This window comes from Sceloporus occidentalis, unplaced genomic scaffold, assembly GCF_023333645.1.
Source record: "Sceloporus occidentalis isolate IW3139 unplaced genomic scaffold, rSceOcc1.0.p SCAF_7, whole genome shotgun sequence".
NCBI lineage: Eukaryota > Metazoa > Chordata > Lepidosauria > Squamata > Phrynosomatidae > Sceloporus > Sceloporus occidentalis.
The window spans coordinates 91607000-91728895 of record NW_028316987.1 but is presented as its reverse complement, the minus strand read 5'-3'; the positions used below and the strand labels follow the sequence as shown (position 1 = coordinate 91728895).

The 121896-nt window shown below is 42.0% G+C and overlaps 1 protein-coding gene, 1 long non-coding RNA gene and 1 pseudogene across 3 annotated transcripts; 2 read left to right on the top strand and 1 right to left on the bottom strand.

Annotated features, from left to right (window-relative positions):
• Positions 1-12990: 12990 nt before the first annotated feature.
• On the bottom strand, positions 12991-40488 carry LOC149310100 (glycine--tRNA ligase). Its single transcript, XM_089533695.1, has 17 exons — positions 39873-40488; positions 33863-33964; positions 31373-31475; positions 30205-30346; positions 29863-29951; positions 28276-28352; positions 26169-26314; positions 24845-24994; positions 22415-22577; positions 21218-21382; positions 20295-20401; positions 19222-19368; positions 18393-18478; positions 16744-16853; positions 15258-15351; positions 14280-14470; positions 12991-13306 (listed from the first exon to the last, which is right to left on the bottom strand). The coding sequence occupies exons 1-17, from the start codon at positions 40122-40124 to the stop codon at positions 13181-13183; spliced, it is 2250 nt and encodes a 749-aa protein (XP_089389821.1). The 5' UTR covers positions 40125-40488; the 3' UTR covers positions 12991-13180.
• An 11791-nt stretch (positions 40489-52279) lies between these two features.
• Positions 52280-59340, top strand: LOC149310099 (uncharacterized). Of its 2 annotated transcripts, XR_016281980.1 has the most exons (4): positions 52280-53170; positions 54008-54099; positions 54853-54914; positions 58127-59340. It is a non-coding gene; the product is annotated as an uncharacterized LOC149310099 (long non-coding RNA). The 2 variants fall into 2 exon arrangements; XR_016281979.1 differs by lacking the exon at positions 58127-59340 and having other exon boundaries at positions 54853-55275.
• A 60176-nt stretch (positions 59341-119516) lies between these two features.
• LOC149310098 (7-alpha-hydroxycholest-4-en-3-one 12-alpha-hydroxylase-like) lies at positions 119517-121045 on the top strand (annotated as a pseudogene).
• The last annotated feature ends 851 nt before the right edge of the window (positions 121046-121896 follow it).

Genomic DNA, 121896 nt, shown 5'->3' with positions numbered 1-121896 from the left:
CTACGATTCTATGAAAATATAGCTGGTGTTGCAGTGGAAGAAAGTGGTGCAAACAAAGACCCCAAATTCATAAGGGGAAAGGAGAATTTCACTTTGGAAAAAAAACCCTGAAGCCAAACATCATGTGAAACTGGGAAAGAGTTTTGAAACAACAACCAGTTTGGGGAACATAAAAACTTCATTGACTGCCGACCGCTTTATCAGATGCATGCCATGGAGCTTCGATCCACTGCCAATTAGGCTGTGGTCCACAAAAGCATCAAATAGGACTTTAGTTAGACTTTCAGGTGCCATTCAGGTGTTCTTTGTTGTTTTGGCTGCAACAGACTAACACACAACTACCTCCCTAGGAAATTCACATGAAAATGAAAAGCTTTCTTAAAATCTCTCTGCCGCTTTCTTTGCCAACAACAGAAATAGCACAATGTTGGACTCTGGGCTCTGTACAATTACAAATGAATCCGTCAGTTTCTACTGACAACAGAGGCTGTAAACATGCAATTTAGTTCAATGTGTTTAATTTAAAATGTTGATTAGAATAGGAGAAGTTTTGAGATAAACAATATATTCAAACAGCTAAACAGTTTCCAAGATACATTACAGTGGGCCCTTAATATCTACTGGGGTTTGGTTCCAGGACTCCCCATGGATACCAAAATTCATAGATGCTCAAATCCCATTATATACAGTGGGGTAGTAAAATGGTGTCCCTTATATATAATGACAAGATTAAGCTTTGCTTTTTGGATTTTTTTGGGAGGGGGGAATAGTTTCAAACTATCGATAGTTGAATCTATGGATGCAGAATCCATGGCTATGAAGGACAGACTGTATTCCACAGTCAAACAGAGGGCAAGACAAATAGCTTAAGAAATTCATATCCCGAGATTCGAAATTGTAGAGCTGGCTGTAGGGTGCTTCAACCTGGATTGCAAATTGAGCAATCTTTCCAAGAGGCAGGATGCTGGCCTCCTTGATTCAATCAATTTTAAAATAGCCTAGCCCTTCTCTTCGAGATCTTTGATGATATTACTTGAGAAATATTTTAGTAATTTTTTTGTTTGTTCTTCAAGATGATTGGAAAACTTATTGCCAAGTCACTCCAAGGATGGAAGAAGTCTTGTGGTTAATTGTGTTTAACCCTCTTGTGCCAAGGAAGTTCTTTTAGGGGGTATTTCAGATCAAATTCATAGGGAAACCAGCAAGCTTGTGCTCAGATGGACCTAATTAGAATTCAAAGATATAACCATGTTAGTCTGTAAAAGAGATCTTGTAGCACCATTGAGACTAACTGAAAGAAAAAAGTTGGCAGCATGAGCTTTTGTAGACTTTCGTAGAGTTTTCATAGAAAAATAGGCCGTGTCACAATGCATTGAAGAAATTGGTGTCACTGTGATGTCTAATCGCCTAAGCGCTTGATTGACAGCTTTTAAAAAAATAAACCAGTTCCAGAAAGGCAATGGGAATGGGGAACAAAAAAGTCTGAATCAAAATACAACGGAGAAAATCAATGGGAACAAGAACATGGGTCAAGAAAAACCGAGTCCGTTTGCTCCCTTTTGTAATACGACTCAGGTACTCGATCCGAGCCAGACTCGCAGCAAGATTCGTGGGAATTCCTATTCCTAAACCAGATTGAAACGGATCTACCTATTGCTTTTGGGGCAGTGGTGGCATTTTTGGCAGCATGTACAAATCCCGGAGGATCCCAGGATAGAAAATTAGTCCCTGGACACACTGCAGTTGTGTCAGAAAGTCTTCAAAATCAGAATGAGCAGAGCCAACACAAATGCCGCAGGAAATATTTCGTTGGTGTGCATGACAAAATAGAAGCCAACAAGTGAGATTTGTGAAAATATCTCTCCCTCCAAAAATCCCTTCCTCTCTCACTTTTCTCCCTAGATTTTGGTCTATGAAAATTCATCTCAGCTCTCCAGGAGATAGTCAGTTTTGCAAAAGCGGCAAAATGTTTAGTCAAAGGCCTGCAGAGAACTAATTAGCATCCAAACAAAGCAAATGGATGACTTGTTCAATTTCTAAAAATGTAAATGCTTTACCCAACAGTTTGTTCTGAGTAGGGCAAGTGGACAGATATCAAAGAATTAAATATGGATCACTTCCAGAAGGTGAAAACCCTGATCTGGTATGATAGCAGATTGGTGGCACTAATCCTTCCTAATCGAGACCACTTGATGTGCGACATGCTCTGTCCTCTTTTCCTTCCTTTGCTTATGGAAAACCAAGCTTCATATTTGCAAAATAAAGGTTGTCTTTATGTAACTCCACTTATGTTATGCAAATAACGCGAAGGACTCAGCCGTTGAGAAACATTTTGTCTTCTGGGCAGATGCGGAGTATGAATGTTGAAAAAGATTAACGTTAGATTAACATTGGGAACATCATAATCTGTTCTGAATGGCTAATGCTGAACAATGAGAAACATCTTCCATTTCCTGGTTGTTTGTCAATCTAGAACCTATTCATATTTTACTACAGTGAAGACTTTATTTGCTTGTAGATTTCCCGAGAGGCATGGTCACATAACAGCCTGAGGATGTTTGCAAATTTTCATGAACGCAGTGGCTGGATTAACAAAATTATTGCCCTGTTTTCCACAGCCAAAAGGGCTCGAGGGGAGGAAGGCGTTTAATCAAAGCATTTGAGATTTGGCTCAGGTTCCCAGTTCTATGCTGGCTTGGAAAACTTTCTGGCACTTTTGGGGAGTGTACCAGTAAAATAATAATTCCCATGTTTGGAAGTCTCTTAGTGCTTGTAGTGGTAGAGGGATACAACAGATGCTAAGGTATTCAAGGAGAGAACTTGTCCACTGTTTTATAGTTGTTTTTTTGTGTGTGTTTTTCAGGCTGTGTGGCCATGTTCTAGAAGAGTTTGTTTCTGATGTTTCGCCAGCATCTATGGCTGGCATCTTCAGAAAAGATCTTTGAAGACGCCAGCGCTGGCGAAATGCCAGAAACAACATGGTCACACAGCCCAATGAACCCACAAAAAACTATGGATGCCTTTGTCCACTGTTCTTACCAACACTGCTGTTTTCCATTAAACCCAACTGAGGAAGCACACAACAACAACCAACAACAAACCAGCAAGTATTCCTAGGAAACTGAGCCTGAAACCTACTGTGGAAATGTGTTTCTCGAAAGCAATACTGGGACTGGGAAAACCAATGTTGTTATGGGCCTTCAAATTGATTCCAATTTATGGTGACCCTATTCTGGGGTTTTCTTGGCCAAATTAATTTATAGGAGGTTTGCCATTTCTTTCCTCTTAAACTGACAGAGTGGTAGACAAATGCAGCCAAATAAGAAAGTCAGGGAATTCTGACTTTTTATGTTATTTTTTTTTCTGCATCTGTAAGAAGCCATCTTGTTTTGGATGGTAACAGAATAAACAGCAGAGGTTCTTTTAAGACACGTGGAAGGTGGCTCTTTTTGGGTGGTGGAACATAAGTCACTTTTATAGTGGTTTTAGACACCAAGTGCTTTCAAACTCTCTGACTTCTTGTTCCCAGGATCCCATGTGAATCAGCTGCATTGTCTTTGGCACAGGCGTGGCATCAAAGCAAGCCAGAAGGATGGCACACCATCAAGATGTTACATTCTTCCTCGGCTTCTCAAAGGAACAAATGTGGAGGAGAGTACAATAAATGCACCGGTGCCATTGCATGTCTTCAAGAAAAGGAAACCACTGGCAGATGAGAACAGACGCTTGCATGTTACGTGATCACCCTGTGCATGAATACAGAAGCAGGCCAGGCAACATTGGGAACTGTAAGCCTCCCAGTCTTGAGCCTCTTATAAATATGAAGGGTTTATTTCTCCTTCTGGCAGGAAAAGGAGCAGGTTGCAGCAAAGATAAGAATCAAAAGGGATTACAGTGGAGCAAATTTGAATTTCCAAAGCACATCAGCCTAGTTAGCTAGATTTTGAATGTAGGCTGTGAAGGAAAGAAGGGCAGACCTCAGACTTGTGGGATATACTGTTTTGTCCCAGGATCTATGTTAGAATCATAGCATTGGAAGAAACCACAAGGGCCAATTGTGTTCACTTTCAGCTTTTCATACTTATTAGAATGCATGCACAATTTTATGTATATGAAACATATTGCAAACGTCATAAATGTGTGAACTGCTGAAGCCATGTGCACTTTGTCTCAGTATACCACTCAGCAGAGTGAAAGTGATGAGGTTGGCAACAATCGCACCATCACCAAAATAATGGGAAATGACCTAGAAACAGATTTGGTTTTCTTCAAAACCTCAAGGGCCCTTCAGTCCTCCTCAAGTATTCCCAGTGGGACTTCACAATGTGACAATCAAGATACGTCATCACAACAACTGGTTTCAGCCCTAATAAGGTAACATAGGAACAGCTTTTACTATGACACAGCCTCCCTTCTTCTTCTACAAAGGAAATTAAAAAAAATAGTCAACCAGTATTTGCCCTTGGAATATTTGGAATATTAAGACAGAAAACTCAACATTTTCATGTTTCCAATGAAACTAAAATCAATATTCAACAATGATATTGACAGTGTAACAATCTGTAACCCACGAATGATTCCAAATAAAACAATTCAATTTGGAAACCTATAGGAGGCTTACAACAGGTGCCCCCCCCCCCATTTGTACCATTTAACTACTTTTACCAGAGGTAGTGTGGTATAACAGTTTGAGCATTGGCCTGCAACTCTGGAGACCAGAGTTCGAATCCCTGTTCAGCCATGAAATCTTACTGGGTGACACTCTCAGCCTCAGAAAACCCTTAGGGTTGCCATAAGTCAGACATTACTCAAAGATACATAACAACAAGTATTTTAAGGCTGCTACAAGAGTTTAGTTCAAGTTTTTGTAAGCTTAGGCTCAGCCATTAATCAAAATGGACACTGAACAGAAGAAATCAGAAGACTAATACGTGGAAGAACAAACATGAAGGAACTGGATATGATATTTAAGTGTTAAGGTTTTGACATGTGACACCCTATACGGCCTGGGTCCAGCCTATTTGGGTCCAGACTGTTTAAAAGAGCGTTTATGTAAGACAGTTCTGGTTTTTAAAAGTACAGTGTCTAGATCAAGGGAAGTAATAGTGCCACTCTAATCTGCTTTGGTCGGGCCTCACCTATAATATTGTGTCCAGTTCTGAGCACTTCAATCCAAAAAGGATATTGAGAAGCTGGCGTTTGTCCAGAGAAGGGCAATCAAAATGGTTAAGGACCTGGAAACCATGCCCTAGAAGGAGAGACTTAGGGAGCTGGGCATCTTTAGCCTGGAGAAAAGAAGGTTAAGAGGTGATATGAGAGCCCTGTTTAAGTATTTGAAGGGTTGTCATATTGAGGATGGAGTAGGGACATAGCCAAGGGGGGGTTGGGGGGTTTGGACCCCCCCCCCCCCTTTCAGGCTTGGGAACTTCCAAGCTCCTTCCTCCCCCCTCCTCCCCTCCATCAAAAGCACAGAGGACTCAGAAGTCACAGCCAGGGAGGGAGCAGGGAGGCTCAGAGAGAGAGAGAGGGAGAGAGGGAGGGGGCGGGGGTCTGTGATTTCTTTCCCTTTCGTTTCCTCTCCATCAGAGTCCTTCTTCCACTCCTCCTCCTCCTCCTCCTCTTCCCCTGTGCTTTTGCCAGAATAAAAGTCTCCTTTCCTGGGGAAGAAGAGGAGGAGGGGGAGGAGGAAGAGGAAGAAGGGAAGGAAGGGGGAAAAGGAAGGAAGAATGATAGGCACGGAGGGAGGGAGAACTGAAGAAAAGAAGGGAAAAAAAGGAAGGAAGAGGAAGGGGAGAAAGGAAGGAAGGAAGGAAGGAAGGAAGGAAGGAAGGAAGGAAGGAAGCTTCTAAAAGGAAATATAAAAGAAAGAAAAGGTGATTTCTGACTTTCCTTTCAGCAGTTATATCCATATAGAATATAGTAAAATAATAATAATAATAATAATAATGATATCCATTACCCAAAATGCTGAGAACTAGATGTATTTTGACTTTTGGAGTTTTTCAGAGTTTGGTATATTTATATATGTATAATGGGGTATTTTGGAGATGGGACCCAAGTCCAACCATTAAATCCTTGCGGGTTTCATATGCATCTCATAGACATGGGCTGAAGGTAATTTAATACACAGTATTTTTAAAATAATGTTGTGCTTCTGTACACTGAGCTGTACCACTATTCCTTGTATAATTCAATAATTCAGTAATTGATCTAAACCTTCAGGATTCCCAAGTTTCCTTGAGTTGGGGTCAGACCAGATGCTCTCAGGGGCAGTTTTGGGCTTGGGAATAATTCAGATTTCAGAAGTCCAGGGAAAGGAGGCTTGGACTCTACTCTACATTTCTTCTGATAATGAACTCAGGTTTTCAAAAACAGTCATTTCTGGATTTTTGCAACAACAAAAAAGAGAAGGGTCTGTGATGCAAAAAAGCAAGAAGCTTCCTTCCAGCTTTGTTTTTTCTCTTTTTTAAAAGTCAAATGAAATAAAATACACTTAGCTGGCCCCTTTTCAGCATGACAATGGGGATGCTTTGATTGAGAGTTCCTGCATGGCAGAATGGGGTTGGACTGGATGGCCTTTGGGGTCTCTTCCGACTCTATGATTCTATGATTAATTAATTAACATAAGGAATCAATCTCAGTGGATCTCCAATGAAAGGTCGGCTGCAAAATCTGGGCCGCTATGCCTTCCTGACTTGGAAGCAAAGTCCATTGGCAGATCTCTAGGTTTTACTTTGCAAGGAGTTTTATTTTCTTTATTTTCGCCTTTTTAAAGGAGTTTCCCCCAAATTCTGCCAGATGATGAATCGGGGCTGTTGAGTCCTATGGCCCTGCTCCAGGCAATGCTAGACTGCAGGTCCCATCATCCAGCAGCACCACAGACTGCTGGGAACTGCAGTCTAATAAGGCTGCACACTGCAGAAATAATCCAATTCGACACCACTTTAATGCTGTGGAAAATCCTGGGATTTGTAGTATGTTGTGGCACCAGAGCTCTCTGACAAAGAAGGCTAAATGTCTCATAAAACTACAATACCCAGATGTTGTTGTTATTATTATTATTATTATTATTAGTTTCTTATATCCTGCCTTTCTCTTAATGTATGGACTCAAGTTGGTGATTTTCCATAGCCTTAATCTAAAGTATGTCTTTCTTCAACGTAGGTGGACACCCCCATTACATAATTTGTTGGGGATGCTTTGATTTGGATTTCCTGCATGGCAGAATGGGGTTGGACTGGATCAAGGCCCTTGGGGTCTCTTCCAACTCTATGATTCTATGATTCTATAGCACTCTGATCCGACTGTGATTTTAATTGTTTTTAAATTTATAAAGTTTTAAATTTATAAAGTCTTATAATGCAAGCCATGCACTGATGGACTATTGCACTATAATTTTTTATTGATTGATGTTATATCCCGTCTTTCTCCCAAAATAGGATTCTCTTAAAGGGGTTTGTTTTTTTATAAAAAGAAAGGAACGTATAATGTCTTGGAATTAAAAATTATGTCAGATAGATAGATAGATAGATAGATAGATAGATAGATAGATAGATAGATGAGTCTTGGAATTAAAAAGTGTGTGTGTGTGTGTGTGTGTGTGTGTGTGTCTTGGAATTAAAAATCCCTCTTGGAAGTGGGAATGAAATGTTGTGTGGATGCAGCCTGGGTTCTTAGCTCAGTTCAGAAGTTGGAATGCAGTGTCCCAAAGCACGAACAGAGTGTCTCTGAGCATGAACAGAGTGGCTGCTGCTCATTGCTTGAGCAGCTGCACTTTGCTTTATCGAGTTGAATTTATCTGATGTAAACACCTTCAGAGGAAGGACTCAGTTTGCATCTGCACTGAAAAAATAATCCAGTTTGATGTCATTTTAACTTCCCTTGGCTCCATGTCGTGGAATGCTGGGATTTGTAGTTTGTTGTGGCATCTGACAGAGATGGCTAAACAGCTCCTCAAAACTACAAATCCCAAGAGTCCATAGCACGGAGCCATAACGGAAGATAAAGTGGTGCCATCGTGAGGTAAACGCTTGACCCTCTTTTTGTGTCTTGGAGGGGGGCTCTTAGCCTCTCAAAATGGTGGCACTTAGTCTGGACCCCCCCCCCCTTCCCAAAATCCTGGCTACGTCCCTGGATGGAGCAAACTTGTTTTCTGCTGCTCCAGAATAGGACACGGAGCAATGGATGCAAGCTACAGGAAAAGAGATTTTACCCAAACTTTAGGAGAAACCTCCTGACAGTAAGAGCTGTTGGACAGTGGAACACACTCCCTTGGGAAAGTGATGGCATCTCCTTCCTTGGAAGTCTTTAAACAGGGACTGGATGGCCATCTGTTGGAGGGGCTTTGAGTCTGTGTTCCTGCATGGCAGAAGGGGCTTGGACTGGATGGCCCTTGGGGTCTCTTCCAACTCTAGGATTCTTGGATTCCAAAACTGCAGTGGAGGGCTTTTTCCATATCCAGACTGAAACAGTGTCCACCCTTGTTTAGGATGCCAAGGGCTGCTGTTTCTCTTTCCCCAGATGTCAAGGACAGCTAGACACCTCCTCCAAAGTCCACTACAAAATTGGTCTTTGATGGTGGGGCATAGCTGCATGCCAGTGGTCTTCACCTGCCCTTGCATGCCCAGAGAAGGAGGAAGCATTGCCTCCATTGACCACAAGCACAAATATGTTGGTGGAGAGCTATGCTCCACCAGTTTGTTGTTGTTGGGTGCCTTCAAGTCATTTCTGACTTACAGTGACCCTAAGGTGAATCTATCATGGGGCTTTCTTGGCCAAGTTTCTTCAGAAGGGATTTGCCATTGTCATCTTCTGAGGCTCAAAGGGTATGATTTGCCCTGTGGGTTTCCATGGCTGAGCTAGGATCCTGGTCTCCCAATGTCCTAGTCCAACACTCAAACCAGTATACTATGCTGGTTCACTCAATGCTCCATCAGTGGACCTACTGCATGTTAGCCATGGTCTTCAGATGCCTGTTCTCAAATGCAAAGTATCAGACACGAAAGCAAGTTTCGACAAACACAGCCCTCATCTGGGAAGTTCTGCCTGAATTGTCTTAGTGGCCCAACAGAGGCAGAGACATTTCAAACGGCAATGCAACACAGCAGAAAAAGCGTTAGATTTAGAGTGTATGTCTACTACTTCTGCTCTGAGACTATTTTTGCTTTTATGTCACACAGAAACATAATGAAATTTCTGAGGATTTCATCCCCCCCCCCCCCTTCAAAATGCGAGACAAGAAACCTTAGATAATTCCAGGCTTGCAACACCCTCTGCTGGAAATATGATAAAGTACATCATGAAGAGAGTCTAGAAGGAGTAGTGGTTTGAGTACTGGACTAGTACACTAGTACACAAAGTGGCATAATTGCATATTTTGATAGATTAAAAAACATTTTCACTTAATAACCAAAATCTCCTTTAGAAGGTCTTCTCACTCCATAGCAGAAGGTCAGACTTCCTATTTGTTGTAACATGCCATCAAGTTGGTTTCGACTTATGACAACCCTATGAATGAGAGACCTCCAAGATCCCTGGTCATCAGCAGCCCTGCTAAAGCCTAGCAAATTCAGGACTTAGATTGCTTCCTTCATGGGAGATAATCCATTGTAGTGTGATCTTACTCTTTTCCTATGGTCTTCAATTTTACCCAGCTTGATAGCCTTTTCTAATGCCTCCTGCCTTATGTGTCCAAAGCAGGATAGCCTCAGTTTAGCCATTTCGGCTCACACCCATTTTTTTTTTTTTTTTTTTTTTGTCCATTGCACCGACAGAGCTCTCCTCCAGCACCACATTTCTTTGTTTCTTTGCTATCCATTCTTTCCCATCCATATACAGAAATAAAAAATACGAGCTCTTGTTATCTGCTGCAGTTTGGTTCCAGGACCCCCATAGACACCAAAATCCATGGATGCTCAAATCTCATTAAATACAATGGCATAGTAAAATGGTGTCTGCTATATAAAATGACAAAATCAAGGTTTGCCTTTGTGGGATTAATGTGTTTTTTTTAAAATTCAGGCCATGGATGATTAAATCTGTGGATCGGTGAATCACAAATGTTGGTCCTCCAGATGTTTTCGACTTCAGCTCCCAGAATTCCTGACTGTTGTCCAAGTCAGCTAGGGCTTCTGGAAGTTGAAGTCCAAAACATCTGGAAGACCAAAGTTTAGGAATCACTGCTGTGGATAAAGTTTGTGGATATGGAGGGTTGGCTGTACTATGCCATCAATAATTCTCACTTTGGTATACAATGATATATTGAATACCATTGGTGTCCAATGATCTATCAATGGTATTCAATGATTTATTGGATATTCAATTACACTCAGCCCTTCTTATACACGAATTCAAGCATCCATGGTTTGAAAATATTTAAAAAAGTATAATTTTCAAGTATTAAACTTGATTTTCCATTTTTTATAAGGGACACAATTTTGCGGTCATTATATTTAATGGGACTTGAGCATTCATGGATTTTGTTATACACAGGGGATCTTGGAACCAAACCCCAGCGTATAACAAGGCTCAACTGTATACACTTGCCTCCCATACTGTGGGGCACTAAACCCCTTCTTACTGTGACATTCTCCCCATTGCTGTGATTTGCAGCAGAAGATATTTTTGTTTCTGTCAGAAGCAGCATTTCTTAAATACAAAGAATCAGAGGTACTCAAGAGTCCTAAATATAATATAGTCAAACTCTTGGCACTCTGGCTGGAATCCTTGGTCTATTAAAGAGCTCCCATCAAGTTGGGAAGATAGATGGAATATGTTTAAAATCAGTCTCCAAATCCAAACTTGAGAAACACATTACATACACTTTGAAGTCATGGCTATCAGAATTCAACCGTCTATTTCAATCCCATATTTTTCAATTCAAACTTTGTACTTTCAAAATCTCAGAAATTTAAGTCCTCATACAAAAGATCCATTTCAGACTCTGTTTTAATTCATTAAATGTATCCCAGAGTGGCCAAATGTTCATGTCTGAAAAAGGTGTCTGTGATATTTGAGCAGAAACAGGAGAAAATTATAGCAAAGGGTTTGCAGCTGGAGTGCTTCAGGAATTTGAAGTAACATCCATAACAACTGTAACACTGGCTCAAATCATGTGTTAAATTTGAGGGAGAAATACATTCATATGCTGATCCGGCATTATGAGGTGAACCATTATGGATTAACTCAGCTAATTACTATTAGGCAACTCCACTGCCTCTGCTTTGGCTTCTGATCTGGATGAATGGCTGTTAAACTGATTTGTTTTCACAAGGCTGGATTAAAAAGGCAAGACAAAAAGAGACAGATTGTAACAGACGAAAGGCCTATCTAGTCCAGCACTCTGTTCACATCAGGGGTGGGAGTCATGTGGCCCTCCAGATGATGAAATGCAATTCCCAGCATCCCTTACCACTGGCTATACTGCCTAGGGTTACAGGGAACTGCAATCTTAAGAACATGTGTACTTAATTCCTGTTGCAGGTTTACACGGTGTACAACTAGATGCCTCTGGGGAAGTCTGCTAGCAGAACATAAGTGCCACTGCACCCTGTTACACATTGTCTCACTATTAATACACTGCCTCTGATAATGGAGGTGACACACAGCCATTTTGGCTAACACTGTAAATGTATAGGTGCCTTCAAGTCACCTATTGACTTATGGTAACCCCATTAACTTCATATGGTTTTCTTAGGAATATGCAAAGGTAATTTTGCCAGTTCCTTCTACTGAAATATAGCCTATAGCACCCAGTATTCATTGGCAGGCTCTCACCCAAGTACAAACCAGAGCTGAACCTACTTAGCTAACGAGATCAGGTGTGATCTGGTGCTTTTACAGTATTTAGGCCATCGGTTAGACCTAAACACCATTAATTTGATATCCTATTAAAGCTGTACATGTTTGAAGCCATCATCATCATCATATTATTGTTACCATTACCACTACCACTACCATATTTATATCTTACCTTGTATCTGAAGGCTTCAGGGTGGCATACAATAAAATCAGTTTAAAATAAATAACTATTTTAAAAGATTTAAAATACATTAGTTTATCAATTAAAATCAGATGTTAAAACAATCTTAAATGTAACTGTAAACCATGTGCAGCTTGGATAAAATCAGTTTGACTTGAAAGCTTTTGTAAAAATAACCAGGGCGCATTACAGACTGCCCAAAAGGGCAGTCTGCTGCTGCCGCCCTTGTTTGCTGCGCGAAGGTGCTGCAGCAGACAAACCACGTGGCTCCCCTGCGCAGCAAAAAGCCACATAAAGCAGCTTCTTCTTGAGGCGCAGTTATGACGCCACAAGGCGCCAATGGCGCCCTTGTGGCATCACAACTGCGCCGTGACGTGCGGATGCTCGCGTTATGTGCAAGGGGCAAGGCGTGTCAGGAAGCGCCACCCCTCACGCGTAATGACGGCACCTCTATGGGCCGGTCTATAACGCACCTTGGTGCCTAAATTATTCTAACTTTGGTGCCAATTGGGCCTCCAGAGCAAGGTAATTCCACAATTGGGGTGCCACTGCAGAAAATACTCTCTCTTTTGTCCTCCCACAATGTATTTTCCTTACTGATGGGACATGGAGTAGGACCCCTCCACTAGATCTCGATTCATGGGCAGGCATATAGGGAAGTACTGAGGTCCCAAGCCATTTGGGGCTTTAAATATCATCACCAGCACCTTGAATTCAGATGGAAAACATATTGGCAACCAGTGCAATTCCTTTAGAATTGACATTAATATGGTAGCTGAATCTTATATCTTGTGACAATGAATTCCATAGCTGAACTACGTGCCAGGTGAAGAAAACATTTCCTTTAAAGATGGACAAAAAGGAATCACAATTGCCCCTAGTTTGTTACAGCTTATAGTTCACAGCACTCACTAAAATAAACAGACTGAGCATCTAGCATGGTGCTAGTACCAAAGATCTCCTAGAGAAAGGAAGGCCTGAACTAGACATTGAAAGCAAGCCAATGGAGCTGTGTTTTCATTCATTTTAATTATGGTTATTGGAGACTTAAAATTAGGCAGCAATGGAGGGGAGAAGTAACCAGAAAGTCCCTGGGAGCGCAAATCACGCAATTTTGAAGAATACACATGATACGTTTCGTATTACATGAACAGTAAAAAGTGGACTTCTTCATAAGGTTTCAATTTTGCATTGTCAGCTTTATTCCCCTATTGTCTCCTTTTTGCCAGTCTCTTGTCCCTCAAAGGATGGATACTTGGCTTCCACGTCAGCCCAGGTTATGTTACCATTTGCAAGGTCCCGAACTATGGTAGGAAGCTCAGAGATCTGAAAACAGGAAAAGAAAATACACTTTGATGAGTCACAGCCGGCTGTTAACACTTCACACACCATGAGTGACAAGGGGCTGACCAATATAACTCTAGAGCTCATGTTCAATACTCATGGGTCTGTGCCATTTCAAAATGGAAGTAGAAAGTCACATGACTGAGTGCTCTCAAGTCATGGAACTTGCCCCTTTGGGCTCCAACTTCTCTAAGAGCTGTATAAAAGGACAAAGGCAGAAGAGCACAGGACTCCTTGAGTTTCTTGAGACTTTCTTCTAGCATTCGCTACTCCTAGATACTTCACTGGGCATAACTTCAATCAGCCTCACTTCTTGGGCTCTGTTTCCTTTTTTGTGGTTACCTAAGTCTTTCTGAATAAAGAGAAAGAACCCCAAGATTCCTCAGCTTATACCAAGGTGAGCAAAATGCAGCCTATGAGCCATATGCAGGCTCCCAGTGCCATTTTTTTAACCCATTGGGCCTCCCAGGTGTAAAAAAAAAAAAAAGACCAAAAATACCCTCTACGAAGCTTGGGGTGCATTTTTGCTATGTTCTTGGAGGCTCTGGACTACTTTAGGCATTTGGGGGGGGGGGGGTAAAAACCCTTCTTTTGTATAGTGGGGTGAGCCTCTATGGTCTTCTGAAGGGGTTAATATGGCCTCCTAGACACCCACAGTTGGCCACTTCTGGCCTACTTCAAGGCTGGTTAAGTGTAGGACTGCATCTGGACTTTCTTCCCCAATGGAACTCTTACCTACCAATTGTAGGACAAGCAGTTTGGTCTTTTCTCCTCCTAACATCCACTCACTGGGGTATATTTTAAGCTTCTCTGTCTCCACATACATCTATCATCCAACCCATTCTGAACCCACTGAGCCAGAGTTGAGTATGCAGTACTTTTCAAGTCTCCCACAGACTTTTCCTCAACTTTTCTGCTCTGAGCAGCACACACACACCCCAACAATGTGTCCCACCTCTGCTCGTATCTGGCGCATCGAGTCGCGATCCCTTAAGGTGGCTGTGTGTGGTGTCCTGTTGACCGTGTCAAAGTCAATTGTTATCCCAAAAGCCACACCAATCTCGTCCGTTCTGGCATAGCGCCTACCAATGGATCCAGAAGAGTCATCCACCTTGTGGGAGACTCCGTTTCGGGTGAGAGCTTCCGCTGTTTGAAAAGTAGGGGAAGGGGAGGACAGCTCTTACTGGCATGGCTAGCATTAGAAAATTAAAGACATTAACATAGAAGGCATGAGTCTTCTCCTCAAACACTGCTAAATGGATGAATAGAAACTCTAGCTTCTGCATCAAGGAAAGTTTACTTTTCTTTAAAGTGCTGAGTATTTCTAGTTCACCCCAAGTCCAGGAGTAAGACAAAAGTATGCATTTTAAGACAGGAGTGGGGAAACCTTAGTCCAATTGTTTTGGCCTTTAGTTCCTAGAAGCCACAACCACCACAATCAATTGTAAAGGGTAGTGGGAGTTGCAGTGTAAGGTATGTGGAGAACCAATAGTTCCCTTCCTTTGTTCAGAGGCAAGGTACAATGGGAAAAATTAAATCCTCATTGTCATTGCGAACCAAAGGGATGAAGTCAAATGCACAGGATTATCATGTCTATCAAATGCCTCTCCTATTCTTCAAAAGGAGAATAAAAAGGTACCTGACATCAAAAGAGAAACAGACATCTCAACTAATTGGTTTCTCAGTCTTTTTTTTCTTCCTGTCATGGGGCTCATCAATGAAACACAGGATGTAAAAAAAAAACTCATCATAGGAAAGATCTACTACTAGATTAAGGGCACCTATTGAAGTTACTTCCTCTGTCAAAGGTATAGAACCTGTTTTCAGGAAGTCACTGCTGGGAGGAAGATGATAAATCTATTTTCCCCACAGTTCATCAATGCAATTCCACTCCTTGCATCCTCATGACCCTTCAAATATTAGATCTACTCACATAGTTCCTTCACAAATGGCATGAATTCCTGGTTTTGGCTCAAGGGAAGGACAGAGCATTTGAATGGCGCCACAACAGCGGGGAAGCTGAAGTACTGGAATGAAAGGAAAAGCAACAAAGATGATCAGAGAGGTGAAACCAACAGATCTGCTCCATGTGGATAAAGGCAATAACAGAAGCAGAGGAACAGAATATACTTGAATTTTATAGGAATTAGAAGTAAGTAAAGGATTTGTTGTTCTGTGCTTACAAGTCATTTCTGACTTACAGAGATCTGAAAGCAAATCTATCATGGGGTTTTCTTGGCAAGTTTCTTTAGAGGGGGTTCACCATTGCCATGCTCTGAGGATAAGTGTGCCTTCCCCAAGATCACCCAGTGGGTTTCATGGCTGAGCAGAGATTCAAACCCTGTTCTCCAGAATCACAGTCCAATGTTCAAACCACTTCACCATACTGGCTATAAGTAAAGAGTACCTCAAAGTTATGAATATGGAGTTATGGAGGTGGAGGGTAGGCAGAGATGAAGCAGGCTATTCTCTTTGTTTTGCTGTTCTCACATGACCAATAAGAGATTCTGGAGGAAGCTGCTTTTTACTTTATCTGTTGTAGGCAGGCACACAAAACTACAGCACAATTAGTTGGAGTACAATTCCATTCCCTCTTATCTCAAAATGTTATTGGATTGTTTACTGCAGACCTGACACCAAACACTGATGTTTCTCCATCCCTCTTTCACCATTTCCCCAATGCTGATGTTGTTAAAAATCTTCCAGCTAGACAGAGGACAAGGAGGAAAGTGTGGTTGGGCAAGCATAAAAAGTGTGTGTAAAAAAAAGAAGGTTCTCTGACAGAGGCTTTGTTAACTGAGATCTGCCTTGCTCAATCTGCTGGCTTCAAAAGTAAACCTGCAGAAGGTTTTTTTCTGAATACACACAGAGACTTCTAAAGATGTTGCATACATTTCAATTCTTCCTACATAGTAAGCAGAAAAACCTGTGCAGCACAAATATGTGATGCAATGCAAGTGTGTTCTGTGAAAGCCAAGATCTAAAAAGCAAGGTATGAAGCAGCTACTAAATCTATGTCTGCAGCTCCCATGTATGTACTCTTCAGACACTAAATGAAACATGAACTGCCTATTTGATTACAAACTATGTACAGGAAAAGTTCTAACAGTGTTAAACAGGGCAAATATCTCATATCCATGGAATGTTCAAATAATTATTCAGACAGAACTGATTATTTATCTTTACTCCATCTTCCCCTCACGTAACTAGCCTTCATGGTCACTGTTATCTCTCTTTTACAGGACAGACAAGTGAGGTATTAATGCAAGGTGAGTTGGGGTAAGTAGGGGTCTGAATAAAGTATACATCACCAAACATACCAAAGCAGTCTCTGTATCAATGGATGGACTCACGCAACATCCAAATCAGTCCATAAGGATCCACATACATTCATCAATAAAGACCAAGTAAAATCCTACCGTTCGCTGTTCATCTCCTTCCCGGATACGGAATGTATGCTCAAATACTGTATACATGATTCTTCCAATACCAAATGAAGGCTCAATTACATTAGGCACTATTTCTTCCACTAGAAACCAAAAGAACATAGAAAACAGGTCAAAAGGTATATTTGCTTGGGGCCACTTCAGTTGATTTTAAATCAACTGAATTTAAACAGGACTCTTGCCAGCAATACCAGGGTTCCTATTCTGCAGAGGTAATACATGAAAAAGCCAATAGCATGATTTGATCAAATTGAAAGTTCTGCACCCATACTACAGGCAACTATGGTATCAAGAGCCTAGTCACTTCTGATGGCAGTCCAATCACGATACTAGTTTTGCATTAATTTGCAAAACATTTGTATCCCTAAGGAAGTTATTTCAGTTGCTATCATGCTAAAAACATCAGAAGAAACTTCTTGGCAGTAAGAGGAGTTCAGCAATGGAACCTGTTGCCGCTAGTGGAGAGGTCTCCTTCTTTGGACATCTTCAAAAGGAGAATGGACAGCTTCTGATTGGGAATGCTTTAGCTGGAGATGCTGCACTGGGCAGGGAATTGGATTCAATGCCCCATAAGACCCCTTCCAACTCTATAATTCTATGATGATTCTATGAAAGGAAACATATTACTCAGTCCATACTGAACCTCATTAGGTGCACTGTTGTCCCTGAAAAGGTATGCCAGATAAAACCTGCCAGCCTTTATAATGCCTCTGAACTCTTGGTAACTACAGTGCACCCTTGCCTTATGTGAGGGATCTGTTCCGGACCCCTCCGTGTAAGGCAAATAGCGCATATGTTTGAGCCCCATTGAAAATAATGGGGCTTGTGCATGATGCGCGGCATGGCCCATGTGCCATTGCAACCTCGTTGCGTGGCTTTCAGCACAAGCTCAAAGCTGCGTAAAAGGCGCCTGCATGACGCGGGTCCACTGTATTTAAAAGTTTCTCATAGTTGCTTGCGTCTCATGTTGGGAGAAAAGCAAGAGCCCTCCCCCCCCGGCCACCATCTTGAGGGGGAGAGACGAGGCCTGGCCTGGAAAGACTAAGAGCCCTCCCCCCGGCCACCATCTTGAGGGGGAGAGACGAGGCCTGGCCTGGAAAGACTAAAAGCCCTCCCCCCGGCCACCATCTTGAGGGGGAGAGACGAGGCCTGGCCTGGAAAGACTAAGAGCCCTCCCCCTGGCCACCATCTTGAGGGGGAGAGACGAGGCCTGGCCTGGAAAGACTAAGAGCCCTCCCCCCGACCACCATCTTGAGGGGGAGAGACGAGGCCTGGCCTGGAAAGACTAAGAGCCCTCCCCCCGACCACCATCTTGAGGGGGAGAGACGAGGCCTGGCCTGGAAAGACTAAGAGCCCTCCCCCCGGCCACCATCTTGAGGGGGAGAGAGGCCTTGCAATTTTTTGTATTGTATTGCAATTTTTACTGTACACCGCTATGATCATTGCGGAATAGCGGTCTATAAATAAAACTTATTATTATTATTATTATTATTATTATTACATTAATCAAATAAAAAAATCAATAAAACTTAGGGGAACATGATCCAACAGGGACCTTAAAGACAGTGGGGAAAAGGTTTACCATGTAATAAAAATAAATGAAATAAATAAAATATAAATACCATGTAAGGTCTTCTGGAATCTCTTCACACTGACCATGTCCTTTGTTAATTGAAAAGTTTTCCCTTCAGTTTCAACAGTAAATTCCCTACAAGAAAAAAAGAAAAGAACAGAAAAGAAAGAAAGGGGATTTCAGAACAGGTTTCCTTTTGAAAGGAAAGCTCATTGTGGATTTAAAAGACACACATGGTGGAATAGTGCTGCCCCAGTGAAAAGAGCAGGTGGAACAATGTTTAAGAAGAATAGCAGACAATGGGGAATTCCAAAAAAATCAAAAGCAGAGATGATATGCTAAGAAAAAAGGTTATGATCATCCCAAAGTTCACCAGCCAAGTTAGGGCCCTCCTTACCATCGTAATGGAGCTTGTTCTTAAGGACAGGGACCTGAAGAAGAAGAGATTGCTACAACTCAGCAAACATCTGGAAATGCTGGTTTAAGCAGCTTTCCCTACAGCATGGGACATATGAAGCCCAGGGGCTGTTTTTGTGACAACCCAAGTCCAAACAAATTGCCCCAGCACACTCTGGGGACATAGGGGACACTTCTCCCAAGTGTTTGGCCCTTCTGGATCATTTTAGGAAAATATGTAGGCCAAGAACATTTTTCCACAGACTCGTATGAAATTTTTCAAGGCTTACAGCACAAGGAAAGCAACTGGTAGCACAACTGCTTGGCAGCTGATTTGGTACTCTTTCATCTTGTAAGTTTTAAAGAGAAGCTGTTTTCCCAGCAGGATAGATAGTCTGATCTATATAAATAAGTGGTGAAATCAGAGCATAAATGAATAGAGAGATGTACCTGATGCATCCCCCAAGAAAAAAAAAACTTACCCTTTTTCATTCAACAGTTTCTCCATCTCACTGATGTAACACTCATCACAGATGGAAAGGTATTCCAGCACCAGCTTGGCATCCTTCTTGTAAGCCTTACCGATTGCTCCCTTATTTGCTTCAAATTGAACAACATTTGCTATTCTGTGCAGAGAGTATTAAGGAATATAAAAGGAAGTAGAGCATATTATGTCGTACACTGAAGATTAATACTATCTCTGCTACCCTGCTGCTATTTGTTATTTCTTTAGGAATTCAACACCTGTAACTTCATCCTAAATGCTGTATAGAACAAAAGGAATTGAGTTTTATTCTGATTATTTCCAAATGTGGTTAGGATCCATTCATACAGCCATGCCACACAACATACAAGAAGTACCCAGGCCACAAGTAGACCACTGAAAGCTACACAGTGCATTACAGCTCAAAAATCCATACGAACCATTACAGTATGGCACCAGCTCAAAAGCACAGCTAAACAGGAAAACAACAGCCTAGCAGCATATGGTTTGTCAGTCAAATGAATCCATCAGACTGATTCCCTTGGAAGAAATTCCTTAGAATATTTTCATTGCTTTTAAAAAGTTATCCAAGCACGTGTCTACACTGGCAGAAAATCCCATACTCGCCCAATAGCAGCTGTTACCCAGGCACATGATGCTCCTCAGGATTCACAGGCAATATAGCGCTTTTCTCTGAAAATCTGGAGAAAAAAGAACTCCATACTCTGCATTTGTCTGGAAAATACCCTGCATTTGTCTGGAAAATCTGGATTAGTGGTGAGGTTATCGTCATGTGGCTGGAAATACTCCACACTATAGGGCACATGATCACCACAGGAGTGCCCTTTTCATTCTGGTTATCCTGATCTCACCAAGGTGAGTGTGACATTATCCAAGTCGCTGTGGACCTGGAAACTACACTTTGGGTATGGGATGAGTACGGTAGCAGCCTTTCAAAAAGGAAACTGGTGTAGAAAGTCCCTTTCAAAATGCATTCACTGGATACTCTACATCCAATTCACCATCAAAAATATACCCTGAAAATAATGGCCTTATTTTCAAAAGGATATGGGTTCCTTCAGAGGCTTCTCAGCTACAAGAGGAACTTTGGTAGCTCTGGCATGGCAAGAGAGATCATAGCAGGAGCGGTCAGCACAGCCAACAATTTCAATCCACCCCTGAAAAAGCCAAAAATGCAGTTATTATTGTCTGCCCCAGTTCTGGATGCATTTTGAAGCAACTCTGAAAACTGACCATGAGTCTGAATGATCTACTTCAGCAACTACAGCAAGATTTTGTAGTTATGTAGCTCTGTCTCTTCATGAAATTCACCCACAAAATCCCACATTACCCTAGGAGCATGCATAGAAACAACTCTGCAGTAAACTAGAAGAGTTGCCCTATGATGTGTGAGTCAAAAATATGGAGTATGAACCTCTGTATGAATGATATACTATATATACTCTAATACAGGTCGATCTCCTGTATAAATAGAGGACATTTTGGGGGCCAAAATTATGGATTTTTGTATGATCCATGGATAAGTTGAAGGTAAAGCTTAGAGGAATTTCTGAGGCTTTTCAGCTGATTGTTTTTCAGATTTGGGGGAGGCTGGAGCACCCTGGCATTTGAGATTCCTTTTTTCTCTTAGCTTTTTTCAGCCTTGGGGGGGGGGGGGGGGGAGGCAGGCGAGGAATGCCTGAACATTTTTTGTAACAAAAAGTTTCTGCTTGAGACTTTCAGGGCCTTTAAAAAAAGACCCTGAAAGGCTGTAGGCAGCCATGGGCTCGTCACTCCTGGTTTGTAGTGTTCCTTTCTTAAGGTAGTTTGTGACAATTAAAACAAGGTCAATTTTCTAGTATAGCTAGACCGCCAATGCTTCAGCAGCACAACTCTCAATAAGATAATACTTTGCTAGCTTAGACTGCTTTTGGTGAGGAGTAAACTCCATTGCCCCCCCCCCCCCCCGCCAATAAATGTAAAAGCCTCCTTACATAGGATGTTTTGGACTCTGCATCCCAGCAGTCACACGCATAATGAGCCATCTCGTTCTCCATATGTTGCCGGAAGCGCAATTTGTTTGGAGAGATGCCAACTTTTACAAGGTAGAGGTAGATGCGGCCAATGAAATAACCCAGCACCGAGTTATTGATTACACCCTAGAAGGAGAAAGAAAGATCAATGAATGTCAAAAGTAGCTACCATGAGAGAATATACACAGCTGATACAGCAAAAAACATGTGTGATAAAATACAAAATGCACCCTCCCCAGTATCTGCTGTGTATTAAATAAGGGTAATTGAGGAAACTAAATTAGGTGAAATTATAAGAAGTATTCCAAAAGAATACAAATATAAAGATAGCAATCTTGATCATAAAAGCAAAATTCAAAGTCCATATTATGGTGAGACCTTTATTAGGCCACCCCAAAGAATACAAAACTTCTTTTGTGTTAGATTTCCAAGCACACAGGTTTCTTCATCATGTGCCTTTTTAGTTAGCTTAATAAAGGTAATCTGTTTACAAAAAAATTTCTGATTTCAAAGAATCTTGATCTTGGAAGTACAGCAGGAATTCAAAGATTAATCCTGGCAAGGTGCTAGAAATTCAGAAATACCCAGTTGCCTGATGAAACTCATAATTCCCTGAGTTTTTAAAGGAAGCTGTCATTTTGTCTGTTTATTTATTATACTTCTGGACCACTTAACAATCAATGTTCCCTGGGTGGTGTACAAGTACATTTTGAAAAATGAGATAAAATCACAATAAAATAATTATAAAACAAAGCAAGGAAAACAAGCACTGACTAGGGTATAAAAACAATACAGTGCATAGTAAAATCAAAGTAACCTTGTAAGCAATATCAAATAATCAAAGCAATATGCAGAGATCTAAACGCAGTTAAATTATTTTGTAAATATCTGGGAGAATAAGTACACTTGGCTGGGGATGGTATTCCACAGTTGGGCTGCCACTATTGAAAAGGCTCTCTTTCTCTTAGCCACCTACCTCCCCATCATAAGGAAATCAACTTAAGCACGGAAAAGCAATACACAATTAACCTGATCATTGCTTTCTGAATAAATGGAAATGGCCTGATCCTATCTATTTCTACACAAAGCCACAAAGCCAAGAAGGGAAAGTCAACATAGTTGTCCCTGGCCAATCAAAATCATGTATCCTTGCATTACCTGCTCAACAGCATCCCCCAGACGCATGACACGAGCAGACTGCCCACTGGTCTGGGCTTTAGAGGAATACAGGAGGATGTGGAGATCTGCTACGTTCTCAAACTTGGGGTGATGTTTCTCACTGGGATCCACAAAATGCTCAATTTCTGCCATGGTAAATTCTCTAAAACAGGAAAGAGAGACCTAAAATTTATCAGTTATTTCAGTTATTCTTTTTGAATTAGTGGTTAATAGCCACTAATACAATCTCCCCCAAAGTGAAAGTACCTACAAACATTGCACAGCACAGTCCCACATGTACAGGGGAAGCCACATCTCAACATCTCTAATATCAAGGCCTCTCTGACTGAAGACTGCTAGTGTCACCACTACACTAGGCTTAGGGAGAGACCAGAAGCTATGCTCACATACAGACTAAGAGCATCAGTTACAGAAGATCTCATCAACTCCATGGTCCACATTTTCAACCTTCCAAGCAGCAAATGCAGAGAGTTGTGAAAATGACTAGACAACTACTCTTATCATCTTATGCACAGATGATTTAGCTTGGTCAAAATGAAATTTGAATATAAGCATGCTATTTCTGTGCTGGGATGGGCAAATTCTTTGGCCCCTGGGGCCATATGCAGTAATAGACAATGGTCTGGGAGATGTGTGCCTTCTCCTCACCATGCATATACACACAAAAACATGTTTCAGAGTGCAGGGAGGGAGAGGCTTCAACTTCTCTTCCCTGCATACTGAGGTCAAGGAGAGGTAACTAGAATCCTGATGGTGACAAAAGCTACCTCATTCTGAGAAGGAAAGCCAAATAGATTCCAGTCTATCTTAGGATGTGATCACTAAGACTGTGCCTGGGGAGCTGGAGCTCCATCCCACCCAACCTCCTGCACACCATCACTTCTGATCCAGAATCCCATTTCCTCACTGCTATTAGGGCAAAAGGAGATTTTGGTAGCATAGATGAGATGGAAGAAAAGTGAAAAACAGAAATCAGCCAATTCGGAAAAAGACAAATGTGTTGTTTTTTTCTCTGTGTAGCTTCATGCATTATTAACACGACACATATAATATCTGAAGCAATATCTATCTTGGGGGAATTCTGCTTCTTCTTCTTTTTGTCAATTGACATCCACTCCTGTTTTTATAATCTCCTTTTCTGTGTAAGTTAACAGGACAAATATAATGAACAATCACTATCCATCCTTATTTAGAGAAGCCCTGGCTCTCTTTTTTGGCATTCTAATATTCAAAAGAGCCAGGAAGCTACACATCATAAAATCCTTTCCTTTTTTAATGCAAAATAACTAAACATCACACAGAAACCACTACCTATTTTCTAGGTAGTCCTGTTTCACTTCCAATCTAATTACCATAAAACCATTTAATTTTGGAAATGCCGACAGTGCTTTTTAAAAAGCAGTTTAAAAGTTATTTCATTCACTCTACATCTTTGTAATTTAAGTTGTCCTTACTTGAAATTAACACATCCATATGGAGTGCAGTTAAGTGTATGGTTTTCCACAGCATACACCTTAGTATTTATTACTTCCTACATTCTGTATTTATCACTAAATAACAAAGACACCCTTTTCTTACATTAAAAAGATAAAGTAGGAAATGATAGTGTGTCTGAAGTCTGAGGATTTCCTCATGGTTGTTGAATCCTCTGTTTCCACGAAACCTGGTAAAGATAACCCTGAAGCATGATGTACATTTGTGTTACACTTCTCCGTACTTGGAAGAATAAAGGGTATGAAAATGTAAATGGAACAGTTAAAGTGATTTTCCACATGAGAGGAAAAAGAAATTAAAAATAAAACGCTGTTCCTGGGATGGGTGGGTAGGAGGGGCAAAAAATAAATAAATGCAGAAAATATTAGTGTGTGTGTGTGTGTGTGTGTGTGTGTGTGTGTGTGTGTGTGTGTATGAGGGATTAGTTAATAGCTGAGAACACTTTTGAGAAAGGATATGATTAATTCGTTGGTTTGTAAGGTAAAATGTTATATTCACAAACTCATATAGTACTTTAAAAATACTTCTCTATACATATATCAAGTCATGATTTAAATCAAATGTAAATTTCCTAAGATTATATAACAACACCATCTTGAGTGACAAAAGGGGGAGATCATGAGGTGGGGACTAAATGAGGAAGGGGTATAATAAAATCTCGATCAATAAATCCTTACACGGGCAAGGCTTCCTTCCTTCCACAACTAAATATGGGAAGTCCCTTTTCTAGACTCTCTGTCAAAAAGTATACAGTCGGCCCTCTGTTTGCGCAGGGGATCCATTCCGGACTCGCCCTCCCATGAAAATGTAAGCTTGAATAGGGTGTGCCGATTAATGGAGGTGGCCCCTCCGTGCATAATCAAAGCCACAGATCTGAGATCCGTGAGTTAGGAAGGGCGAATGAACTTTCAGTACCTGACTCTGATGAGGCCTGAGCGTGGAGAAATCTCGTTTCTGAAGGAATTTCCAATCTGAGCAGCAGCAAAAGGCAGCTTGCCTTGATTAAATTCCAAAAGGCGTTTGAAGTTCAAGAAGATCCCTTGCGCAGTTTCTGGTCTCAGATAACTTCAAATAAAGGAACATCAGCATGATACAATAAATAAAAGACACCAGGAAAACAACTCAGCTGATAGCAAACAGAACTAATTCCCAAATTACAATGAAAATCGACAATATAATGAAAGCCAATCTGCTTGCAATCGGCCCAAATCTCTTTCCAGGCTGGCTTGGCTTGACTTGACTGTGATGAAAGGCTCACATTCTGAGCCTCTAGCTATCTTTTGCAGGTGCTGCCATACGTATGACCAAAACTTCATCTGCACTGTAGAAATAATCCAGGCTGACACTACTATAACTCCCATGGTTCCATGCCATTCCATGGTATGGAATTCTGGGATCTGTAGTTTTGTGAGCTATTTAACCTTCTCTGTGACAGAGCTCTGGTGCCACAACAAACTACAAATCCCAGAATTCCACAGCATTGAACCATGGCAGTTAAAGTGGTGTCAACCTGGATTAGTTCCACAGTGCAGATGCAGCTCAAGGCCTATACTGCCAAACAGATCCATATTCTTGGCTTTGCATCTGGTTCACTATGGACACATTTTTCAAGTGTGAAGTGATGTTCACTTACTGCTGTACACTATAATACCAGCAACCAGCACCAGGAAGCCTCATCATCACTGATCAGATTTACTGACCAGATCACTATGCATGTACATTACAAAACAGCAAAGTTAATCTATCCATAAGGATGCTGTGAGTCATCTTATTCTGCATCATCTATAAAAACAAAGAAAAGGTAGAATTTATCTGCCAATTTGGTTTAACCACTTCATGAGAAGCGCTCACTTTGGAAACTGGTGTCTGAGTTGATACATAAGCTTTACCAACTCTTCCTACTTCATCCCAGAATTCCCAAAACCACACACAGGAAAGAAGAGCAGTAATCTTGAGAAATAAGGTAGCATGTTTTAATGGCCAGGCTTAAGAGATGTACACCTGCAACCTTGGCTATTCTTCCAACAGCTTTACCCTTCAGTATCACCATTAGGATGTTTGACTGCTTTCTACTGAATGAATCAAAATCAAAGATTCACAAGATCTCCTTTAAAAGATGATGACGGCTGACTGGGTAGAAGCAGACCACATGGAAATGGAAATATACTCAGTTGCAACATGAGCGAACTTAACCCCACAAAGCAAAAAAGAAAGATGGCACTTTCCATGCATAACATACCCTGGCATGTTTCCGCCTGGCCCGATAGAGGTCTTGAACATAAGGTTGAATGATACAGGAGGGGTGAGATCATTTCCTGTACTAGGGGACTTCACATTGTAATTCACAAACAGATCTGCGAGCTCTTCCTGGCCATAGTTGTCCAACTAGGAACAAAACACGAAAAAGCACTTAGGTTAACAATAGAAATGATCGTGCAACCTATTTCTATCCATCTCACCATCTCTTTAACAGGACACAAGGCTCTTAAGCTACAAGATGTTTCTGCTGCAATAATCCATTTGATGGCTGTCCTAGCATTTTACCAGGGGACAGATTTTCCAATATAACAATCTGTGAGTCCTCCAGGTGACAGAGTAAGGAGTACACAAGAAGAAACAATAACAAATGTTTTTCTCAGTGTGTTATGGGGGGATTTGGGGGAAAGTAAAGTGACAAACTAAACCAAAAGGAGGCTCAGAATCCAGCTGGTAGACAGCATAAAGAATCCCCACATATACTGGCAATGCCAGCTCCAATTCTTGTAAGCCCTTTGAACAAGACGACTTCCTTGCTTTGCTTCCACTCCTATGTCAGCTTTTGACCTCTCACTCACTCCTGTCCCTTTGCTCCACTGTCCCAAATGGTTAGGTAAAGTGAGGAGAGGCAGATGATCCTGCTCCTTGCTTCTTCCACAGCTTATGTGCTTGGACACATGAACAGGAAAGAACTGCACTAGCAAGTAAAAGCAGTAGCAGGTCCACAGAGCTTTGAGACTCAGCAGATTGCCTCTTTCTGGCAAGAGGGGGGACTGGAGGGCTGCTTAGCTGGTATGCACTATTACTGATCCTTAGTCAGAGATGAAGTGATTTCTTGGACAGGCATCCCACACTTCTATAATGTGACATCAGAAAATCACATTAAAGAGATGATGGTAATAGCCTAGTCATCCCTTGCTCAGCAGTCTCAACAGTTGGGTGGCTTCAAACAGCAACAAGCACAAAACATTCCTCCTAAAGTTTCTCAGGGGGAAAGTTTCTCATTTCTCCATTCCTGAACAGCTGGTTCTAAGGTTGTATTAGAAGCAAGGAAAGAGAAGGCCAGGTGTTGCTTGAAAACTAAGCAGAACAGACTGTCTGGAGGCAACCCTTTGGATATGGTCCTGGATTACAACATGGCTTTAGCCCTTAAGGAGAACTAAGGAAGTAGATGTGTTCATTAAAAAAGAGTGGGAAAAGTAAGTGAGGAGCAGGCTATCAACTATCAATGAATACTTTTCTTTCCCTTCTAATATTTGCAGGTATTCTGTCCATATTCATCCTGGTCATGACTGTATAAATATCTAGTTAGCAACTACTTTATGGGAGGGACAGATTGAGAGGGTAGAATGTGGTTGGTCAGGGCTCCAAACAGTACAGCTATTAAGTCCTCTACACACTCCACTTATATCTGAGGTGGTAGATAGAGCAAGGTACACTATTTAAGGGGACAGACTGGCTGAGACCTCCAGCTCCTTGTCTTCATTACATATGTAAAGAGTTTCCATGTCTCGCTGTTGCTGAATGCATATATTAACCAAAATATCACCATGAGCACACCTGAACTCATTTGCTTTTAAAAGGTAATCAGGGTCAAGTTAAAAGGTAAGCAGTGGATCCTTGGTATCTGCTGGAGTCTGGTTCCGATACTCCCTTGTGCATACCAAAATCCATGGATGCTCAAGTCTCATCATACACAAGGGTGTAATAAAATGCCATCCTTTATATAAAATGGCAAAATCAAGGTATGTATCTAGCTAGCTATCCGTGGAATATTTTCACGCTATGGATGGTTCAATCAACGGATGCAGAATTCATAGATATGGAGGACTGACTGTACTTGGATGGGAGACCAAGGTGGGAATAACATATAGGAAAGGATCTCTCCTGAAACCTTAGAGGGCCACTGCCAGTTAGAGTTAATAAGACTGCACTAGATGGATTAAGGATCTGATGGCTCAGTGTAAGTGAGCTTCCAATGTTCCTATTATGAACACTGATGCCAACCCAGGGAGATGGTCCCACTTGCCTACCAGTCACTTCCTTCCACACATATCCCCCAGTTTCCACTGGCAAACCCATCCACTGACCTGTGTTAGCACATTCTCCATTTCATTCTTTTTCTCAGCTGTACATTTCTTGTCAGACATCAGCTTCTGCAAATGAGCTGCAAAACAAGGAAGGAAAACAGTGTGGCAGCTTGGCAGCTTAGTGTCAAGCCACCAAAACACAAATTGTAAGCTAGAGTAGCAAATTTCAAATAGGTTTCTGAGAAGGTCTGGCACTCCTCAGTGATGAGATCAGTAGTGAGAGGGACCTCATCTGCCACCACTGACCTTCTCCTGCAAAGTGCAGCCACAAGGAAGATTTGGGCATGTTGTATGCAATGATTTTAATTCAAGAATTTAACCATCTGGATAGATCCTGGCATGCTCATACACAATACAACATATCAACACAAATGATTTAGATTAATAATTCTTCTATCAACACGCTGTTGTTGTGTACCGTCAAATCGTTTCTGACTTAGGGGGACCCTAAGGTGAATCTATCACGGGGGATTTCTTGGCAAGATTTGTTCAGAGATTTGCCTTTGCTTTCCTCTGAGGCTAAGAGTGTGACTTGCCCAAGGTCACCCAGTGGGTTTCCATTGCTGAGCTGGGATTCAAACCCTGGTCTCCAGAGTCATAGTCATAGCTCAAACTGCTACACCATGCTGGCTCAATCTAACAATATAGCCTCAGAAAATTTTCTGAATATCTCTGGATTTTGTGTTATGATTTTTCTCATGTTCCCATTGCAAGTCTTCCTTTATAAATTGCATTATTTTATGATTAATTCAGACGCCCAAGTGGAATTCTGCTTCACAAGATTTGCCTTCTGTAAGAATCTTCATCAGGGTACCCAAGCATATTGGAATAGTTAAAGAAGAGATAGGTGACTTCAGTGATCTCAGCCATGCAGCCCAAACCAATACTGGAAACCAATCAAGTAATGTTTATAAACACAGCTGAGTTAGGAAACGAAGAATGTAGGTGCAGCTTTGTCAGACACAGTCAGTGTCTAATGGCAAAACCTGCTTCAGACTTCTGGGTCTCTGGGGTACAAACGATGGGCAATGATGTCCATTCCACCATCATGATTACACACTGGATACAAACCAGCTTATGACTAGATAGCTGGATGTTATCCCTGCACTAGTTGATCTTCCCCTGCTTTTATGCAGTGCTCAAAAGCTTTTACTAAATAAAATCCAACTGTTTTCAGGTGTCACTAAATTCTTCATTATTGTTTTTTACTGCAACAGGCTAACATTTGTATTCCTCCTAGAAATCTTTGGAGACTAACCTGTCCTGGTGGCTAAGATTTGTATATTGGCTTCTTTAGTTTTACATTCTGGTGGTTTTCAATATTATCAAACTACCAAACATGGTGTATTACTGTTTCTGGTTACGGTCCAAAACAAAGTGAAAGTTTGTGCATTGTGCCACATCCTCCCTCTGAAGGGCATATGTAGGAAGATACTCTACAAGGCATCTTCTTACCACATTACAAATTTTTGCAGGTACACTCACTAATAACTTGCAAGCGGTCTGTATATTAGATCATCTCCTGATGAGGCAAGGAAGGGCAATATCATACATTCTGGCTAATCATGGCCCTGCAATACAGCATACCTTTTAGGAGGTGATCAGCTCGAAAACACTCCCCATTTTTAACATCCTTCACCATGAAATCTGCAAATTTGTCTACATGGCCAGAGGTTCTAGAATGACAGATAGATAGGATTGTCTTTAGCAGCGTCAAGACAAGATATTCTCCCAACAGTGTGCTTATTTAATTGCTTATAAAGGCATTCCTCTACGGCTTTTCAGTTTTAAAATCCCAAACCAGTTTACAGTATTGCAGTGTCAAAAAACAAAACAAAACAAAAAAAGCCAGAATAAATTAGTTAAATCCTAAATAATCTAGTCATCACCACAAAGCACACAGGAGCACACAAAGGTTATAGTGCTTACTTCAGAACTGATTCTGGTGTGAGCATGGTGCAATCAATCTCAAGAATCTGCTCTTCCTGGATGAAGTGCTGCCTCCAGGCTTGAACTAAGTTGTTCTTCAAAGTGCATCCAACTGGACCAAAATCATACAAGCCACTCACACCTGTAAAACAAAGAAGCTGACACCTTCACTATTTATAGTCTTATCTGTACCAACCAGTCCAAAGCACCACCCAAAATTTTAATCCTGGACAGTTAAAACTTTTAATGGAAATACAATGCACAAGCCCAATAATGCATCTTGTAAATCTTGGCATATAAAGCTGAAACAGGATAAAAATTTGCCTGAGATTATTTATCTCATCTTTTCATAAACAACTCTGAATAAACTTCTTCAGTCAGGTAAGTGGGTGAACAAAATCAAGCTAAAATATTTCTACATACAAATTTAGATGTTACTAAGGAAATAATTTAAGACTATGGTTTATTATGATGTTATTAAATTAACAAATGTGATTTGTTACTTATGCCTAATTTCAAAATGGCGTCATAATCTCAACAATCCAAACATTCAAGATCCTATGTTTGAACCTTACTTACTGGAACTGTCCAAAATTCCTTTGAGGGAAATTTTCACTTGACTTCTGATCAGGTTTATACAGTTTATTATAACATTCTATTATTGCACTAATTAAGATGAGTGCATGTAGCCCATATCTAATGCAGACTTACCAGGGAATGAATCTCATTAAACTCAATACATCTTACTTGTCAGTAGACATTATATGATTACACTGTCAGAAACCACTGCTCACTACATTTCAAGTACAGTTTAGTGTCCCATTCTTGAAAGTGTCTGACAATATTTTTTTCACAGTTACTCATATGATTTATTAGCTGGTATCATCTACAAAAGTCAATATTTACTGCTAATAATAGCGGTACAGCAGGTTTATCTGTGTTCTGTGTTATGACACCAGTGAACTATATAAAAACTCTTAATGATGTTAACATTTCTTTTTTTGTTATTGCTATTTAATGATTTCTATTTTCACTACTCCCTTTATGATTCAGCTGTTCATAGTACCTTACATTTTATTAGGGCCAATGGCTATAAACATGAGAATAACATTCCATACAACATCCTCTGAAGGGCTTACAAACATAGTTGTAGTTATTAACTGTATACCTCCATAAATAGAAAAGGCCTGATCATAGAAAAATCTTCGCTTCAGGGTATCTTCCATTTTTGCTCTGTCCACGATATCATCTTTAGGCTGCAAAGCAAGTTCCTGAAATACAAAAGTAGGATAAAATTTTAGCTAAGAGATACGGTCCTTGTTTTCAACATTATTTTTGCTCTCTTCAGCGAGTATTTGGCGTCAAACAGACAACTTAAAAGGACTGCCATCAGGCCGATCCAAGGGTGGGGTGTGTACATGATGCACACCCCTGGATTGCGCAGAGGCCACCCCAGGGCCCAAAACGAGCGGTTTCTTACTGCCCCTTTTCGCAGCCCATTCGGAACCACAGCAACAGCCACTGTCAGGACTGCAGTGTCTGGTTGCCACAGCCCCACAGTGATTGGGGTGAGAGGAGCTTCTGGCCACTCCTTATGCCCCATCTGCTTCACCCCACTGTCCTGCATAAAGTGAAGAAATGCAGGATGGCTTCTGCTTGTGTTTGAAGTTCTTTGCTGTCATTTTCCCTTCATGTGTGCCAAATATCAAATGCAGAAGAAAACCTGGTCTTCAGTTACTAAATTATTACTATTGCTAAACAAACATTTAATTGGCATATGAAATAACTATCTTCTGCCGGCTCTTCTCTATGATAAGGAATCTGGGATGCCTTTGAACTTAATTATAGAGGGATCAGAACCACCATTTTGCAATTCTGTGAGCCTTAAGATCAGGTCGTCTGATGGACTGCCTTCCCCCTCATAAATGTCCTCACATTTGTCCTGATATTCAATATTCGAGGCCCTACTCCATGTTGCTCTACTGTAGGTGTATGCAGTGGGATCTGAGAGTCGTCTACTTGGTAGTAAAAAACACACACACAGGAACCCAAGAGCAGCTTTAGGGATAATTGGGTTTACTCTACCATGAAAATTAATGGATAATAATCCCTGTCTTCAAATGCATTTGACAGAATCAGTTGTACAGCCAGAGTAAATAGGGGCACAAGGTAGTAGAGGGTGGGGGGGGGATCAGATAGCCCATTATGTTTTTTTCTGCTGAAACAAACCAAATTGGCTATCTCCTTGACTACTGATATTTGGTAGTGGCACCTACACTGCAAAACTCTCTACCAGGTGCCATCTTTCAAATTTTAGGAGAGCAGACTTTTTTAAAAAGGGAAAAAACCATTCAGCATTTTAAGCTGTTTTAGCTTATATTGTAGTAATGTACTTTCCAGGGATATAGTGGCTCAAGCGGTTAAGACGCTGACTCTGTTGATTGCAAGATCAAAAGGTTGGCAGTTTGAGGCCTGAGTGCTGCATGATGGGGTGAGCTCCTGTCAATAGTACCAGCTTCTGTCAACCTAGCAGTTCAAAAGCATGCAAAGGCAAGTAGATAAATAGGAACCATTTCTCAGTGGGAAGGTAACAGCATTTAGTGGAGTAATGCTGGCCACAAAACCACCAGAGCAGTCCTTGGACAACGCTGGCTCTTCAGCTTAGAAACGGAGATGAGCACCACCCCCTAAAGCCAGTTACGACTAAACATTCATGTCAAGGGATTACCTTTCCACAGATTTTTTATGCCCATCCTTGTGCTCACCTTTAATAATTCAACTGAGTGAGGAAACCTGTACTTGCAATACATCCATTAAATCAGAGATGGGGAATTTCTGGCCTCCCAGAGGTTGATGGACTACAACCCACATCATCCTCAACCACTGACCAAAATGGCTGGATCCAATGAAAGCTGGAGTCCAGCAATACCCGGAAGGCAACTAGCTTTCCATGTGGGTTTAACAGAGGAGGAAAAGAGAGTTCCATCCATCCTCCAGCAGCTGCTGCTCCATTTCTGTGCTGGTCAGAAGAGGAGCAGAGGGATCTATAACTCCTCTGAAAGCCTGCTTGCTCACTTGCATGAGCTGACAGAAGGTACAAGGTGCAGGTATCCTATATGCCAGTGACTCCTCTGCTCTGCTTTTGTAAAAATCAAAATTCAGGGGAGGGGAGGAAGCAACAGACTCTACCCAGTTAGAAAACAGCATGCAATATCTAAACTCACACATGAACTTAAAATATTGCTGTAAGCATGTTCAAGGCAACAATAAACCTCAGAGTCTTGAGTTCCCTCTCACTCCAATGTGGTCATGAGGACTTGATATCGCCTTCTGTTTTAGAATACTACCATTTTATTGATACAGCCTAACTCAAACAAAGAGCAAATAATCTTAACTATGACTTGCGCAAACTGACCTATTTCAAACCATAATGTATGATGCTAGCTTGTTTTCACTAACCATAGTTAATATTAAACACAGTTTAGTGGTACAAGTGAAGCTTCTTATCTCTTCACATCCACGCTACAGAAAAATAGTGTGTGAGCCCAAAATGAGTTGTGTCTTGTCCTTACAACACTGTACCTTGGTTTAAAGTTACTTGTTCATTTGTTCCGGAAGAAGAAACAAAACGTATCAAAGAACAGATCCTAACGCTCACCTTTGCTTCTAGCGTTCTCTTCCGAGCCTTGAGTTCAGCTACTGCTTTGTCCACATCCACCTGAGGAGCCTTCTCATCCTTCAATTTTCGAACAAGTTCTCCCTAAAAGAATTGTCAACAGGTCAGACATGTGTTAAATTCTAACAAAATCCTATAAACAGTGATATGGACTGTGAAGTCGAAGGCTGGCATCCATAGTTTTTTGTGGGTTTTTCGGGCTATGTGGCTGTGTTCTAGAAGAGTTTATTGCTGACATTTCACCAGCATCTGTGGCTGGCATCTTCAGAGAATGCTTGCCTGGAAAGGAGTTGTGTGTGTGTGTGTGTATACACATACACACACACACTGTGTTAACCCACAAAAAACTAGTGATATGGACTGTTACTACCAGAAGAAACAGTGTTTTTCTGCTACTTAGACAGAAATATTGATATCTGAAGTGACAACAATACACTGTACCACACTTATTATTTATAATTAAGTAGAGTTACCCAAGGTGAGATGGAAAAGAAGATTCCCATGAAGAAATAAAAAGTGTCTTTTAATTCTTCTTTTCTGAAAGCTGTGAAAGGAAAGAGAAACTGGGCTGCTTTCAATAACTGAGGGACCATTCAGTAGCAAATGAATTACTTAAAAAAAAAAATCCCACTGAAGCAATTCCTTGCAAGCATTGTGTTAAGGTTGTCTTCAAAGGAGAAAACAGAGAGATTTGTAAGAATAGACTTCAGACAGCCCATTCTCTCAATGATTTCTTATCTCATCATCTCAAAAGTGCATGCTTTGCCTTTGCAAGGATAAAGCCAGATTCCACCAGATTCAACCCATAGCATCTGCCAGGTTCCAGGTTCAGCCCATAACATCCATCTGTTAACACTCATAACATCTGTCAGAAACTCTACATAGAATCTCTTAAATATATGTAAAACAGCAATTTGTTCAAGTGAGATGTTTGGAGATGCTGTTTGGAGATGATGGGAATTGTAGTCCAAAGTATCTGGAAAGCACCCAGATGGGGAATGCTAGCATACCAGGAAGATTGTTGGGGGCAGAGCTGCAAGTAGACAGAACTGGGAAAATTTTGTGTTTGAGTCCATGGAAGCTACTGCTTAGGAGAAATTATTCAGGCTGGATGGTCCAATGCAACACTTCCAATGTATCTTGGGTGTTAACTTCCAATTTAAAATAACAATAAACTCAATATCTCTACAAAATTTCATGTTTCTGCTTAGTGCCCACCTCTAATTTTTCTCTTTCTTTAAAGGCAATATAATTCAAATGCTTTTAGTAGAGATTTCCACACCAACTTTCAGCAGCAATGCATTGGAAGAAGTAAAGGTGTGAGACAGAAAGATCAAGATTTCACATCAGCTAAGTATGAAAAATGTGTGTTGAGGGGGAGAAGCTTCTGCTATTCAAGGAATCTCTGTTTTTTCAAGAATAAAATACTGGGGTTGAGGACAGATAGGAAACAGACCACAAACCTAATGAAGTGAGGGCAGAAGTGGAGAGGAGAATGTATGTCAGTTTTGTAGGACACACTCTTATAGTTAAAGATGTATTCAAAGTCAACAAACTTGCAGGCTAATGTGGCAGAAGGGAGGGAACACAAGGATCCAAAAAAAACCCCCACAAAAACCCAACAGTATATTATGTGTTTTAACTTTTGTATGTTGTTAATCTTAATTTTATACTATTTTAACTGGGTTATTTTAACTGATTTTTTAAAAAATGTTTTTGAGGTGTTTTTATCTCATGAGCAGCCTTGGGGTCCCTTTTGGGGAGAAAGGCAGCATAAAAATGAAATAAATAAATAAATAAATAAATAAATAAATAAATACAACACACAATCTACTGGAAACCAAGAAAGAGAGAAGGGGACTGATAAGAGGAAATCTCAGCAAGCCAGCTGCTGTAAGCTCCAGAACAAGGGCAAAGCGAGTCGTCAGTGTTGTTACTAAGTACAAAACAGAAAGAGGAACACCAAAAAGCAGCCCCAAACCCACTGGAATCCAGGAAAGAGAGATGTTGTCTGCAATGAGGAAAATCTCAGCAACCCATCTGCTGTCAACTGTAAAACAAGGGCACAAAAAGTTTGCAGTGTGATTACTAAGCATGAAATGGAAAGAAGGACGTGGTGGTATGTGCATCTTCAGGAGACAAGAAAGGGAGTCTCTGGCACAGATTAAGAGGAGGAATAAATGCTGAATGGCCACAATTTATTTGAAGGAACCTGCCCAGCTCAAAGAAAGTGAAACAGAGCGGCACTGATGTGGCAGATTTCTCTGCAGCTTTGTCCCCTATGACAAGGGAAGGGATCCACCCCCCCCCCTCTCTCTCTCTCTCTCTCTCTCTCTCTCTCGCAGAGCAGCTTATTGCATCAGGCACTGCTGCAGGAGGAAAACATTAACTCGCCCAGCCCAAGCGATCTCTGGATCAAGGAGATCTCCCCAGTGCTCTAGTTAAAGCGCTCCTTCCTTCCCGGAGGGGGGAGAGAGGGCCCATTTGCCATAGCTGCAACCCCAGCTCCTTACTTGCCAAATTTCAGGCCCCTTTTCAGTAATTTCACATCTCAACACCCTGCATTTCTCCTCCTTCCCACCCGTGTCCTCCTTTTAGCCTTTCTCCTCTTAGCATCCCAAAGGAGAAAGGATTACTACTAAAAGGCACACTGCACTTGCGCTGCTCAACTACCGAGATCATTTTAAAGTGATAACTTCTGGCCTTTGTAAGATTTCATTCACAAAGAGCTCCCAATAACCGAGTAATTTAGGATGATGTATGATGATTCATAAAAGCCAAAGCCTTTTAAAAGTAAGGCATGCCACATGCATAAAAGCCACCCAATGACATTTTTTTTACATGACCAACTAAACAAGAATACCAAGTGAACACAGAGTTACTCGGTTGTGAATAAACTTAACAGATAGAGAGCCATCCCTTTAAACACCAGGTAAATAAAGAAATCTACATAGGTGTTGTATTTGCTCAGCTGTCAAATGTGATACAGTCAAACAGATCCAGTCCTAAAAGAGTATGATTTCAAGACATATGATCCAGCATGACACAAGATCAGAAGGTATGAAGCGGGGATTGGGGGGGGGGGATATTAGGAACTAAAGTTATCCAGGATGTTAAGAAAAAACTAATAGTTACAAAGAAAAGAAGTTACATTGCTAGAGAACTTCACCCAAGGGTCTGAGAGCTGATGCCTAGAATCATAGAGTTGGAAGAGACCACAAGGGCCATCCAGTTCTGCCCCTGCCATGCAGGAACTCTCAATCAAAGCACCCTGACAGATGACCATTCAGACTCTATTTAAAACCTCCTAAGAAAGAGACTCCACCATCCTCTGAGGGAGTGTCTTCCACTGAAAAACAGCTCTTAGGCCTGTTACAGACTGCCAAAATAAAGCTGCTTCGGGTCTCTTTGGAGGTATGCTGTTTAAATGATGCATGCATCCTAAGAATCCAGAAGCTGCACCAAAGCTGCACTCCAGTGCTTAGGAATGGAGTGTGGCTTTGGTGCGACCTCCGGACTCTTAGGACCCATGCATCATTTAAATAGCATACCTCCAAAGAGACCCGAAGCAGCTTTATTTTGGAAGTCTGTAACAGGCCTTAATGTCAGGAAGTTTCTCCTAATATTGAAGTGGAATCTTTTTCCCAGTAACTGACATCCATTATTCTGTGTCCTATTCTCTGGAGCAGCAGAAAACAAGCTTGCTCCACCCTCAATATGACACCCCTTCAAATACTTAAACAGGGCTATCATATCACCTCTTAACTGTCTCTTCTCCAGGCTAAACACACCCAGATCTGTAAGTCATTATGTCCCCAAAGCTCAAATCTTTAAGAAGAGAGAAAGACCATACTAGATGGAGATCAATGAAAAAGAAAGCAGAGACTCAGTTCTTCATTACAAAGTATTGGAACAGTCTATGCACCATAGGCTTCAAGAGAAAGATCCACTGGGTCTAATGCAACCCATTATCTACTCTGTAATCCTTTCTCTCCTCACCTAGGAATAAGCCTCAGTGAACTCAGAAAGACATACCATGCAATCCCTATATGCCTTCTTGTTGTTGTGTGCCTTCAACTGATTTCCAACATATAGCAAACCTTTCATGGGGTTTTCTTGGCAAGATTTGTTCAGAGGGGGTTCCTCTGAGGCTGAGAGTGTGACTTGGCCAAAGTCACCCAAGAGTTTCCATGGCCATAGTCTAGCACTCAAACTTGCTACTGAGTAGGCCGGCATGTTGCAACATGCCAGCCTACTCAGTAGTAAGTCCCAGTGTGTTCAGTGGAGTATATGTCTAGGTAAGTGTAGACAGTAATAGGCCATTTATGTGATGTAAAAGATGCGTGTGGCCTGGGGAGTGATGCTCCAAAGACCCTGCACTCGATGTAAAAAGAGAGCTTACATCATTATTATACTCTGCTGGAGTGGAGAAGAGAGTTCATATGAGCCTTTCTAAACTACAGAACAGACATGGGAAGAAATCCTGTGAGAAAGGATGGAAAAGCAGAGATGAGACATCTTATAGACAGAAATACTCTACTGCTCAAATTATTGCCGTGAAAGGTAGCTGTCCCCATGAGAAGAGCCTTGAAAACAGGAAAGGGGCCTTTCACAGCCAGTGGGAAATCTCACTAAAAATATAGGTATGTCCATTTAGATGTATACAGAATGAGGGATGTCCATATGTATGTATCCACCTCCCAGGCAGCTCTAGGTCAAGAACAGCAAACCTTAAGGAGAGAAAACCTCAAGTGAAAAACTAAAACATCCTTCAGGCTCACCAAAAATTATGATACTGGTCTTTGACCGTAAGAAACTGATTCATTCATTCATAACCAAAAATCACATCCCTATAAATACTTCTTAATCCTACAACTGCAGCATGGATGAGGACAGAGCGATACATATACATTTCTTGTTGTTTTTGTGTGCCTTCAAGTTGTTTCCAAGTTATGGAGGCCCTAATCTCTCATGAGGTTTCGTGACATAATTTGTTCAGAGGAGGCTTGCCATTGCCTTCCCCTGAGGCTGAGAGAGTGTGACTTGCCCAAAGTCACTCAGTGGGTTTCATGACTGAGCTGGGATTTGGACCCTGGTCTCCAGAGCCATAGTCCAACACTCAAACCCCTATGGCACTCTGGCTTTCTCATTTATATACATATATATATGTATGTATCCATGTATAAATGTAGAAAGATCTACTTTCATGGATGAAGCCAGACTCCGGTGCAAAACACACAGCAGAAATCAGTTTGGGACCCCTTTAACTACACTGGCCCAATGCTAGGGAATCCTGGGAACTGTAGTTTTCTGAGACATTTAGCCTTCTCTGTCAGACAGATCTGGTGCCACAATAAACACAATAATTGTCTTTGAGCCCAATCTTGGGAGAAAGGCTGGATGAAAATAGTAATTCACAGCAATCTGGAGCGGGAAGAGACCCTAAGCCTTTCCTCATAAGGCATGAATGTATTAATGTTACTATCCTAGGCCCAGAGGGGTTGCAGAGGGCCAGAGGGTGCAGTGACTTGAGCGCTGGACTATGCCTCTGGAGACCTGGGTTCGAATCCCTGGGAAACCCCAACCGAGTCACACTCTCTCAGCCTCGGAGGATGGCCATGGCAAGCCCCTTCTGAAGAAACCTGCCAAGAAAACCCCATGATAGGATGACATAAACTGAGAACGACTTGAAGGCACACAACAACAGCAACAACAACAACAACAACATGGGCCCGAGATGTTCCCCCCCCCAAAAAAAAACCCTTTCTCTCCTCCACCTTCCCCCTCAAAAACCCCGGTCCCTGAATGGGAAGACCAGAGGAACCCACCAGACCGGAGGACCCCCAACCCAAATGAAGCCCTTTAGGGCCAACCCTCATCCTCAAGGACCCCCTTCCCAAACTGGGGGAACCCACGAACCCATTTAGGGACAGGAACGGAGGACCCCATTGAAGGCCAGTCCCCAGCCGAGAGGGCCCCCTGGCCGCCTGACCTGCTGCCTGACCGCCTGCCTGAAGGGAGCCAGGAGCGCCTCGGCAGCGGGGCCGTCCATGCTGGCGAAGGCGGCTGGGTCTCTCGGGGACGAAGAGGAGGAGAAGCGGGCTCTGTGCCGCGATCGGGGCCGGGGCCTGCCGGCGTCGGGCCTGAGAAGGCAGCAGGAGGAGAAGGCGAAGACGGGCCGGTGTGGGATGCTGCTGAGGCGGCCGAGGGAGGCAGCGCGGAGGAGGCTAAGGGGCCACGGCATGAGGAGGAGAAGGAGGAGGAGGAGAAGGAGGCCGAGGCCCGGCCCCCAGCATGATGAAATCCCCGGCCGACGCGGCCTCCAGCTCCGCCCCGACGAAGAAGCCGAAGAAACCGCCCTCCTTTGCAGGGCCCGGCCTACCGCCGCCCTTCCTTTCCCCGCTGGCGCTGGGTCGCAGATTTATTCGACCGAGCCGAATCGGGCAACGGAAGTAGGAGTAAATCGAGGCAGGCCTCGTTTTTCCCTCAGGAAGGAGTAGGCCCAGCGGGTTGCTATGGCGACGCCAGCCAATATTACTAGGAGTAAATCGAGGCAGGCTTCGTTTTTTCCTCAAGGAGGAATAGGCCGCGCGGGTTGCTATGGCGACGGCTGGGTTTTTCATTCTTGGCCGCTGTGGGGCGCTGTTGGAGCGAGATAGCAATAGATATGAAAAGAATAACTGAGGCTCTCTCTGAGGCAGGCCTCTCTGCGCCGGAGGAATGCCCCAGTTTGACACCGTTCTTTAACCGCCATGGCTCAGTGCTGTGGAATCCTGGGAATTGTACTTTGTTGTGGCATCAGAACTCCCCTGATAAAGCTTATTTAAGCCTCAGAGGACACCTCTCTAGGATTCTCCAGTTCAGCTCTATGGTCATGATAGAAGTTGCCAGAAGTTGATCATAGACTTGTGCTGGAGGACCTAAAACAGGCCTAGAGAAGTGTTCACTCTAGGAATTTCTAGGTCCTCCGGAGCAACTCTGTGGTCAACCTCTGGCAGAGTTTGCGCTGGAGGCCCTAGAATTCAAAGATCTAGCCATGTTAGTCTGTGGAATTAGTATTAGAGAGATTGTGTAGCACCTTAGAGACTAAAGAAAAGAAAGTAAGAAGCTGGTAGTGTGAAATTTTGTAGGCTTCAGCCAACTTCTTCAGCAGGACCTCCATTGTGTCCTGTTCTCTGGAGCAGCAGAAAACAAGCTTGCTCCCTCCTCAATCTCTTCATAGATTTAAATAGGACCTATCATGTCACCTCTTAACCTTCTCTTCCGCAGGCTGAACATACATGTACAGTGGCCCCTTGGTATCTGCTGGGGTTGGGTTCCAGGACACCTGTGAATACCAAAATCCATGGATGCTCAAGTCTCATTAAATACAATGGCGATAGTAAAATGATGGCTCTTATACAAAATGACAAAAATCAAGGTTTGCTTTTTTTTTAATGTACCTAGTTTTAAAATAGTTTCAAGCTGCGGATCATTGACTCCATAGATAAGGAATCCGCAATTAAGCTGTGGAATTCATTGCCTCAAGATGCCTGACAACTAGGACTGCTTTCAAAGAGGACTGGATAAATCCATGAGGCCATTAATAGCTATCAGAACCAGTGAGCCGGGACAATATAAGTTGCATATCAAGGTGTACCAGTTGCCTATCAGATGGTCTGACTGATGGAAAAGACAATGATCCTGCTAAAGTTGGCCATAGGAGAGGAGGAATGCAGCACGGGTGGATTGATTCTATCAAGGAAGCAATGGCAGCCCCGAGTCTTCAAAACCTGAGCAAGACTGTTAATAACAGAGTCTCTGAGGTCTCTCATTCATAAAGTCACCCAGTCAAACTCAGCTTGATGGCACATTGCTTGGACATTAGAAAGAGGATCCATTGATCTCATCCAAAATGGCTGTTCTGATGTTCCACTACACCACTGGACTTATTTCTACAGAAACATGCAAAGAATTGTGTAGGGATGGGGAAAGTGCAACCTGCGTACCATATCTGGCACCAGACCCTTATTTTGTGGCAGCCCAAACCCTCTACTGCCCTCCAAGGATCTCCAGGTCCCCATGTTTTGGTGCAGTTCGTGGGCGATATTCACCAGAAAAGTTCAAACACCCCCAACTCATATATGTCAAATGCACAATAACATTCTTCCACACACCCAAAGGAGTTTATCACATTATGGCTGATTTCAACATTAAAGAGAGATTAAAGTGTATCTAAAGCATCCTGGAAATGAAACGGAAATGAGTAATTGCACAGATGATTATCACATGCAGTTGTGCAAATAAAGTGATATCAGAAATGCATTGTCACTGAAATCTCGAAGCTAAAAAGATGTGCATTAATGCTTCTTTGTGGCCACTTTAATCATGGGTTTTGTGCGACGTCATGTGAAATCATTACACATAATTGCACAATTTTTCTGAGATAAACTCCCAATCTCCTTTGTGTGATAAACCCCTACCTTATTTATTTATTTATTTATTTATTTATTTATTTGCTTGTGGCTATATTCCAGCTAAAAAGGCAACCAGACGGGATGTGACATCAATTCCAGTTGTCATTTTGGCAGGTTACCACTGAAAAAAGCTATTAATGTGGGACACTGTGAGACTATGTATTTTTACTTTATTGGTGGAAGTCCCAGTCACTATGGCTCAGCAGCTCAGGTCCAGGTCATCTGAGGGACCCTCTTCTTCCTTATGAAGCCGTCCCATCTTTTGGGAACTGCTGGGGAAGACCCTTCTCTGTCCCATCGGCCTCACAGGTACATCAGGTGGGAACACAGGAGACAGTCTTCTTAGTGGCTGCCCCCAGGAACTCCCTTCCTGGAGAGATCACACTGATACCCTCCCTGCTCTATTTCTACAGCCTTTTTGTTGTGCTTTTTTACAGTTTAAATTTTTACCTATTTATCTACTTGCATTTGCATGCTTTCAAACTGCTTGGGTGGCAGAAGCTGGGACTGCATCATGCAGCACTTGGGCCTCGAACTCCCAACCTTCCAATCATCAGATTCAGCATCTTAACCACTACGCCGCCACATCCCTTATTTCTTAGGAAATGAACATTAAATCAGGCTGCAGTTCTGTGTACTTGGACGTAATGCAGCAGGAGAAGCTTCCAATTCAGAACGATTAGACTGACTCAGGATTACATCATTCAAGATGAGCAATTGGCATTCCTTGCGCTGCCAATCAAATTACTACCACCTTCAGAAATTGGTGGAGCAGCAATGACAATGGCCTTTTCTTTCTGCTATGGCAAATTTGAGACCACAGTGTGCGGTTTCAAGATCCCAAGTGGGCATTTCTTAAAAGGTGGATTCCCTGAAATGGGTGGTGAAACTTTTGGCCTGCAACACCCATTAGCACCACCCAGTATGGACAATGGTAAGCGCCTATAGGAGTTCTAGGCTAAACCTTTAGCAGAACTGCCACACCCTATAATTTACTATTAGAGTAGAGTCTCCCTTCTCCGGAATTCCAAAATTAAAAATACTCCAAAACATCTTTGTTATCTGATGGTCCAATTTGCACAACTTTTGTTTCATGCACAAAATTATCATTAAAACTGCTTATGAAATTACCTAGCAATGTGTATGAGGTGTATACGAAACAAAAATTAATTTCCTGTTTAGACTTGGGTCCCATCACCAATTCTCTCTCTCTCTCTCTCTCTCTCTCTCTCTCTCTCTCTCTATATATATATATATATATATATATATATACATATACATATATACACACACACTCACACACACACACATTCCAAAATCTAGGGAAAAAATCCAAAACACTTCTGGTCCCTAGCATTTCAGATACAGGATATCCAACCTATATGATACTCAACTGAAATATGAGCTGTTGATAATATTGTGTAGTTAATGGTTCATTGATTACTTCATGATGTGAGAAAGCCTCTTGTTTTCCAAATGTTCATGACTGCGTGTTTCACAAGTCCTTTCTATCCAGTTTCTTACTTGGGGTTTTCTCTTTTAACTTGTTTGGGTGTGTTGCTTTTATGCTTCAAAGGAAATAAACAAAGCACAACAGCAACCTCCCAAGCCGCCAATGACATCGAGAGAAAATAAATGCAGGTAGGACGAATGAATGATTACCTCCAGCCTAACCAACCTTAAATAATAGGCAGGCAAGCAGTCTGCTGTACCAAAGTGACAGCTGCACTGAATGGAAACAAGATGCTCTGAGACTAAAGAAATGAAACAGAGTCTGGGGAAGCTTGAATCCATTGCTCTGTGTCCTATCCTCGGGAGCAGCAGAAAACACGCTCCGTCCTCAGGATGACATCCTTTCGAATATTTAAACAGGGCTGTCATTTGGTCGCCTTCCTCTGGACGCGGTCCAGCCTGACCACATCCTTCTTGAATTGTGGCATCCAGAACTGGACACAATATTCCAGGGGAGGCAGAAGAAAGTGGCATATTACTTGGATACAACTGTTTCATTCCTAGGAACTTGCTCAGGGACTGGCAATGGTCCAGGGGCCACTTGCTGCAGGGACCAAAGTTTGCAATATCTCTTTTCCACCAGCAGCACCAGTGATGTCCATCAGCAGGGGAGAAGAGCATTTACATTGGAGGGGAGGTGATCCGGATCATACCAAAGCTGCAGTGTGGCTAACAGTCAAGAATTCTGAGAGGTGAAGTCCAAAACACCCGGAGGACCAAAGTTTGAGAACCACTGGTATACAGTTGGCCCTCCACATTTGCAGATTTGACTCTTGTGGATTTGATTATTTGTGGTTTTGATTAATATGTTCTCTCTAGGAATCTCTAGGTCCTCCAGTGCAACTCTGGCAGAAGTTAACCATAAAGTTGTGTTGGAGAACCCAGAGGTTCCTAGAGAAAACACTTCTCTGGGCATTTGTAGGTTCTCCAGCATGATTCTCTGATCACCGTCTGGCGGAAGTTGGCCACAGCATAACACTGGAGGACCTGGAGATTCCTGGAGAGCTGTTCTCTCAGGTAAAAAGAATAGTGTTCTTCTATTTCCAGTTTTTCCACATTAACAAGGGCCCTTCATCCCTAACTCCAGCGAATGTGGAGGGACCACTGTACTCCAATGTCTTGCTTCTTAGAATAGCCAAACCAATGCCTCTGGAAAGGCCACAACCAATCTTCAAGTCAACAGCCTTATTTCTGGCCTTGCTCTCCTGGAAACATCTGGCATTGAGCAAGCATTCTGCCTCTATGCCTGAAGGCTGAGTTACTGTGCAACCATCACATCTAAAAGCCCTGTCCTAATTGTTGTCCAGTCCCTGTTTGAAGGCGTCTAAGCTACCATCAGTAACTTCCATGTGTTGTCACAGTAAGTTCCTTAAGCTATATTGTGTGAAGATGTGCTCTTCCCTGAGGTAGGGGAGTCTGTCTGTCCTGAATCTACTGCCTGGTAATGTGGATGAGTGTCCCAAGTTTTTTGTATTATGGGAGAGAGAGAGAGAGAAACTATCCACTCTGAACCATGTCTAATTTTATAAACCTGTCATGTCTCCTTCTAGGACCCAGCGAGGCAAATCTATCATTTCCTATTTTGACAGACTGCTACAATAGCTCAAGAAATAAGGTGCTCAAACTTATCAGAAAAGGTGCCTGTAGAGTATCGGACAATTTACAGTTTAGTAATTGAAAGTAGTGAATCAATATTTGTAAGTAAATAAATTAATAGAAGTAAAATACAGGTATACTTCAGTCAACAGAGTAGATGTGTTCTTGGCCAATACTTCAAAGAACAGGCTTTATTATATCTGTAGTAAATTAGCAGTAGTAGTTTGACAAACAAGAGCCAGCCTGGCATAAACCGTCTATTGAGGACACTGGGAGACAGGGTTCGAATCCCAGCTCAGCCATGTAAACCCATTGGGTGTCCTTGGGTAAGTCACATTCTCTCAGGCGAAGGCAATGGCAAACCTCCTTTGAAGAAACTTGCCAAGAAAACCCCTTGATAGGGTCACCATAACTCAGAAATGACTCGAAGGCACACAACAACGACAGCAGCAGCAACAACAACAAAGTTTGATAAACACAGAGAAAAATTTGTATCTTCCAGGAAATCCATGGGTTCTGCTGGTATGGAAAAATGCAGAAACAACATATTTATTGCTTAGGTTGTCCAAAATTCAAAGGCAAGTACCACCAGTATGTGTGTGTTTAAAATGTGGGATGTAGAAAGATAGGTGAGGCGTAATATCATCAAAGAGGACAAAACCTGGCCAGCTGCTTGTGCGGGGTAACTTTATTATGAGTAGTGAATCCACCTTGAGTCCAGCCTGGTAAAATTCCTTGTGATGCTTGGCAAAGTGAATGTATCCCACCTCTCTTGCCAGGCTTCATTTTTTGGATCCTGTACAAGTCGGCAAGCAAGGGCTGTGGTTTGTTTCAAAAGCACACTGTGGTCTCCATCTGCTCATCCTGACTTGAAGCATAAGGCTGCCCAAGACATGCCAGAGCAGGGTGGCATTAAACAAACCTGCAAGCTTAGTGGAAGTGACACTGGCATATTCTTTTTAGCATCCCTGATTGCTGACACAGCCACCGTCCTTGTAGGGGGCAGGCTCCAGCTGTCATAGCCATCACAGCGGGACCTAATGGCATCTTGCTGTTAAAGCCTTAAATCATTCCAATTGTAAGTGGCAAACCTGAAGTGACTCAGAAAAGAAACGGTGGTATATACCGTAGTCACAGCGAAAAGTTGGAGGGAGAGACTGGGAAACATTCTTTCAGTTTGGTTTTAAAACAGCAAATCTTTCTTTGATCCCAATTACAAGCTATAGGCCAGAAATTTCTGGCACTGTTGTTGTTACATACATTGCACAGTTTGTTTATCTTGGAGATGATGTCTCTGGATTGTGATTCCTGCCTGCAGCATCCCATTTTAAATAAGTCTGCCTCACTGAGCTACCTGAAGTTAACAAAAACAATTTGAAAGAGTTTGGAGAACGCAGCTTTTGCAGCTTGTGGCAGTGTGTGCATGTGCTTATTCCACTTGCTCTTTCCTAACAGTTAAAACAGCTGGCAAAAGTAAAGGAGGAGGAGAACTTGAAGTTTCCACAATGTAGGAAAATTCTTTTGTGTTTTGACTCCCTCAGTTGATTTGCATTCAAAAATAAGCCTCCCCACCAGTTGAGGTTATGTAACCGTTGATGTGAAGCAGGCAGTCGGTTCCGCTAGAGGGCATTAAAGCTTTCTTTTTCTGGCATCTGAAAAATTCCTCTTTTCCATTCCACACCTTATAAACTCTGCTTCGCCTTGCAGTGAGGCCTCTCTAGTGTTTAATATTCCATCTGGCTAGGTTTTATTTCATCCCTCCGCCTTCTCATCCTCTCTCGCCAAATCCAAAACTCATGCCAAAGTTTCCATGCTTCAAGTAGCTCTTGCAACACCAAAGATGTCCATTTTGGAGCCATAAAGAATTAGGCCCCACTGACCTGGCAGAGAAAGATGAACCATCGACTCAGGACTTTATCACATGGGGAGAATTGGAAATATAAACGGGGATTATCCCAAGAAAATTGCCCATTCTCAATTAGGATTTTCACATGACGTCGCAATTAAATGGCCGTTATCCCAGGAATATCCCATTAAAATTGTGCAATTGCAATACATATTTTCACACGATGTCATATTGAAAAGCAATTAAAATGCCATTAGCTCGTGAATAACCAGGCAATAAACAGCAACAAATGATTCATGGGAAAATCCCATGAATACTTTGTTTCTGTTTATTGTCTGGTTGTTCCCTGGTTATTCCTGGGATAATGACTGCTGTGTATGAAAATCTTAATTGTGATTTAATAGTAATTGCATGATTTTATTGGGATAAACCCCATTTTAACTTCCAGTTTTCCACCTGATGAGCCAAGTATTTCCCATCCTATACCTGTGCATTTGGTTTTTTGGGCTACACTTTGTCTCCGTTGAATTCCATTTTATTAATTTCAGCCTCAGCTCCAGATAACCTGGACCTGAATGATGTTGGAGTTTGTTGGCCACAGCCAGTACTTTGTGCCTGGAACCACACTGGAAGCCAGTGGAGCTGTTGCAACAAGAGAGTTGTGTGATCCGTAGCCAGCATCCATTAACAATCTGGCTGCAGCTCTTTGGACCAGGTGAAGTTTCCAAACACCCTTCAAAGATAGCCCTATGTAGACTGCATTACATTAATCCAAATGGGATGAAACTTTCTTCATTTCAGAATATGTTGACTACTAAAAAGCCACCAGATTGTGAGCTCTGGGTGAACAGCCACTATTGTGAGTCCTTTTCTTGCACTGGTGTGCACATTTTGCAAGCCTTAGGCCCTTTCCAGATGGGCCTTACGTGACGTCCTCGTCACATGCTAGGGTTGCCTCAGGGCGCTCCGCCCACATGAAGCCTAACCCTAGCATGTGACGAGGGCGCAATCATGGTAGCCTGCCATCCACATGGGTGCCGCCATGATTATGTCACACGCGTGCCGCCTCCAAATGGAGCAGCGTGCATGTGACGACCTTGTGCAGTCCCAGGCCGCTTACGGTGGCCTAGGCACAGCACTAGAAGGAGCTCCAAAATGGAGCTCCTTCTGGGGGAACACCTCGTTCCCGCAGCCACCAAACAGCTGCGGGAATGAAGCCAGGTGAAAGGGGCTGAATGGGCCCTCTCTCTCCTGGCTGCGGCTCCTGGGCATGAAGCCCCAAGGACACCCCTTTTTGAGACCAGGGAGGAACGGCATTTTGCCGTTCCTCCCTGGTCCTGAAAAGCACCAGATTGGGACCTTTGGGCTGCCGCTGTGGCTGCCCTGGCCCCAATCCGTGCTTCAATGGAGCAGCTTCAGGCTGCCCCAAAAGGGCGGTCTGTACCCTGCTTTAATTTCTTTCCAAAATATACAAGAGAGCCACCAGTCACCAGACTGCAGAGAAAAAAGACTTACACACCTGAATGAATCGAGAAGTTGGATAGGAGCTGTATTAATATAGTAAATATCCAGTAATACACAAGTGAACACACAACAATCACTCACATGCATATCAGTAAAACATGTTGAAGGTGAAACAAAACAATTTGTTGCATAACAATTACTGTACATATATTCAATACGTATAAAGGCTGACTGAAGTTCACATATGTAAAATGCCTATACAGCTAATTAGAAATTTAACAGTTAATGGCATAACAATGAAACATACTAAAGATGGATATTACTTGACTGAAGCTTGAACCCTGAAGCAAGAGCCCTGTTTTGAAATGCAATCTTCCTCAGAATAATAACTAATGCCCTTCTTCAGAGAACTATCTTAAGTGGTCTGTATGACAAACAATACAAATAACTCTGACATATATCTAACTGTAGTCAGTATCATAGAGAGAATTATTTTATGAATGACCTATGTGTCCTACTTACTACTAAGTCAACTTGGAGTGATGATAGCAAGAGAGTAAGATCTGTGGTACAGTATTCCCTTAGAACAGTGACATTCCTCACAAATGGCTGCATCCACACTGCAGAAATAATCCAGTTTGACACCACTTTAACTGCCATGGCTCAGTGCTATGGAATTCTGAGAACCGTAGTCACGAGGATGGAGCAAGCTTGTTTTCTGCTGCTCCAGGGAATAGGACCCAGAGCAATGGATGCAAACTAAAGGAAAAGAGATTCCAGCTCAACATTAGGAGGAACCTAACACTTCCTTGGAGAGTGATGCAGTCTCCTTCTTTGGAGGTCTTTAAACAGAGGCTGGATAGCCATCTGTCATCTGCTTTGATTGTGAGTTCCTGCATGGCATGGGCTTGGACTGGATGGCCCATGTGGCCTCTTCCAGTTCTATAATTCTATTACTTTTCTTGATCTACACACTCTACTGCTATTGATTCCTGTTAGAATCGCATTGGCATTTTTGGCTGCTGCATCACCCTCTTGGCTCACATTCAACTTGTAGTCTACTAGAACTCCTAGATCCATTTTGCATGGATCCCCCCATCCTATATCTATGAATTCCATGTCTTCCTGCCTAATTGTAGTACTTTACATTTCTCCCTGCTGAACTTCATGTTGTTAACTTTGGCTAGATTTTGGCTAGATTACATTTTTTAATCTATTCAGGTCATTTTGAATTTTGATCCTCTCCTCTGGGGTATTACCTACTCCTCCTAATTTGGATTCATCTGCAAATTTCACAGGTATGTCCTCTATTCTTTCATCCAAGTCACTGATAAATATATAGATAATACACCCAATACTGATGGAATTTGCATGCCTTTTCGCTTTTGTTCGTCTGGACTTCCAGAAACCAGAAGCTTATTCTTCCAAAGCATGTGTGAAAGTGTGTGTGTGTGTGTGTGTGCGCGCGCGCAGGTACATATTTACACACAGACGTGTGTGTGCGTGCATATGTATATGTGTCTTTGAAAAACAATTGAGATTTTTTCCAACGTAGGTCTAGCTGTGTGTGTCTGTGCATGTATATTTCTGTGTGCCAGTATTTCCACCAACATAACAATAGTAACTTCCCCAGTAAACATCTCACAACACTGAAAAGGAACACTGTTCTTCCACCTACTTGTTGCTCCCAGAAACTACTTTTTTGCACTATTGCGAAGCATACAATGAAGGCAGAAGGAAGGAGGCTGCTTCAAGTGTGAGGCTGTACTTTGCCATGCTCCATGCGCTTCTCTGGTCACTCATTTGTCCATTTGTCCAAATGGGTGGGATTTGAGTGCCTTTTCACTTTTTGTTCAGTCTGGTCTTTGAAAAAAATACTGAGATTTTATTCCAAAGTGTTTGTGTATTTCTGTGAAGCCAGTTTATGTCCGCTAACAGAGCCATGGCCACTTTCCCCATCAAATATCTCCCAATGAACAGCAATGGACTTTTCCCTCCATTGGCCCAAGGTTTCCAGGGACTACTTTTCTGCGGCATTGTGATGCGTACGATGAAGGCGGAAGGATCCAGGCTGCCTCTGGCCAACTGCCAGCCTCCGTGGACTTCTCTGGTCAGAAGTGGAGGGAGAGTCAGGCTGAGCGTTAGAGCAAACGGGGGCCAAAGGAGGCTTAAGACCCCCTCTCAAAGAGGAAAATAGAAACAGCTAGAATGCTTCTGAAAGCTGGAGCTAAGTATTTCCTAAAGTTAACTGAGGGATTCTATACTGATCAGTTTATAACTCTGAATATTGGCTTTTACACATTGGCTGTTATTAAGGGTTAGGAGGCCAATGAACAGAAAGGACAGAAAATCGAACAACGGAGGGGAATTTGGGCTAAATTCAGTGCCTTATCCTAAGCAGAGTGATTCAGTGGGATTTGGACAGGTGCTTTGGTTTCCCAAGCGTCTGTTGATTTCTGCTGAGGTTAGTATTATTTATCACAGTTTGTATTAACAAATCATTTAAGGCTTCAATTGCAGAAGGAAGGAAGGAAGATTAAATGGGGACGAGACAATACTTTGGTTTTTTAAGTCCCCAAAGGGAAATTTGATTTTTGCTGTGGTTAGTATTATCTATTACAGTTAGGATTAACAAGTGGCTTAAGGCTTTAATTGTGGGAAAAAACAAGGAAGGAAGGAAGGAAGGAAGGAAGGAAGGAAGGAAGGAAGGGTAAATGGATGGGAGACAATACTTTGATTTTTGCTACTGGACAGAATCTATCTACTTCCATGCAAATAAGTGGACCAGCGTTTTCTATTAACAATCCAAGACCATTGTGGGCGAAGGCAACTGGACAGTGAGTGACCCTCCAACATGTAGCCACGTTTGGGCTTTGAATGCATTTGGGGAACTTGTTCTAATCTAGTGCCTTCCTTTGCAGAGATTTCAAAGCAATAATTGTGTGGGAAATGTGGGCCTTGAAATGCTGTGTTTTTGGTAAAATGCTCTTTGGAAATGTTGGGAGGGGGGCACTAAGGTCCTTAGTCTCTGGTTCCACATGCCTCTTGGGATCAGATACGAACAGGAAAGCAAACCTTTAAGAGAAATAGCCAGCAAGTCTCCTTTGCATTTGATCCCTTCTTTACTTTGCATTTGATCCCTGTGTGGCCTTCTTTACTACATTGCTATTGTATTGTTGTGTGTTCGTGTGTCGGGGTGTGTGTGTGTGTGTCTGCTTTCCTGGTTCAGGAAGAGTTGACCCTCAAAACAAAGCCTTTTCTCCATGATCAGTCCGAGAAGGTTTTTGGGTTTAGAGGGAGGGACTGGGGAGCACTGGGGTCTAGAAGCTGCTTTTCCCAGATCCGTGGAAGAAGACAGTGGCCCCATACAGTCAGGCCAAAATAAAGCTGCTTCTGGTCACTTTGCAGGTATGCTGTTTAAATGACACATGTGTCCTAAGGGGCCGGAAGCCACGCCAAAGCCACCTTACGGTCCTATGGACTGGAGCATGGCTTTGGCACAGCTTCTGGACTCTTAGAACGCTTGCATCATTTCAACAGCATACCTCCAAAGTGACTCGAAGCAGCTTTATTTTGAATAGAATCGAAAGGGAATGCTTTTGTCAGTTGTGTGTATTTGTGTATGGGGGAGTGTCTCTCCTTTTCTGGCATTCTAGCAGCTCCTATGAAGAATCCACACAACTGTTTTCAGAAACTGCAGCTGCATGATCAGGTAAGCCCTCTTTTCTGTTTTTCAATAGCAATAAATACCAACAACAGTGTTTTAGGGAGAGATCCCTCACCAGAGAAAGCTCCATGATGTATTTTAAAGGCACTTAGGATGCTAGGAAGCAGGTCTCTGCAATGTCTCACAACAGTTTTCAGGTTGCAAAAAATGAATATGCTGAAACAATTGAGGTCTTACTGAGAAAATGTTTTCGTTCTGTCAGGTTTTCCAGAGAAAACGCACAAAAACCACTGAGATTTTTTCCCATTGTGTAAATGTGGTTTGTGTGTATTTCTGTGAAGCCAGTATATCCACCAATTTGGGCTAAATTCAATGGCTCGTTCTTCTCAGAATGAATCAATGGGATCTGTATCAGTGCCTTGGTTTACCAAGCATCTGTTGATTTCTGCTCTAGTTAGTATTATCTACTACAGTTAGGATTAACAAGTGGTTTAAGGCTTTAATTACAGGAGGAAGGAAGGAAGGAAGGAAGGAAGGAAGGAAGGAAGGAAGGAAGGAAAAAGGTAAATGGCCGACAGATGATACTTTTGTTTTTTCAAAAGAAATTTTGATTTCAGCTGTGATTTGTTTTACCAAGTGTCTGTTTCTTTCTGCTGTGGTTAATATTATCTGCCACAGTTAGGATGAGCAAGAGGCTTAAGACATTAATTACAGAAGGAAAGAAGAACAGAAGAAAGGAAGGAAGGAAGGTAAATGTATGACAGACAATAATTTGCTTGATATTTACATTTCTGCTGTTACTGGAAAGAGGGGAAGGCCCCTTATTTAGTAGAGCTTGGTGGCTTGCCCTTAAGTTATGGAGAAGGTTATAGTATTTGCGGAGGGCTTAGATCACCTTAAACTTCTGGCAGAAGAGCATTAGGTTAGTTCCTGGTCCAAGTGTGTCACAAAGAAAGTACATCTCTTGGCCGCTCCTCCTCTCTTCTTTCACATCTGGGCTCAAATCTTGCTCCTAGTTCCATCATATTAAGGCTAATGGAGATAGCTTTGTGCGAATTGCGCTTGCGTTCTTATGTCTCGTATTCCCTCTGTATGTATTTTATTTTATTTATTTCATTTCTATACCGCCATTCTCACCAGAGGGACAAAAGGTGGCTCACAGCTAAAACATTTAAAATTGTTATAAAATTCAATCAATTACAAAGTCTATATAAATAATCACATAAAATATGCAGCACTTACAAACAGACTAAAAACCCACCTGCCCCACCTTTGATGAGAGCGCAGCTGGCGCACAAGTTTAAGCTGTGCAGATGCACTCCTGACCACTGCTAAGACCTGGGCATCCCGGCTCAGAGAGGAGTCCAGGCAGATGTGACATCTGAATGAATGGGCTCAGATGGCACATAGGTTTACGATGTGCAAATGCACTCCTGGCAACTGCTGAGAGAACTCTACCACAGCAAACTACACAACCCAGGCTTTCTTGTGACATTAATCCTGCAGTGTTGCAACCCCCCCAAGAGTGAAAGTCCTGTGATTCCTTGGCAGCGCCAGAGTTATGGGTATCCTTTTTGGCCTTGCAGGGTTCTTTCTGCGGAGCAACTGCTGCCTCTTTGCGATAGATGCCAATTCCTGTGCCAGGCTCTGGATTTTCATGGGCGAAGACAACTGGACAGTGAGTGACCCTCCGAGACTTTGCCACGATTGGGCTTTAAATGCATTTGGGGACTTTGTTCTAGTGCCTTCCTTTCCAGAGATTTCATAGCAATAATTGTGCGGGAAATGTGTGACTTGAAATGCTGTGTTTTTGGCAAAATGCTCTTTGGCAATAGTGTGTGGGGGCACTGAAACCTTTTGTCTGTTGTTCTAGGGTTGGCATAATTGTCCACTAAAACCCGGGACAAAATGTGGAACAAAATTAAACCAAACTGTAGGACAACTGCAGGACAAAACTCAGCCCAAAATGTAGGACATTTAAGAAAGCGGAGGACCTGAAATGTCCTACATTTTCGGCTGAGTTTTGTCCTGCCGTTGTCTACAGTTTGGTCTAGAATTTGTCCTACATTTTCTCCCAGGTTTTAGTGGACAATTATGGCAACCCTAGAACTTGTTCCACATGCCTCTTGGGATCACATATGTACTAGAAAGCAAACTTTCAAGGAAAATAACCAGCATTCGATCACTCTTTGACCTTCTTTAGTGCATTGCTTTTCTAGTGTAGTTTTTGTGGTGGCGGCGGGTTTCTCCTTTTCTTGGTTTTCAACAGTTGCAACCAAGAACACACAGACCTCAAAAGAAAGCCATCTCTCCAACATCAGTGAATGGAAGTCATTCTCATAAGACCATTGAGAACCCCTTTCCACTCACTTCCTTTGGGGTTACTTGTAGAAACTGGGGAGCACCGAGATCTTAAGTTTGCTTTTCACAGATCAGGAGGAGGAGGCAGTGTCTCAGAGGCAAAAAGTTCACACATAATGGACCAAAGAACAGGTAAGGTGTCTATTCTCTCTTTCCACATCATGAATAGAATAAGAATGCATCTCTGTGGGTGTTTGTATGCGGGGTTTCTCTCCTTTTCAGTGGTTCTAGCAGTTCCTATGAAGAATCCACACAACCATTTGCCCGAAATCATTCCACACCCGTTCGCATTGTAGTTGGAAGATCTGGTAGGTTTCGACACTGTTGTTGGTATTTGTTGAGACACTGTTGTTGGCATTTGTTGAGACTTGCTCTTGAAATACAAAAGTGTGTTAGGAACAGATCCCTAACAAATCCAATCTCAAGGATGCATCTTAAAGGCAGTCCTTCTAATTCTGTCAGGTTTTCTTTTTCCTGAGAGAACACTCCTGTGTTCTCTCAGGTTTTGCTTTTCTCCTTGTTGCATTGCCAGAAAAAAGCAAAAGGCGCTGGTGGTTGGCACTCCTGGTTTCCGGGATGGGGTTCAAGTCCCTGCGGAGCCCACGCTTTCCTCCCAATGCAGCTCTCCTCTCCTCTTTCTGCCTTTTCCTATTTCACATACACCCAGATTCCCTGGGCTTAGGGGCACAGGACCTTTGAGATCATGGGGAAAACGCAAATAAACGCACACTGATTTTATTTTATCTGAAATAACAGCTGTCTAAGAATTTCTAGGTCCTCCAGCACAACTCTTATGTTCAACACCTGCTGGAGATTAACCATAGTATCATACTGTAGGACATACAAATGCCTAGAGAAGTGTTCTCTCTAGGAATCTCTAGGTCCTCTCATGCACTACCTTGTGCGGCCACTACCTACCTACCTTCCTTCCTTCCTTCCTTCCTCTCAGTTTCTTTCTCTGCATCTGCACTGAGGAAATAAAACCACTTTAACTGCCATGGATCCATCCTACAGACTTCTGGGATTTGTAGTTTTGTGAGGCAGCAGCATTCCTTGGCAAAGAGGGCCAAAGACTACGTAAAACTACAAATTCCGTTGGATTCCATAGGATGTAGTGTCAAATAGCATTATTATTGTAGTGTAGATGTACCCTTAGTCTCAAAGACACTACAAAAATACACCTTTTCTACAATACTCTTTTGAATACTAAGCCTTCTATGTGCTCTTAAGATACATTTTGTACATTTTGCATTCCTTGAAATATTAAGTATTGTGAACTCAAGGTAGGTTCCTAATATCTAGATTCAACATCATCAAATATTCTGGAGTAGTAAGATTTATATTTTTTAAAGAAGAGAAGCAAAGATATACCAATTGATTCACTTTGGAAGCTGTTCAAATAAGGCTGATTTGGGGATGTTGCGAAGCTAGTGACACCTGTTTCAGGCTCTTATTAAATTATAGAAAGTGGGAAATCTATCATGTTTTCAGATCAGTCATTAATAAGAACAACAGTTTAAAATGATAAGTTTGCTTCCCAAGAACATCAGAGCAATACAATTTGGTAAGAATTTGATGTTCTTTATGTCACTTCATATTCTTCTTTATATTGCAGTGGTTGGTCTGAAGGGAAAGATGACACTCCTAATTCTAAAATGTAATGTAAATATATTGATTATGTTTTATATGCTCAATAGGTTGGAAGAAAGAGCATGGGCAGGAGAAATTTGGAGTACTTGGGAATCTTAGTCTGGGAACTGAGGAACACGGAGACAGTAAACCAAGAATATAGACCTGAGGGGGTTCTATTCATTGTGACTTTCTTCCTCTCTGTTTGTAATATGATCCAACAAGCATAAAGGGGGTAATGAAAAGCATGAATTAAACTAGTCAGAAGTAAAGAAAGTGTGGATTTTATATTTTGATTTTTTCCCATTGACCCCTCCAGAGCCTTTTTTTTAACAAGCTGTCAATTGAGCGCATAGGCTCCTGACGTCACAGTGTTGTCACCTAATTCGAAGCACTTTGACACGGTTCATTTTGCTCTCCATTCCCATTTGTGTCCTTTGTCCTTTTTTTTTTTATTTTTTAGAGAGGGGGTTGGCAGTCAATGAAAATAGGTGCTCTCCCTCTGGAGAAAAGAGAAGGAGCATCCATGCCCCCAAGTCCCTTTGCCTCCCAGGCTGTCCTATGTCTTCCAAGAGGCCCTCTGGGGAAAGGAGAGGAAGCCTCCATCCCCCCAAGTCCTTTTGCCTCCCCCGTTGCTCCCTCGGCTGTCTGGGGGGCAATCGAGCAGGCATGTAAAATGAAAGACAATAGAATAGTTAAAAATGGTGTTCAATGGCTCTCCTCACCCTTGTCGTTCCCATTCATTTGCCCCGAATCAGACTCGGGAGGTGCAGGAAAAACCTCTGAAAAAGTACATTCATTTTAATCCGGGTTATCCACCACTGCTTCGGCTTTTTCCTGGAAAAATCGATTATATGGGGATCAGATCTGAATTCCAATTGGTGTCAATATCGGTGCAATGAGGATCGAATGCGCTCTCAAATGGGAACGATGCACCATAATCCCAGTCTTGATCTGCTTCATAAGCCAGGGGGAATGGGGCCAAGGAGTCACAGTGCTTGCAATAAGTATATTGTGCATTTCGCTTGGCCAATAAAGGTCTCATTGATGGATTTTAGTGGTATAGTGGTTTGAATGTTGGATTCTGGAAAACCAGGATTCAAATCTCCACTCAAACATGGCAACCTATTGGGTGATCTTGCGCAAGACACGCTCGCAACTGCAGAGGAAGGCAAAGGGAAAACCCTCTCTGAACAGGTCTTGCCAAGAAAACCTTGTGATACATTCACCTTCGGATCGCCATAAGTTGGGTATGACTTGAAAGCATGCAACAACTTGTGATGGCATGAGACGCACAACTCTGCTGGCATCTGACCTTAGGCAAGTCCCAATCTCTCAGCCCCAGGGGAGAACAAAGGCAAAGCCCTTCTGAAGAAATCTTGTCAAGAAAACCCTAAGGGAGGGTCACCATAAGCCTAAGAGCCACTGTGGTGTAGTGGTTTGAGCAATCTAGAGAGCTTTAAAAAAGCCGTTAAGTCGGATCTCTTCTGGCAGGCCTTCCCGGAAAAACAAACACTTGGCCACAAATAAGACTTTCCATTTATTGAACTCTGCCCATGATGATTATTATTTGGATTACTTGGATTTTAATATGTATGTTTTTAATCTTATACTGTTTAATCTTGTTTTAAGAGGGGGGCACTATGGATGGATGGATAGAAATAAAAAATATATATTTTTATTTATTTTATTTCTCTTGCTTTCAACCTCTACAGGAACTTTATACAACTTTGTAGACCTTTATGGAACGCCATGTGGAGGTTTAAGGAGATCAGATGCCTTCTCCAAGAAGGAACCTGGGCCCTCGCCAAATGGAAATCATCTTGGGGAGCTGGTCCTCATTTCCCAAAACAATTTGGATCCTTCTCTCCAAATGGCACCCAGTTTTGCTGGAATTATGGTTGCCAGGTCGAGAGTATCTCAGGGCCAAAACTGAAGACCTCTGTATGGCGGGGACGATAGATGCAAATCAATCAACACAAACCCATGGATTCAAATTACAAGAAAAGAAATTCCACTGAAATATTAGGAAGAACTTTTTTTCAAAATTACTGTAAAAGTGGTGCAACAGCGGAGGAGATTGCTTTGGAGGGTGGTGGACTCTCCAGCTTTGGAGGTCTTTAAACAGAGGGTGGTTGGTCATCTTTTGGTAATTGTGGATTCCTGTATATGGAATATATGGTTCTTGCGGGCCCTTTCAGTTCCAGGATTTATGATTCTTTGAGGAGGAGGATGATGATGATGATGATGATGATGATGATGATGATGATATTCTACCTTTTTCCCAGTTCAAGACTCAAAATCAGTTACAACTGTTCATTGGTCTCTGTTCTAGTCCCTGGAGCAGCAGAAAAAAAGCTTGCTCCATCACCTCCATGACAGTCCTTCCCATATTTCAGATAAACTCTTGTGTTTCCTGGTGCCATGCTCTATTACTTGCAGAAAGAGGGTTGTGTCAAATTTAGTGATGCAAAATTGCAAAACTGACACAGAGTTGTAACTAACTGGCACATCTCTCCCTGAAGAGTATCCCAGTTTTATGCTAACCCAAACTCCAGATTCAGCTCCTTGGTCAAAGCAAATCGGGCAGCTTCACCAGGAAATGATTCGATGCATAAGGCTTTTGTTTTAGAATAAATATCTGCGCTATATGTAAAAGATAAATATGATTTCTATGATACAGATGAATGTAGAGGTGATGTGATAATATAATCCACTATAATATGATAAGGCGAAGAAGAATTGATGAAATTATAATCTGGATAGAAGCATACAGATTCAAAAGCGAAAGAGAGAGTTACAAATTAGAATGAAGAAACCTATACTGGGCTCAGGAAGTTTAACTGTTGTCTTCTAAACTGTTTATTTGTTTTAATTAATCTTTTTAGTATGAATTTTTAATACAACTGTGATTTAATTGTTATTTTAAGGGGGGTAGACTTTGGGATTATTGTATATTGTCATTTTACCATGTTTTGACTCTTTTACTGTAAACTGCCTCTGTCTTAATCAGAGTAGGCAGGATATAAATAAAAGATTATTATTATTATTATTATTATTATTATTATTATATGTGTATATATTTATGTATTTTAATGTTCATATTAAAAAAAATAGAATAAAGACAGAATGATTAGGTGGATTTGTGGTGGACTGAATCCATTCCATGGTCCCCAAAATCTGTGGGGGGAAGAAGGTTTTTTTGCACAGCAAATGTGATTTTCTGTAAGAGAAAATCACATTTTTGCACAGAAAATAATGCAAAGACATATATGCCCACACCCATAAACTCCATACTACAAATACATCCTTGAAAACTGCATAGATTTGAGGACTTTCCCACAACAGGCAGAAGAATGATAAAATTATTAATTATTTGCTAGGGCAACATAATTTAGAAAGATATCTGTCTCTGGCAGAGAGGAGATATTTTGACCAACTATATGATGCTCAATTAATTCAGAGCTTCAGGGGTACAGTTTGCGTCTCCCTTATCTGGAATTCCAAAACTGGAAATATTCTAACATCCAAAATCATCCACACGGGTGGCTGAGATAGTGACACCTTTGCTTTCGGATGGTTCAGCACACACAAACTTTGTTTCATGCACAACATTGTTAAAAATTTTATGTATAAATTTACCTTCAGGCTATGTGTATAAAGCGTACATTGTTGTTTTTGCTGTTGCTGTGTGCCTTCAAGCTGTTTTGGTGCCACAACAAACTACAATTCCCAGAATTCGATAGCATTGAGCCATGGGAGTTAAAGTGGCGTCCAACCAGATCATTTCTGCAGTGTGGATGCAGCTAATATCTATCCAACTTCTTGATCCATTGAGATTTGTACATCTTTTTTCTCAGCAGTCTGGTGTATTTTTCTATCTCACTACAGCCCTCCTTCCTCCAGTTCTTAATTTCTTAGCAGACAATTTGACAGAGGCTTTTGAGGCTTCAGCTGTGGCCTCATCCTTAGTGATCCTGGGGAGGATAATGCAGTTCATTAATTAATTAATCAGTTAATAAAATGCAAATACAAACGACCTCCAAGTCCTCACCCATCACAATGAATTCAAGCACTCCAAACTTTTCGATGCAAGAAAATCCAAATGCGTATTGATTAGGGTTCTTTCGCTTTCTCTTTTTCTATTAATGGATGCTTTGCAGATCGTATTAAAACTAATTGAATTAAAAAAAAATCTAGCAGCAGTAATGACTCTTGGCGCTGGCACCTTTGAAACAGTTTGGGTTTAACTGTCATTTGTAATATATATGCATGAGTCCACTTTCTAAAAATAAGTTTAGGGCCATTTTCCGCAGCTGCCCAGAAGTTATCAAGAAAGACAAAAAAAATGATGATACTAATCTAGAGCTTGAACCTCAAGTAACAATACAGAAATGAATCTCTGCTCCACAAATGACTATATAGCATAATAATAATAATAATAATAATAATAAATAATTTGTTTTATTTATATACCGCTATTCCAAAGATCATAGCGGTGAACAGCAAGTAAGCTAATTAGCAAGTAAGCTAATTTGCCCCCAACAATCTGGGTACTCATTTTAGCGACCTCGGAAGGATGCAAGCCTGAGTCGAGCTTGGGCCCTTTTGCTGGTCTTGAACTCGCAACCTTGTGGTTTCGAGTGAATGGCTGCAGTACAGGCATTTAACCACTGCGCCACCAGGGCTCTTATACAGTGGACTCTCCACATTCATTGGGGGTAGGCGCATAGGACCTCCATGAAAGTGAGAAAAAATGCAAAAAACCCTCCTCTTTTTTTACCTTATCTCTAGGTCCTCCATTGCAACTCTGGGACCAACATCTGGCAGAAGTTGACCATAGAATTGCACTGGAGGACCTACAGTTGCAGAGTGAAGTCTTATCTCTAGGCTTCCCTAGGTCCTCCAGTGTGACTCTGAGATCAACCTCTGGCAGAGTTGCACTGGAGGACCTAGATTTCAAACATGTAGCCATGGTAGTCTGCGGAAGCAGTATGTAGAGAGATCTTGTAGCACCCTTGAGACTAACTGAAAGAACCAAGTTGGCAGCATGAGCTTTCCTAAACTTCAGTCTACTTCCAAATGCATCTGAGGAAGTAGACTGAAGTCTATGAAAGCTCATGCTACCAACTTCTTTCTTTCAGTTAGTCTCAAAAGTACTGCAAGATCTCTCTTCATACTGGAGGACCTTGAGCAGTGATTTCCAAATTGGGTCCTCCCAGATTTCATTTTTTGAATATACTTTTCATTAAATTAAAATATTTTGTCCATTAAAAGTAAATACAACACAATATAACACAGTACACATGATACACACATCGGTACAAACATCAAAAACACAAACCCGAAATGAACAAAATGAAATAAAAACAAAAGGAATGCAAAAACAACACAAAACAGCAAACACAAGGTAACTGCCACACCGCTTTTTCCTATTGCTAATTTTAAATAATTATTACCGCCGTTTATCACTTCATATCTCAGCTCCCAACATTATAAAAACATTTCTACATTTTATCTATATAATACATCTCACTCCAAACCAATTGTGGACCCATCACCCCATTCATCCTTTAAGTAAAGTATTAAAGGATTCTATTCCTTCTTAAAATTTCTTCTATGATTTCTGATTCCATTCATTTTTAAAATTTCTTCCTTGATTTCTTTTTTTAGCACTTGTGTTAATTTATCTGTTTCAAAATAGTCATATAACGTTAGAAGCCAATCCTTTATTTCTGGAGAGTTTTTCCACTGTTTTTGCATAGAGTATGTGTGCTGCCATTGCCATACAGAATATTAATTTTCCATATTTCTTTTCTATCTCTTCGTTTGTCCCAATACTTGATAAGTACATTTTTGGATCTAAATTTTCTGTGATATTTAATATTCTTATGCCTTCCAACTGCAAAATGTTGCAGCGCATGCGAGTATTGACTTGCCTGTTTATCGTCCACCAAAAGGACAACTAGTTTGGAAAGTCTGTCTTGTGCCGCAACACCTTGGTAACTCCAAAATTAATACACCTTACCCAAAATTATTCTCCTAGGAATTGCATCTTTCTCTCCTTGGTCAACCTTGAGTCTTGTTTGACAAAGGAATCTGAAGCAGTGTTAGACAGATAGGAATTTTGGAAGACAACATTTAATATGCTCTTGCCAAACTTTGCCAAAAGTACCCAAAGATTGTTGCAAATTAAATCTCACAAAATGAGAGTTTTGATTTGTAGAGAGTCTTTAAATCTGCTTTGTGTCCAAGCTCCCTGCAGATTAAATGGCACTTTCTTTGGTTGGATTCTGCTCTCCACCCACAGTTTGCAGATAAATGACAGCCTGCTCCAAATTCTGAGTCTAATATTCTCATATACCTTTTTCTTCTCCCTCTTCTTCAGTTTTCTCCTCAGGCAGTACATTATTTACCACTGTCTTTGCAGCCTAAAGAGATAAATTATTGGCAATATGATTTATAAACTGAGCATCTGGGATGTATTCGTCTAAGTTGTTGGGGTTGAGTGGACACAGGATAGAAAAATAAATGATAAAATCCATGATTAGAAGTGTGGTCAATTAGACACAGCGTTATGGGTAACAAGGGTCCAATCCACACTGCAGAAATAATCCAGATTGACACCACTTTAACTGTGCTGGCTTAATGCTACGGATTTCTGGGAGCTGCAGTTTTGTGAGACATTTAGTCCCCTTTGTCAGAGAGCTCTGTTGCCACAGCAAACTATAAATCCCAGGATTCTGTCAGATAGAGTCATGACAGTTAAAGTGCTGTCAAAATACTGAAACCTGCCACACTGCAGAAATAAAGCAATTTCTGCAGTGTGGCAGGTTTCAAAGTCTTGCAAGTGAAATAAGGCCAGGAAGAAAAGGGAGGTAAAATTCAAGGAAATGCAACCAAATCAAGACGGGGGGATTTTTCACATCCCCAACAGAATTGCCTTGTAGCCTTGGATGTTGAATTATGCATCCATGTCAAAATTGTTACCTAATCTTCGTAGCCCAGATACGGTTTTCATCGCAGCCATCTTTTGCTCCAAAACCATAATAGCAGAAAAGAATACAGCTGAATTTTGCCATGTGGAAGAGCCTATTTTTAACGCAGAGACTGTCAGATTGAAAGTCTTGTCATGCAAATTGGTCCAAGAATACAGCTAGATTAAAAGGAGCAGAACAACATCAGATGCATGCGGGGGATACAGACAAAAGCCAGGGAGAAATAACATTTTCCTCCCTTTCCTTGCAGCTCCGACCCATTTCAAAACCCTTCCATACTCTGTCAGCCCTTCCCCTGAGCCAGAATAAAGATATATAGTTCCCTCTCACCTGAAAGGAAGACAAAGCCTTGAACTTACGGTTGATCGCATTTGGGTAAAAATAATGGGACTGGGAAGGGAGCAGAGAAACAGAAGGATGAATTTATAGGCAGCGGAGAAAATAGGGCACTTAACTGTATTTTTGTGATACCCTTGTTTCTTGCGTTGTTTGAGAACATGCAGTTACAGGAGAAAAATAGCCACTGAAAGATTAAAACTGACTGTTTCATTGGATATCTAGCCTCCACCCTAATTCACAGCTTGGAAAAGATACTGGTTTGGACTGCAGCTCCCAGAATTCCCTAGACAGCATGGAGCCATTAACCACACTGGCTGCAGAATTCTGAGAATTACAGTAATATGAGTGTTTGTATTTGTTGTTGTTGTTGTTGTTGTGTGCCTTCAACTCATTTCCAAATTATGGCGACCCTATCAGGTTTTCTTGGCAAGTTTATTATAGGGTTATGCTGTTGCCATTCTCTGAGAAAGGCTGAGAGAGTGTGACTTGCCCAAGGTCACTTGGTGTATTTGTGTATGTATATGCGCGTGCACGCACACACACACACACACACACACACACACATATCTCCTCCCCAAATTCTGGCCCAGGCTATGCTGACACTTCATAGTCTGGATTTTGTCTGCCATGAGCCCTACATGGAGCAACCTTACAAAAGTGCCAGTTAGTCCAGAATTAAGGCCACCAGTTTGGTTCCTGGACAGGACTCCTATAACCTTAAGGCTTAACATCAGATGGCTACAGGTAATGGCCAAAAGTTGAGGTTCGGGAGTCAAGGGAAGTTAACTGCTTTTGTCCGGCTTGAGGAAGCTTTGCAATTGAGATCTGTTAAGCATGAAAGTTACAGTAGCCCCGTTACAAATCCAGCCTAGCAATCCTGTCCAGAATGCAGAAGTAATGGTGCCAATGGTGTCAATGGGCATGCGTTGAACCCACAGGAGCCCACCACCTCTCTGGGCAATTGGTTTCGTTGCTGAACCGCTCTGTGAAGTAGTTCCTTCTAATGTTCAACCGATATCTACCCTGCTTTAACTTCAAACCATTAGGCCTGGTACACCTGTCAATATGGTGCTCTTGCCCTGAGATTTCTCCCTTGGATGTGTATGTTGGATGCCTTTCAGACTTATGCATAGCTTTCCCTGTTCATCAGTCTGAATTTCAGCAAAGTTCAAAACCACCTTTACATCAGTAACTTCCTCTCCATTTCTTTCTTTTTAAAAACCAATCCGGAATTTTAACCCAGGCTGCTTTTGATGCAGAACCTGGGGATCAGAAGCATTTTCAAGCTAATTGGTCAACAATGATGGAGTGAATAAAGTCCTCCGGTGTTTCCTTCTGAGCAAGAAGTACAGTAGTCGACATTGTTTGCTTTTGAAGAGATTTTTCTTATCTTCCTAATCCTTTCCAAAAAGGAAGTGAGCCAGGGGAATACAATAGGTAGAAGTTGAGAACAAAATGATGACAGTGCTAACTTTTAAAAACAGATCTAGCTCTCTCTGAAGCAAGTTCAGGAAAGACAAGAGAAAGTATTCCTTTGTAGAGACCATAATTAATTTATGGAATTTACTGCCACAAGGTGTAGTGACTGGCAGAGATGGCGTTTGAAGGGAACAAAAGGTTGCATTGGCGCTCCAGAAATAATTCATTGAGCCAAGGCTCAGTGCTATGGAATTCTGGGAATTGTCATTTGTTGTAGCGCCAGAGCTGTCTGACAGAGAAGGCTGAATGTCTCTCCAAACTACAACTCCCGGAATAGCAGAGCATTGAGCCATGGCAGTTAAAGCCATGTCAAGCTTAGGCTGACTATATTTCCCGGAGGGGAAAAAAATGGGACATTGGGATGGAAAAAATGGTGTAGGGTTATGTAATATTTTATATTCATGGAAAAGTAAGACGATCACAAACCTTTTATTACATGAACATATTGAGATAACAATTATCCTTCAGTAACAGAACTCATCAAAAAATTTTAGGATGATGTAGAGGGGAACTGTATTTCTCACCATGATCGTACCATGGATATTTCTCCAATGAAATAAATCTTACACAGCAAATTTTGGTCTTTCAACACCTTATCATAAAACTTCTCACACTCCATGACACATTTATTTATTAATTTGGGGACAACCACAGTTTCAAAAGAGGGATCTTCAAATGATTTTTGCAACATAACAGGGCATTTTGTTGAAAACGTGACAAAATTGACATTTATTTTAAAATGACCGAATGGCCTGGAAATATGGGGGAAAAACCCGAACACAATACTGTCCCATTTAAAACGGTACATATGGTCAGCCTAGTCAAACTGGGTTATTTCTGCAGTGCGGATGCAGCCAAGATCAGACTCTTTTATTGAGATGGCTTATAAGCAGTTAGTAGCCATGCTGTCTCAGTGGAAGATCTGTGTCCAGAGGCTATCTACTAGATGAATATCCTGGCTACTTTGCTCTTGTGCCACCATGATTCCTTGCTTCTTCTTCTTCACTTGCTCTCCAGTTTGAATTATTCCTAGTTGAATCCAGTTTGAATCATCCTTCAAGTAGTGAAGGGTCTGGAAACCATGCCCTCTGAGGAATGACCTAGAGAACTAGGTATGTTTAGCCTAGAGAAGAAACGGTTAAGAGGTGACATGATAGCCCTGCTTAAATATTTGAAGGGATGTCATATTGAGGAGGGAGCAAGCTTGTTTTTTGCTGCTCCAGAGAACAGGACCCGGAACCATGGATGCAAGCTAAAGAAAAAGAGATACACCTCAACATTAGGAGGAACTTCCTGACAATAAGGGCTGTTTGACAGTCAAGCAAACTCCCTCGGAGTGTAATGGAGTCTCCTTCCTTGGAGGTCTTTAAACAAAGGCTGGATGGCTATTTGTCAGGGATGCTTTGATTGAGAGTCCCTGCATGGCAGAAGGGGGGTTGGACTGGATGACCCTTGTGGTCTCTTCCAACTCTATGATTCTATGATTGCAGTTAGCCTCAACTCAAATCACTCCATTGAATTCTAGGACCTTTTGCCTATACCATATCTGGGTGAGTATTGGGATCTTGCAGGTCTCACTTCTAAGCCGTGACCACCCATCTCCCACTGCTACATTTTTGTGGCTTGTACCACAGATACTGTGTCTCTCTACCAGCTTCCCTAGTGACCTAACAGGGATGCTGTGTTGGTCTAGCCGGCTCTCTGTGTTGTTGTTTGTCTTTAAATCTTTTCCAGCTTCTGGCAATCATGGAATTTTCTTGGCCACATTTTTCCAGAAGGAATTTGTCATTGACTTTACCCCTGAATATGTTACAGGGGTAACTTATGCTCAGTAAAGTTGAAAAAGTAGGACAAGAGGAAGGCCTCATTACAGGCCATGATCCTTAGTTTGCAAGACCTGGTGATCGTTGAGTCTCTCATTCTTCTTTGTTGTTGTTGTGTGCCTTCAAGTTATTTCCAATTTATGGCAACCTCTAAGGTGAGCCTATCATAGGGTTTTCTTGCCAAGATTTGTTCAGAAGGGCTTTGACTTTGCCTTCCTCTGAGGCTGAGAGGGTGTGACTTATCCAAGGCCACCCAATAGGTTTCCATGGCTGGATAGGGATTTAAACTCCAGTCTTCTGCAATCCCAATCCAACACTAAAACCATTACACCATGCAGGCTCTCTGTTACAGAAGACTAAAAGGATGCCTTGTTTTGTAGTTATATCATGTTCCCAACAAGTTATTGAAAGCACACTTCTGTAAATAAATACAATTCTCGTTCTTTGCACATCAGGTTTCCCAGCAGAACGGCTGGTATTTTTTACAGTCGTGGCAAAGAAGGTCATTTGCATCATATCTGCCTCATTTCACATTATAACAGAGGTCAGGATAGAAAGGGATTGTGAACCAGATCAATAGGCCCTTATTTTGTTTAATTAATGTTTATTCCTGTGTGGTCTTTCCTTTCATTTTCTTACCAGCAACATAATCAATAATCCTGCCACACACAAATATTATCCTTCATGCTTCTTTCTCCATTGCCCAGTGCTCTTGTTGTAAACAAACTCGGCTTTCAGATGGGCAGGCATCTCAAATCACTGTGGTTCAGAAATGTCTAGACACCAAACCCTTTCATGCTGGGAAAGTATCTTCCACTTCAGGGGTGGGCAAGATCAAACCTCAATGAGATTTAGTGGTGATGAAGCCTGCTTTGCATTTGTTGAGAAACGGGGCAGATGGTGCTGGATCTCTGAAGCAGAGTAACTGATGAATCAGCAGAAGATGAACACTTCGCCAGCCCACTCTAGCAGAGGAAGGAGTTAAACAGAAGGCTGTTCACACTACACACTTGTAGTGCTATTATTCCACTTAAACCACCATGGTTCTGTCCTATGGAATCCTGGGATTTTTAGTTTAGGGAGGCACTAGTGATGTCTGCCAGTAAATTTTTAAATGTCCTTCCCCTTCTCTGTTTGATCTTTCAGGCACGGTAACTAATGAACTAGGCAGAAGATGAACTGTCTAGCAGGGGAAGAAATTAAACTAAGGCCTGGTACAGATGGGCTCTTTGTGGCACACCCATGATGTGCTAGGGTTGCTTGGGGGTGGGGCGTGCACATGCCCCGCAACCCTAGCACGTCATGAGCACGCCGCAGCTGCGCAGCACCATCCAGCCGCTGGCATGTCATCGCACTGTCGCTGGCACTTTGGCGTGGCGTAAGTGTGCCACAAAAAAGGAGCCACTTCTGCGCACTCCTTTCTTGCTGCTCAGCAGCACTGTGCAATTTGGTTGCTACGGCGCGGCTGCAGAGCAAGGAGAGGCACCTCCCTGGCACCTCTTTTTGGCGCTCTGTACCATGCCAAAGGGACATATTGCATGAGAAAAGAAAGTTGAAATGGAATGGGATGAAATGGAATGGAAAACCAATGGCTTTTTCCATGTCTCTCTGCATGACGGTGCAGCACTTCTGTTGTCATCCCAAGGGAGAGAGTCATAAAAGTGTATCTTTTGTCAACATGGAAAAATCCATTTGACAACGGGCACCCTTTTACAACTATCTTCCTCATGACGGGAATGGAAATGATACGATGGCATGCGGAGAGCCACAGAGAAAGCTGCTACTCTCTAGCTCCATTTTGGTTTGCTTTTCTCTTGCAATCTTTTGTCAACATGGAAAAATCCATTTGACAACGGGCACCCTTTTACAACTATCTTCCTCATGACGGGAATGGAAATGATACGATGGCTGCTACTCTCTAGCTCCATTTTGGTTTGCTTTTCTCTTGCAAAAAGGTTCTAAGGCTTGGGACAAAAGGCCAAAAGTGGCGTGCCACCACTGATACTAGGGTTCCAGAGCGCGCAGCAACCGCACGCTCCGGAACCTTATCACATCACGGCGGCGGCCTAATGGCGGCTTCCCATCCACACGGGGGCCACCATCTTGACGTAAGCGATGCGCAGTGTATAGATGTTGCTGTGCATCACTTATATCACAAGTGCACCAATGGCACACTCATGACATGCGCGCGCCATCCTAAAAAGAACCCGTTTTTTCTGGGTTCTTTTTGGGGTGGAGGGACGCCGGGCACTTTGGTTGCTGTGGCGTCCCTCTGCAGGCAAACAGGCCGCTGCCAGCCAGCCCTTTTGGGACAGTTTGTACTGAGCCTAAGTCTTCTTTATAAGGTATGCAAAAATAATTTTAGTTATGAATACTTCTGTATAATCAACCCAGTTCATATATGATGATCAAAACAGTGTGTATAATCAGGGATAGCCAAAGTTGGAGCCCACGCATATAGCCCCAAGGGCCATTTTTGTGATCTTGGAGTCCCCAGGGGTCAAAGTTAAAAAAAATTAAAAATTCTTGCTTCAAACTGCCCTGGGGAATATGGAGGGCATGTTGCAAACTTTGCCCAAAAATTGTTTTGCCCCAAAATGTGCTCTAAGGGCTTTGGAAGGCATTTTCATTTTCTTCTCAGGACAATTTAGGCCTAGGAATGGTCTTTTTGGAAACAGGAACTGTTGAAACACTTTCTGTTGATTTTTTAAAAAGGGCTTCTCCTGGGTCTACAATAGTCAAGGGAATCCCAAAACTTGGTATAATTGCCTGTATATCTCCTAAAGAGCATTTGGGAGCTGCTGCTATTATTATTATTATTATTATTATTATTAGCCAATCTAGTGTACAGTGGGCCTTTGGTATCCACTGAGGTTTGGTTCCAGGAATCCCCGTGGATACCAAAATCTGTGGATAATCAGGTCCCAATATATACAATGGCATAGTAAAATCGTGCCCCGTATATAGAATCAAGTTTTGCTTTTTGGAATATATATATGTATATATATTCAGGCCATGGATGTGGAGGGACAACTGTAATGGTTTGAACCTTGGACTAGGATACTGAGAGACCAGGATTCAAATATCATCTAGAGTAAGTCACGTTCTTTCAGCCTCAGAGGAAGGCGAGCAGCAAACCCCCTCGGATGTTGTTTGGCCTCTGTGTTCTGGTTTGATCTGTGAAATATTGGAGGACATGATGTACCTATATCTTTCTTTCTATCTATCTGTCTGTCTATCCAGCTAGCTATCAGAAAAATAAGTGTTAATTAGATTTTTTATCAAGAACAAGATGTAGGATGGGAGGGGTGTTCACTGTGTCTCTTAATCATTTTGCACAGACCCTAGAAATGTCTGTATCACTGCTAGACCGTGATCCTTTGTTTTCTTTCTACAGCAGTTATATAATCGCAGTCACGGTGGTCCCTAAACTAAATCCTATAATCCAACATACCTGGCCATTGTGATCTAATGAACTCAGTGCTGGCTTTGGGCCAGGGTTCAGATCTCCACCTCATAGTGAAAACACCCTGGGAGGTCTTAGCTCAAGCCTCTGGTTCTCGGGATAATTGTGAGGAGAAGATTGGGACGATTCCGTGCATGTTTCCTAAGATCTTTGGAGGGGGAAAAAAGGTTAGGTAGAATAGGTAAAAATAAGATAATAAGCAGTTGGCTTTTTTTTTTTAATGCTCAGGATTTTTCCCATTCGCATTTCATCCAAGTCATGATGAACTCACTAGGTGGCATTTGGCAAACTACTCTCCTTAAGACTCTTCGTCTCTAAATATCTGAAATCTCTAATACTGGTTAATATTTGAGGGCATTAAATTCCTGGGTGGAAAAAGGGGATGTAGAAGTGCTAAATAAATGCTAAATAATACAATATGGTTGCTTGAGGCATTTCATGTGGAGCGTTTACATTCTTCAGCATTTAGAAGCAATGCTTTGCAGATAGAGAAGCTGTTGCCGAGGGAGTTTCTCCTGAGTAGAGAGGCACAGAACTGTGCTGTGCTTTGTATGTCTGATTGGAAAATGTCCAAATTGCTTAGAATTACATCTTCCACTCTGCTTTGCATACTCTGTCTTTGAGTCTACCATCTCCCATAAGTCTTGACCATTTTCTAATTTTGAATTCAGTCCCAAGGGCCAAGAAGGGTCCCCCATCTCTGGTTTTAAGGACAGTACTCTGTACTCTGTAACATGGGTTGGGAATTGTGCTGCTCTCTAAATGCTGCTGGATTGCAAGTTCCAGCAGCCTTGGTTGGCATACCCAACAGTTAGCTCTGTGTGCTGTTTGTTTGGATTGCTGTCTTGTGTGTGTGATTGCAATGTACATGTTTTTCTAAATTATACCTTTTTAATTCACCAAGAATCTGGAGTCCTCCCAGTTAGTACTGGTATATATTGGTGCACATGGTTCAAAAGTTACCCAAGTTACCCAATTAACTTTGCTCTCGTAAAGTTAATTTCCTCTACATCTGAAGTATCACTGACAGTTGGTGGGGACTGGTCATATATGATTCCAGCAACTGTCTCCTGCTTGGGAAACATGTTGGCACACAAAAAAATCCACCGTGACCACCTCGAAAAAATGTGTGGGTTTGTATGGCATAATTCCTTCAAAGGCTTCTCAAATTGCAAAGTATCTTTGCCACTGCTTTGTTTCTCTTGCTGGGGTTTCTCAAGCATCAGGAAACTGGCTATTCTACAGGGAAGTGGTTAATAATGAATCTTCTTTGCATCACTCCTTTTGAGTAACCGTGCATAGGACTGCACAGTTAAGACTAATAGGACCTAACAGACCAGAGAGAATTGCTGAAGCAAGAAACAGATTTGGAGGAAATCTGGAGAGATCAGCAGCCAGAGAGTTTGCAATGCATAGGACGCAAATGGTAAAGATGCAGAACCAGCTGCAGCCTGAGGCTTAGCAGAGACACATGAAAAACTGGAGACAGCCTTTGAAAGAGCATTGCCTCGTTGTCGCTCAGAGCTGGAGAATGTGGCTGCATGCTAAAGAAGGGGTCTGAGACATGGGTTTTGAAGGGACCCCATTTAAATTGTTCTGCCATTTCAAAGCTAGCAGCAATGGCAGTAGCATAGTCTGTTTTATACAGACACCCAGATTACATAGGAAGGATCACCAAGACTTAAAAAATAACAGTGGAGCAAATGACAAAGAAAGAGAAGCAACTCAAAAGGTGTATTGTAGGTGTAAGGAATATGCAGTGGAATGCTTTGGTTTGAAGGGTGGTGGAGTCCTTCTTTTTAAACAGAGACTGAATGGCCATTTGTTGGGAGTGCTTTGGTTGTGTATACCTGCATGGCAAAAGAGGTTTGGAGTGGCCCTTGAGGGGTCACTCCCAACTCTATGGGCGTGTTCCCGCTATGATTTAAAGTGAATTGTTGGTCAAAGTATATGATCATCGTTTCCATTTGAAACCAGTTCCGATCCTACTTTAATTGATTTCTGTGGCAATAAGGCAAGGCAAACGCAAAAAACCCTGTTTTTTCCATACACTAGTTTCTTAGCGGTTCTTTTGAAAAGAATCGATTCTGAAGTGTGTTCAACAAGTGGGAACGATGGATCTGAATAGCATCATTCTGGAGAGGAGGGACTAATGGCAGAGGGGTGTTTACCATCCCTCCTCACTTTTTGGTAGATCCACCATGTGACGTGGTGGTGTGACCTATGGGCACATGATTCTTTTTTTTAAAAAAATAAAATTGATAGAAGATTTGATTGATTAATTTTCCAACTACTTGCTATCAGTGAAGCAAGTGATTTCAAAACCAATCAGCTGAATCTTCTGTCAATTGTTTTTAGAAAAATTGATAGAAGATTCAATTGATTGGTTTTGCAACTGCTTGCCTCACTGATAGCAAGTTGTTGCAAAATCAATCAATCGAGCCTTCAGTTCAGAAGCTGGGCATCCCAGGCTGCTGCTTACATCACTGATGACACACAGATGATTGACATGCATTTTGAAGCAGTGCAAACTAATGGGGATGACATTCCGGCCAAAAAAGAAGCAATTACAAGGGGATAATGAAAAGATCCGCTTTCATAGTGGGAATAACAGGCCTTCTGGAATCGATTTACCAACACGGAGCGCAGGTGAATCGCACACTGGTTTAAATGTAAGTGGGAATGAACCCTATGATTCTACGATTCCCAGGTTCTGTCTGTAAAGTGTTGTGAGACTAGGCAGTCTGAAGCATGACTGCCATGTCAGAGAAGCTGCCTTTTGCTGCAGCTTTCCCCTTAGGCCCCTAACTTCCGAATGGGCGGTGTGTTTTTCTTGTTTCGGAGAGGATGGTTAATGCGCCACAGCCTTCAAATGTGTGGCTGATCTCATGACCGAGGGTGGCCTGCATTCCTCACCTCTGACATAACCCACTGGGAGCGCTCTTGCAGAAAAACACAAACAAAATGTCCTCGCTTGCCTGGGTGCATTGGCTTGTGAGAGAGAGCTTGAGAGAGAGGCGGCTGGCAGGCCTGCTAACTGTAAAAGCAGCCCTGTATGAGGCCCCAGATGTTTCATCTGGTTATAAGGCTCACTGCACTGGCCTCCTCTTTCTCTTGCTCAGTTCCAACCAACTCAACATAGTGAGTGCAGTTAAAGGATGCTTCCTTTTCCAGGCAAGCGACAATAGACCTCCGCATACACCCACGCAGGCTCACTCCACCCTGACCCAAATGTCTGTTGCTTTTTCCACTGACTCTGCCCAGATGTAATTTCTCTATATGTTGAAAGTGGAGTGGAGTAGTAAATAAACCCAATGGCTTAACAGACAGGAAACAGTTGGCTTTGGTGAGGCGAGAGCAAAGAGCTAGAGAAGAGAGGATGCATGATACGCCACACTTTCCCAACTGTCCTGGTTTAGCAAGGACAATCCCAATTATTCTTCCTCCATCCCACTTCTTCAGTTCTTTGTAAAATGTCCCTGCTTTCTCTCTCCCCCCCCCCACAACCCTCCGTCATCCTCACTAAAAACCTTGTAAAACCACAAACCCCAGAAGTCCATAGGATGGAACCTCTTGTTGTGTGCCTTCAAGTCATTTCCGACTTATGGTGACTCCAAGGCAAATCTATCGTGGAGTTTTCTTGGCAAGATTTGTTCAGAGGAGGTTAGCCATTGCCTTCTCCTGAGACTGAGAGCATGTGACGTTCCCAAGGTCACACAGTGCGTTTCATGGCTAAGCAGGGATTCAAACCCTTGTTTCCAGAGTCGCAACCCCAGACTCAAACCACTACGCTACACTGGCTCTACAGGTTGGAACTACAGCACTTATATAGCGGTGTCAAACTGCATTATTTCTACAGTCTAGATGTACCCTGAGTTCAAAATGCAAAAGTAATTAATTCAGAGGAAGAGGTGAGGGCAGAGCCTTTCCTTTCCTCCAGCAATCATGGGCAATATTTCTTCTGGGAAAATGTGTCTGACATTGGTAAATGGTTTTATTATTATTATTAACCTTTATTTATAAAGCACTGTAAATTTACACAGCACTGTACATACAATCTTTTTAATTGGACGGTTTCCTGCCCTCAGGCTTACAATCTAAAAAGACATGACACAAAGGGAGTGGTGGTGGGGAAGGGGCCTTTCTAGTAGGATAATACATATAAAATACATAGCAATATAGGAAATGATTCAATAAAACAGGCACCAAAAGAACATCAAATAGTAAGCGACAATTATGCAATGCCTGGGAAGGCTTCTCTGAACAGGATGGTCTTCAACTCCGTTTTGAAGCTGGTTAAAGAAGTGATGGCTCTTGCTTGTGGGGGAAGAAAGTTCCAGGAGTGAGGGGCAGCAAGTGAAAAGGGGAAAATCCGGGATGGGGCAGAGGAAATCCTGGGCTGAGACAGCAGACCTTGACTACCAGAACGGAGGGCCCTAGTTGGAAGGTGAGGAGAAAGAAGGTCTGATAAGTAAGGAGGAGCCAGTCCATGGAGGGCTTTAAACGTCGACAGCAGGAGCTTATACTGAATGCGGAAAGGGAGAGGGAGCCAGTGAAGGGATGCCAACACAGGAGAGATATGGTCGCAGCGGTGGGTGGATGTGATAATGCGTGCAGCTGAATGCTGGACAGAAATTAAAGGATGGAGGTGAGAAAGAGGAAGCCCTGCCAGAAGGATGTTACAGTAATCAAGTTGTGAGATCACTAGGGCGTGGACCAGGATCTTGGCAGTAGAGGCGGAAAGATAAGGTCAGATTTTAGCAATATTGTACAAAAAGAATCTACAAGCCTTGGCTGTGGTCTGGATCTGAGGGATACACGACAGAGAAGAATCAAAGATAAAACCAAGACTGCGGGCTTGCTGGACTGGTTGAATAGAAATGTTGTCCACAGAGACAGAAAAGGAGAGTTGAAGGGTGGGCTTAGGAGGAAAGACAAGAAGCTCCGTCTTGGACATGTTGAGCTTCAAACGCCGATGGCACATCCACTGCGAGACAGCTGTGAGGCAAGACGAAACTTGCTGTTCAAGGCTTGGAGAAAGGTCAGGGGCGGAAAGATACAACTGGGTGTCATCAGCATATAGATGGTAGGAAAAACCAAAAGAGCTGATGAGTTTACCTAAGGACAATGTGTAGAGAGAAACAGAAGGGGACCCAGAACAGAGCCCTGGGGAACTCCAACAGATAAGGGAACAGGAGAAGAAGTCTGACCCCCTGCAACTACTGCAAAAGATCTGCCAGACAAGTAAGATCTAAACCAGTTGAGAACAGAGTCTGAGAACCCAAGGTCAGAGAGTATGTCGATCAGGAGAAAGTGATCAACAGTGTCAAAGGCTGCAGACAGATCAAGAAGGATGAGAACAGAGTAAAGGCCATTAGCCTTGGCCTGTAAAAGGTCATTCGAGATCTTAGTGAGAGCTGTCTCTGTAGAATGCCTTGGGCGGAAACCAGACTGAAAGTGATCGAGGATGGAGTTGGCCTCAAGAAACTCAAGACAGCGAGAATAAACAACCTGTTCCAAAACTTTAGAAAGAAAGGGAAGAAGAGAAATCGGACGATAGCTAGACAAAGAGGAGGGGTCAAGAGAAGGGTTTTTTCAGAATTGGGGAAATGAGAGCATGTTTGAAGTCCGAAGGGAAGGAGCCTGTAGAGAGAGAGAGATTGAAGATATGGAGAAGTGAGGGCAGAAAAGAGGGAGCTATAGAAATTAGAAGACGAGTAGGAATTGGATCAAGAGAACAGGTTGCAGGTTTGCAAGAGTTCAGAAGTGTAGAGAGTTCATCCAAAGAAGCAGGAGGAAACACAGAAAATTTTTTAGGGGAGGGCAAAAGAAGATTATGAGCAGAAGAGGAATCAGGAGGGACTATCTCAGAGCGAATGGTGGTAATTTTAGAGACAAAATAATTAGCAAAGTCATTAAGAGAGAATGATGAAGAGACAGGAGGAGAGGGAGGTTTAAGCAACGAGTTGAAGATGGAGAACAAACACTGTGGGTGCCTCTCATTGGCAGAGATCAATGATTTGTAATAAGTTTGTTTAGCCATAGACAGGACACGTGAGAAGGAAGAAAGAACAAATTTGTAATGAATAAAATCAGCCCACTCTTTGGACTTTCTCCAAAGACGTTCGGCCGCTCTAGAGCAGGACTGGAGAAACTTGATGATGGGGGTAAGCCAGGGCTGAGGCCTAGTCTTAGAGGAAGAAGCGTGTACAGAGACAGGGGCAAAGCTGTCAAGAGTCAAAGAAAGAGTGGAGTTAAATCAAAACATTGCTGAGTCAGCAGAATCCCCAAGATTTAGGGAAAAGAGAGATGAGTCCAGGGTCATCTAACCAAGATGGTTAGAGTCAACAGGTTACGAAAATGGTGTTGAACAGTATGACGAGGAGGTGGAGTATGAGTAAGAGCAAAGGAGATTAAATGATGGTCAGATAGTGGAAAGTCAAGTGCCAGGTAGTCAGAAATGGCGCAGTTTGCACCAAGAACTAGGTCAAGACAGTGACCAAGAGAATGTTTTGAGGAGTTGGAGTGTGGTTGGAGGCCAAAAGAAGCTAGGAGAGAGTTAAAGCGAGATGTTGTAGGGTTATTGGAATCATCAATGTGGATCATCAATGTGGATCAAAGTGGGGACTGAATCTGAAAGAAAGAATGTCAGCCATGATTCGAAGTTTGAGACGAACTGGGTGGCAGAGCCAGGAGGGCGATAGATGACTGTGACCCAGAGCTGTAGAGGAAAAAAGAGGTGAAAAGCCTGTTATCCTTCTTAGTTAACAGTTTTTTTAAAAATTAAAACTTAGAAGAGTCTATTTGGAGGCAACAACTCCCAGAATCCCTTAGCCTGCAGGACCACCAAATGACCTCATCTTATTTTACCAGGGACTTGAAGTTCCCTCTTGCAAGATGTTGTTGGCTATGATCCATCCATGATTTGTAAAAAACCATGCCAGAAGGAGCAGGTTGTTTTCTCCAAGCTATTATCCTCTTTGAAGGCAGTAGTAAAAGAGTGTGTTACAGATAGAGTAACCTAACATAAGAAGCTGCTGTTAATAACAGGATATCTTGGCCCACTTGACAGCCTGTAACTACAATAATATTCTTCTTCTTCCTTCAGTGGTTTCAGGGAGCAAAAGCTGAAAGCTGTGATAGCCTCAGAAGATGGCAATGGCAAATCCCCTCTTCCTTCTCCATAACAACCCAACCTCCAGATGCTGGTTAGAATGTATGCATTTTGTCTGACATGGACAGGTGCAAATGGAAACCCATGACATGTACCATGACATGATGATGCTCTCCTATGCACATAGAGGTTGGAAACCTAACTTTTTTGGACTATGCTTACCATAATCCATGTTGATGGGGGGGGTTGGTTCTAGAAGTCACAGTCCAAAGAAATACAGCTGGCTCTCCATATCCATGGGTCATAGAATCACAGAGCTAGAAGAGGCCACATGGGCCATCCAGTCCAATCCCTTGTCATGCAAGAACTCTGAATCAAACCATCCCTGACAGATGGTCATCTACTGTCTGTTTATAGACTTCCAAAGAAGGAGACTCCACTACCCTCTGAGTGAGTGTCTTCACTGTTGAACAGAGGTGGAACCTCTTTTTCTGTAGCTTGCATCCATTGTTCCATGTTCTAGTCTGTGGAGCAGCAGAAAACAAGCTTGCTCCCTCCTCAATATGGCATCCCTTCAAATATTTAAATAGGACTATCATATCACCTATTAACTTTCTCTTCTCCAGGCTAAACATCCCCAGTCCCCTAAGGCGTCCCTCATAGGGCATGGTTTCCAGACCCTTCATCATTTTAGTCGCCCTCCTCTGGACACGCTCCAGTTTCTCCACATCCTTTTGCCCAGACCAAAGCAGAATAGAGTGGCACTATTACTTCCCTTGATCTAGACCAGTGATGGCGAACCTATGGCACGCGTGCCAGAGGTGGCACACAGAGCCCTCTCTGTGGGCACCTGTGCCGTCCCCCCAGCACAGAGTTTGCCAGAGTTTGTTACTGGAAAGCCAGAGGGACACGGCACTTTGCAATAAATAAGTGGGTTTGGGGTTGCAATTTGGGCACTCGGCCTCTAAAAGGTTCACCATCACTGATCTAGACACTATATTTCTATTGATGCAGCCTAGAATTGCATTGGCCTTTTAAGCTGCCGCATCGCACTGTTGACTCATGTTCAACCTGTGGTCTACTTGGACTCCCAGATTCCTTTCACACATATAACTCTCATTCACCCAGGTGTCCCTCATTCTATATCTGTGCATTTCATTTTTTCACTCTAAGTGCAGTACCTTACATTTCTCCATTTTGAATTTCATCTTGTCAGCTTTGGCCCATTATGCACCTACAGATTCAACCATCCACAGTTTGAAAATATTACATACATATATATATATAATTCCAAAAAGCAAACCTTGATTTTGCTGTTTTATGTAAGGGACACTATACCCCATTGCATATAATGGGACTTGAGCATCTACTGATTTCGGTATCCACACAAGGTCCTGAAGCCAAACTCCAGCAGATACCACGGACCCACGGTAATTGTTCCATGTTCAGTCTATTTCCCAGCTTGGTCTGCCCCTTTGCCCTAGCATCTTTTAACCAGAACTTGGAAAAGTTACTTTTGAAGACTACAGCTCCCACAAATCCCCAGCCACCATGGTCATATTATCCAGGATTCTTGGAGTTGTAGCCAACAACAACAACAACAACAACAACAACAATTTTTCTACTCTCTGACACTCAGTCCATGGAGATTGTTTCCAGAAGGGTTGGAGCTGTTCAGAAGATAAATGAAAATTGTTATGTGGGTACAGCATTGTGTTGCATTTGTGTTGCACCAATTTACAGCATTACAAATTTGCAACAGTTCTTTCAGAAATAAATGAATGGATGAAAGCTTCACCCATAATGGATGGGGAGGGGAAGCCATGGAAGTCTTGGTGTTGCTAGAAGAAACACCTGCTTAAAAGAGGGAACTGGGGGAGAAGAAACCTGAACTTTGTTGCCATTTGGAGGAATGGGTTTCCTTTGCCTGCTTAGAAGGGGGCATGAGAAGGAGGAAGAAGGTGGAATTTTGTTTCAGAGGATGGGATTTCTTTTGCCTGGATAAAAGGGAGGTGCATGAAGGGTGGGATAGAAGAAACTGGAATCTTGGAGTTTTAGTGTGGCTAGAAGCGCAAGGTGACTAGCTGTCCTAACCACCAAGGAGGACAAGGCACTGCAAAATGTAGCCCTGGTGGTGCAGTGGTTAAATGCCTGTACTGCAGCCAATCACTCACAAACCATAAGGTTACAGGTTCAATACCAGTTCGACTCAGACTTGCAACCTTCCAAGGCTGCTAAAATGAGTACCCATCTTGTTGGGGGCACTTAGCTTACACTTTGTAAACTGCTTAGGGAGTGCTTAAGTGGACTGATAAACAGTATAGGAATGTACTTGCTATTGCTATTGCTAGGGCATTACCGAATAAAAACTAAAAACACTCATATAAATGTAAACTCATGCTTCTTAGTCATGCTAAAAATGGAGGACATTTCAGAACTCCTCTTGGACAGAAAGTTGAAATGTAGGACATGTCCTGGAAAAGAAGGATGCATGGTGTTTCCTTTGCTTGCTTAGGTTGGGGTTGAGCAACTGGAGTCTTTCCCAGTGGCATCACTAGGCGGGTGCAGGCAATATGGACCATACTGGGTCACACCATCACAGCAGGTGACACCGGGCAACAGTGAGGTGTCCTTAGACCGTCCACTGAAAGAAAGGGGGGACTCTTCTTGGCATGCTACTCCTCTTTGGGGAGGTGAGGATGGGGGTGAGGCCACGGGCCTTTTTCTCTGCTCTCCTTTCCTGCAGCCTTCCCCTCCTGATCTGTTTGGCTCCTGTCTGCCATTATCCCCTGGGTGGAGATCTTTTGTGTTTAAAAAACCGTTTTGCTGTCTTTGCTGAGTGGGGAAAGTGGTGGAAGGATGCTGAGTTCCCTGGCATGAGACCCTCCTCCCCATCTGTATTACCATCCCATGAGATCCATGGGGGTGACACCATTAGTTACCGCATTGGGTGACACCACCCTAATGATGCCACTGGTGTTTTTGTCCGGGCAGGAAGGGTTTGTCTAGCTTGAAAAAGGTAAGATCTGAAGTCTGATGCTTCAGCCTTTTTTGGAATTGGTGGCAGGTTGAGTAAGATCACTAACTTGGTGGTTACTTCAGCTCTGTCAGAACACATCGCCTGGTTTCCAATTATTGCCAGTAGAACAGGTTCCTTGCATTTACAGCAGTCTCGATTTATATCGCAAGTCTGGGAACACAAACCTGCCATAAATTGAGACTTGCCTTTGCAGAATAATATGCATTCTGCAAAAGGAGTGTATGTGTGTGTGTTCTGTGGGTTTTCTACATTGCTAGCTAATAAACGCATACGGGCCCACTGAAGAGATTCTCTAGACGTTCCACCAGCCACCAGTTTAGCTGGTGCGAATAAAAGCAGCCTTGAAGTTGCTGGAGTTTCGACAGCTAGGGCGTTCGGAGATCTATTTGGTTTGATCTCTGAGCAAGAGAGTGGAACAGCCTAATGATCCCAGAGCAAAAATAGCTGCCGCGCTTCAAAGTTTCATTATTTATAATGTGTTCCCATTTGTCATATCCCTAAATTAGTGATGACTAGTCTGTTTCTGAGCCCAGGAAAAGGCAACAGCTGGTGCCAGCTTTTACTGCTCTAAATAGCTTTGAGACCCAGGCACCAGAAGCCCTAGGCTGCTGCCACACTGCAGACATAATGCAGTTTGACACCACTTCAACTACCACGGCTCAGTATTATGGAATTCTGGGTTTTGTAGTTTTGTGAGATATTTATCCTTTCTCTGTCAGAGCTCTGGTGCCACAACAAACTATTTTTAATGTATTTAATGAACAGTGGGCACTTGGTATCCGCTGGGATTTGGATCCAGGACCACCACCCCCATGGATACAAAAATACATGGATGCTCAAGTCCCACTATATACAATGACATAGTAAAATAGCGTCCCTTATAGCATTAGAGGGGCTCGACAGATAGGGTCAAAGGGGCGGTGAGATGCTCCCCCTTTCTTCCTTAGATGGAGGCCACAGCAACCAAACAGCGCGGCCTCCATGAGGCATAAAAAGAACCTGCTTCTAGCGGGTTCTTTCTGGGATGCACCATTGGCACCCTCATGCACACCAATGATGTACGTGCTGCGAGGCACCGTTTAGATGTTGTGCCATGCATATATCATCATGGTGGCCCCCATGTGGATGGGGGCGAGCCATGATGGTACCCGTAGCACATGGTAGGGCTCAAGAACATGCGGATGCTCTGTTCTCCCTAGCCATGAGATCGGCGCCAGACTGGCACAAGGCGCAAGTCTGTATCGGGCCAAAGTTTGCTTCTGCGAAATTCTCCAGCTGTTTTTCTCTTCTCCTTCTCTCACTTTCCTCCTTTGTTCTCATCTTTCTTCAGTTGATGCCAACTGAAGTGCCAAAATAGTTTGCACTTCATAAACCTAGCTGGGGGAAAGGAGAGGAAGGGGCAGAATCTTGCCCTTTCCAGTAGGTTCAGGCAAAAGCAAACTGCTGCAGCCTCTCCTAATTTGTGTGTTCTTCTTCTTTAATAATTTTTGCCATCTTGACCGAACTCCAGTGTTTCTTGATCACATGTGTCCCAGTTTCCATCTATGAAATGTTGGAGGGTATGATATTGTGTAGAGACAACAAGGCCTTGTGAATTAAAAACCAAGATGGACAATGCACCAGAAATGAAACCCATTGCCAAAACCCTGGAACATAATCCTGTAGGTGTCCTATTGCATGTACTGATTCCTCTGGTTGGCCATTTATGCCAGTGCAGAACATCCTTTTCAAACATTTTTCAAAAAAAATTATGTCCCCACAAATGACCCCCAGGCGGTGTGGGCCATTTCAAGCATGTTTTGGGCCTACCCCTGTCCAAATTAGACAATGGCTTTTTAATTATTTTTTTCTAGCAATGATTTTTTAATTATTTTTTTTCAAAAATGTATGTATGTATGTATTGATTGTAAGAGTAGATGCAGCAGGGGGGTATATCCTGCCTTACTCTCCTTAGGGGCTGGTATGCTATCAGTTCCTGGTGATTTGTTTCTTTCAAGTATTCTGAGTTCAGCTTCCACTTCACTTTTTAAAACTAGAGGTTTGTCTTCATATGGTTCTTAGGCCATCTTTCCGTTTCTTCCATATAGTTCTTCTGTGTATTGTTTATCTCTTCTTTTTATTTCTATTTGGTCATATAATGTGCTCCCCTGCTGGTCGTAGCACATTCTCACTCTTGGTTTAAATTCCTCCTTTTGGGTCCATATTATGAGAAGACATGTCTCCCTAGAAAATATAATAATGGATGGACTCAGTTAAGGGGGTCACAGGTACGAATCTGCAAGAACTTAGTGGAATAGTGGATGAAAGAGAGTCTTGGAGATGTCTCATCCACATGAGTCTATGAAAGCTCATGCTGCCAACTTCATTCTTTCAGTTAATTTCAAGATCTCTCAACATAGGGACATGCACCGTATTTGTACCCATTGACTACAACCATTTCTTTCTTTCCTGGAAACATGTTGTGGACAAGCAACATCGGTCCGCAGACCACCATTTGGAATAGCACTGGCGTAGAATGACAGGGTTTAGCCCAGGTTAAGGCTCCAAACATTCTGAAGAGGAAAGGCGCACGTACTGAACTTTCCTGCTTGGTCACTTTGGCCGAGCAACATCAGAGCGGCTCAAGTGGCAAAATGTTAATTGGCTAAAAACACACCCAAACTGGGTGAGGCTGCAGCAGTTTGCTTTTGCCTGAGCCTCCTGGGAAGGGCAAGTTTCTGCCTTCTCTTTTCCTCTCCCCTCTACTAAATTGAGTGTAAAGTTGGACTTTGAACTCAGGCTGCATCTGTACTGCAGAAATAAAGCTGTTTGACACCGCTTCAACTGCCATGGCTCAATGCTATGGAATCCTGGGATTTGCAGTTTGCTGGTGCACCAGAAATCTCTGATTGAAAATGATCACAAGACAACAAATCTCAGAATGCCATAGCATGGAGCCATGGGAATTCAACCAGTGCTAAAGTGCATTATTTTGCACTGCAGATGCAACCACTGTTTGCAGTAACTGAAGTAAGTAGAAGACAAAGGGTGAAAGTGGGAGGAGAAACCAGAACATTTTAAAAGCATCTGAAAAACTGGGATGACAGAGGATTAAGCAGGACTGTCCCTGCCAAATCAGGACAGCTGGAGTCAGTGTGATTCAAGCCATTGGGTTATGCCATGTCTATATGGCTCATGGTTGCGCTAGATGACCCTTGTGGCCCCTTCCATCTCTCAAGCATGTATGTAACCTCCCACACAACAACAGAATAAACAGGGGGAGGTGTAGAGGAGACGATGTTCTAGAACATTCTGGTGCAGCAAAATGCTTTTGTTAATATACTCATCTTTTCTGCAAACCTCACTTCAGTTCTTTGGAAAGCCAGATGGGTTGCCATTCTCTTTCTGGTTGTTGAGATTCCATTTTTCTCTTTTAAAAGTTGCCACAGAATACATCATAGCAACAACAAGGCTACAATTTTCAGCCAGAAGGAAACAAACCCGACAGTGGGTTTTAAATGTGTGCTCCTATCATAAAAGCAGATCTTGAAATAACTCTGAAGTTTTTAAAAAGCAAATCCAGGCTGCCTGAAGGAATGTATATTCAGCTGTGTTTTGCCACAGGGCAGTTGCACAACATTCCCAACCTTTTTCTTTTTTGTGTGTGAAATCATAATAATGCCATGTTTTTGTTTTATTTTTATTTTTCTAGGAAGGATGTAACAAAATAATTTGGCATTAATATAAAGCTGAAGGGAACAAAATCAGGTGATACTGAGAGATATGTACTTTTTTGTCTGAAAAAGGGGGACTGTCAACTTCTTTGTAACAGGTGTTTATGTTTTAGACTGAAGTCTATAAAAGCTGACTTCTATTAGGCGGATAAAATGATAAAATAATAAACTAAAAATAATTAGCCAACACTTCTTGGAGGCAACCTGGTTTTCTCTACATGGTGAGAAATAACAAGATAAGATCTCTATTGAATGTATGCTAATGAACAAATCTGTCATCTCAACATGGGTGAGACTCCTAACTGTAGTGTCTGTATAATAATCTCCATTATACCATTAAATCCTATTTAATAAAGACAGAAGTGAGCAAAGTACAACTTTGGGACTTGTGTGACCATGTGGCCCACAGGACCATTTTGTTGGTCTCAGGGTTCCCAAGGGCTTAAAACAAAACCCCATCATCCCCAGGTAGCATATTCTTTGGGCATTTGGGCTGGGGATAATGAGAGCTGTATTCCCAACCTCATTGTGGTGTAGTGGTTTGAGGGTTGGACTACAATTCTGGGAGGCCAAGGTCTGAGACCCCGCTTGGCCGTGGAGACCCCCTGGGTGACCATGGGTAAGGCATACTCTCTCAGAGGAAGACAATGGCAAACCCTCCTCTGAACAAATCTCCAGAGCTCAGAAATGACTTCAAGACACTCAGAGGGACACAACAGTGAATAAGAGACCTCCAAGATCTCTGTTTCTCAGGTCTTACAAACTCAGAATATTGGCTTGTAATGAGGTCTTCTTCTTTTCCTGCTGCTTTCAGTTTTACTGAACATAAGTTCCATGTAACTATGTAACACGAAATGGAAAATTCACAAAGTGCTAATCAAATTGAAATTTGAGCAAATCTCACCAAGAAAACCCTGCGAAAGATTGACATCAGGGTTGCCATAAATCAGAAATGACTTGAAGGCACACAGCAACAACCACAACCGTTCCCAACACCACTGAAAAGGGTTAAATGGTGAAAATTGTCCTAGAGATTGGGGCTACAAAATACTGGGTTCAGACCATAATCTGGCCAGTAGCCTACCTGTCTGAAACCTATCTTGAGGTCCTCACCTGAGCCATCTGGTGATTTCTATGTCAGTGGGAAAGTAAATCTATTCTGAGTTTTATTCTGATCTTTAACTATGCAAGTTGCTAGACATAACTGGGGACAGTGTCTAACACATTGGGACTGGATTAAAAACAGGAGTGGATTCACTGCCCCACTGACATCACTGGACATAGTGCATGAACTCCCATAGCTTCTATAGACATCTGAAAAAAAGAGAAGACATCTGAATTCTTAATCCTGTATAAATCCTGGAAATCATTAAACCAATCTTCCTATGTTTGCTTGCACCATTTATTCCGCTTCTGTAGTCAGAGCAGCTCTCTTCGGTTCTCTGACATCTGATCATTAACCACAACAATAGCAAAGTAAATATTGGCTACCACCCGTCTTTAGATTGCAGGATTGCGGACAGAGAAAGACTGACTTTGACATGTTTTGAATCAATAACCAGCCACCAAAGGAAAAGGCCTTTGTAAAAAAAAATTCCTTGCTCCATTGTTTGGCAATACTTGCTAAGTTTTTCACCTACATTGCTGCATAAGGCTGTATTTAATTTTTTAAGAAACAACGAAAAACAAGTGAGGATTGTACACAGATAGTGTGTTGAAGACAAAGCCATAGTGCAAATAATACAAAAGGGATGGCAACAGACCTAGTACTGCATCTGACAGTCGCAGTCACCTCCGCCTGGCCATCAAACAGCAGGGGGAAAATTTGACAGGGAAATGGACTCCACCAGGCATGCATGATGTTTTCAGGCTTTCATTCAGAGTATTGCTTTTGCATACTGATCCCCGGTGAAAGAGGTCACATTCCAAACTTCAGAACCTGCTCACAGAAAGAGACACCTTTGCTTGCTACTAGGGCTGCATCTGCACTGCAGAAATAATCCATTTTGAACACCACTTAAACTGCCATGGATGGGATCCTGGGAATTATAGTTTTGTAGGGTACTTAGCCTTCTCTGTCAGAGAGTTCTGGTGCTACGACAAACTACGATTCCCAGAATTCCATAGCATTGAGCCTTGGCTGTTTAAGTGGGGTCAAACGGGATTGTTTCTGCAGTGCTCATGCAACCTGAGTGAACTGGCCACCCATGGCCACCTGCCTGAGAAAAAGTCCAACTTAGGGTCAATGGAATTTGGGGTATACACCTATTTGGGCTCTCAGATCAACACCTTTTGACTTCTGCACTGACAATACCAATGTTTATTCGACGTTCCAGAACACTTTTTGATGGGGATGCCAATTCAGGATCATCTCAGGCTCTGAGGTTTCCAGACCAAAACCTGAAACTGCGAGACAAACCCTAGTGTTGCCATTGAGGGTGCATCTACACTTTTCTTCTCCTGTAATGATTTTTAACATTTTTTCCTGATGAAGAAGCCAATGAAGCTTTCAAGAGCTGGCATGATGTATTTTCTGCATTTTGCTTGGCCTATAAAAGTATCGCTCTTTTGTGGATTTTGTATTTTGTCAGATATGTAACTCTGAAACTCTGCATTGGGATCAGAGCCAATTTTGAATGGTCTAATGACCACTGTTTCTATTTTGGCAACCTTTTTTTTTAATGGTTTACTAGAACCCAGAAAGTATATTCTATTCTGCATGTGTTTCAGGTCATGTGCTTCTTCCTTGGGGATGAAAAGAAGAATTTAATAGCAAAGAATGTAGAAATCTCTCCTTGCCCTAGACATGCCTGTCATTTCTTAATTCTCTATGGAAAACACGCTCGGCCGCTCTTGGAAAGCATTCAGGTCCTCCGTTTCAAACAGCGGGAGCTCACTTTGGCAGCATCTCCAGTTATTACAGCACCTTTGCAGTAAGTAAATACAGAAACATTGAAATGCGCAGGAATAGTTGGCTACCTAATGTAATAATGGCAGCAGGGATGTGAGCAGTAGGTTCTTAGCTCCTAGAGTAGTTAGAAAATGGACCATTTGAGAAATTATCCCTCTTTGGACTACAGCTCCCAGAATCACCCAGCTACTTTTTAAAAAGTAAATTTCCTAATTGGTGAACATAAATAACTGCTATTAGAGAAGACCGGGAGGAAATGCACCCTATGAGGTGCCACTCATCCAGGCACCACATTGATGGCCAGTAGTGTCACCAGGTTTGGTATCATTCAGTGCGATAATTCATGGTGTTACCCAGTGAATTCCTGTGGTTCAAATCCCAGTTTGGCCATGTAAACCCACTGGGTGACCTTGGGCAAGCCATACTCTCTCAGCCTCAGATGATGGCAATGGCAACCCCCCTCTGATGAAACTTGCCAAGAAAACCCCATGGGTCGCCATAAGTCAGAAATCTTGCAGGCACACAACAACAACAACAACAAGGAATTAAAACAGAAGGATTGGGTGGAGGGCACTGTTTTAAACTGAAATGTTTAAATTGCTTTTTATCTTTTAATTGTATTTTATCTTTTAAAATATAGTTTTCATTCATTTTGATGTACATTTTGGGGATGTTTTCAGCTGTATTTTTTTAAACTGTAAGATGTCTTGAGTTCCAACTTCTTAGAGAAAGGCAGGGCATAAATTGATGACAATTATGATGATGATTATGATGATGATATTGATATCCTATGCAGGTAGGATGATGACCTTTTCCTTCTGGCAATAGCAATCCAATCTTCTTAAGCAGAACAAGCCAACATTCAACAGGTATATCCTTTTCTTGGCACTGAGCAAGGCCACTCTGCTCATTCAATCTGGAAATTCGGGGCAGTGTTTCCATATGAAAGATGATGGCTCTCAATCTTTATGTCTTCCCCCATTTAAAAAAATTAACTGCTGTGCAACACCCCCAATATATCATTTTTCCTTCAAGGGCAAAGCAGGAAGGGGGGAGACCCACATAGGACAGGTGTGATGCTGCTCTAAAAAGGTGTTGACGTGGGAGGGAGCCCATGTCCTCCGGAGGATGTTGGATGATTCATGAAGCACTTCCGAAAATGAATCCTGTGGAAAAGAAATTAGAAGGCATCAGCTGGGTAGATTGCGTCAGGCTGCCTGGCTCAAGGACCACTTTAGATTGCCTCTTTTTTCTGTTTTGTTTTCTAAATCCAGTTTATTTTGGGGGCTCTGCAGAAACAAACCACATTACAAATGGCTGCTGCGGAGGAATTTCCGACCTAGCCGCCTGACTGTGTTGCAACAATAAATCGCTCCAACCTGCCTAAATATTACTGTCTGGGAGGCTGTAGCCAGTAGGTTTTGAGTTGTGGGTAATATAATGAGGGTGGCTGCCAGCAGAGTGAAATGAAAAGTAGGCGAGGTGCGATACTTGTAAATACATTATTAAAGAGGTTCCACATCCTCCACCAGGAAATAAATAGGCAGGCGAGGGAGGCAAGCAGGGCATGCACAAGCCTGGGGAGATCAATGGCAAGTCTGTCACTGCTTTTGCAGGAGAGGCCAGAGGGATGTTTGGAGTGGTCCAGACTCCATCCCCCTGCCTCCCTCCACTTTTGCTACAGGCAGGGACGAGGGCTCCAGAAACAAAACAAGAGTATCGTTTTATAATGGGTTAAATGTAATGGGAAGGGAAGAATAGCACAGAGAAGCCATTTAAAACATGAAACGTTCTGCTAGAAAAGAACCATTGAGGAAACAGCTCAGGAACAGAGCAACTGCTCCCTGCACAGAAGACCCCTGTTTTAGTTCTCAATACAGTCACCCTTCCGTTTCCATGGCGGATCCATTCTGGACACACATACCCCCAGTGAAAACAAAAACCACCAATTTTCAAGCCCCAATGGCTTGAATGGTGGTGCATGCTCGCAGGTACTCGTGGGAGTATGCCACAGGTTTGTGCCCCATTTTGCCTCCCTCCATTTGCCACTCGTGCATAAGCGAGGGACATGGATTCCAAGTCTGCAAAAATTGAGGGGCAACTGTACTTTAGAAAGGGAGATAAGCTGGATTCCAAGAAAACATCTTTCTTGAATTGCAAATGGACACTAAATTTCCATGAATCTGAAAATCTACCAGTGACCTCAGGGCCAAAGGGGAAGGTGCCAGCCTGCAGATAGCCCTCCCTACCATCTGAACTAAGACCAGAAACAGAAAATGCAGGCCTAGGACTAACATCCAATTTTTTTCCCTCCTGTTTGCCTGATGAAAAAGCTAGTGTGACTTCAAAATGCAACATGTAGTTGTTGTGCATTTTGGTTGGCCCAATAAAAGTAACATTGTTTGGATGTTATTGGACACACAATTTTAGGTAGTCCATATACTGAGATACACACACGCACACATATATGCACACATATACATACACACCCTGAGTGTCCCAGGAGTAAAAAAGATGCCCCCTTGACCTAATGCAGTTGTTCACCGCTGGACTGGCAATACATAGTTTCTAAGGAATAATCACATCAGGTTTAAAACATGGCAGGAGAGAACAACTCCTCTTCTTTCATGGTGCCTTAATGTCTATCCTCCACCCTCCTTCCCTGTTTCAGCACCAGGGCTGAATTTGCCCTATACTCCATTTTGAGTGACTAGTCATTCACAGAGAACAATTACAGAGAGCTACTTGGCCCAGTTTAAATGGCTGCCCCCAACAACAGGGAGATATTTCCTTCTGTTCTTTTGCAAGCGGCTTGACAACCATTTTCTGCTCTCCCTGGTTCAGGGACCCAGCTTCTAACGAAATGAAGCAAGCCATAAAATGGGATACAGCTGGCCTAGTTGCCGTGTCCAAAATAACTTGAAGGGCTGCAGGCCTTGGACCAGTGCAATTACATTATACTGTAGTAATTCTTCGTGAAATTGAGAGCAATTACATGACTAAATCTAATGGTTGCTACAGCAGCTAGCACTGCCAGGTTGCCGGGTGCTGCCTGAAGTTTCAGAGAATTCAGAGAAATGTTTTCCCATTTGGGAGATAAACCTCAGGGTGAGTGCTACTGGATAGTTTTTTGTGGGTTTTTTGGGTTATGGGGCCATGTTCTAGAAGAGTGTGGCCACATAACCCGAAAAGCCTACAAAAAACTATGGATGCTGGCCATGAAAGCCTTCAACTTCACAAAGAGATTTTTGTCTGTGTGTGAGGTAGTTTTAAAGCCAGGGCATCCTCTCGACCCAACACCAACTCTGACTAATTTTTCCAAGCTCTGCTTTGAGCAGAAAAACTCCAAATTTCCCAGCTTTGCTTTTCACACATTCCAAAAACTACTTTTAATAACACTTTGGGATGCTAGTCCAGTTGAAGAAACTGTCCTAAGCAAACCATTTGCAGGGTGACCAGGCATCTTCCTTTTCCAGGACATGTCCTACATTTCAAGATGGAGTCAATGATGTGAATATATTTGGAACACATTCAAGGCATGCAGTGTTTTATCCCAGGCCTATTCGGGTCTCTTTGCATCAGTTATTAATACTACTGATGATATGGATCATTTTTCAAAACTTGGGGGGAACTCAATATAGATTATTCTGGATTAAGTGAGTTTTTTGGCAGCCCCACCCCAGACTTAATTGGGTGCATTTAGGATGCATGTGAATAACGGAGATTCAACCTGGATTCATCCTGGATTGTTTTTACAATGTAAGAGGCATACTTCTTGATCCTGAGCCAACCAAGTACGCTCATACCCAAAAAACTTTTGATACTTCCCAACCCTTTCTCCTTGGGATGCCTTTATGGTCCCTGCAGATCATCTAGATTTCCTGCATTTGGCCATCTGCATTGCCAATGGACCCCTTGCCTAACAAAACTGTTTGTTATATCATGTGAGGCTGAAATCCAAAGAGTCTAATGCAAGCTTTGGGGAAATCTCATTATAGTAGAAAAAAGATATTTAGCTTATTCTCTGCAATGAACATGCAGCTTTTGTTTGCAATAGAATGAAATTGTTGGGTGGAGTGTTATATAAAGATAATACCCTAAAGATCTAAAGGACCATCTACCCCATTCTCTCACAAATATTTATCTTTTCTAGTGGAGGCCAAATGCACTGAAGAATGTTAATCCAGTGTGTTTAGACAATTTGGTTTTGCAGCATATTATCAGGTAATTATTCTTAATCTTCTGAATATCAATTGTGCTACTGACGTTAATGGGCTGAGGGCCAAAACTAGATGTTAACCAGCGGAAATGCATGGCATGAACAGCTTCCTGGTGTTTGTGAATGAAAAGCAATTCATGGAAACTATCAATTGAGAAGAAAACAGCAAGGAGGCAGAGTCTGTCTGAACCTTTTCCATATGGTTATCAATCCACCTCTCTCAAGTCAGTGCCCCAGCTCCTTTCCAAAATGGAAAGAAGGCTACAGGGGACTATTCAGAGACGTAGCCAGGATTTTAGGAAGGGGGGGGGGGGTTCCAGACTAAGTGCCACCATTATAATGGGGCTTGGGTGTGGCAGTGCAGCAGCACATGCCATTCATTTTTCTAATGGAAGGGGGGTCCGGACCCCAAGAACCCCCCCCCCTTGGCTACGTCCCTGGACTATTTAAACATTTGAAGGACTGTCATATTGCGCATGGAGCAAGCTTGTTTTCTGTTGCTCCAGAGACTATGACACGGAGCAATGGATTCAAACTACAGGAAAAGAGATTCAGCCTAAACCTTATGAAGAACTTCCTGATGGTAAGAGATGTTCGACAGTGGAATATTCTGCCTTGGAGGGTCATGAAGTCTCCTTCTTTGGAAGCAGAGGCTGGATGGCAAAATAGGTTTGAACTGGATGGCCTCTGGAGTCTCTTCTAGTTCTATGATTATATAATGGAAGTCAAAGATGGGAAAATTACCTGAGGAGGTGTGAATAGAAAAAACACCAGAGAAGAAAGCGTTAAACAGCCTTTCACCCACTTTTCATGAGTATTTTGTCCCCAATGGCTACTTTTCATCAACAAACCCACAAACAAGGCCTGTTCACACATCTTTTGTCCACTGGTTAACTTAGCCCTGGTACATATCACCAAGAAGTGGCATCCAGGCAGCGATTCCAGGGTTTGGGACCGCGCACCAGCCACACAGTCCCTAACCCTAGGATGTCACAGTGGCAGCATAGTGGTGGCCTCCCATCCATACAAGGGCCGCCATCATGATGTAAGTGACACGCAGCATATAGATGTTGCTGCATGTCGCTTACGTCACGAGTGCACCAACGGCGCACTCATGATGTGCATGTGGCATCCCAAGAAGAACCCGGTTTTTCCAGGTTCTTTTTGCTGTGGAGGGATACCACGCAGTTTGGCTGCTGTGGCATAATAATAATAATAGCTCTTTCGGGGTGGTATGTATCGGACCTTAGTCTCCAAGGGACTTGTGTCAATAGCGCTGGGGAGAAAAACAACAAAAAGAGGGGTGATGGTGGAATATGTTCAAGAAATGACAAATAAGCTTGAGGAGGTGGAGAAAAGGAGAGCAGAGAGATACATAAGAAAGGGATTTGGAACCATTTCAATGTTACAGTGGAGACAGATTAGACAGATTGATGGCAAGCGACCCACAGTGGTTCCCATGCCTTTGAAAAGATCAGCGAACGTCATATTTCCCCCCAATTAGATGGACTTATATTTGGCAGCTACAGAAAATGGTCAACAGAGAAACTGTTGAAAACAGTTGAGCACTTCCTAATGCATCTATTTCCCATCTTGACAACAGTGTCATAGCCAGGCTTAACCTGGCATGATTGACTAAACCATATCCTCTAGCTATTTAGAAAGAGAATCATTGTAGAATAGGAGCCATTTTGGTTAATTGGCCTCCCACTCCATATCGTGCAATCCCCCAAATCTACTGGCTGCCTGCCCTTGGGGAACATGTTTGCTTTTAATTAAAGCTGTCATCCAATTCAAGATAGGCTTAATCAATTAACTGTCTGGCTTTTAACTGATTAATCAATAATATTTAAATACATTTTAAATATTGCATGAAGAGACAGGCACACTTATAAAGTCTGCCTCCATGGATTTCTGCCCTTTCTGGTGCTCACATCTAGTTTGTGCCTAGTTTTGTGGTTGTTTAATGGCACAAAATCTGACCCTTTTTGGTATCACTCTGTTGCATTCTCCCATCCTGACTCTAGCAAAGTTTTGCAAGGTTCTAGGTACATTTATGATGTACACATTTTTCTACAAAAGTAAGCCCCTTTAAGACATGACACATCCATTCATCGATGTGAGGATTCCAGAGAACAAATTGCATCCTACTTGTACATGGTCTGGAAGCTGTAGGTTGAAGCAGCCCCTGCCAATGTCAGTCTGAAAGTGGGTTAATCACACATCTCTAACAATATGGCGAGGTCCATTTTGCAAACACTGGTCATATGTGCAGCTAAAGGAGATGTTTCTGAGCCCTCACTTTCCACATTCATCATATCCACAATCATGTTGAAACTAGACAAGATCCTAAAGTGTAAAGGTATGCAGCTGAACACTAAAGTTAGACTCATCCAAACCATTGTATTTTCCATAACCATGAATGAATGTGAGAGCTGGACAGTGAAGAAAGCAGATAGGAAGAAAATTAATTCATTTGAAATGTGGTGCTGGAGAAGACTGCTGAGGATATCACGGACAACCAAAAAGACAAACTAATGGGCACTAGAACAAATCAAGCTTGATCTTTCCTTGGAAGCCAAGATGACTAAGGGCCGAAACAGATGGTCCGATAAAACCAGTTTCTAACTGACTTGGGGATATGGTGTTTAGAATGCCATGCGCCCCATTCACCTGGAAGATGTGCTGGTGGCTTCCAGGAGACTTGGGGGCATGATGTTCAGATACCACTCACCCCAGAGACGGCAAAAGGGTGTCTTTTTCCCACCCCAAATAGGACTGGACTTTTTCACTCCTCTTTGGGATGGAAGTTGGCTGGATTGGGGCTACGGCATGTGATTGCCACAGCACCAGTTCTCTGAACACCATGCCCCCAAGTCAGCTAGAAACTGGCTTTGGGAGTATCTGTTTCACCCCTAAGTTGAAGCTATCATACTTTGGCCACATCATGAGAAGGCATCCCAATTAGTTCTCTGTCATCCCCCAGTTTCAGCTGCTGTTAAAATGTCCCAGATTCTCTGCCCTCCACTCACATTTACCCTTTGTCCTCAGCTTTACCCCAGTTGCTGCAAACTGAGTTTAAAGTACGACAGTAGTTTGCAATCAGTTTGGAGGAAAAAAGAAGAAGGGACAGAATCCTCGTTTCATCTGTGAAATGTTAAGGCTGTGAAAAGATCACGTGGTTCAATTGTTAAAAGTACGAAGTTCAGGCACAATCTGGGTTGGTTGTTTTCTTTCTTCAGGGGCAATTCCTAAGCACCTTATTCTGATTTATTTTATTTCTTTTACATTACCAAATTGTCAGTTTATGGTTTAGCTGGGCATTGGGAATTGGAAGCCTTATAGCAATTTCCATGTTTCACTGCTCAGTACTCCATTTTCTTTTAATGCATTTCATTATCCTTGTTGTAAAACTGCAAACAATTCTTCTGATTTTTATTTCAGTGGAAAACGTACTGCAATGGGTCAAGAAATACAGCTGACTTCTTCCAACGGCTATCTGGCCTTACTTTCCCTATCATTCACACTGAACGAAAAAACTCATTTTAATTAAGGCGCTATCTCCATTCTGCTATAAAAATTTTATGGCCTATTCATAAAGAGAATTGAAAGATACATTTTGAGCAAAAGAAAGGCTGTGTGTGTGTTTCCCCTTTTAAAAAGCAAAATGTTTTACAGGGTATGGGATTACATGTTTCCCTTTGGCATAACCGGGTTGCAGACTCCATAAAGAGAAAGTCACAAGCCTCCTGGTCTAAAAACAAACTATAAAATCATAAAGTCAGAAAGGATTCCACAAGGTCATCTACTCCAATCAAAAACTTTTTTTTAAATACAAAATGAAATCTTTAGAGGAAATAAAAAGGATAATAATTATATCATCATTAAAAAAAGAGAGGTGATAACAGTATTGCCAAATGTTAGGCAGAAAAGGGGGCTGTGGCTGCTTCTACACTACAGAATTAATGCAGTTTGATGCCACTTTAACTGCCATGGTTCAATGTTACAGAATTCTAGAATTTGTAATTTTGTGAGATATTTAGCCTTCTCTGTCGAAGAACTCTGACGCCAAAACAAACTACAGATCCCAGGATTCCATAGAATAGAGCCATAATAATTAAAGCAGTAGCAAATTGCATTAATTCTGTAGCATGGCAGCAACCCATGTATGTGAACAAAAGACATGGAGGATTCATCCATTGGTCACGCTAGATGTTTTCCCACTGGCCAAGGGATTCTGCAAATCATGGTCCAAAAAAAGTAATGTTTCCAAATTCTGGTTTACGTTGCCCCACATTCCTAGTCTGTTGTTCACTGTTTGGTCTTATGGGGCTTGGGCAAAAACTCTAGAACCTTTGAAGAAAGAACTAAAATCAAATGAAATATTGATATTTCTATTACATATTTGCAAGCCCAACTGTATGCATGTTTGCGTCTCTGTACACATGTGTTTCTACTAGTATTAGTGTCACTGCTTGGCCCTCTGCAAAGTCCTTTCCGCATTTCACAGGCACAAAAAAATATGAACACACCCATTTAAACACTTGACTGATGCTGCACATAACTTGAACGAAGTCTCATTGAAACCAAAGGCTTTCATGGCTGACATCCATGGGTTTTTTTAGGTTTTTTTTTTTTTTTGGCTCTGTGGCTATGTTCTAGAAGAGTTTCTTCCTGACGTTTCACCAGCATCTGTGGCTGGCATCTCCAGGCAAGCTTTCTCTGAAGATGCCAGCCACAGATGCTGGCGAAACATCAGGAAGAAACTCTTCTAGAACATAGCCACAGAGCCCAAAAAACCCACAAAAAATCTCTCATTGAAACCTTTGGTATTTCTGTGCAATTATGTTACGCTATTTTTATTTTTTGTTTTCATTTAATAATAATAATAATATTTTATTTATATACCGCCTTTCCGGAGATCAAGGCGGTTAACAGCATATTAAAACACAACAATATAACATCAAACAACCATAAAAACCATCATAAAATTAACTCATATCGTACATCTACATTACTACAGTCTAAAAAAATCTCAAGCTAGCGACAAATACTGCTGAGAGGGGAGGGGGGAGTACTTCAGGGGTTAGGGGTAAACCTGCTGGAACAGGTATGTCTTTAACCCCTTTTTGAATTGGTCCAGCGAGGTGGCCGAGCGGAGCTCGCCGGGAAGGGAGTTCCAGAGCTTGGGGGCCGGGGTAGAAAAGGCCCTCTGAGTGGTGGTAGTATATCTAGCTTCTGGAACCCTTAACAATTGCTTCCCGGCTGACCTGAGTGTGCGAGGCGGATTGTATGGAGAAAGGCGGTCCTCCAAGTACCCTGGGCCCAAGCCATTTAAGAGCCATGTAAATAATTCTGGAGATCAGACAGCACAAAAACAATGTCTAAACAGGGTCATCTTGACCACTTTCCTAAAGGCTGGGAAGAAAAAAGTTCAGTTAACCTCCTGAAGAAAGGATTTCTACAGCCTCAGGCAATACCACTAACAAGGCCCTGTCCTGTGTACTCACCAACCACACTTCAGAAGGTGACAGGATCCAGAGCATACCAATTTATGTATCTGAGTGTCTACATAGACACCCACACAGAGTGTTTTAAGAGGTCTCATTTTCTTTCTCCTTCTCTCACTTTCCCCCTTTGTCCTCAGCATCCTCTCCTGGCTTGGGTATCCTTCTTCATTAATAAAATTTCCCATTTTGGCCACACTCCGTTGTTGCTTGCCCACACGTGTTCAAGTTTTCTTCTGTGACATGTTGGAGGGTGTGGAAAATGTCCCGTGTGACTCAGTGCTGTGACAACTCGTCATTCATTTGAAGCCACTCACATTTTATAGAGTGGCAGAAGTACACAATCCCACACACAAATAAAAAAAAAATCCCAAACTTGATTCTGCTGCTAAAGAGCATCTCTTGAATGAGTGGGGCAGGGAAATTATCTCTGCGTAGGTGGAAGCAGCAGTATGAAAAGAGCACCAGACAACTTCACTTATGAATCACAGGATTCTGCTAGAGAGCAGGACACATCCATCCAGATTCCATAGCTCTCTCGAAAATAAGGCTCTTTCCTACACCTTGCAGTGATGCAAATTGTCCTGGGCTTGGACAAAGCCATTTCCAGGAGACCTTCACACTGTTCAATTAAAGCACTTTGATGCTACTTTAAACTGCCATGATCCTACCCTACGGCATCCTGCAAAATGTTGTTTCCAGAAAGATTAAGAATTTTCTGCCAGAGGGTTTTGGTGCCTTGTGTTGTTGTTGTGTTCTTTCAATTAGTTTCCAACTTGCATGGCTTTCTGGGGCTGAGAGGTGTGATTCCCCCAAGGTCACCCAGTGGGTTTCCATGGTCCATCGAGGAATTAGACCATGATCTCTCTGTCGTAACTGTAGAATATAAATTTATACATACAGAAGTTCACTGTGCAACCTTGAGCAAAGTTTCAGGTATTAGGTGGCTGTTGGCTTCCATGGAGATTATAATACAGCAATAGCAATAGCAAGTACATTTCTATACTACTTATCAGTGCACTTAAGCACTCCCTAAGTGGTTTACAAAGTGTAAGCCAATTGCCCCCAACAATCTGGGCACTCATTTTAGCAACCTCCTCAGAAGGATGCAAGCCTGAGTCGAGCCTGAGACCTTTTGCTGGTATTGAACTCGCAACATCATGGTTTGTGAGTGAGTGGCTACAGTACAGGCATTTCACCACTGCGCCACCAGGGCTCCTTACAGGGACCGGACAGGGTCAGGATCACTCTCCCATCCTTATCCCGCCCATGACTGTGATCACACAAAAGCCTTTCTTAGACATAGTGCTGATCCTATCATTATCCCATCATTGAAGCGGAACTGTATTAATGCCAACTTCTGTTAATACAAAATGCCCAGACAATTCCACTTCAATGGCAGGACAATGACAGGATTAGCATAACATCATATGAAAGTCTTTCTTGCGATTGCGGTCACTTGTGTTTCCCGGATGGGACAATGTCTGGATAAGGCCGACATCATGTGAAAGTCCTTCCCACGACTGTGTGGGAAAGACAGGAAAAAGATGGGACAAAGATGTCCTTTTCCCCTCTGATAGTCTGCCACAAACTGACTCTAGGTTTTAACCCAAATTTTAAAGGAGAAAACCTAGACTGAGTTCACAGCACCATCATCATGGAAGTCAACAGCTGTCATGGTTTAGTGCAGAGATGTAAATCTTTGTAATTACTTCCTACAAGAACAAGTGTTTCAAATAGTTTTATCCCTTTTGTAAGATAATCCTTGAAACTGGACAGTAGGGCCTTCACTCTGCAAAAGAAAAGAAGGGACTGTTCTCTAAAGAAATTCCCTAAAGAAATTCTCAGGATTCTCTGAAGGAAATTTGTTGTTGCACAGAAAAAAAAGTGTTTCCTTCAATATAAGGTGCATGTTTTCTGAGGAAGGAATAGTACCTTCCTGCACAAAAACTGATGCTCTGGGCAGAAAATTGTGTTTTTCTACATTAAAAAAATTGTTTGACTGTGGGTGAATTTTGCACAGAAATAGCCTAGACAGCAAGAAATCTTGCTGCCTCCAGATTTTTTGGTGGAATTTCTAGATAAATGGGAAACCCTCTTTTTGTCAAGGATCAGAAAATGGATGAATAGTCCCTGCATCTATACATGCATGCATATGCTTTTGTAAGTGTAATCTACATCTCTGTTGTGAGAGTAAAAAAAGTCACATTGATGTCAGATGAATGATCCATGTCATCGATAAATTAGTCTTTGTCCATAAGGTGATATGTTTTTCTTATTTAAATAATAGCCATAAATTTTGAACCTGGTTGCTGGAAATATGAATTAGCACATGCACATGTTAAGCAGATCAGTCTCTCCATTTTTAAAAAATATGATGCATAAGTGGCTACCTTACATAATACGTTTGGGACTTTGGAATAAACTTACTACTGCCTTCTTAAAGAATATTGCTCTTCCTCTCGATTGTGACATTGCCAGGATCCCTGCCAGGTCAACCAGAAACCAGTGCCAGGAACAAGCCAAGAAATACAGTTTAAGTGGGAGTTAGGAAAACAGCCAACCTTAGGACAGAGAATAGTTACCCTTGTCGTTCTTTTTTATTTTTTACCCTAAAGAAAACGTCCCAATGAAAGTTGCATAGAGGCCATTATGATTTATCTTTCTATGCCTGTGGGTTTCTTTGCTACTTGGCAGGGCAAGATGACACCAGGACTTAGGACATCATCACATGAACCCAATTTCCACTGCAATCACATTAGTTAATAAAAATGGAAACATGCCAGTTTCAGAGCAGTGATTATCACATGTCTCCAAAATAGCACAACTGGGGCTGTTTCTGCCATCACCGTCTCTTCCACATTCTTTCTTAACCCTATCTTCCTAACCTTTCAGGGATTTTTTATTATTTTTATTTGTACTTTTTAAAGCAGTTCCAGAGGTCTGCAAAAGTGATTTAAGTTAAAAAGAAAAGAAATAGGAGGGAAACATGAAATCAGCCTGCTTGGGATAGTGAGGAGAAGAGGGAACAGGGGGAGACACTGACATCAGGTGACTGTCAGTCTTGCAAATGCTACAACACTGATATTTTGCACCTGAGGACTAGCGTGATTGGCAGCTTATAGATAGGTTCCCCCCGTTAATGAAAAGGGACATCCTAACCACGTTTTGGAGAGCTATGGGTCTGAGATATTGTTGTATGATAAGTATTGCCAAAACCTAATTTTTCCATGTAATTGCGGTTTAAAAGCTGCATGTAATAATCTCCTTAACAAAAGCTCTTGCTTAGCATGTCCAGCCTGGCCACAATATTACATTGCTTAGGCTACGGATCTATGCACACTGAACTAACATAGAACCATAGAGCTGGAGGCCATCTTGTCCAGCTTCCTGCTCAGTGCTAAAGTCCTAAGCTGGAACATCTCCAAAGATGCCTGCCCAACATCTGTTTGAAGGCCCTGGGGTATATGTTGTGTGTGTTGTCAGTGAAGTTCCCTATCCACCCCATAAGCTTCTTCTGCTCTTATCTCTGCTGGGTGATCAGGGATTGGATATAAGAATCGAGTTTAATGGATTAATCGGGACTGTCCCTGCCAGGGTATGCTGCTTATCCTGTGTAAAGGAAAATGTCTTGAGTCCTGCTGGTGTACTGAACCTTCTGTACAGCATTTCATACAATGTGCCCTTGGAGAATGTTTTATGAAACACTGAGATGAAAAGAAAAAAGCTTTATAAGTTTTGCTCAATAAAGCTGCACACAGAAAAGCAGATCCCTCTCATTCCATTTCTAGTCTAATATTTTCCCTACGGAACAGAAATAAATAATTGTCAGAGACTGAGTCTAGACAAATGAAGGTCAGGAAAGAGGAGCCTGTAGTCACCTATATGTGGAATGCCTGCATATTTCACTCTGAAATTCCCTTCCAGATGAAAAGAGAACACAGTCCTGACACAAATGAAAAACATTTTTGTAAAGGTAACCACTCCACGCTTTTCCATGTTGCAGATTAATATGGAACAACACAGTTCCACAGAGTACATATTTACACTCAGTGATATGAGGCCCATTTAATCACCTTGTGACTTACTCAACAGATGAAAAGGTTTTTCCGTCCCCTAAGACGGACCATATTTTTGAAGCTATCAGTGTTGAGTGCAGTCAAGTGACAGGTCTGACATCCCAACCAAGAGAGACATTGAAAGCCTTACAATAGCCAAGATAGAGACAAAGACTGCTGGGCTCAAATTTCCCTTCTTGTCAGTGGCCAGCCATTGAGAGAATATTTGTGTAGCTATAAATCCAGAAGGAACTGAAGGGCTGTAGATCTTAATAAAGACTGTCTTACATTGGACCGCCATCAATGACTAGTAAGCCCATGAAGCTTGAAAGCTTGCATTATGCATTTTGTGCTTTATAGTTGGCCCAATAAATATATCACTTTTTTTGCAGATTTTGGATTTTGTCATTTTGGGAGTTGTTATTTGAAACATCTGAAGGACATTTCATTGTCTATCCCTGCAGAATGTACAACCAACCCCACTGATCAATGCAAGGGCTAACTAACTAACAGTGTATCCCACACTAGCTAAAATAGATACCACATTGGGAAGATCACAACCAAGGCATGAATGAGGTGACTTCTAACTCAAGATGCATGCGAGATGATGATCCTGATGATTTATTAGCATCATACATCTCTCTGGAACTTTAAAGAGTATAACATGATGGACCTGGAGGGTCTTCCAGTCTATAATCCAACACTGGTAAGTCTCTAAAGTGTAAAGAAAAGGAAATGGAAAAGCATGTAGAGACAGAATATGTGTTTTTCTAATTTACACATTTGTTGTTGTGTGCCTTCAGGTCATTTCCAACTTATGGTGACCCTAAGGTGACCTTATCACAGGGTTTTCTGGGGCGAAGAGTATGTGATTCACGCAAAGTCACTCAGTGGGTTCCCACGGCCAAGCAGGGTATCGAACCCTGATCTCCAGAATCATAATCCAACATTCAAACCACTTCAATACGGTGCACTTAATTACAATAGGATATGGGGATTTAAGGGGTTGTCCTGAAGGTTTCCTGGAGAAGGTGAGAGTTGGAAGAGGGATATGATTACCGGTGGCATCACCAAGGTGTTCTGGGTTGCAATTCCAGGAATAAAAGGAGAGCAAGGGGAAAAAGGCAGAATTTTATGAGGATGCAGAAGATCATTAAATAGTGTAGAACAGCGGAATTGGATCAACAAAAACCTTAAGTGGACCATACTGTCTTGGGGTATAAAAGCATATAGATTAGTAGCAGTAAACTTGTGGAGGACTTTGAGGATAGGAATGGGTAATTTGTTCCAGATCTGGGCATAGACAGGAGGCCAAGCAGGAATTTAAGAAGAGACATTGCCTAAAGCAGTGGAAGAGCTCAATAATTCTCTGCTCAATATCAGCGGAGTTAGAGATAGCAGTGTGAAAGGACCAAGGAGAGACAGAGGACAGAGAGAAAAAATTGGCTGTATTCAAAAAGGAAAGAATATGATTGTGACATGAGCATGAATGTTCACAAATGGATCAGTGAGGGAGTGGGTTATTTTTGCAACCCCATAAAGCAGAGATGGGCAATAGATGGATTGCAGGCTACATGTTTATGGTCTCCATTGTGTCACCCAGCTACTGCCACTGCCACTTTATCACCAAATATTGATGACTATTTTTTTGTTATTGGCTTCCTTCAAGTCAACTTCAACTTATGGTGACCCCATAAATGAGACACCTCCTATCCTCAACAACTCTATTCAGGTTTTGCAGATTCAGGGTTGTAATTGAATCATTACACCTGGAATGTGGTCTTCCTCTTTCTTTTCCTACTTCACTCCACGTTACCAAGCATTATTTTATCTTCTGATGCTTTCTTATGATATGGTCAAAGTACAACAGTCTCAGTTTCGTCATCTTGGCTTCCAGGGAGAATTCAGGCATGATTTGTTCTAGAGCCCATTTATTGGTCTTTTAGCACTCCATGTTATCTGTAGAACTCTTTTCCAGGACCACATCTCATATGAGTTGATTTTCTTTCTATCAGCTTTCTTCATTCCAGCTTTCATAACCATATATAGAAATGGGAACTACAATGGCATGGACAATCCTAACTTCAGTATTCAGTGATATATCTTGACTTTCAGGATCTTGTCTAGTTCCCTAATAGCTGCCCTTCGCAGTCCTAGTCTTCTGGGTTTTTTGTTTTTTTTTACTGTAGTCTCCACTCTGATTAATGATCGACTGAAAGTTTGGAAAATCTTGAACTACTATGACTACTGTCACCACCAAAACCAGTCCATTGAAATCAGTGGTGTCACCATATACAATACAGTCACAAATCCTCCCTGTGAGTCCTCATTCCTGCTATTTGCCTCATGCACCTTCTCCCTGTCCTTCCTCTTCCTCCTCCATAGAGAGACGCTCTTCTACCATAGAGAGCTGACACTGATATTTGACAGTAACTGCAGTGATGGCAAATTTGTCTGTGATGTGGTCAGGGAAGGGGATGGTAACGTGGGTCTGCTTGTAAAAGGATAAGCAACATGACTTATCTAAATACTGGCCTAAATACCCTAAACTAAGCAAAGTCAGTCCTGGTTAGTATTTGGATGGGAGACCACCAATACATACCTGGTGCTATAGGCTCTATTTCAGAGGAGGGAATTGGCAAAACCACCTCTGGATATTCCTTGCCTAGGAAAAACCTGTGAAATTCATGGGGTCACCATAAGTCAACAGGTGACTTGAAGGCACATACACCCCCCCCTAACATGACTTGGAGTCATATTAGTATTTGGCAGATTTTTTGGGCAATTATTCACTAATCCAGATGCACAACACAGTTGAATAACGAAGCTTTTATATTATATGGCCAACTGCTTTCCCCTTTCTTTTCATGCATATATCTTTCCTTGCATATCGATCTGAATATTGACAAAGTTCAAAGCCAGCTTTGCTTCAGTAGCTTTCTTCCCCCCCCCCCCTTTCCCTCCTGTTTTAATGAATCCAGAATTTTAACTCAGGCTACTTCTGAAACTAGAACTTGGGGATCAAAAGCGTTTTCAAGCTATCTTACTAATTGGCCAACAATTAAGCCCTCTGGTGTTTTCTTCTAACCAAAATGTAGTCCACCAAGTTAGCTTTTAAGCATCCTCTTATCTTTCTAATCCCTTCCAGAGAGGATGCAAGCCACAGGGAGGCATTATGGGAAGAATGAAAATAAGAGTAGTGTGAGAGTATCTGTTTTCCTAAAGAGATCGAGATCTCATGGAAGCTCATTAAAGAAAGACAAGAGAAAGTATTCCTTTGCACAGTCCAATATTAGTTTATGGCATTTACTGCCACAATGGGTGGTAACTGAATTAGTTGGCTTTTGGAGAGGATTAGCTACAATACTTTTATGCAGAACAGGCCAATCAATGGCTACAAGCCATGATAGCTAAACAGAACATCCCTAGCCAGTGGCAATATACCAGGTGAATACAGGCATGCAGTATTCTGGTCCCCTGGTTTCTTGGCCACCATGGTTCCCTGCCTCTTCTCTTGCCCTGCTCACTGAGGGCACATCTACACTGTAAAATTAATACAGTCTGACAGCACTTTAAGTGCAATGGCTTCATCGGGATTTGTAGTTTCTCAAGGACTTTAGTCTTCTCTGCCAAAGAGTGCTGGAGCCTCTTAAAACTACAGATGCCAGGATTCTGTAGGATAGAGCCATGGCAATTTAAATGGTGCCAAACTGTATTATTTCTGCAGTTTTGATGCACCCTAAGGTTATATTGGTCTTGAGTTGTTCCATGGAGTTTCAAAAGCTTTCTCCTGCGTCATACGTGGGCAATGCATGGGTCCTTGCTGGGGACTCACATATGATCCAACAGTACCCTACACACAAATTCCCAAATTTCTTTCCCTATACACACAATGATGCACAGGGGGCCTCTACCACCGATACTATGCCTCTCCAACATCTGTTTTCTGCTTTCTTGGTAGAAGTTGCAATGAACTCTGCCCCATACTCATGGAGTTTCAGCCATTGAGCCACAAGAGAAAAGAAAAAGTCAGCTAAGCATTTTATTCTCACAGGCAGCGATAGCTGGTGGGTCCACTGTTAGTGAGGTGCTATACCTGATCTACGTGTTGTTGTCGTTGTTGTGTACCTTCAAGTCATTTCTGACTTATGACCCCCCCGCCCCAGGGGAACCTGTCATGGGGATTTCTTGGCAAAATGTGTTCAGAGGAGGTTGCCTTCGTTTTCCTCTGATCCTGAGAGTGTGTGACTTGCTCAACGTCATCCAGTGGGATTCCGTGGCTGAGCCAGAATTCAAACTCTGATCTGCAGAATGGCAGCACAACCCTCAAACTCCTACTCCTCACTGGCTCACATTTTACTTCAAGCTTTAAAAGACCCATTAATTACACTGAATGCTTTCCCTCAATAGGTTTATCAACTTGGATTTCTCCTTTAAAGTTTGGAGTGTCACAGAACACACTCACCACTCCACTGAGGTGGAAGCTACCTTTGCTTGCAGACTCCATCACGAACCTCTATTGCTGCTTCAAACCCTAAGTCCCAACAAAAGACATGTTGTTGTCGTTGTGTGACTTCAAGTCATTTCCAACTTACAGTGACCCTAAGGCGAACCTATCAAGGGCTTTTCTTGGCAAGTTTCTTCAGAGGGAGGGTGCCATCGCCATCTTCTGAGGCTCAGAGAGTGTCAATTGCACAATGTCACCCAGTCGGTTTCCATAGCCAAGTCGGGATTTGAACCCTGGTCCCCACAGTTGTAGTCCAATGCTCAAACCACTTCACCACAATACTACACTGGCTCAACAAGAAACACGGCTGGTATTTTAAGTTCTTCTCGCATGAGAAAGCCATGCTTCAGCAGCATGGAAGATAAAGTCTAATATTTTTCCTAAAGTCATGGGTTTATTGGGGTCATAAAACAAAAGAGGAGAAAAGAAACAGGGTCTTCCCCCCCCCTCCTTTCAGTCTGAGGCAAAGAAGAAACACATTTCCTTAAACTCTCCAGGACATGCATTACTCCCTGACGGGCAAAATAAAACCAAATTTATGAGCTTTTGTCCATGGCCTAGCAGAGCTGCTCTCGGCTGAGAGAAGCAAGCCGTACCCGGTGTAATTCATGGCCTCTCTTCCCACTCTGAAGGCAAGCTCTAATTTAATATCATTATGTCTTCATGCCCCCACACATTCCAGCTGTCTCCTCTACTGAGCTTTTCTTGGGCTCTGGATAATTTACAGCTGGATTGCCAACCTTCCACCCAACCTATTTTTAGCAGTTCTTCCATTTAAAAAAAAAAATCCCCATATTTACCTTCCTTTCTTCCTTCAAAATGGAACAAAGTGTATGCAAACTATCTCCCTGTGAGTGCATGTATGGATCTGCCCTCCAGTCGACCTAGACTCATGGGAACCCTGTGGATGAGACATCTCCGATATCCTCTATCCTCTACTGCTCTGCTTACGTTTTGTAGTAGATTCATGCTTGTGACATCCCTAATTGAGTCTATCCATCAGACATGCAGTCTTCCTCTCTTTTTGCTACCCTCAACCTTTCCTAGCATTATTATCTTTTCCAGTGAGTCATGCCTTCTTGTGATGTGCCCAAAGTATGGCAGCCGCAATTCGATCTTCTTGGCTTCCAGGGGTATTTCAGGCTTGATCAGTTCAAGGACTTGTTTGTTTGTCTCTTTGGCTGTTCTCAGCACTCTTCTCCAGCAATGCATCTCAACATCTTGCCTGACGAAGAAGCCCATTGAGCTTCAAAAGCTTACAACAAATATATTCTGCATTTTGGTTGGCCAATAAAGGTATCAGTGGTGGATTTTTGTTTGGACATCTCAAATGAGTTTATTCTCTTTTTGTCCATTTTCCTCACTGTCCAGTTGTCACATTTATACATGTGTTATTGCTAACTATCCCTGAGTCGACTCTGACCCATGGTGACCCTGTGGATGAGACATCTCCAAGACTCCCTGTCCTCCACTGTTCTGCTTAGTTCCTGCAAACTCATTCCTCCTTAATAGAGTCCATCCATCTAGCCTGTGGCCTTCCTCTTTTTCCGATTTCCTCCACCTTTCTTAGCGTTATTTTTTTCCCCAATGAGTTGTGCCTTCTCATGATGTGTCCGAAGTGTCATCTTGGCTTCTAGGGATATTTCTGGCTTGATCTGCTCTAGGACCCATTTGTTTGTCTTTTTGGCTGCTCATGGCATCCTCAGCACTCTTCTCCAGCACCACATCTCAAATTCATTGATTTTCTTCTTATCTTCTTTCTTAACTGTCCAGTTCTCACGTCTATACATGGTACAGTGGAACCTTGCCTTACGCGGGGATCCGTTCTTAACCCTCCCCCCTTGCGTAAGGCGAATTCCGCCTATGCTCAAGCACCATTATAATGAATGGGGCTCATGCACGCAGTGGCGTGGTGTATGCGCGCAGCAGCCGCACACACCATAGAGAGTATTACAGCGCGTCTTCTTTGTAAACTGGAAGCCGCGTATGGCACACCCGCGTATGGAGCAGGTGTGCTGTAATAGGTAATACAATGGCTTGTATAATTCTAACTTTTGTGCTCAGTTGTTTATCTTTGCATTTTAGGATTTTTTCCAGATCTTTCATAGCCATACTCTCCATTCTCAATCTTCTTCTGATTTCCTGGCTGCAGTCCCCCTTCCGATCAATATTTGATCCCAGGTATGAGAATTCCTTTCTTATTTCCATTTCCTTGTCCATATATAGTGATGGAGAATACCATGGCTTGGATGATTCTAACTTTTGTGCTCAGTTGTATATCTTTGGTCCTTAAGATCTTGTCTAGTTCTTCCATAGCTGTGCTTCCAATTTCTGGTTGCAATGTCCATTCTGGTCAGCGTTTGATCCAAGGTATGAGAAATCTTCATCTCTTTCAATTTCCTCATTGTCTAGGCAGAATTTATATCGATTCTTCAAATAAACATGTTTAAGCTTCGACAGCCAACACAAATCCTTTAATACTGGTGTTCAGTGGTGTCTATATGGTACCTCTAAAAAAAGAAGATGAGAGTGAGGTGAGATCGAATGGAAGAGATGTGATGATGGGATCCCATTCAGTCGCCACCAACATTAAGCATACATCACAATAAAAAACACATGTACTTAAGAAAAAACCTAATTTGCAATAAATAAAATTAGCCACGGTGAGCTCTTTATACAACTTTAATATTTAGACCCCAATTTTCCCTCTGATGGTGGCTTACAAGTTAGTGGGTAATGAATCTACTCTGGGCTACAGTTAGAACTTTATAACTTCAGGAATAGGATTCTGCATGTTCATTAATGTTTGGATTACAACCTGGAGTAGATTCATTGCTGCTCTTTTTCTAGTTGTCTAACCATTTTTGACCTAATATCTGCAGAAGATAGATTTATAGCTACTTACCTGTCCTAAGAGGATACACACACACACACACACACACACACTGTGTGTGTGTGTGTGTGTGTGTGTGTGTGTGTGTGTGTATGGGAAACATAAAACAAAATAAAGTGTGAGTTTGACTAGAAGGTAAGGAAATAAAATAAAGACGATCAAAGGATATTCAGAGCTGTCACTAAGGCAAAAACCTAGCTCAGGAAAAAGTTCTCTGTTTAAAAATCAGACGGAAAAAAATTGACTAAAGAGGAACACAGTTTCCCCCAAAGAAGTAACAAAAGTTAATCAGCTTTGTGTGAGAGTCTCTGGAGTGTATCCTGGAAAACACAATTCAATGGAAAATTAATGGAAGTCCTCACACATACAAAGAAAAAGAAATTAAAGTTGCATTCTCACTGTAATTTGCAGAAGGCATTGACTCCCTATATTGGGAAAAAGGAGGGATATAATAATAATAATAATAATAATAATAATAATAATAATAATGTTCCACAACACACCAAGGGCGTCACTAGGTTTAATGTCACCCGATGTGGTAACTCATAGTGTCTCACACAGACCCCATTGACCTCCCATAGCACACCATACAGAATCCTTAGTAATGTTTTTTGTACTAATGTTACTCATAAATCATAATTCCAATATATCACTGAATGTAATGGTGATAGTTGAGGCATAAACAACTAGTAAAATTTAAATTATACCTTTGAATTACAATACCATACACACCGCCAAAATGTATTTACAAGTACATAGCTTCAGGTGGTTAAAGTGAAAATTTGGAAGGATGTGATGTTTTTAAAAGAAAATTTTAAAAGAATAAAATTGTTCTTAAAATTAACATTCAACTTTTAAAAAATTAAATTTAAAATTTAGCTTTTTAAAAAACAAATAAGTGGAAATCTTGAGACCTGTGTAAAATAAAGAGATGATGCTAAGAGTCCATGGCAGACTGGAGAATCGAACCCGATCTCCAGAGTCCTAGTTTTAGTAATTTGGAAAAGCGGTATATAAATAAACATTATTATTATTATTATTAGTTCTATGCTCAAACCACTGGCTCTCAAAGGGATGTTACGTGAGTTGTAAATTTAACAAATGAGTAAATTAAAAAATGACATGCACTGTTTGTTTATACTGTATGCATGCAGAATACAAACTTTTAAAACATTGCCTCAAAGATAGCAATGCAACCCATGTCTATTACTGAAGAAACAACATTTAAATTCTAATTGGGATAAAGAGAGTGACAGAAATAGAACAGGCAACTTGAAACATGAAGGAGATTTTCCATTCTACTGGACTGGGACTCAGGGCAGCTTACAACATTAAAAAACAATACAATTAAAAGCATACAAAAATATTACATCAAAACAGAATTAAATTACTACAATAATTAAAAAAATTATATGCTAAAATACTGAACACTTTAAGGAGATATAAATGTTTAACATACATTAAAGCAATATAGCACCCCAGGCCATTCTTGAAAAGCTTTTTATTTTGAAGAGGAATGTAATATTTAGTAGTAGAGTATCCCCAGTGGTTTGAGTGTTGGACTATGACTCTGGAGACCAGGGTTCAAATCCCTGCTCAGCCATAGACACCTTGGCCAAGTCACACTTTCTCAGCCTCAGGGGAAGGTAAGGGCACACCTCCTCTGAGCAAATCTTGCCAAGAAAACCCCATGAGGGTTGCCATAAGTTAGAAAGGACTTGAAGGCACACAGCAACAACAATAATCCCCATTTTAGAAGTTTATCACGGGGGACGGGTCCCATGCAGAAACAGAATTTAAACTGAGAAAAAACCTGCAAAAGCGCTTCGATTTTCAGACGACGTTGAGGGTTATCCCAAACAGAAAGTGGACAAAACCCACAAAAGCGGATTGATTTTCACAACGTAAGGATTAATGAACAATAATGTGACATTAACCCAAACAGAAAGCAGACAAAACCCACTTCTTTTTAGTTTCGGAAAATCCCAAAAGTAAAAAGGAGCAGGCTTTGCCAAGTTTCCACCCGGGTTAATGTCGCGTTATTGCTTATTAACTCCGACGTGTCTGAAAATCAACCCAGTTTTGCGGGAGTTTTCTGGATTCTGAAATCCTATTTTTGCATGGGATCCATGCCATGTGATAAACACCTACTTTTAACACATTTGTTGCATCCACATCCTGCCTCACCTTTGCCAGCTGCAAGGCAGTGTACATGACTCTTTAGTAGGGTTGCCAGAGAGAAAACTGGAGAGGCCTCCTAAACCTTTCATGGTTGTGTAAAAGAGGGAATTTCAGCAAGGGTTCCTTGTCACACAATAAGCAACCCCTGCTGAAATTCCCTCTGTTACACAACCATTAAAGGTATAGGAGCTCCCTCCAGTTTTCTCTGGCAACTGTACAGTTCCTGTGCCGTCTTTATTTCCAACAATGGCTCCTCTCAAGGGCCTTTTAGGTTGCATCCGCACTGCAGAAATAATGCAATTTGACATCGTTTTAATTGTCATTGCTCAACGCTATGGAATCCTAAGGTTCATAGTTTGTTGTGGCACCAGAGATCTCCGACAGAGAAGGCTAAATGTCTCACAATGCTACAGTTCCCAATAGTATTGAGCCTTGACAGATAAAGTGGTGTCAACATGGATTATTTCTGCAGTGTGGATGCACCCTCCAACTGTTTCTTTTCAAGATTTCCCAGCTGACTGGTTGGACATATATATATGGTAAAAGTTATTAATGAGAAATGTACAATACTTTTAGCTTCAGGTGATAAATGGGATGAAATTAGTTAAGAAAGTCTTAGTTTGGGGGGAAATATGATTATCAAAAAGAATGATGCATTTTAACAGCTCTTTGAACTCAGCAATCAGACACTGAGGCAAGTTTTTGCAAAAAGGAACACAAATACTAGCTTTAAATTGCTCAGAGTTGCAGCTAAACTGGCTGATCCTGACTTTCCACTGGGTTTGGAGAAGGCTTTTGAAAAGATACTTCTTCTTTCATCATATGTTCCAAGCAATTTGTTCTCTGTACTTCCAAGAATGCCTCCTCACAAGGGCCTCTGATATATTTATTTATGTATGTATGTATTTATATCCCACCTTTTTCTCCATATGGCGGCTAACAAAATGTAAAACAGCCCGAGTTAAAAGCAACACAAAACATGAAAATGTAAATATGAAGTTTTAAAAAAACAATGAGACAATTTTAAAAAGTTTAAAATGTTACACATTAAAATTTAAAATATATTTAAAACTCTGTACAAACTTTGCTCAGCATTTAAAGTCGAACCCTTGTAAGTTGGAGATACTGTTACATTTGTTGTTGTTCTTGCTGTCTGCCTTCCAGTCGTTTCAGACTTATGGCGGCCCTAAGGCAAACCTCTATCCTGGGGTTTTCTTGGCAAGATTTGTTCAGAAGAGGTTTGCCATTGCCATCCTCTGAGGCTGAGAGAGTGTGACTTGTCCAAGGGTCACCCAATGGGTTTCCATGGCCAGTTACTATTACATACCCTCCAAGATTTCACAGAGAAAAAGGGGAACATACAGGGCCAATAAAGTAGTGTCAAACTGGATACGTTCTGCAGCTTAGATGCAATTAGAATAAGGTAATAAACAGTTGAGACAAACAATAAGAAGTTCTAATAATGGACAGAGTCACAACAAATTATGGTTAAGTAGGCCATGACTGAGCTATATTAGCATCTTCTTGGTTCTTTCTTTCAACTCAACAGGCATTCAGGTGTTCACAAATCATATTGAACACGTGTCCACACTGCATGCCCACGTGTTCCAATATTTGTGAGAAACTCCCATTCTGGATTTATTGCCAATGAACAGGTTTGTCGGGAAGGTTTATTCCAGGTATGGGACAGAGGGGCAGAAAACATCAATTCACCTGTGATCATTTATGAACTCTGCCTTGCCCCAATGTTCTGCCTTTGGGAGGAAACAGAAACAAGGGAACTTGATGCCAAAGATCAGCAATATGAATCAATTACTGATCCCTAGCATCAAGATCTCTTGTTTACTGCATATACTCATTTATAAGTCTAGAAATTTAGGTTTCAAAATTGACCCCCAAAAAACTGAGTCGACTTATCCACGGGTCAATGTAAGTACTGTACTTTAACTCATCCATCCATCCCCATCTGAAAGGCAAGACTTTAATTTGCTGTGGAAGCACTGACCCCCTTCTACTCTCTCATCCATCCAGCCTTTAGTATGAGTACAAATAGTTCTGTCTGCTGGAATTTTGTGAGTTCTTTGGCATTATTTTCCTTTGCTTCGCCCTTTACATCCTTCATTACATGCCCCTAAATTTTACCCTTGACTCATCCATGGGTCATATCAAAATCCATAATTTTCACCCAAAACCTGCCCTTGATTTATACATGTGGTTGACTTATAGTTGAGTATATATGGTATGTTTCTTCCCATAGGCAGGACATTGGGGCACGGCAGAGATCATAAGTGATCCTAGTAACTTCTAACTAGTTCAGGTGGGCCTGATTCTCCCTGATCCAGAGCACCAAAACTCTACTCCTCAGGAACAATTTTCGGAGTCAAGGGGCAATATTTTTTCCACTCAAATCCAAGCTGGATATGACTTCATGTCTGGAGAGTGAAGGTAGCCACTTGACCACTACTAAATACACCAGGAATACGCATAATGTAGCCCTCCAAATTATAAGTTTATTCTTTAAAAATTTTATTTAAGAACATTGAATTTCCACTTCAACCACATGAAACTATCCATGGTGGTCAAATTCAAGATATAACCATGTTAGTCTGTAGAATCAGTATGCAGAGAGACTTTGTAGAACCTTTGAGACTAACTAAAGAAAGAAGCTGGCAGCATGAGCTTTTGAAGACTTAAGTCTACTTCCTCCTAATGCATCTCAGGAAGTAGACTTAAGTCTACGAAAGTTCATGCTGCCAACTTCTTTCTTTCAGTAATGGCCTGAACAGACTGGCGATAAACTCCGAACTCAGGGCAGAGTGGGGACGTGGCATCTACATGATGCACGCCCCAACACTGTCCCGACACTGCTGTCATGCCATGTGCCTGACTGCATTGCGGATGGTGTCATGGCACTCCTTTGGCGCTCTGTCCAGATGATGCAGCACCAAAAGGAGCACCAGATATATTCAGTGCTATACAGGAATGATGGCTTACAAGTAGCATTAGTACAAAAAAATTACTATGGTTTCTGAATGGTGTGGTATGGTAGGAAGACAGTGGGTGGTGGTGACACCATGAATTACCACACTGGGTGATGCCAACCCTAGTGATGCCACTGCCATTGACTATGCTGGCTAGGGCTACTGGGAGTTGCAATGATTACCTTTTTTATTTAAATGAAAAATGAAAAATAAATCTAAACATAATTTTTATAATTTAATTTTTAAAAAACCACAGAGCCTCTTCTTTCTCTTCTCACTGAGCCTTGCCCCACTCACACCATCTCTTCAGTGTTTTAAAGAAATGCAAGCAAATGCCACAGCCCATTTCTGCTAAGAGGCAGATGTTTGGGGAGCACTGGGGTCACCACCAGTTAAGTGTGTAACCTTGTACAGCCCACTTTCCCTGAACAACCCTAGTGATGCCCTTGGTCAATGTATAAGAAGAATGTTGAAAATTTCAATCCAACATCTAGAGGTCTGCATGATGCCACTTCCCAGGTTACATGGATGCAGCTATAGACACCCTATTGGCATGTCAGCACCTATCCACCCATGCATTCTATAAGACCTCCAGACATACCTTCACCCACTGGTGTAGATGAAATGTTAACTTTCTAAAACAGGTTCGGTTAATTCCTTATTGGTCTTTCTGCAAAATCTTGTTTAGAGCAACATCTTTTGCCTGACACACTGAAGAAACAGGTGTCAGCCATTTCTTTGGCTTTAGCTAGAACTAAAGGCAGCTTTTTAGCATCTTATCCTCATGGATATTGTTTTCTCAGAGGGACTTTGTTTTTGAAACCACCTAATATGTATAGAGACCCATCTTGAGAATTAATTAAGATTCTGGAAGCCCTCCCAAGGATATTCTCTGAACCCTCAAGGAAAGCCTTCGTAAAACGCATGTTCTGAGAAGTACTTTTTCTGGTATTGGTTACATCTGTCCGCAAGCATTCAGAGCTGGAGGCTCTGCCAGCATGGCCTAAACTGTGTAGTTTTTCAGCTTCATTCTGTAACATTACATTTGGATCTGTATTTTCTTCCAAAGGGAGGTTCTTTTACAGGACTCATATTTTGCAATTGCTCTATCCCAGCCCAAAAGTGCCATTGGAGAAGGAATGGTGTTTCTTAAATACTATTCAGGCCCTGGAAATTCAACCGAAGCCTATCATACCCTTCAGGATATCTAATTATTTCATTAACTCTTTTCAGTCTTCCACAAAGATCTTGAAAAAGACTTTTTTGAGGAGGGAGCAAGCTTGTTTTCTGCTGTTCCAGTGAACAAGACCTGGAACAATGGATAAAAGATCCAGGAAAAGAGATTCCACCTCAACATTAGGAGGAACTTCCTGACAGTAAGGGCTGTTAGTGGAACACTCTTCCTTGGAGTGTAGTGAAGTCTCCTTCTTTGGAGGTCTTTAAATAGAGGCTAGATGGCCATTTGTTGGGGATGCTTTGATTGAGAGTCCCTGCATGGCAGAATGGGGTTGGACTGGATGGCTCTTGGGGTCTTTTCCAACTCTATGATTCTATGATTCCTTGTAAAATGGTTTAAAAGTCCCATTCTGTTATGAGACTCTGGGCTTTGCCACTGGAAACAGAGGGTTCGCTATTATCCATGATTTTCACTATACTTGGTAAGTCTGGGAACAAATCCTCCCGAATACTGGGATCATGCTGTACACATCGTAGTTTCATACTGGTTTATGCTTACATGATGTACTTATACCACTTAAGCTTTTCTAATAGGGGTGCTATATTGACTTTCAAAGAGAAAGTATATAAAGAAGGGTGGTATAAAGTTGATAGAAAAATAAAAAGGGAGATACATCTGACTGATCTGTTTTATCATCAGCACTGATAAGTGTGTTACTGCAATTCCTGAGATGCACTGAAACATTGATTTACCTCCAGGAATGAATAGATATTTGTTTTCCTACTGAATACAGTGAGGTGCCTGAAAATTGTATTGCAGTAAGGCCAATTAAATTCATTAATGTAAAGTAATTAAATGCAGGGCAGAGCATGGTATGCCTTTTCCATGATGAAGAAAGGATACATCTTGAAATGCCCAATTTAAGTAATATAATAAAAACAAAAACATCTTTTTTATTTCTTACCCACCTCTGCCCAAGTCTCAAGGTGGGGCACAACATAGATTTAAAAAACAATATATAACTGGCCATTGAACCTGTAAACATAGGATTAAAATGACCATTACACGTTAAAATCATCCAGATTAAAATATACCGATTTAAAATTCATAATTTAAAATCATCCGGGTCGTCCTGCTGGAAGAGATTGTTCTGTAATACTGTTTTACATTCAGACAGCATGTTTAGCTGTCGAAACTTTCCCAGCAGAGATTTCCCCTGGCAGAGATCTTATATTTCTTTATAAAAGAATAAATTAGCTCCAACTGCGGTAGGGTTGATTACCAGACAGAGTCATGGATATGCAGCCCTGGTAGTAAAGTGGAAGGAATTAAGAAGTTGCAAGTGTTTCTGACCAGGGGGATCTCACTGAGTGTTTAAACCTATTTAAATCAATTTATTAAAGTATAACTATGCTGGGATGTTCTCTGGGTAATGAACCCTCAGAAGGATGTAGTGACTTCTGCCCCAAATTCCCATTATTTGTTTTAATTTTGAAATATTTTATGGGACATAAGGCAACTCACAATAACACAATTTACACATTGTTCATCAAGTCTTCCCTGCTGAAAAGGCAGTTCAGGCTTATATTATTTCGTTTTTGCTTCCCAGGAGAGTCATTTATTGGATTTTCTACCACAAATGGCAAAATAAATTAGCTGGCTTTCTGAATTATGCACTTTTTGACTTGAACTAGGGGCCCAGGATCTCATTTCTTGTTCTGCCCCAGGAAGCAAAATCACCACCACCGCCACCATCATCATCATTTAATAATAATAATAATAATTTGTTTTATTTATATACCGCTATTCCAAAGATCATAGCGGTGAACAGCAAGTAAGCTAATTAGCAAGTACTTACATCCTGTCTTTCTCCCAACACATGGAGAAACTCAAGCAAGTTTAAAGCAATACAATTTAAAAACAAACCAAAAGAATTAAAATGTAAAAATATAAAAATTAAAAAAATAAACAATTTAAAAAGTTTAAACAATTATGCATTAAAATTTTAAATGTATTTTAAAAATTCTACACAAACCTTAAAAACTTTATTACACAGTTTTTATCGCCCAACCCTTGTCAGTTTGAAAAAGCTTGATGGCGCAAGAATGTTTTTATCTACCCTTGAGAGGAGAACAGGGATGGGGGCATCCAGGCTTCTCTAGAGAAGGAGTTCAAGAGCCTGGGAGCAGCCACTGAGAAAGCCCTCTCTCTTGTTGCCACCAAATGAGCCTGAAAGGGTGGTGGGACAGAGAGAAAAGTCTCTCTGGATGATCTGACTACTCTTGTGGGCTCATAAAGGGAGATATGGTCCTTCAAATAATGTGCTTTTATAGGTCAAAACCAGCACTTTGAATTACGCCTGGAAACGGATCAGCAACAATGGAGCTGTTGTAACAAGGGAGTTGCATGCTTCCTGTAGACAGCTCTAGTTAACAACCTTGTTGCAGCTTCTTGAGCACTTTTCATAGGCAGACCCACGCAGAGCGCATTACAGTATTCCAAACTGGATATAAGCAAGGCATTTACAACTGTGGCCAGATCTGACTTCTCCAGGAACAGGCGCAGTTGGTGCACTCGCTTTAAATGTACAAAAGCACTCCTGGTCACTGCTAAAACCTGGGCCTCCGGGCTCAGAGATGAATCCAGAAGTACCCCAAAATTCATAGGGCTAAGAATTGGACCCTAGTTCATGAAAGCTGATCCCATAATACATCTGTTGGTCTTTAATGTGCTGTAAGTCTTTGTACATGGGCTTCTCCTCCTTCCCAGCCCCATCATTCTAGTTCAGTTGGTCATGAATTTTGCCACCTGTCAGATTAGACACATCTGAGAACAAGAGTTGGAGCACTGGATTGCTCCCCTGCTATTTATTTATATCATTTTTAAAAAATCCAAATAGACAAAGGGAAAAACACACAAAGGCAATTCACATACCCTGTCAAGTAGACAGTGGGGTCGTCCACACAGTCCAAAAGGCCCAGCTTATCCCCGGCCTCACATCATCTAGTTTAGACAATGCAGGCCAAAAACCTGATCCTGCCTGTACAGATGAAGATCCATAAGATCCAGTCTGACCCCTGGATAAAGAGCCTTTGCCTCAATGTAATTAACTAGTTTTATGTGGAGTTTCTAAGAAACTCCATGGCAAAACCGGACTGTGCATATGACCCCCTATGCTCCTTATGCTGCCAGCCAATGATCTGACAGAGAAGCCGCCCCCCAGTCACCACATCTGATGTGGAAACTGGGTACCTTGCCATGCGGGTGCAGCCTGACATCCCATTTCCATGTCAGACATGGTGAATGGGGGGTTTCTCCATGGATACTTCAACTGACAAGGTAAGGAGTGGCACACTGACCTCAGGTCCAGGGTTGGTGCAGGGATAGGTGTGTGAAAATGCACCCACCCCCACACCAACCCATGGACCAACCATGGTGAGAACCAGGGTCAGGAAAGCATGGGCTCAGTCCATGCTTTCTCTGCCCATCTGCTCAGGCCTTATCAGTCCAAAGTATTGTCCACCCAAAAAGATGACTACAAGATGCACATTCAGCTGTGAATCAGGTATGGAGAATTTTAGACTATATAACCACACTCGTCCCTCCACATTTGTGGCTCTGACTTTTGCAAATTAGATTATTCACAGATTTTATTAATATGTTATCTCTAGAAATATCTAGGTCCTCCAACACAACTCTATGGTCAACTTTAACCAAAAATCGCACTGAAAGACCTATAGATTCCTCCACTAGGCATTTGTAGCTCCTCCAGCGTAATTCTATGGCCAATGTCTGGCAGATGTTGACCAAAGAGTTGCACTGGAAGGCCCAGAGATCCCTAGAGAGGTGTTCTTTCAGGTAAAAAAAATAGTGTTTTTGTTATTTGTGATTTTTCCTCATTTGCGAGGGTCCTGTGCCCCTGACCCCAGTGAATGTGGAGAGATGAGTGTATATATTCCTATAGCATGTGCATGTCTGTGACTGAGATTCTGCAGCAGGAGATCATAATATCATAGACTCTTACAATTAGAAGGGGCTGCAAGGGTCACCAAGTCCGACACAATCTCATGCAGGAATTCACAAGTAAAACACTCCTGAAAGATGCCCATCTAACTACGAATTAAAGACTGCCAAAGACAGAGAATCCACCACCATCTTAAGCAATCTATTCCACTGTCAAACAGCTCTTAAAGAAAAGAAAAAAGTTCTTCCTACAGTGTAGGTGGGATCTCTTTTCCTGTAACTTGATTCCATTGGTTCTTGTTTTAGTCTCAGGAGTAGGAGAAAACAAATTTCTCAAGGCTTGAGATTCCTCTTCCTTGCCCTTAGGACTGGAGAAGAAAGCCCTAAAATCAGGAAACCCTACACCTGTAGCATCCCCCTGCTACTATGCTGGCACAGTTGCACTGGCCAATAGGATCACAGCCAAATATTTAACTTCTCCCTGGGATTTTCTATTTTATGGGACTTTCAAAGTAATAATACCTCACTATTAATGATGAGTGTAAGAGAAAAATGAACACTGGTATGTTATTAACAATGGAATGAGGTTTTACTGCCAAAAACACAACAACATTGGCCAGCTCAGAAATGACATCAGTTCAAGCCCTTCCTTCATCTGATGAATTATGTTGCTTTATAAATAGACTAGTAGTTCTTTTTCTCCCTCATCTATGTGCCATCCAGCATCCCAGTCGTCATGAATTTCTGGGAGTCTGTGCTCTGTGCATCCTTAGCCTCTCTCTTGGCCATCATACTTGGTGGGCTCTATATGATTGGAGCATTTCGCAAGAGGAAACCCAATGAGCCTCCATTGGACAAAGGCTTCATTCCCTGGCTAGGGCATGGCATAAGTTTCAAGAAGAGTCCCATTGCATTTTTGGAAGCGATGTGGCAGAAACATGGGGATATCTTCACCTGTTTGGTTGGTGGCAACTACCTACATTTTGTGCTAGATCCTGGCACATATGAACACCTGACAAAGCAATCAGAAGACAAACTAGATTTCCTTGAATTTGCATCAATTATTAGCTTCAATACTTTTGGTTATCGGCCCCATGAAGCTCATACGAAAGTTGCAAGAATGAGTGGCAAGCATCTCAGGGGTAGGAGTTTGGCCATCCTGAACCACAAGTTGGTGGAGCTGCTTCAACCCTTGATGCTCCACAGTCAGCGATCCAGAGAGGGGCAAAGATCTTGGCAGGAGGACGGACTCTTCCGCTTTAGCTACAAAACCATCTTCCAAGCTGCTTTTCTGACTTTGTTTGGCACAGAGCCAGAAAACGAAGAAAATGCCAAGGGGCGTGAACTAACCCGATGCGAAGAGCTGTTTGAAATGTTCTTAAAGTTTGACCATTTTGTCCCCCGGATGGCCCTTGGCATGCTGGATCCTTCAAGCAAGAAGGAGGCAGAAAGGCTGAGGAACATTTTCTGGGACATTCTGTCAGTGGGAAAGGTTTATCAGAAGGAGAACATCAGCACTTGGGTCTCTGAGCACGATCGACTGCTAGGTGAGATTGGACTGAGTGAAAACACCAGAACAAAAATCATGTTCCTTGTTCTCTGGGTATCTCAAGTTAATACTGGTCCAGCTATTTTCTGGATTCTCACATATCTCTTGAAATATCCAGAAGCCATGAAGACAGTGAAGGAAGAAGTGGATGGAATACTAAGAGAGATTGGGCAGGAGGTGAAGCCAGGCAACCCTTTCACCCACCTGACTTTGGATATGATCAAGACTCCTCTTCTGGACAGTGCAATACAGGAAACTCTGCGCTTAAGAGTAAGTCCGTTTCTGTTCAGAGGTGTGAAGAAGGATGTAGATGTTAAGTTGGCAAATGGAAGAGAGTACGTCCTACGGAAAGGAGACGCTCTGCTTCTTTCCCCCTTCCTTGCTCTACACATGGATCCAGAAATCTACCCTGAGCCACATGCCTTCAAATATGACAGATTTGTGAACCCAGATGGCACCAGAAAAGATTTCTATAAGAACGGGGGGAAACTAAAGCACTGCATTATGCCCTTTGGGGCTGGGCATTCCATGTGTCTTGGGAGATTCTTTGCTGTTAGCTAAATGAAGATTTTTGCCATCCTGATGCTCAGCTACTTTGACATGGAATTGGTTAATCCAGAAGAGGAAATACCTCCAGTAGACGAAAGCAGTTATGGTTTTGGAACCCCCTGAAGCCTTCCCATGATATTCAGTTTAAGTATCAACTGCGATTCTAAGGAAAGCAAAATTTAAACCTGGCTTTCGTAATTACCCTATCGCTTGCCTGGCATTTTTTTGTTCTCTTATTTAGACAAGGAAATATGGAGCTGGAGGTGAGTTATTAACTCATATTCAAATATGTACCTTAGTAATGTAGAGTTTGTGAAGTTGAAGGCTTTCATGGCCGGCATCCATAGTTTTTTGTGGGTTTTTTGGGCTTTGTGGCCATATTCTAGAAGAGTTTATTCCTTTTTTGAAAAATGCCAAGGGCCAGATTAAGAACCTTGTTATTGTGCAATTGCCAAAGGTCCAGCACATCCAGAGTAACCTGGTCAGCAACAGGACCATGGAGCTCCAGAGGATGACCAGGGCTTCTCTGCAGAGTTACTGGACTTGGCAAGTGCTCAGTAACTCTCTTTGCCACAAAGACTATGTACATCTTTAATTCTGCTTTTATATTGCTGTTACAATTTTGTAGTGCTTCACTTTTTTTCCCTTCCAAATGTGCTATTCTTTTCTGTGAACCTCTCAGAAATCATGAATGAAATACTAATAGTATATAAATAAATAAGAAGATTAATTTTATAATACTGTGGCTGTTATCTTGTTAGTTACAACGTTGCAAATTAGACGTGTGACTTTATTAACTGTTTCCTTTACACATTTATGGTTGTGACAACGCTGCCTTGAGTCCCCTTACTGGGAGGAAGGCGGGGTATAAACAACAACAACAACAACAACAACAACAATAATACTGCCATACTGCCACACTTGTAAATGCCTGTAAAACCCACCTGCATTAAAGTCAATCAGCTGTTCCAAGCAATGGAGTGATGTAGCTCTGGTTAATGAGGTGCAGAGCCATTGT

Bases quoted from the DNA above. Each gene is read 5' to 3' on its own strand.
- LOC149310100 (XM_089533695.1), bottom strand. From the start codon at position 40,124: ATGCCGTGGCCCCTTAGCCTCCTCCGCGCTGCCTCCCTCGGCCGCCTC. The intron at 30,347-31,372 runs GTATACAGTTAA...TTTGTTTTACAG, and splicing joins GGCCTTTTCTATTTATGGAG to GTGTGAGTGGCTTGTATGAT. The intron at 24,995-26,168 runs GTATGTTATGCA...CTTTATTTGAAG, and splicing joins CCAGGCGGAAACATGCCAGG to TTATCTGAGACCAGAAACTG.